Raw genomic sequence first — 124,667 nt, 5'->3', positions numbered from 1 at the left:
CACAGACTGGAGGGTTCAGAGAATAGTACACCAGAATGTCAGTTATCACACAATTATGTATTAATCTCGAGCGTCCGTTTAGCGTTTCCCCTAAGTTAGAGCTCCCAGCACACAAAGACTCCCCTCGCACCTTTCTTGAACAGCACTCAAACATTTCTTAGGGGCTGTCTACACGACACCGTTTTCAACTAAAAACGTAAAACTTTTTATCAGTTTTGGCCGTTCGTTTACACGACAATGGCGTTTTGGGAGCCTGAAAACGCAAAGTTTTGAAAACGGGTTTCAAATTGCACGTTTTTGGAAACGGTCTCCATGTAAACAGCAAAAACGTGAATCTGTGAAGACAATGATATCATTCACATGCGTATTACGTGTTCAGTCTATAGTGTTTCATCGCCATCTAGTGGCCTGGCAGCAGAATACAGCGTTTTCAGTCGTTTTTGCAGATCTGTGTGAATGGGGTGTTTTGTGCGTTGTGAATTCGGCAACATTCGGCAGTTTCACTGATCTTTTATTCCTGATATAAAACAAATTAAAGCAGCCTCTAGTGTGAGAGTCACCTTTATTTTTATCTCTCCAGTGCATCACCAATGCAAAGAGGAAGAGGAGGGGACAGAGCAGGAAATGCTATTAGTTTATGACATTAAAGGGGAAAGCAGTCATCCCTTCAGACAGGTATATCAGGCATAATATACCTGTAGCAATATGCGGTACCTTGTGTCAAAAATGATTTATGGCCCCGATTTATGATTTTTTTTATGACATCTGATTATGACCGGATGTGTGTACATATGGGGGTTTTACGATGACCTTCGTGATTCCGGAATTTTTATGGTTGTGTGTTTTATGATTGTAATCTGGTTGGTGTGAGAGTAATGTTTTTTCAGGAGGGGGTGTTTGAAATACCATTGTCTGTCTTATAGTCTCAGTTTTGTATAAATAGTTGAGCATCTTTTTGTAAGACAGATACGTGTTTGTGAAACACGTCGATATGGATTGTTTAAGATCACCTAAAACTCCAGAGCGTAGAGAGGATGACGATATGACGGAATATCTGACGATGGCTCCGCGAAAAGCTCCAGGACATGTTGATGTTCATGCTGATTCAAGCATTGTAAAAGGGGAATTTATACTGAATAGTGACCATATATTCGGCTATATATTTCATAAACAGTTTTTAACTTTTAAGCTCTACACATCTGATACTCCAGGGCAATTTATACCGGGAGAAGACCCATGCATGATGTTTCCTGATAAAGACATTATTTTACAACCGGGTCTGGAAAGATTTGAATGACGGTGGAAACGAACCATTGTACATCTCCGAGTAGGACGGTGAGGCCCCGAATGTTAGGTACCGGGTGGTCGGTGATCATTCTAAAAAGAAAGAGGATGAATGTGTTTACATATTCAGTTGTAAAGATAAGACAAAGCATTGTGCCTGTTCAGGAACTGTTCTACAAAATGACCATCATGATCTGTACACGATGCAATTTTTGTACAAATGGTGCGACGCCTGTCTGCTGAGTCTCCTTTTTTCAACGATAAACAAAATGTTCAAGTGTTGCGACATGCACGCCGGGTACAATGAAATTAAAGTGCAGCTGTTCTATCCTGAGAGATATGCGCGCAGTGTGACATACACTCATCCGTCCCCGCCCATCTACTACAGCCATTATAAAACCAGGGTAAGTTTGGCCCTCCTCACACTTTGTCTTTAAGCCATGTCTCAAGACGCGGAATCACAGTATGTTTGTAGCTATGGTGCCTCTGTCAACTGTTGTCTTGGTGAGCCTGATGACAATGCTACTGATCATATTCCAACAGACGGGGCTGACACGTCCGATACGCAGAAAGGATGGCTGGATAAATTCTGCACTGAGCTTGGATACCACATCATGACTTTCCTGACTAATGTGTGTAGTGTTGGCGAGTGTTCTGATAAACCCGGTTTCGAAGCTACAGACGGATGTTTCAGCACCACTGGATTCAAAATCGTAAAAGCCACAATAGTGCTGCTGCTACAACACCTCATTGACGACAAACTGAAGGAAGAGTGTGAGGGCTGTGCAACAGATCATTGCAAACAATTGCAACATTCCTGCCTGTACGAACCCCCCACATACTTCTTCGAAACCCACTTTGACGAACTGGCCGGCAAACTGTTTAAACCTAACCTACGATTCATCATAGCATTTGTCCTAAACCGACGCGGCTTAAAATCCCATCCTCAGGCGATTCAAGGAGCAGTTGGGTCTATTCTGCATGAATTAAGAGACAAACCATTCATCGGTACTAAGCTACAAGAAATCAGGGACACACTTCTGGATCAATCCTGCAAGGAGATCATCTACGACGTCATCGATCTCTGGCAAGGTCTCTCAATTGTGAATGGAGAGTGACGAAGAGCCCACTAGTATGGCAGCTGCCAGTAGCCGAAAGGGTTTCATGGAATTCATGTTTAAAGGACATTACAGAAGACAGCTGATTTCATTAATGCAAAGAGTCATTGAGTATTCAAGTGAATCGGATGATGATGATGATGATGTTGATGTTGAAATCAAACGTGTAAGAAATCTCAAGAAACAAATGATTTTGATAAGAGGTACGCCTAATTCTTGGGGTGAATTATCAAACATATGTGTCTACGGTATTGAGCCACCGTGTGTACTGGTAAAAGATGCTCTGGTTATGATGGTTTGCAATCCCCGATGTACTCTGTATGTGTGCATATATGGCAGATGTATGTAAGCTAATGATTCCAAAACTAAAATTCAATCATGAGGACGACACCGGTAGAATTATCTAAATGTTTGTCAATTATATCCTAAATCGTAACATGATGGCATGCAGAAATGTCTTCTACTGGTTAGACTATTGGTGATGTTATTGTTACCCTTTTTTCACAATCCTCTAATGCCATTAAATCATTTAGAGTTTTGTTTTGTAGAGTGCCTGTTTTACTGATTGCTATATTAGATGTTTTTTTTTTTGTTTTTGTTTTTTTTTAATAAAAGGTTTAACCATTATGCATGTGTGAGCTATTTTACTGATTGCTATATTAGATGTTTTTTTTTTTTTGTTTTTTTTTTAATAAAAGGTTGAACCATTATGCATGTGTGAGCTATTACTTTTACAGAGGTTGAAACAATAACATGTCGGAGCTTATGAAAAAGGCTTATTATATGCCATCTAACCCATGGTCTTTAGGCGGTAAAAAAAAACGTTTAAAAGACGCAGTCTCAAAGGATAATGGAGTTCAACTAAGTGATAAAGAGGTCTCAGACTGGTTGGCCGGAGAGGATGCCTATACATTACACAGAACCGCCCCTCTAAAATACAAGCACAATAGAGTTGTGGTGCACTGTAAAAAATTATTTGTTGACACAACTTGACTTAGTCAAGTCATCTTGTTGCATTGACTCAGTCAAGTTTAACCAACGTTAGGATTTAAGTTCACTCAACTTGTATGTATTTGTTGAAATAACTTGCAGTAAATTGAGCCAACGTACTGTATCAATTAATAAGCATTTATAATTTTTAGTTAAGTCAACTGAAAAACATATTGGATGAACTTAATTTTTCATGTTTTCACAACCATTAACCAAGTCTAATTGACATAAATAGTCATTTTTCCTCAACATCATAACTTAACTATTTGAGTTTACTGGACTGCATTGCTTGCTTTAACAAGAAGTTCTAGATATCTATCTGGAACCAGATTTTTAATGAAATCAACAACTGCAAAATTGAAACTCTCAGCATTTATTTTTTTTTAAATAGATGCATTGCACCCAAAAGACAGACACAAAGAATTATCTTGCAAAGATAAAAAAAAAACTCCACAAGAAAAACCCTCACATACATACAGCTCACACAAACAAGTGCAAACTTCTCTATGCACAGACCCATCTTAGAGCCAAAATAGTACAAATAACTCTCCTTGTCATTATCAGATATTTTCATTGCAGGAACAAGTGTACATGAAGAATTCACAATAAGCTGTGTAAAAAACAGATTAAACTGTTTAAAAACAGTGTCTTCAGTTCCCACTCGTAGAAACATGGCAAGGAAAGAGCAAGCAGAACAAGGTAACAACAAAACAGTCTGTTTGAAAATCAAGAATACCAACATTTGTTTTCTGTCTTATCTCAGCAACTTGCTCTTCAAAGAGTGAACTCTTACAGTGCAAGAGTCTGATCCAACACCAATAAACAGGCGCTGTATCACTTCAAAAGTGAATTTGAATTTCTTTGAGTAGTCAAGGTTTAATGCGTACACCAGGCCCATCAGGTTCAGAAAAGCATTAGGTACAGCACTCAGGTGACGCATTACCACTTCTTCCTCAATCACCAGGACAATGTCATTGTAGAACGCTGACTGAGGTTCCATCACATTTTCCACAACCAGTAGGATTCCTATCACCACACCCTTGATCACTTCCTCTTCAATGTCACTGGGCTTTATAGAATGCAAACAAAACAAGGTACTATTACTTAAAACCAATTACACAAACAATTTACAGTTTACAGTCCCCAGACCCCTGCAATTTTTCCTTGTTTTGCCTTAAAGAAGAACTCTGGTCAATTTTAACATTGAGCTAATTTTTTTGTAAATTTGGAGTGCTGTCAGTACAGAGAACAACGACAAAAATCGGTGTTGCCTACACCGTGTTATCCTCTTTTTAAACTTTGCACCCTGTTGACTTCAATGGGGCAAGTTTTAAACCTGCTTTTAGCCTCTCAACACCCTTTATGTGTCATTACAAGTGCACAGCCAATGTGAGTGATTCCTTCAGAGTGAACACGGGTAAATCTGACTGCAGTAGATGAATTAATAAAATGATGTTATTTCAGCCAGCACACATACCTGTATTTACATCCTGTTTTCGGTCGAAGTCCACAGTAGTCGATTGTCGAGTTCACGTGCATAGGTTTAGTACCTATGATCACGCGCGTGAACTCTACTTTGGACTTCGACCGAAAACAGGATGTAAATACAGATATGAGCGCTGGCTGAAATAACATAATTTTTATTCATATCTTTCACATCTACTGCAGTCAGATTCAGGTTCCTTGATTAGTAGTAAATCACCATCACCTGCTTTCAGATGGAGCGGCATTTAGGGCTGAGGAGATAATTAAGTGATTAATTTAGTGATGATTGAGCATTATTGAAGACACCTGATGTTAACAAGCAGAATCACTGAAGAAAAAAATCACAAATTGTAAGTTACCATTAAGGTGATGGGTGTTTGCTTTAGTTGGGCTCTAGACCATTATCTGTTCACTTTAATATTTACTATTGTTTGTCTGCTGTTATTGATTTATAACAGTTAAATGAACAAAGTAAAATGTTATCTTATAGTGTTGGTTATATTTTGACGTAATCATGCTGTGATCTGAAAAAGGAAACTTATTGAGATAGTTTGGTTTAACTTGTTAGCAGCAGTTTAGTGATTTTTCAGCCTATGATTATCAGCACTTTACTTATAATTCTAAATATGTAATAAACATTGTTCTGATCAAAAGACATTCAGATAAATTCATTTAAAACACAGACATCAATAATCAGCCTGTGAATCTCAACAATGGTGACAATAATAAAGCATGTTGCAGTGGCTGCCACCAATCACAACTCATTAATGGCTCCCATCATGCATTGCGGTATGAATAAATTATGATCTGAATTGTCTATGTAATTTACTTTTCCTAATTGAATATTCTGCTCGTCACCATTGTTGAGATGCATAGACTGAATCTTGACATCTGTGTGTGCCTAAAAGAATGATTTTTTTTTAAACAACTTTTAAGAAATCCTTTATATTATATCAAAAATTCTGGGCATTTATGCAGATTCACAGTTATGCTGTAACCAACGACATAAATCGAAGTCAGAAAGAAGGATTTTAATGAGCTCAGTGATCAAGTTCAAATGATGGCTGTCATTACATAACCAACACCATCAGATCACTTTTTTCTTTGTTCAACTGGTGATTTTAATTCAGAAACAACAGACAAACAAAATCTAAAATTAACAATATATGGGTCAAGAGTCCAACTAAAGCAACCATTGATCGTCATAATGGTAACTTACAATTTGTGATTTTCTCCTTCAGTGATTCTGCTTGTTAACATCAGGTGTCTTCAATAATGCTCAATCATCACTCAATTAATCACTTAATTATCTCATTAACTTAAACACTCTTGAGTGTGGACTCATACACTTCCAGGAGTGTTAATTTAACACTGGAGTTTTTGCTGTGTACAAAGAGCCGTAGTTAACTGACAAGCTGAGCCATTTCGCATTAATTATCGCTGGCGATACGTCCGAGATATTGATGCGATATGGCTCAGTTTGTCAGTTAACTACGGTTCTTTGTAGTAAATGCTGCTTCATCTGAAAGCAGGTGATGGCGATTTACTACTAATCAAGGAACCGGCTTTACTGACGAGATGCGCATGACAATATCGCCATTTAAATCGCCCAGCTCTAGTTGATTGTCACCGTTGTTGAGATTCATACGCTGAATCTTGATGTCTGTGCTGGTTTAAATCAAGTTCAAAAGCTTTTTTCTACACCATGTATTTTTAAAGTTCTTCAGATTATCTGTTGCTCACTTGTACTCAATAATATTAAATATTTATTTTTAATATTATAATTAATATTATCACTTGCTCAAAGTGAGAGATAAGACTCTTTATGAGATCAGTGAATCGGGGCACAATATGATGAGTATCTCATCATCACCTGATCACATTTTCTCTCTGATTTTCATGCCATAACGTTTGTGTTATATAACCACACAGTTAAGGCAGTCAGAGTAAATCTAAAGTTAAAAAGTCAGAGAGCCCAACTAAAGAAAACACTCATCTCCATAATGGTAACTTCAAACTTTATTATTTTCAATAAAACATCAACGTCTAAACCTCTGGTAATTCTCAATAATTAGATTACAGGAAACCACAGCTGGCAGGTTTTTATTTTTTATTTTTTATATAAAAGTTCAGTTCAATGTTCAATGCCATAAAACCTAAAATATTACTACTGTATTTTTTTACGGTAAAGCACTTGCAAGCTGCTAGTTTTTTACCGTAAACTTTAGTTCAGTGCCGTAAAAGCAAAAAAAAATTCTACCATATTTTTTTACGGTAAAGTACTGGCAACCACAGCTGCCAGTTTTTTTCCGTAATATTTACATCACTGCCGTAAAACCTAAAATATTAATACCGTATTTTTTACGGTAAATCGCTTTCAACCAGCTGCCAGTTTTTTACCGTAAACTTTAGTTCAATGCCGTAAAACATAAATATTTATACCATATTTTTTACGGTAAAGTACTGTCAACCAGCTGGCAGTTTTTCACCGTAATTTTTAGTTGGATGATGTAAAACTTTGTAAAATTAGTAAACATTTGATACCGTATTTTTTACGGTAAGGTACGGTAAATGCAACGGTAAGTTTTTTTTTTACAGTGTACTTCCAAAATCCATACATTTAACAGTATATTAATGTAAAATTACATGAAATGTCCCGTGAGAGCTATTACAGTTTTTTTATTACAGTGTATAAAAAGAATGTGCACATGATGTTTTGAGCAAGTGTATCACATAGTCACACACAGACATCAAGATTTTGGATATGAATCACAACAACGGTGACAATCAAAACAAAAAAGCTTGGGAATTAAGGAGGAGTTTTGTACTATGAAAGCTACCCATCATGCATTGCAGCATGAAGTTTTTTTTTTTTTTTTTTTTTTAAATTGTCACCACTGTTGTGAATCATATGCAAAATCTTGATGTCTGTATGTGACTATATGATACATTTGCTCAAAACATCATGTGCACATGCTTTTTATACACCTTCAGATAAGTGATAATTTTAATGCTTTTGGCACCAATAATACAGTTCCACAAGGTTGGTGGTTATTAATGCCAAATATAAACACAAAACTTTAAACACATTATTAGATGTCCATTGAGCTGATAACACCTCATACTTGTTCTAGGCTTTCTTTGCCACAACAATTGTGTTACACAAACACACTGTCACAGCAGCCAAAAAAAAGTTAAAGTAAAAGGAAAGGGGACCAAGAGCCCAACTAAAGCAAACACTGATCACCACAATGGTGACACTTCAAATTAAACAAATATCAACGTCTAAACCTCTGTTAATTCTCACTAAGAGCATCTGACAGCAATAGTCAAAGTAATTATGTCTAAATGAGACCATAAATGATGCTGAAAATATGTCCACAATGGCCACATCTGAATTATTTTTAAGCTTGTACGAAGGTTCGATGAACGTCTATATCGGACGTGCAGAACACGTCAAAAAAAGACGTCATAAAAACTTTCATTCTGGCTCCTCAGTGGACGTCTTTTCAACGTCCGACTTTTGTGACAAAGACGTTGAAAAGACGTGTTTTGGACATCATTTTGATAGTGGGGTGTTCAGATATAAACATACCTTTCAAATGGTGCATGGGCCCGATGAAGGACATACCAATGAGCCAGATCCAAAGCAGTCTCCTGTTTGTTTTCCAATGTTATGCGAACATTGTGACCAGCAAGACTGATTAAGCTAGCTGCCTGTGCAACTGCATCTTGTAGTTGTGAATCAGTCTGGGCCTGTAAGATCTAAAAATATAAACAAAAAAACATTGTTTAGAATGAAGGTATACAACTATTAGCTGTAACTTCAATGTTAATGAGTGCATGCAAAAATAATAATTTATATCAAAATACAATATAATTAAAGTAAAATATGCCTACTGACTGCAACTGTGACCTTGTTTCTTCATTAGTAATATCTTCAGTTTTGACCTTTACATTGTCAGGGCCCTTTTGAAGACACTCATACATAAGTTCAGACAGGAAACATGGACTCTGCCCCCCATGGGCAATTGACATTGCCATGATCTGGCCAGCATAGAAGTATGCATTGTCTTTCATCGCTATTATCAAATGAAATTAAAAAAAATCTGTGTGAGGCTGTAAAACATTTTTTTAATCAAGGAGTGAACTTTTAAATGTCCTTTCTCAAATAAGCATTGTAAGTACAACATTTGAAGATTCTTACATTTCCTACTAAATCATTTCAGGTACAAGATATTTAGGAATCCAAAAGAAATCATTTACTTGACATCAATATGAATTTATGACTATCACTATCACTATCACTATCACTATCACTATCACTATCACACTTTTCTTTGTTCATTTGACTGTTATAAATCAATAACAGCAGACAAACAAAATTTAAAGTAAACATAAAAGGGTCTAGAGCCCAACTAAAGCAAACACAAATCGCCATAATGGTAACTTACAATTTGTGATTTTCTCCTTCAGTGATTCTGCTTGTTATCATCAGGTGTCTTCAATAATGCTCAATCATCACTCAATTAATCACTTAATTATCTCATTAACTTTAACACTCTTGAGTGTTAATTTAACACTCATATTTTAACACTTTTACACTCTTGAGTGTGGACTCGTATACACTCCCAGGAGTGTTAATTTAACACTGGAGTTTTTGCTGTGAATGCTGTCATTATTTACTCTAGCACCAATCTGCTCCATTATTCTCTCTAAAGTCATCCTTGAACCACTGAAACAATAATAAACAATAAAACAATACAACAATGTCAATGGTAATTCGGCCATAATGTAACATACAAAAAATATTTTTATTTGATATATTTTATAGACTTCTACACCATGATTTAAACAAAAAATTATCAAATGAAAACAATATTATAAATATTGTTGAAACAATAACCACAGAAAATATTTGATATGTGATAAAGAAAAAAACAATATTGTGCACACATAAATATATTTCTGAACCATTTAGGTGGTAGCCTGTTTATTGCTACGAGTCTAGATAAAATTAAGCTATTGCTATGATGCATTCCCAGTCAACATGTTGATCTCACAGTTATCTCTCCATATGACCACAATGTGAGTTCACAGTGAGCTAAAAGTGTAACCGCACTGTGCACTCACTGTGTGCTCATATTATGGACACAATGTGAGTCATCCCAGCTAGAAATGTAATTGGACATGGACTCCAACATCACTCAGATGTTTAATTAAGTGATTAATTTAGTGATGATTGAGCTTTATTGAAGACACCTGATGTTAACAAGCAGAATCACTGAAGAAGAAAATCACAAATTGTAAGTTACCATTAAGGTGATGGGTGTTTGCTTTAGTTGGGCTCTAGACCATTATATGTTTACTTTAATATTTACTGTTATTGATTTATAACAGTTAAATGAACAAAGTAAAATGTTATCTTATAGTGTTGGTTATGTTTAGACATAATCATGCTGTGATCTGAAAAAGGAAAGACAGTTTGGTTTAACTTGTTAGCAGCAGTTTACTGATTCTTCAGTCTATGATTATTAGTATTTTACTTATATTTCAAAATATGTAATAAACATTGTTCTGATCAAAAGACATTCAGATAAATTAATTTAAAACACAGACATCAATAATCAGCCTGTGAATCTCAACAATGGTGACAATAATAAAGCATGTTGCAGTGGCTGCCACCAATCACAACTCATTAATGGCTCCCATCATGCATTGCGGTATGAATAAATTATGATCTGAATTGTCAATTTTAGGGATGGGCGATATATCGCACGATATTGTTATGCGCATCTAGTCAGTAAAGCCGGTTCCCTTGATTAGTAGTAAATCGCCATCACCTGCTTTCAGATGGAGCGGTGTTAAATTAACACTCCTGGGGCTGGGAGTGTATATGAGTCCACACTCAAGAGTGTTAAAGTTAATGAGATAATTAAGTGATTAATTAAGTGACTATTGAGCATTATTGAAAATACCTGATGTTAACAAGCAGAATCACTGAAGGAGAAAATCACAACTTGTAAGTTACCATTAAGGTGATGGGTGTTTGCTTTAGTTGGGCTCTAGACCATTATATGTTTACTTTAATTTTTACTGTTGTTTGTCTGCTGTTATTGATTTATAACAGTTAAATGAACAAAGTAAAATGTGATCTGATAGTGTTGGTTATGTTTTGACATAATCATGCTGTGATCTGAAAAAGGAAACTTATTGAGATAGTTTGGTTTAACTTGTTAGCAGCAGTTTTGTGATTCTTCAGCCTATGATTATCAGTACTTTACTTATAATTCAAAATATTTAATAAACATTGTTCTAATCAATAGATGTTCAGATTACTTCATTTAAAACACAGACATTAATAATCAGCCTGTGAATCTCAACAATGGTGACAATAATAAAGCATGTTGCAGTGGCTGCCACCAATCACAACTCATTAATGGCTCCCATCATGCATTGCGGTATGAATAAATTATGATCTGAATTGTCTATGTAATTTACTTTTCCTAATTAAATATTCTGCTCCTCACCATTGTTGAGATGCATAGACTGAATCTTGACATCTGTGTGTGCCTAAAAGAATGATTTTTTTTTTTTTTAACTTTTAAGAAATCCTTTATATTATATAAAAAAATTTCACAGTTAAAACAGATTCACAGTTATGCTTTAACCAACAACATAAATCGAAGTCAGAAAGAAGGATCTTAATGAGTTCAGTGATCAAGTTCAAATGATGAATGTTATAATATAACCAACATTATCAGACAACTTTTTTCTTTGTTCAACTGGCAATTATAATTCAGATACAACAACCAAACAAAATCTAAAGTAAACATATAATGGTCTAGAGCCCAACTAAAGCAATCACCCATCACCTTAATGGTAACTTACAATTTGTGATGTTCTCCTTCAGTGATTCTGCTTGTTAACATCAGGTATTTTCAATAATGCTCAATAGTCACTTAATTAATCACTTAATTATCTCATTAACTTTAACACTCTTGAGTGTGGACTCATATACACTCCCAGCCCCAGGAGTGTTAATTTAACACCGCTTTATCTGAAAGCAGGTGATGGCGATTTACTACTAATCAAGGGAACCGGCTTTACTGACTAGATGCGCATAAAAATATCGTGCGATATATCGCCCATCCCTAGTCAATTTACTTTTTCTAATTGAATATTCTGCTCCTCACCATTGTTGAGATGCATAGACTGAATCTTGACATCTGTGTGTGCCTAAAAGAATGATTTTTTTTTTAACAACTTTTAAGAAATCCTTTATATTATATCAAAAATTCTGGGCATTTATGCAGATTCACAGTTATGCTGTAACCAACAACATAAATCAAAGTCAGAAAGAAGGATTTTAATGAGTTCAGTGATGAAGATCATAACATAACCAGCACCATCAGTCACTTGTTTGTTCAACTGGTGATTATAATTCAGAAACAACAGACAAACAAAATCTAAAGCTAATAATATATGGGTCAAGAGTCCAACTAAAGCAACCATTGATCGCCATAACGGTAACTTACAATTTGAGATTTTCTCCTTCAGTGATTCTGCTTGTTAACATCAGGTGTCTTCAATAATGTTCAATCATCACTAAATTAATCACTTAATTATCTCATTAACTTAAACACTCTTGATTGTGGACTCATACACTCACAGGAGTGTTAATTTAACACTGGAGTTTTTGCTGCGTACAAAGAGCCGTAGTTACCTGACAAGCTGAGCCATATCGCATTAAATATCGCTGGCGATACGTCCGCGATATTAATGCGATATTGTGACCAGGAGAGTTGAGGGCGTTATTCCCTTCTTTTAACCTACCACCCCGAGGAGCAAACCACACCCACCAATAAAGTTCAGAGGCTTGTCAAGTGAATTTAAAACAAAGAATTTATTGAAGTCTCAATAGTTAAAATGTCTCTGGAAGCAAGGCAACTGTCTTCTACTACGATATATCTCTGGAAGCAGAACAACTGCTTTTCTCCACGTTGTGTCTCCAAGCCCGGCTTAAGTCCGAAGTTCCTCCACGCTCCCCCACTTAGAGGGTGCTGCCACTCAGCTGAATTGGTTCCTCCCACAGCAGGTAACCAGCAGTGTGGTGTCACCGGCTTGCTCCCTGACCCTCAGCTGACCGCTTAGTCTGCCACGGCCCCGTCAACGAAGCCTGGGGGAAATCCACAGCAAACGTAGAATACTCTTTGAAACAAAAGAAAATACCACAACACCCCAAGGTTCAAGTGAGGTCTCACCACAATCTTCACACCAATAATCAGCAGGCTGTCGACTCGGAACAATGACAGGCAGGCGGCGCCGGCGACACTGAGATGGACTATTCCATTATTTACATGTCAGGGAGGAGACAAACTGGATGATAGATTTACAGTTGCCTGGCTGGAGCAAAGAGCTGGGATCCTTAAGCGGCAATGCAGACTGATGATAGCGAGACACAGGGTAGAATATTACATTAAGGCTGGTGGGTCACAACAGCAATGCACGCCCAATCTGGAAGTCAGTAGAATAGCACAGTGAGGCAATTAAGTCGTTGACTACGACACTAGCACGACGACAGTATGCACATCCAGTATGGGGGTCGATAGAGTAGTACAGTGAGGCTGTTAAGTCGTTGGCGACGGCACCAGCAAGACAGCAAGATGCACATCCAGTATGGAAGTCAATAGAACAGTGCAATGGGGCAGGTGAATCGTTGGCTACAGCACTAGCAAGACAGCAGTATACACATCCAGTATGGAAGTCGATAGAACAGTGCAATGAGGCAGGTGAGTCGTTGGCTACAACACTAGCAAGACAGCAGTATACACATCCAGTATGGAAGTCGATATAACAGTGCAATGGGGCAGGTGAATCGTTGGCTACAGCACTAGCAAGACAGCAGTATGCACATCCAGTATGGAAGTCGATAGAACAGTGCGATGGGGCAGGTAAATCGTTGGCTACAGCACTAGCAAGACAGCAATATGCACATCCAGTATGGGGGTCGATAGAGTAGTACAGTGAGACTGTTAAGTCGTTGGCGACGGCACCAGCAAGACAGCAAGATGCACATCCAGTATGGAAGTCGATAGAACAGTGCAATGGGGCAGGTGAATCGTTGGCTACAGCACTAGCAAGACAGCAGTATACACATCCAGTATGGAAGTCGATATAACAGTGCAATGGGGCAGGTGAATCGTTGGCTACAGCACTAGCAAGACAGCAGTATACACATTCAGTATGGAAGTCGATATAACAGTGCAATGGGGCAGGTGAATCGTTGGCTACAGCACTAGCAAGACAGCAATATACACATCCAGTATGGAAGTCGATAGAACAGTGCAATGAGGCAGGTAAATCGTTGGCTACAGCACTAGCAAGACAGCAGTATGTTTGTGTAGGAATGTTCACTTAGCTTCGTAGCTCAGCCGATCTCTCTCTTGCCTCGTCAGATTCGGTAATCCACAATCCCAGGCAGTCCTGCTTCTACGTCACTCGTGCTCGTTATCCTCTCTTTATTACAAACTCCACCGTTGCGTCCCCAGCCAGCACCCGGTCGGAAATCCAGAACTCGCCGCAAATCCGTCTCACCCCAAACTCTCTCTTTTAACGGCTGTAAGTCACAAGCTTAAAAACACATTGATGAGTCTTGTTAGCCAATCACTAAACTCCACACTTCCCTCTTGCACACCTGTCCATCGTCAGCGATCAGGACATCACGTGTAAAATGCCGGCTTTGTTTTGGTCCGTCTTTTAATGCCTCCTCCTTATGGGAAACAAACCTCGGTAATTCTAGTTCCGCCCCACAACATATGGTCACCTGGTGACATCCTCCCCCACTCAAATGTTCTCGTCCCGAGGACCGTGCTTAAGTGGCCCAGCTACCGTACCTCTCTGGAGGTCTTCCTTGATTGTCTCGCCGGGCCCGTCTGGGTTCAGGGTCAAGGTCCGGGTTATTCCCTCCTTCTGTTGGCCCCATGGTAACTGGAGCCCAAGCCCATGCCATCAATGGTTCTGGTGCGGATGCCGGCTGTCCTTGTGTCCTGAGGGTCACCTCAGGGTAATTGGGGCATGGCCGTAAAAAATTTCGATGTAAAACTCGGTCCTGTCCCGATCTCCCCTCAGGTCTCACCTTATAGACTGGCTGGTCTGGCCTAGAACGGCTCACCACCACATATGGTGTTTGCTCCCAGCGGTCGCTGAGCTTTCCTTTCCCTTGCCGACGGTTGTCTAAAACCAACACTCGCTCCCCAGGAAGCAAAGGTGCATCTCGGGCCGTCCGATCATACTGATGTTTGTTCCGCGCTGCTGCAGCCCCTAGATGTTCAGAAACTTTGTGATAAGCATACTCAAGTTTTTGATGATGCTGACTCACCCATTCTGTCAGGCTCCGGACTCCTTCAGACCCGGCTGTGCCCAGGAGTAAATCAATGGGAAGGCGCATATGCCGTCCAAACATCAAGTAGGCGGGGGCGTAACTGGTGGAACTATGGACGCTGTTGTTATATGCCTGAATCAACGAGGGGAGGTACTCCACCCACCTACTCTGCTGGTCCACTTCCAAAGTTCCCAACAAGCTCAGCAAGGTCTGGTTGAATCTTTCACACCCCCCGTTCCCCTGGGGGTGGTAAGGTGTGGTATGTGTCTTTTTGCACCCATAGACTTGACACAACTCCCGGATCACAGCCGACTCAAAATTTGGCCCCTGGTCAGAATGCAACACTTCAGGGCAACCAAACGACTGGATCACATTGTTCCAGAGTGCTCTCGCAGTGGTCAGGGCAGTCTGGTCCACCGTAGGAATGGCCCATGCATACTTAGTAAAGAGGTCTGTTACAACCAAGATGTTCTGATATCTGTCCGTTGGTCGTCCCAGGGTCAGAAAGTCTGTAGCTAGGATGTGGAGAGGAGCTTTGGGCACTACTGGGACCAAAGGGGCCCTATCATTGGGTCTGGTCTTTCGGAGGGTACAGCGAGCACATCTCTGGATAAATTGATGCACCGAGGCCTCCATCCGTGGCCAATAGAAGGAACGGCAAAGCAAGGACAGAGTCCGTTCCTGGCCTTGATGGCCCATCTGCGAATGGTAGGCCTCTAGCAAGGACTGAATCTGGGTCTGGGGGACCACAATCTGGGAGAGCGTAGCGTTAGTCATATGTTCATGAACACTGCGGCATACCACTCCTTCTCGTAGGCTCAAGCGCGTCCACTGCCCCAATAGTTTCCTCACCATCTGTGTCTGAGCTCTTCTCTCCGGTGCTGCCGGCAGTGCCCTCTTCTCGAGGTACCGACAGACGGTGGCCAAGTCCTGATCTTCTTTCTGACGGTCCTGCCAACGGCCCGGGTTCCAACCCCAAATGGTAGGGACAGGGCCTTCAGCTGTTCCTGGAGCCTCCACAATCCCCACCAGCAACCCACCTTCCTCTGAAACTGTATATGCTGTAATACCGGAAGGGCCTTCGCCTGCAGAAGGGAGCCTAGAGAGTACATCGGCATTAACATGTTGTCTACCGGGCCGGTATTTGATGTCATAATCAAAGTTGGCCAGCTGGGCGGCCCATCTCTGTTCCACCGCCCCCAGTTTAGCAGTGCGCAGGTGAACCAGGGGATTATTGTCAGTCACTACAGTCACTTTTGCCCCCCACAAATAATCCTTAAACTTCTCCGTCAGCGCCCACTTCAGAGCCAAAAGCTCAAGCTTAAAAGAGCTGTAATTAGAGTCATTGCGCTCAGCTGGATGCAGGCTCCGACTAGCATAGGCAATCACCCGCTCTGCCCCTCCTTGGTGTTGAGCCAGCACTGCCCCCAGTCCACAATTGCTAGCATCAGTGTAGACGATAAAGGGCTTTGTGAAGTCTGCATATGCTAAGATGGGTGCCTGAAGTAGCTCCTGTTTGAGCTTTTGGAATGCTATAGCGCACTCGGGGCTCCACACTATGTGGGGAGACCCTCGACCCCTGGGACGTCCAGTGCCCACTAGCAGTTCGTTTAGAGGTTTCGCAATTTTGGAGAAGTCTTTAATAAAGCGCCTGTAGTATCCCGCAAACCCCAAGAAGGACCGCACCTGTCGGACAGTGGTTGGTGGCTGCCACTCCTGCACAGCTGCGACCTTCTCTGGGTCGGGGGACACACCCTCACAGCTCACACAGTGGCCAAGGTACTTGACCTCTTTCTGGAAGAGTTGGCATTTCTCTGGCCGCAACTTCAATCCATACTGTTCCATGGCACGGAATACCTCCTCTAAGTGGGTCAGGTGGGTGGTGAAATCTGCAGAAAAGACAATAACATCATCCAAGTACACAAGGGTAGACTCAGCTAGCTGGCCGCCCAAACACCGCTGCATGAGCCTCTGGAAGGTGGCCGGGGCGTTACACAAACCAAAAGGCATTCTATCCCATTCGAAGAGACCAAACGGGGTTGTAAATGCTGTCTTCTCCCGATCACCTTCCTCCACTTGCACTTGCCAGTAGCCGCTGGCAAGATCCAAGGTGGAATACCATGCTGCCTGGGTCAGGCTAGTAAGAGAATCCTCTATTCTAGGGAGGGGAAAAGCATCCTTCCTAGTTAAACTGTTTAGCTTTCTGTAGTCCACGCAAAATCTCCATGCCCCAGTTTTTTTTTGCACCAAGACAATGGGAGCCGACCATGGACTACTGCTCTCACGGATAATGCCCCCTTCCAACATACCTTGCAACAAGGTGCGGATCTCCTGATATAACGTAGGAGGTACAGGCCGGTAACGTTCACGGACAGGGGCTGCGTCGCCAGTGGGGATCTGATGTTTGACAACACTAGTACACCCGTAGTCCTCTTCATGAGCAGAAAAGACATGTTGCCACTGGGTCAAAAACTGCTGCAGCTTTACTTTCTGGTCCACCTCCAGAGCTTCCCCCTGCAAGGATTCACAGCATAGATGTTCAGGTACGTCAACCGCCCGCCCATCTACTCGTAGTCCGGTCTGTAGGACCCCAACTTCAACCACCCCGGGACTCACTAAGGTGCATTGGATATCTCTCCCTTCCCTCACCTGTTCGGCCCCTACGGTGGTAACCTGGGCAAGCCCCTGATGCCGATGGATAGTCACCGGGTATGGCTGCACATTTCGCACCCTTACTGGAACACGGCCCCGGTGCGCTATGGCCAGGGTGCGGGCTACCTCAATATTTGGACTCCCACCATGCGGCTCCACGACCACCCAGCCGTCCAGTCCATACGTCCGGGCTGGTAGTCTGGCCCAAATCAGTGCCTCACTGCAACCAGGGATGGTGATAGCATAACGACATGCTGCCCGAGCGGTGTCTACACGTTCGTTGTGGGCCATGGCAGTCGAGATCCGACGGCAGTCAGCTAAGACCGGCTCCCAGTCCTTATCTTCCAGAGTTCTTGTGTGACTGGTCCCAGTGGGGCAGCTAGCTGGGAACAAATTCCTCCAACACACTGTGAGAACATTCATACCTAACAAAGCTCGATGAGTTCCCAAACAGTGATCTTTAACAATGACAATTCCTTTTTCAGGCACCTGAATGCCTCGTATCTGTAGGTCAGTAACCAAATAGCCCACATACGGTATGTCAAGCCCATTTACTCCCCGTAAGGTCAGCCAAGGGATCTCACCCCCCTGTACCTGCGGTTGGTCGAACAGTTCCTTACAAAGGCTTTCAGAGAACAGGGTGACTTGTGATCCTGTATCAACCAAACACCGGACCGTTTGGTTGTTTACACGGATCTCAACTGTAGGGCATTGCCCAACTAGGGCACTCTTCGGATAAAACAAGGGATTGTCTGATGGCTCCCCGGACACTTGCCCCACAGTGGCCGGGCGATCTAAAAATCCACTTGGGAGGCGCGTCGAGAGGTGCAATGGCGGCTGATATGTCCAGCAAGTCCGCAGCGATTACAAATGGGTTGGCCCTGTCCGTCCCACTGAAACCTGGAATTGGATGGTCGGCCCGGCTGCGGTCTACCCCTCCATGCTCCATCTGAGTGGGACCTCTCACGAGGTAAAGGAGGACCAAGGCGACGGGTCTCTCGAAGTTCTGCCAGGAGAGTTCTTGACAACTCACTCATCTGTTCCTTTACATCCTTCATAATTTCCTCCCGTAGCTCTCTCTTCCACTCGGCCACTGGAACTGGGTTTGGGGCTGTGGAACTCACAGCCATGCAGTCAGCGACCGGCCCACCAGTTTCCAGCTGGTCCATCTCCAGCGCTAAAGCCTCCTTCCGCACGGCTTCGAAACTCAAAGTTGGATCCCGCCGTAACTGTAGCTTCAGAGTCTGTCGGATGGGGCCGTCTCGCAACCCCATAATAAACTGATCACGTGCCAAGTGGTCGTCCTCCGCCAACCCTGAATCATCACGGCTCCTCAGCCGAGTAAACAGCTCCCTGACCTGTAGCGAGAAAGAACGGAGTGACTGTTTAGGCGTCTGACGGCAATTGAAGAATTGTGCCCTCAAGACTGCCGCTGGAGTGTTATCGCCATACAACTCTTGAAGGAGGCCAAAAATCTTTCCAGCCGTGTTACGCTCACCTACAGCGACTGCTAGCACCTCTCTCTTCGCTTCTCCTTCTAGGGATCCCAGCGCGAATTGAACTTGTTGTTGTTCACTCAGTCCCTGTAGGCCTGCGAGGTACTTGGTCTGCGACATCCACTCCCCAAACGTCAACTCTGAGCCCCGGCCCCCAAACCTAGGTGCCCACGGGGCGCCCATAAAGACAGGCATTGCTGCAGGTCGGCGCGTCTCTTCGTCTACCATACTGGAGGGGTGGTTGCTCCACTCGGGGCAGTGATCCTGCCGACTACGCCAAATGTGACCAGGAGAGTTGAGGGCGTTATTCCCTTCTTTTAACCTACCACCCCGAGGAGCAAACCACACCCACCAATAAAGTTCAGAGGCTTGTCAAGTGAATTTAAAACAAAGAATTTATTGAAGTCTCAATAGTTAAAATGTCTCTGGAAGCAAGGCAACTGTCTTCTACTACGATATATCTCTGGAAGCAGAACAACTGCTTTTCTCCACGTTGTGTCTCCAAGCCCGGCTTAAGTCCGAAGTTCCTCCACGCTCCCCCACTTAGAGGGTGCTGCCACTCAGCTGAATTGGTTCCTCCCACAGCAGGTAACCAGCAGTGTGGTGTCACCGGCTTGCTCCCTGACCCTCAGCTGACCGCTTAGTCTGCCACGGCCCCGTCAACGAAGCCTGGGGGAAATCCACAGCAAACGTAGAATACTCTTTGAAACAAAAGAAAATACCACAACACCCCAAGGTTCAAGTGAGGTCTCACCACAATCTTCACACCAATAATCAGCAGGCTGTCGACTCGGAACAATGACAGGCAGGCGGCGCCGGCGACACTGAGATGGACTATTCCATTATTTACATGTCAGGGAGGAGACAAACTGGATGATAGATTTACAGTTGCCTGGCTGGAGCAAAGAGCTGGGATCCTTAAGCGGCAATGCAGACTGATGATAGCGAGACACAGGGTAGAATATTACATTAAGGCTGGTGGGTCACAACAGCAATGCACGCCCAATCTGGAAGTCAGTAGAATAGCACAGTGAGGCAATTAAGTTGTTGACTACGACACTAGCACGACGACAGTATGCACATCCAGTATGGGGGTCGATAGAGTAGTACAGTGAGGCTGTTAAGTCGTTGGCGACGGCACCAGCAAGACAGCAAGATGCACATCCAGTATGGAAGTCAATAGAACAGTGCAATGGGGCAGGTGAATCGTTGGCTACAGCACTAGCAAGACAGCAGTATACACATCCAGTATGGAAGTCGATAGAACAGTGCAATGAGGCAGGTGAGTCGTTGGCTACAACACTAGCAAGACAGCAGTATACACATCCAGTATGGAAGTCGATATAACAGTGCAATGGGGCAGGTGAATCGTTGGCTACAGCACTAGCAAGACAGCAGTATGCACATCCAGTATGGAAGTCGATAGAACAGTGCGATGGGGCAGGTAAATCGTTGGCTACAGCACTAGCAAGACAGCAATATGCACATCCAGTATGGGGGTCGATAGAGTAGTACAGTGAGACTGTTAAGTCGTTGGCGACGGCACCAGCAAGACAGCAAGATGCACATCCAGTATGGAAGTCGATAGAACAGTGCAATGGGGCAGGTGAATCGTTGGCTACAGCACTAGCAAGACAGCAGTATACACATCCAGTATGGAAGTCGATATAACAGTGCAATGGGGCAGGTGAATCGTTGGCTACAGCACTAGCAAGACAGCAGTATACACATTCAGTATGGAAGTCGATATAACAGTGCAATGGGGCAGGTGAATCGTTGGCTACAGCACTAGCAAGACAGCAATATACACATCCAGTATGGAAGTCGATAGAACAGTGCAATGAGGCAGGTAAATCGTTGGCTACAGCACTAACAAGACAGCAGTATGCACATCCAGTATGGAAGTCGATAGAACAGTGCGATGAGACAGGTGAATCGTTGGCTACAGCACTAGCAAGACAGTAGTATGCACATCCAGTATGGAAGTCGATAGAACAGTGCGATGAGACAGGTGAATCGTTGGCTACAGCACTAGCAAGACAGCAGTATGCACATCCAGTATGGAAGTCGATAGAACAGTGCAATGGGGCAGGTAAATCGTTGGCTACAGCACTAGCAAGACAGCAGTATACACATCCAGTATGGAAGTCAATAGAACAGTGCAATGGGGCAGGTGAATCGTTGGCTACAGCACTAGCAAGACAGCAATATGCACATCCAGTATGAAAGTCGATAGGACAGTGCAATGAGGCAGGTAAATCGTTGGCTACAGCACTAGCAAGACAGCAGTATACACATCCAGTATGGAAGTCAATAGAACAGTGAAATGGGGCAGATAAATCGTTGGCTACAGCACTAGCAAGACAGCAGTATGCACATCCAGTATGGAAGTCAATAGAGCAGTGAAATGGGGCAGGTGAATCGTTGGCTACAGCACTAGCAAGACAGCAGTATGCACATCCAGTATGGAAGTCAATAGAACAGTGCAATGAGGCAGGTAAATCGTTGGCTACAGCACTAGCAAGACAGCAGTATGTTTGTGTAGGAATGTTCACTTAGCTTCGTAGCTCAGCCGATCTCTCTCTTGCCTCGTCAGATTCGGTAATCCACAATCCCAGGCAGTCCTGCTTCTACGTCACTCGTGCTCAGGGCCTGAAATTAACACCCGACCACACGCCAAATGCGGGTGAATTCTGCAATTGGCGGGTAATTCTGTCCATCTACCTGCCACATTGGCAGGTAGCCAATGAGAATCGACCCTTCGCGGGGAGTTTGATTAACAGGCGATCTGGCCAATCATAATCCGCCGAATCCGCCTTTTTTGTCCGACAAAGCAGTCAGGAGAGTTCAACGTTGGAGGATTTGAACTTGAAAAAACGGAGTGTACTGAGTAGGCCTACTGACATCTTTCCGCAGTTAAAACTACATTCCTTCTTATGTTCATTCATGTTTATTTGATGCTATAAATTAACTAGAAGGAAGAGATGATCGGTTCACGAGCAGCTTTAACTGAGGCACCACAGCGATCTGTCAAGACACATTACAGAGCCACAAAACGGTATTGTCTAAATTTCTTTAAAAATGACCAAATTTTAACATTGAGACTTTGTTTAATATCAAAAGTAACCACTGTCTTGTCTGTCAGCGTGTTGTCAGTGTCTCTGCTGCGCGATGTGTTTTTCATTGCGTGAGAACATGGTTTGGCGTGAGCGCGGTGTAGCTTGTCGGACATAGCAACAGTAACTAAAGGGGCCGGGTCTTTGCGAAGGTTTTTTTTGTTTTTTGCAACTGTTGTTCTTTGACATTTAAACGAAGTCAGCCTAAGATTTTAGCTAAAAAAAAGTGGCGGCCGCGGCACATTACTGGAGTAAAGAAAGCATCTGTGAAAGCAGCGCAGGTTGAGTGTTTCGGAACGTAACGTTATATGTGATCGGAGAGAAAGATGAGGCCCTTCTCTGACTACGTTTGAATGTGTGAGTAGTTAAGTATTAAACTGTTGGTGAGATGAGATGAGATAATGCAACGCTGACATAGGCTACATTACAATGACAGTTGCACAGATGTTGGGAGTTGGGAACCGGTGAGAAAATGCCCGGTAGCCTACCCGGTAACTTTACAAGTAATAACAATATTAATTTAGTTCTGCTTAACGGTTCCTGAACGCTGTAACTAACAGCTGCCCAGCCAGCAACACAGCCGCGTGTGATTTGTTTACGAGCTGGTCTATATCTGTATTTTAAGAGTTATTATTACTTGTATGGATCTCATCTCGTTAATAACTTGACAGCACTTAAATGTGTATTCTTACAAGTTAAAGAACAAATGTTTGTGCAATTCCTTTTTTTTTTTTTCACCTTTTATGAGGAAAAAAAAAACTGGCTGGTAAAAAGTCACTGTGGCAAAAAAAAAAAAAAAACTGGCTGGTAAAAAGTCACTGTGGCGGGTGGATTTTTAAATCCACCTGCCACAGTGGCTGGTGGTCAAAAAAGTTAACTTCAGGCCCTGCTCGTGCTCGTTATCCTCTCTTTATTACAAACTCCACCGTTGCGTCCCCAGCCAGCACCCGGTCGGAAATCCAGAACTCGCCGCAAATCCGTCTCACCCCACACTCTCTCTTTTAACGGCTGTAAGTCACAAGCTTAAAAACACATTGATGAGTCTTGTTAGCCAATCACTAAACTCCACACTTCCCTCTTGCACACCTGTCCATCGTCAGCGATCAGGACATCACGTGTAAAATGCCGGCTTTGTTTTGGTCCGTCTTTTAATGCCTCCTCCTTATGGGAAACAAACCTCGGTAATTCTAGTTCCGCCCCACAACATATGGTCACCTGGTGACAATATGGCTCAGCTTGTCAGTTAACTACGGCTCTTTGTAGTAAATGCCGCTCCATCTGAAAGCAGGTGATGGCGATTTACTACTAATCAAGGAACCGGCTTTACTGACGAGATGCGCATAACAATCTCACGATATATATCGCACAGCCCTATTGACTGGGTTAGAATTAAACATTTCTACATAATATCTTCTGCTGGACACTAAGGACCTTGAAATGGCTTCCTGGAGATCAGCGTCATCAGAGAGGTATTCTTCCTCAAATAGGTCAAGGTATGTACTAAAAAAATTAATATATCAGTATTTTATAATGGACAATGTTTAAGTACATATATGATGTTAACAGAAATAGCTGCATTAATACAGGACAAATAACTTCCTAGATGTAATAATAACATTGTCTACTGCTGAGTGACTATTCTAACACAAAATTGTACTGTAAACAAGGCCTATTGACATTAAACCCTGACCATGACAATCCTGTATAAAAAGAACATGTACCTGTAGGTTGTGCTGGGTGCATTGGTTTGGGTGGGACTATGGGATTCCCCAGAGGTGTTGCTAGCAGAGAAGCATGGTGTGTGTCCAGTGCCACTGATAGTGGGACCAATAGAAAAGCTGTGGGTGTAGCCACTACACAGTAAATTCACCAGTGTTAAATTAACACTGCTCAGAGCACATATGGTCCCACTCTACATGGTGTTAAAGTAACACTGAAGCAGTGTTAAAGTTAATGAGACAATTAAGTGATTAATTGAGTGATGATTGAGCATTATTGAAGACACCTGATGTTAACAAGCAGAATCACTGAAGGAGAAAATCTCAAATTGTAAGCTACCGTTATGGTGATGGGTGTTTGCTTTAGTTGGGCTCTTGACCCTTAAATTATTAACTTTAATTTTTGTTTGGCTGCTGTATCTGACTTACAACTGCCAGATGAACAAAGAAAAAAAGTGATCTGATGGTGTTGGTTATGTTATGACAATCATCATTTGAACTTTATGTTTTTGATTTATGTTGTTGATTACAGCATAATTGTGATTCTGCATAAATATCCAGAATTTTAGATATAATATAAAAGATTTCTTAAAAGTTTTTTTTTTAAAGAAAATCTTTATTTTAGGCACACACAGACATAAAGATTCAGTCTATGCATCTCAACAATGGTGACAATTGGGAAAAGTAAATTACATAGACAATTCAGATCATAATTTATTCATACCGCAATGCATGATGGGAGCCATTAATGAGTTGTGATTGGTGGCAGCCACTGCAACATGCTTTATTATTGTCACCATTGTTGAGATTCACAGGCTGATTATTGATGTCTGTGTTTCTAAATAAATATATTTGAAAGTGTTTTGATCAGAACAATGTTTTTTAAATATATTGGATTATAAGAAAATTGTTGATAATCATATGCTGTAGAATCACAAAGCTGTTGCTAACAAGTTATACCAAAATCTCAATAAGTTTCATTTTTCAGATCAAAGCATGATTATGTCAAAACATAACCAACACTATCAGATCACACTTTTCCTTTGTTCATTTGACTGCTATAAATTAACAACAGCAGACAAACAAAGTCTAAAGTTAATAATATACAGTAAGGGTCAAGAGCCCAACTAAAGCAAACACCCATCACCATAATGGTGGCTTACAATTTGTGATTTTCTCCTTCAGTGATTCTGCTTGTTAACATCAGGTGTCTTCAATAATGCTCAATCATCACTCAATTGATCACTTAATTATCTCATTAACTTTAACACTGCTTCAGTGTTATTTTAACACCATGTAGAGTGGGACCATATGTGCTCTGAGCAGTGTTAATTTAACACTGGGGCATTTACTGTGTAGAGATGGCAGATGTTCCACTAGACAAGGTAGGAGTCTCATCTTGTAAAAATGTCAACGTTGATTTAGAAGGGTTTTTGTTAATCTTTTTCAACAACAAACTGACATTATTTCAACCATATTTCAACGTTGAAGGTCGGTCATGTGCTGGCTGGGTATGTACTCATTTCCCATTAGTGAACTGACAAGGTCCCACATAGGGAGCCCATCTGGGTTTGCCCATGTTGGACCTACTTAGTTGACCCAAGTGGGCCCCAGATAAGATGCCCATTTTGAGCCCATGCCCACTCTGTACCCCTGTCGCCCATTTGTAACCCATATGGGCCCCACATAAACGTGTTGGCTGGGTAGTATGGCAGCAGCAACAGAAGACATGGTGAGGTTGTCAGCTGAGATGGGTGGTGCATTGGTGCAAATATCTTCAGTGTCAATACACCAAATATCTTCATCTCCACCAGAGATGGAAGGGGTATTACTGGAGAGACACTGGACCTCAACAGTGGAGATGGCTGAAACAACTTCTTTGGAAATGTCAGGCACACTACCAATGACTGTATAAACAAGGAAAAATAGTTGGTTAATTTTTTATTAGGATTTTACTTATATGAGAGTGTAAGCAACAGAACACATTTATGTCTTCAACATTACATTATGTAGTAGATTTAAAAGATTTAAATATATATATATATATACATATATATATATATATCGATGTGAATAAAAGTATTTACCACATTTGTCAGGATCCGATGTTTCTTTGAAATCATTCTTGTTTGTGTTGCTACTGTCTTCATCAGAACATGACTGTCAATTGAAGCAAATAAATACATTTATAATAATAATTTTAGTAAATGTATGCTTCTAATGCACTATGCTAACAACAAAGCAAACATTTGTTTTAATTGTCACAACATACTAATACCAAAGTAAAATACAGTATTGCCATTGTCACCTGTTATATACAGTACTGTGCAAAAGTCAAATACAGTACTTTCATTCCCCCCCAAAAAATATATTTAATCTTAATGTTTTGCTTTTGTGAGTCTATAGGGAAAATCATTTTATATAGGAAGTATTGTTTACATTTATTTTGACATTAATTGTAATAATCCATTGCGATTTTTGTATGCACAAGGAGTCTAACAACATCCGGTGCACCACAAAGAGATGTGATCTCACATCACCAAGTCCATGTGCGATTGGAGAAAAAGAAGAAACCAGAAGACTAAATCCAGAAGAACTGTGGCAACATCTCCAATATGCTTGAAGAAAGATCTAACAAAAATGCTGTAAATTTTGGATGCTTGCAAAAATAATGAATAGATGAAATTTAACAACGTCCCCTTGGAATTATAAGGTTCTATCTGACATTTTTGTCAAAATTTAGTTATTCACATATTCTTATTCTGTGACCACTTATTTACATTATGTGATGCTGTTTTTTAAGTTGTGTACATTTTGGAACTTTTTATTTAGAAAATAAAAAGGTTCTTTCTACACAGTCGAATGGAATGCAAAAACTTTAAAGCTCAATATCTCAAAACTGCTCAGAACGCAGATAGAACCTTATAATTCCAAGCGGACAAATTAACTACTATTAACTAAATCATATGAAAGTTTGTGTTTCAACAGCTTTTGTCCTTGGTACACTTGCAAGTATTTTTGCAGGCGAGTTTCTTCAAGCATCTTCAAGGTGTTGTCACAGTTCTTCTGGATTTAGTCTGTCTCAGTTCATTTGTGTAATCACAGATGCACTTGATGATGGTGAGTTCAGATCTCTGTGTGGTGCAGACCAACTGTTGTCCTTGTGCAAACAAAAATCTAATTGGATTATTACACTTAATGTCAAAAGAAATGTTTTGAAATATGAATTGATATTTCCTATATACACACCACAGCAACATATATTAATAATTGGCTTATAGCAATTTTTAGAGGCTGAAAATACTAGGGTGCCTAAGAATTTTGACAATACTGTAATTAAAAAAAAAAAATCTTCTGCACTACTTACAGATTCTTTCTCTTCACTTAAAATGACCTTGTCAGGCCTGACATAAATGAACTTCTGATGAAAAAGTTTTTTCAGAAGGTCTCCACATAAAGTCTGTTTAGAAGTCAGGGATGGCTCCACTAATTTGTTGTGGCACAACATCAAGATTTGTAATCTGACGAAATAAAAAGCACACTCTATATGAAACTTATTTTGAAGCTAGAATACCACACAACAGTACATGGAAAGGTCTGGTTTCAATACACCATTTGTTTACACATACAAATTTTGATACTGTCAGTATATCAGTTGGTCAGTTAATTCAGTTAAATTCAGATAAATTAATATAAATTTAAAAGAATTAGATATTTACAACCATAATGTATTGGCAAAATCCAATATTTTGTTACATATCACAACAAGGGATATTTATCAAAGCACAAACATTCCAAATGAACCTATCATTAACCAAAAATATAAAATAAATAATAAATGTGATTAAACACAGCTAACGTTTACCTGCATCCCTCCACAACTGGCTGGAAGGCTGCTGTTATAGTCTGCATAACTTTGTTGGCGTCCCAGTCACACCCAAATTCTAAGGCAGATTTTATATGTCCATTTTCAAAAAGCCAAGCTTTCTTGGCACGCCTTGGCACATGTGTAGATGTATGGTCTGGCAGGAGAATAACTTCTTTGGTGAAAGACTGAGCCACCGGACGTAAACTGCCTAGTGCCTGAAACCTTAACATTAAAGAAAATCAACATATTCAATTCAATTAAATATGTATGCACTTTATATTAAGTTATCTTTTCTGTTTATAAATTGGAAGCTGTGTTAAATGAATTTATTGTAAAATGTAGTTGATATTAAGAATTCTTTTTTTTTCTCGTTTATAGACAACATTTGTGCACAACTATATGTCATTACTACAGCAGTGCAAAAACCCAAAACTTCTAATTCCAAAGTTTAACTACTTAAGCCTCATGAATGTATTTTAAATATAAAGATTTACAATTGTCTACATCTGAAATCATACTTAACACATTTCACCAATATTTCTGAATTTTGCTATGACAAAAACTCTTATCACCCGCAATTCATTTTGTTCTTACCTCTTATGTCTAGGGCCCTTTCAAGTGAACATGCGAAGATTGTAGATAGCTGTGGGTTGTCCCTGTGAGGTAGAAGGCATGATGTTGATCCCAGCAGGCACAGGATATAGACTACAACATCGGTCAGACGTTGGATATTGGTTGAAAATGAAAGTCGGGTTGATGTCTAAATCCAATGTTTGTTTGACGTCAAGCTCCAACGTTGGGCAGTCGTTGAATTTTGGTTGGAATAAACCAAACAAAAAGGTGAAATGCATGGCCGTACACTTATTACCAGCTTCACTTAAAACTAATCAGATTTACTTTATTTAATTTCCAGTTTAATGAAATCATATTTTACATTTTAAAGTCACCATGATGGTGGTTAGCATTTGCTTTAGTTATGCTCTTGACTCTTTAATATAAAAAAAATCTGGCTACTATAATTGTGTGTTTATAAAGCACATTTGTTGTGACAAAAAAAGCCATGAGAAAATGAGATCAGTTGATGTTGGCTGTTTAATTATGATGATGATATCATCATGTAAATGTCTGAATTCCTGATCTTATTCAGTGTCTAATGCTTTGATTATATAGAAATTGTGGTTTTAAAACTGTTTTATTCATAATATAAGTCATTTGATTCTACATCATGTCTATCAGTTTGATCAAATAATATACTTGGCTTTTAAAAACTATTTAGTGCACAAAAACCTTTAATCTATGGAAGTATTTAGACGCACACAGACATCAAGAAACAGCATATGAATCTCAACAATGGTGACAATCAAACAAAATATCCAGATAATCAGATCAACTCCAGCTGCATAATTTATTAAAGCCGCAATGCATGCTGGGAGATATGGGTGAGTTTTGATTGGTGGTACCCAGCATGCACTGCAGCTGAAGCATTTCATTGATTGCCACCATTGTTGAGAGTCATACACTGATTCTTGATGGCTAAGTAATAAAGTCGATGAAAAATTTTAATGCACTAAATGTTTTTAAAATCCTTTATATTATTTGATAAACAACATTGCTATCATGCTGCAAAATTAAATGGTTTCTATTATAAAACATCATTATAACCAAAAAGTCCTATATAATCAAAGCATTAGACACTGAATATGATCTGGGATTCAGACAATAACATGATGATGACTTCATCATCAGTAAACAGCCAACATCTCCTGATCTCATGGCTTTTTCAGCTACAACAAATGTGCTTTATAAACACACGATTATAGCAGCCAGAGAAATTTTTATATTACAGAGTCAAGGGTCAAGAGCACAACTAAAGCAAACACTATAATTTCATTAAACCGGAAATTAAATAAAGTAAATCTGGTTAGTTTTAAGTGAAGCTGGTAATAAGTGCATGGCCATGCATTTCACCTTTTTGTTTGGCAAAATGACATCAGCAGAGGTCAAAATCTTGACATCAAATTGACATTGAAACTTTGACGTCAATATGACTTTCATTTTTGACCTATTTTGTGACGTCATTTTGACATCAAGGTGCCCACATTTCATCTTTTTGTTTGGCAAAATGACATCAGCAGAGGTCAAAATCTTGACATCAAATTGACATCAACATTGATGTCAAAATGACGTCACGGAATAGGTCAAAAATGAAAGTCATATTGACGTCAAAGTGTCAATGTCAATTTGATGTCAAGATTTTGACCTCTGCTGATGTCATTTTGCCAAACAAAAAGGTGAAATGCATGGCTGTGCACTTATTACCAGCTTCACTTAAAACTAACCAGATTTACTTTATTTAATTTCCGGTTTAATGAAATCATATTTTGCATTTTAAAGTCACCATGATGGTGGTTAGCGTTTGCTTTAGTTGGGCTCTTGACCCTTGACTCTTTAGTATAAAATTATCTCTGAGTGCTATAATTGAGTGGTTATAAAGCACAATTGTTGTAGCTAAAAAAGTCATGAGAAAATGAGATCAGGTGATGTTGGCTGTTTATTGATGATGATGATGATGATGATGATGATGATATTATCATGTAATTGCCTGAATTCCTGATCTTGTTCAGTGTTTAATGCTTTGATTATATAGGACTTTGATTATATAGGACTTATACACAAGTCCTATCCTATCCTAGTCCATGGTCCTATCCATGATAATATCATCATCATCATCATCATCATCATCATCATCATCATCATCAACAACAACAAACAGCCAACATCACCTGATCTCATTTTCTCATGGCTTTTCTCATTTCTCATTTCCTCAATGAGAAGTTGTTTCAAACCTGTAAGAATTTCTTTTTTCTGCTGAACACAAAATAAGATGTTTTGAAAAATGTTTGTAACCAAACAGTTGATGGACCCCATTGACTTCCATAGTATTTTTGTTTTCCTACTATGGAAGTCAATGGGGTCCATCAACTGTTTGGTTACAAACATTTTTCAAAACATCTTATTTTGTGTTCAGCAGAAAAAAGAAATTCTTACAGGTTTGAAACAACTTGTGGGTGAGTAAATGATGACAGAATTTTCATTTTTGGGTGAACTATCCCTTTAAACAGACAAAGAATAATGGTGGCTGCTGCTAACAATGAGACTGCTCCAGGCTGCAGTGTGTGAGAGAGAGAATGGGTGGAGCTAGACAGGGGCTTTTAAAAGCTGGCCAGCAGACCCAGGTAATTAGGGAAATGATGGGAGGAGCTTTCAGGATACCTGCAAAACAGAGCACAGAATAACATCATTATTCATCTCTCTGCACTAGCTACCACTTGCCACTCGCATCAAGTTCAAGGCATTGACGCTTGCTTACAGATCTATCACAGGCTCAGCTCACTCCTACTTTCACTCACTCCTACGAGCCTAAATCCCTACCAGAAGACATCTCGTGGTTCCATCACAGAAAGCTACAAAATCACTTTCCAGAACATTCTCATTCACAGTTCCATGCTGGTGGAATGCTCTCTCCACCCTCAAGCGGAATGCAGAATCCCTGGCAACTTTCAAAAGACAGCTGAAAACCGTGAGCATTTAACCTCATAAAAAAAGAAAAACTCTGAACAATGCCTGAACTTCGTATTTTGAGCACTTCTTGCGTTGTTTCTTGCCTCTTCACGATGACTTGCTTAATTTAGTCCTAATTTGTAAGTCGCTTTGGACAAACGCGTCTGCTAAATGACTAAATGTAAATGTCCACCTGCCCTTATGAGTCCCTCCATCACTCCACCTGTCCTTATGTGTTCCTCCATCACTCCACCTGCTCTTATGAGACCCTCCATCTCTCCACCTATTGAACAATTGAACAATTAGGCTGGACACTTTTGACTGGTGTTCTCTCTGAATTACACAGACACTGTGAGATAAAACTATATAATAAGCATGACATATGGAGCATTAAAAGGGATCAAATGTTTTGATAGATTTATTTATTAATACAAGTTCAATGTGTGAATGAATGCTTAAAAACACACAGCAAAAACTCCAGTGTTAAATTAACACTCCTGGGAGTGTATATGAGTCCACACTCAAGAGTGTAAAGTGTTAAAATATGAGTGTTAAATTAACACTCAAGAGTGTTAAAGTTCATGAGCTAATTAAGTGATTAATTTAGTGATGATTGAGCATTATTGAAGACACCTGATGTTAACAAGCAGAATCACTGAAGGAGAAAATCACAAATTGTAAGTTACCATTATGGCGATGGGTGTTTGCTTTAGTTGGGCTCTTGACCCTTATATGTTTACTTTAAATTTTGCTTGTCTGCTGTTATTGATTTATAACAGTCAGATGAACAAAGAAAAAATGTGATCTTATAGTGTTGGTAATGTTTTGACATAATCATGTTGAGATCCGAAAAACGGAACTTATTGAGATAATTTGGTTTAAGTTGTCAATTACAGCAGCTCTGTGATTCTACAGCATATGATTTTCAGTATTTTTCATATAATCCAAAAAATATTTCATTGTTCTGATCAAAAGACTGTTAAATGAATTTATTTAGAAACATAGACATCAATAATCAGCCTGTGAATCTCAACAATGGTGACAATAATAAAGCATGTTGCAGTGGCTGCCACCAATCACAACTCATTAATGGCTCCCATCATGCATTGCGGTATGAATAAATTATGATCTGAATTGTCTGTCATTTACTTTTCCTAATTGAATATTCTGCTCGTCACCATTGTTGAGATGCATAGACTGAATCTTGACGTCTGTGTGTGCCTAAAAGAATGTTTTTTTTTTTTCAAAACAACTTTTAAGAAAGCCTTTGTATTATATCTAAAATTCTGGATATTTATGCAGAATCACAGTTATGCTGTAACCAACAACATAAATCTAAGTCAGAAATAAGAGTTCAGTAATCAAGTTCAAATGATGATTGTCATAATATGACCGGCATCATCAGATCACTTTTTTCTTTGTTCATCTGGCAGTTATAACTCAGATACAGCAGCCAAACAAAATCTAAAGTAAACATATAAGGGTCAAGAGCCCAACTAAAGCAAACACAAATCACCATAACGGTGGCTTACAATTTGAGATTTTCTCCTTCAGTGATTCTGCTTGTTAACATCAGGTGTCTTCAATAATGATCAATCATCACTAAATTAATCACTTAATTATCTCATTAACTTAAACACTCTTGAGTGTTAATTTAACACTCATATTTTAACACTTTACACTCTTGAGTGTGGACTCATATACACTCCCAGGAGTGTTAATTTAACACTGGAGTTTTTGCTGTGCAGTTTTATTTGATATTGAGTCTCTTAACAATTAAAACCAATGAATTATGCAAGCATTAATCTCTCAAAGTTGATTCACTTCTCTTGTTTTCATGTAGTAAATTCTAGAATGAGATTAAAATACTAACTTAAAGAGATTGCACACAATCTGTTGAACCAAAGGAATGAGCATTAATTTGCTGTAAGTACACACCCAGAAGAACCATGAAACCTATTTCAAACTTGTTGGCTAAACCTGTTCACTTCCCCTTGGGCATGTTCCTTTTCACATGCCATGTCATCGTGGAATGTAAAAAAAAGAACATGCCCAAGGACAGGGGTGTCCAAACCTGTTCCTGTAGGATCACTGTCCTGCCGAGCTTAGCTCCAGCTCTAAATAAACACACCTGAATCAGCTAGTCAAGGACTGTGTCAGAAATCACATACTCTCGTACTTATTATAAATAAGTATAACTTCATGATACTATTCAAAATAGTGTGTTTTATAACATATAGATTATTTGGAACAGTAGTAAACATGTTAGGTTAAATAATTAAATTAATCATTTGCTGAATGTTCTCTTAATCTTTGCAGAAAACAGAAAATACACTATGTTTAACTGCACTCAGTGTTCATTTGTGTCACTGTTACGTCCGTATGGACGTTTATAGTATTGTGTGTGTGTGGTGTATTATGTTTTTCGTCCTGTCTGTTTCTCTTACTTTCGCTTTCTTAGGTTATTGCTGATTGGCTATCTTGCTTGTCAGTCAAGAATAACAAGATGAGTGGCCGCGCCTTGGGAGGCGGGATCTGCATCAGCATGATGAGTGACACCTGGTGAAGCGGATATTTAAAGACCATGCTGCTGCCGGTGTGGCTAGAGAGAGAACTTTGTATTGAGAACCTGCGTTATGAACTTTTGCTTTGCGATTGAAAACCTTTTAGTAGGGATGGGGAAATGAAGCCTCATGAATCACTGAGGCTTTCCCCTGACTGTTCCGGGAAAAGATTCAAAGCTTGAGAGTGTTGAGAACAGCGCCATCTGGTGCTTATTAAAGCAGCCAGAAGCCTGTGTTAGAAGTAGTGTTGTCACGATACCAAAATTATTGTTTCGATACCGATACCAAGTCAAGTATTGCGATTTCAATACTTTTTCGATACTTTAACTGAAAAGGGAGAAACACTCTCAAATATCATTGCTGTGCTTTATTTTAAAACCGGGACAACATTCTAATCATATAACACACTAATAAATTAACATATGAACAGCAGATATATTAAACATTTGAACAAAATATGAAATATCAAAAATAAATTAGAGCAATGACATTTAAAGTAAAAAAAATTATAAATTTAGCAGCATTAACTCATTTATCATAAGAAACATAAGAGTTACCAGTAATAACTTTATCTTGATTCTGAACTTTGAATAAAAATATGAACAGTGATTATATTAAACAATGTTTAATATTGGTAACATATGGTAAGCCTCATTGGTGATATATTTGACATATGGGGATAGAGTTGTGGAAGGCCTATACTTCATGTTAAACATAAATATATAGCAGCAAAGACAACGTCGGCAGTGTTGACGGCAAAATAGGCTACAGAATATTTCGTTCCGTATTGACAGGTGCAGTATTTGAAAATCGATCATATTTTTTTAAATTACATTTATATTGTATTTATGTCAAAACCTAGAGACTTTCAAACATCAAAATGTCATTTATTAATATGTATTCGTGTCAAAATTACACAGGAACATCTTTTCCTATTCTATTTTGCCTGGAAACGCTTCCAACACGCTTGCATGCCGCGTGAAAAATAGGTGTCGGTTCTATTTCTAGCATGCACGCGTTTTCCGCGCTTCTCGAGCTGTGCCTGACACGCGTGTGTCACGCAGGCAGTTAACATGGGAGCCGAAATAAAAACGGACAGGCAACGCAGCCAGTGTGTCGCCGGCCTTACAAATCTGGAATGCGGTCATTCTTAGAAGTATCGATACTAATTAATGTAGGAATTGTAACGTTTTTAATTTCAGATTTACTTTTGAAGTATCGGTGCACTGTGCAACAGAGCAAGGTAGGCAAAGTACTTCCATATGTCACTCCTCACGTCATCTTTTTCTACGAGTCGTGGACCACTTGTGCTCGCACATGCAGCCATCTCGCTGTAGTGTTTTGTCACATGACACTGACAGCGGCAGGTTCTTTGCTGCGTGCGTCAGGAAAAAAACACAGACGTCCATAGGGAGGCGTTTTAAAAAAATAAAATAAAGTATCGATACTGATCAATTTAGGTATCGTGACGTTTTTAATTTCCGAGTATCGCGATACTTTTGAAGTATCGGTACACCGTGCAACACTATTACCTTGTTCCATTCCTTCCTTTCTTTCCATTCTTATTTGTCACCACAGAAAATGTAGTGCGACGACTCCAATGCCAGTATCCAAATACTGGAAGTGAGGTAAGCCTTGTTTGATTCCATTTTAAGGTCTGTCCTATCAGTTCATTAACTAAGTATTATTATTATTTTTATTTATTTTTTCAATTCAATGCAACCATTTTAGATGATGCGAGCCTTACTGGTTGCAGAAGGATTGAGGGTTTCCCTGCATAGGGTTCGTGAGATGTTGGTCCGTATCAATCCAGCGGCTGCTGCAAGGAGATGGAGTAGCACAGTGGCTAGAAGAGCTTATCATGTGCCCTGTCCCAACAGTCTCTGGCACATTGATGGCAACATGCGCCTCATAAGGTTAGTTTAATTGTAGTTTTTGTCCTGCTAATGCAGCATGTAAATGTTGTGACAGTGCGTTTCTGCGATGCTAAATTATAGCCTAGTGTAGACTTGCATTATCCAATTTTGATTTATATAATCTACAGCCAAATATGTTTAGACACATGCAATTACCACAACCTAAGCAGCCATTGTAAATCATAATACTATAACAGTTCACCATATCGTCCTGGCCTAAAACGACTAAATGTTAAATCATTAAGACATTTTAGATCCAATGACGTTTTGTAATATTTTAATATGTAAAAGTTTTAACCACAAGAATGCTCTGTTGAAGAATTAATAGATGCTTATATGCTGACATTGAAAAAATGATTTTCTATGAAAAGCTGGTGTACAAGTGAGAGAACCTGAACAAACAGTTAAAAATGAACAATGTAAAACTGTTTTTCAACAATAAACACGAACATGCATAATGCAGAACAATGCATTTTATTTTGCAATGGATGCACATCTCAAACATATTTGACTTCAAGGTGCTTCTTAAATGGAACTTTAAATTTTATAAAAGCTGTACTCAGTTGTAACTGTACCTACAATTACCTTGTGTAAAAAGGTAGGCTAATATTAAAGCTTAAAGCATGAGACTTCTCTAAGTCATAAATCATTGACAACATTTTATTTTCTTGAACTATGCTGAACTATTCCTTTAAAAGAGGAAAATGTACATTCTTTTTTTCATTCCAAAAACAAAGAAATTAATACATTGGTACTATCTGAGGGTGAGTGAACGGTGACAATTTTCATATTTGGGCTAACTCCTTTTAAAGGTGCACTAAGTAACTTTTTTACCTTAACCGAACAGCTTCGGAGTCATTGGAATAGTTATATGACTTGTTTCGGGTTGAATGGTGGTCGTCGCGCATCCCCCGAGCGCCTGTGAGCGGAAAAACCACCCTTGCAACTTTGGGCCGGCGGGTCGCGTCAGGAAGTATCGCGTGATATCAGGTCTCGCGATGTAACAAATTGCTTTACGGCACTGCACACAAAGCTAGGAAAGCTTTGTCGGAGGACGAAAAGAAAGGAAACGGCAGACTGACCGAGCAAGGAGTCAGACTCGAGTAAATATCGTATGGACTAGTAGACATCTTCAGAGGTTATCTGTTCCTGTTCGATGTCCGACGCTTTGTAACGCGTTGTGTCAGGAGGAAAATAGGGATAGCTCACAGATGAAGTTATTACAGAGGCCAGACAGACTCACGGAGGCGATTGGCATCTCACAACTTGCACTTTATTCCCCAGTCGAACTCGTGTAACTGTCTGTCACCCGTTCTAACGTCCACATCTTTACTTAATAAACAAAAGTAGGATAAGAATGAGCATCAAACTGAAATAACCCGCATACGGGTGTTCGAGGTGCACATGATACAACACAGACTGCCGACGACAGTTCAACAGGGCGCGCGCAGCTCTTAAAGGGGCCACACCTTATTTCCACTCGTTACAGCTTCCATCCTATTGAACAGGTACCGGTATAGAGGGCGGAAGGGATCAGGCCGTGAGTGCAGAGACGGCTCTGCGCGAGTGCTATTTACGACAGTAACGTTAAATACAAGTACTCCACAGCGACTCTAGGGGTCGCTGTTTGACAAAAACGGAAAGCTGCCTAGTGTGCCTTTAACAACAAGATACAAACTCACCACAATGCAACAAAACCCCATCCATTATGGATGCAGTTCTAGATTTAACCATTTCAGGCAACACCAAAATATGGGCTCTGCATGATTCCCTCTGTCATGTAGGTCTTGAACATTTCATATTCTGTGTGTATCAGCAGTCGTAGTATAATGAGGCAAGTATTGGCCTCTGGAAAGATTTTCCTGTCTTGATGGAGGAACTCTATTTCTGGGCGGTGGGGGAAAAGTGGCACTGTGGAGGCTCCAGTGGCAAACTCCATTATCATCTCAAGAGTGACTCCATCAGTCTCTCCCTCTGCAAAATATACAGAAAATCACAAACCTCAAAAGACAAACCTCTATTATAAAATGTGTGGTACATGCAGTTCTTTGACAGCAATATTTTGATCTAAACAGAATTAGCCAGCCTGTCTAATTATGACTACATCTAGCTGCATGGTTTCTATATTTTGTCTGATTTACAAAAAATATATATATATTTTAAGCAATTTACTAACACAAACATGTTTAGATTTTTGCATGATAGGGCAGCTCTTCTGAAAATGCTAAATGTACATTTATTATTTATTAGCCTATTACATTAGTTTGTCTCTCTCTGTGCCCATTTTAATTAAGCTGAATAAAACTGTTTTCATTGGTATATTTTACTGTTTCTTTTGTCAAACAACGGAATGAATATGAAATAGTGACTGAAACGCAACCCAATAAATATAACCAGCTCACCCTTCCAAGACGTTAATCTGCACAAAAATCCTGATAATCGAGCCGTCGTCTAATGAAATCAAATACACATAAGATAAAGACAATATTTGTGTTGTGATTTCGGCTATACTTGCATGTAAAATTAGAAAAGCAACATAATATCTGTGTTTAACTGAATTAAAGTGCTGCTCCTCTCTGCAGAGAGAGAGAGAGAGAGAGAGAGAGAGAGAGAGAGAGAGAGAGAGAGAGAGAGAGAGAGAGAGAGAGAGAGAGAGAGAGATGGGTGCGTGCGTTCCACCATGGGTTCCACCATGGTACTGATTTCCTCCTTTTTATACCTTTACTTTTAGGTATAGTTTCTATTGCTGCTAATAATATTCCTTGTTTTACTTCATTATTTAATAACTCTATATCTATATAGTTATCAACTTGACTTAAATATTTATCACTTTTTGCTTGAAATGTTTCCCAATCAGCTTTTTCAAATACCCAATTTCCTCTAAACTTCCATCTATTTGTTCCAGAGATATTAACTTTACATATAACCGGATAATGATCATTCCCTATTGTCCCATCTTTATGTACTCTCCAATCACAAAATGATGCCAAATTATTTGATACCAAAGTAAGATCAAGTGTTGATTCCTTTCCTGTCCTAATATCAATCCGTGTCTTATTTCCATCATTTAGACACACTAATTCTCTTTCTTCCAATAACTCTTCCAATACTACACCATTATTATCAGTTTTTTTTACATCCTCACAATGTACTGTGTGCATTAAAATCCCCACACCATACCATACGGTTCTCACACTGTCCCCCTATTTCTAGAAGTTTGTTTATTTCAAGCTTTTTACATGGATTATAGTAATTTACGATTGATAATTTTGATTTTCCTCCCCAAATCTCTATTCCCACATATTCTTGTTCACTTTCCACTCTTGTAACTCTATAAGGAATTCCCTGCCTAACAAATGTAACACACCTTCCACCTCCTCCCTCTTTCCGGGCTTGTCTAATTGTTATATATCCATTTAAAACAAAATCCAAATTAGGCTTTAGCCAAGTTTCTTGAACACATATTACTTCTGGTTTTTCCTCTCTGTACTCCCAGTACTCTTGCATATTCTACTTCTCCTATTTGTGCTTTAATGACTTTAGTCAGTTTTAACAGGTCAGTTTTCTTTACTCCCCCTTCTCCCTCAAAACGTACTACTACAATAAACAATTCTGATCTCAAATCATTTATCTCAACTTCTCTTCCTTCACTTTCCGTTCCACCCAAACTTTCTGAGTCATTTTTCTTTCTTTTATGTCTAGGCAATTTCTTAGTTCTGGGTCCCCTTATCACCTCCTCCCATTCACTTTCCTCTTCTTGATCTCTACATTCCTTGTTGTTTTCATATACTGACTCTCTTTCTGTCATCCTGAAAAGTTTGATATTATTTAGTCAATGGGAAGTAGAGGAGGAGCACCGCTACCGGACCTATAGGCTACAGGCCGTCGGCCGGTACTTCCACACTCCTCTCCACTAACGACCTACCGTTACCAAGTCAAAAGGTCCTCAGTTCAGTGTCCAATAATGAATCCAATAAATCAGTTTCAACTAATCCTCTGTTACAGTCAGATCTCTATCTGTAATACCCCCCGCAGCCAATGAGGGCCACGCAGATTGACATATTTACTAGTAGCATTCGATTAGTACTATTTTAGAACTGAAGTGATTGAATTCCTGTCACTAAATGTGAAAGGAACTTTTTTTAAATGAAGCACAAAATAGGAAGAATTATGCTGATAGAGCACATCCTGTATTGTATTTTAATGACTATTTAACTGATGTACACTAAAAAAAGGAAAGCAGCTTTATTGAGAATACTATAATAATAGACTTACAATCTACTTAATACATTTATGTTTGAGATGCAAACATAATTACATTGCATAAACTCCAAATGAAATTCAACAGAGTCATCAAAAAGTGATCAGATCATGTTGCAATAAAATGTTCAAATCAATTCAGACTCAATTTACCATCAAACAGATGGTGTTCACTCAAGATTATTTTACTGCTGTTCCATTTACTTAATTAAAATGAGCTAATACAACACAATTGGCACTTAATTTCATCTTGTATAATTAACCTAATTCCGTTGTTGCAACATGTAAATATTGCATCAGTGTATTTCTGAAACTACATTAAAAAAGAGAGGTACATGTTTGTTTCAGCTTATTCTATTTTATTTTATAATTTTATATGATAAAAACAAGATGTTTTGGCTTCCATGTGTTCTCAATCTGAATATTTAGCAAATGCTGTCATTTTAATGCTATGAAAAAAACAACAACATATTTTTAGACTTATGTTGAAATGCTGCCCACAAAGTAAATTTGGCTTTTATTGAAGAAAGGAATAAAAAAAAAATCCCCGGACATTTTTTTTGGTCTGTTTTTTTGAGGTTTTTATTTATTTTTCAATTTTCGTGTGTGGGAGAGCGACCGCCCGCACGCGCAATGCACGACAGGACCGTTGATCTGGAGAAGGACATCTGAGGGGATTGACTTTAAGAGGTAAGAATATCGTTACAACTTTAATATTATATTCTGAAAATATATGTCCATCTAACTTTAAATACAATAAATAGTTTTTTAAGATAATCCCACACGTTTTAAATCATGTCGACTGTTTATTTCGTCAAGCGTTGTAACGTTAGCCGCTTGGTCAGGGTTTGTCCTGTATAGAAAACTACGAGGTTTTCCGCCTGACCGACTCCATCAAATTTCGTCCCACTATATTCAAAGATATCTAAAGCCATTCTATAGATTAATGTGAGGGACAGAAGAATATTTACATCCTAAAATTAAAGTTCACGGAAACTTGTCTTCCGTCCGCTGCGGCTGTCAATCATTCTCCGTTCAGCTGCAGCAGTCCAGCGTGCCTCATACGGTTACGACAGTCAGCACGGTAAAACCCTCTCTGATATGATATTATCCCATTATAATGCTTGATCTGCATAAGATTATTTCATCTTACTGAAGTGTAATGCGGTTTCTAAACAATGTCATCACTGCTACCGGTGTCTGTTAGGCCTCGTTCAGATGGTCAGTCCATCACACACTAATTGGCATCATATGCAGAATAACTGGAATTTAAAACTGTAAAGAAACAAATGATCTATAAACTGTTGGATAGATATACACTAGGATGTGTATTTTTTATTAATTTCAATGTGCACTGTGACTCCATGGGCAAATTGCAAACAGCAATATAAATTGTTTTTAATGAATGTATTTCATAAGTATACATATAGTAATTTGTATTTTATTATTAACATGTTAAAAATGTATAAAATTACTGTCCAAAGATTTTTTAATAGTTGTTTTCCATGTGTATATTTAAACTGCCCATGCTCATGTTTAGTAGAGAGGGGCTCAGACACTGGCTATGGGGGCTGGAAAGTGAGTCTAAAGTACAAATGATCGAACTATCGCACACATCTCCGAAAAACTTGGATGTCCTGAAGTTACTGTAAATGCTTTAAAGCACAAGCCAGATGTAAAATAAAGTCCTGCCTACAATGTCAGGAAACCCAGGAGAGGTGAAGTGGACTACTGCCCTTCCCATTCCCCATTGGAGAGAATAACCAGTCGCTGGAGACTGCAAGAAAATATTAATACTAAAATGCAGAGAACATTTGCACTTAGAAGACATGACGTTCTTCGGTGTGCTCCTACGATCAGCGACTTCTTATAAGATGGCCAGCTCTCTTTGATGTGACTGAGGTGTGTGACAGGTGTTTACTACTTGGTGAATATGTCTTGTAATGAGGCATAGCTTATTGTTGAAACTACTTTCACGTTGATTTTCTACTTTCAGGTGAATACCGAGTTCAAATGAATCACGACCATTCCTCTACAGTCAAAATTTCTATCACAGCTTGACCTTCACTATGAAAATTTCCTTTATTGGTTTTTGAAAGGCGCCCAGAGCAGCAAGGCAGAATGCTGAAAGAGAAGATGTCAGCTGTAATCCAAGTAAGAACAACAGAGAGTTAAAGGTGGTTTTTTTGTGTGTGCTGGATTCAGACTACGCAATGTTTTTGTCTATAGTCACTGTGTCGGATTATGATTTTGACTCCTAAAATTATTGTCGTGTAGTAGACATGAAACATGTCAGTCTACACGTTGCAGTGCCGGTTGTTTCGCACTATGACACTATTGGAGATGAAACGATTGATTCTTGCGGCCTGACACTCATTGTTGTTTACAAATCATCACAACACCCTATGTCAAACAGATCGGGCTGATATCAAATGTTATAAATGAGGCAGAAATATTTCATTAGAATTTTCAATAAAATTCTTAGTGAATGAGACCCATTTAGCTTTTTTTGTTTAGTGTTGAGTAGTGTCTATAGCTGACCTTTTCCCATTTCTGCTCAGACTTCTTTTTAAGGATGACATTGATGCTTCACGAGAACTTGCCATCAGAGGACTCTGCATCTATCTTAATGAGGACCCTAAAGATCTTATGAACTTGTTTGTTTTAGTTTTAACAGGCAAGCGGTGAAGCGGCTTCGACCTGAGACATTCAAACAAGACAAACATTTAAGGGACAAGTCATAACACTTATTACACAGCTGAAATATTGATCGAGTCAAAAAAAAACAAACAAAAAAAAAACGATACAGCTAGGGCTCGACAATAAGGACCGCCCGATTGCCCGGGGCCAGCGTGAAAGAAACTCGGGTCAGTTGAGGGAACTGTCACTTGAGCGCGTCGAGTATAAATGCCTTGTCCGTCTGGGGAGGTGCGCGTGCAGTCAGCGGAGACTCGAGGTGCGGAGCGGGGCGAAAAGTATAAACAAGGCTTAAGAGCCATGCATTATTTTACAGCTATTATGAGAGTGGCTTGAAGCAGCGCAGGAGATGCAGATAATCATGAAAAAAAAAGTCGTCTGTGCCTTTAGAAAAACATTCTTGGCCCTAAAGAAACAAATTAATTCTGTAACTTTATCAAAAACTAGATGTACCGCATGGCGGTACAAAATATGACCGCCGCTCAGGCCTGCACTGGCTTTCCACAAAAATAAATGACGTGGAGCAATTTGGCTGTATTGCGTGTTTATGTATATACCTAAAAAAAGTAGTAGTATGTGCATGTGTGTGTGTGTGTGTGTGTGTGTGTGTGTGTGTGTGTGTGTGTGTGTGTCTGTGCGTGTATGTATGCGTGCGTACATGTGTGTGCGCGTGTGTGTTTGTGTGTGTGTGTCTGTGCATGTGGATTTGTATGTGTGTGTATGGGTGTGTGTCTGTGTGTGTGGATGTCAGTGTGTGTGCATGCTTGCGTTTGTTTGTATTCCTGCATGTGTGTGTGTGTGTGTGTGTGTGTGTGACAGTTAGGGTTGCCAACTTCAGAAAAGGAAAATGCGGGACAATCGTGGTTATTTATAGGAAAATGAGGGACACTCAAAATATTTGTACTGTATCACACAGTGTACGTCATTTCAGTGTCTGCAGTTAAGTTTGTGTTTAAAAGGTTATCAGACATAAACACATTTGTATTGCTTAACCTATTTATGTATTTAATTCTAAAAATAATTTAATGTCATACATGAAACAAGTCACATTACAAACAAACCATAGTTCAAAATAACAGCATTTATCTAAAATAGAAAGCTTTTTTAACATTATACACTAGGCTTACAGTTCAAAAGTTTGGGGTTAGTAAGATTATTTTTTGGGAAAAAAAATAAAGAAAGTAATTGCCTACTTATATTCAGCAAGGATGCATTACATTAATCAAAAGTGACAGTTAAGATAATGTTACAAAAGCTTCCTATGTACTTTCTAAAAGCTTTAAAACATTAATAATAATCAGAAATGTTTTTTGAGCATATTATTCCCTCAGGTAGATTACATGTTTTCTTGCGTGGCTGGATGTTAGACTCATGAACAATAATCACGTTGTTTGCATTCGCCAAAATTGATTAGCCGAAATCAAAACGTGGACAGTGAAAGGAAATTACCGTTAGCGCGAGACGAGTCCGGCTTGAAGCGGAAGCGACCAGACGGCAGAGGATGTTCGCAAATCAAACAATGATTTGTCTCAAAACAGTGATTAAAAAAAGCTGTGATTGGATGATGACAGGTGTCGGTGATCATTCTCAAGTGTCGTGGTCAGCACTGCTGCTGTTGCTGTTGTATCAGTCAGTGGTTTATCAGCTTGTCAAAAAACGGGACACGGGAGGTCACGCACGGGACAAATAAATTAGGCCCAAAATACGGGACGTCCCGCCTAATTCGGGACAGTTGGCAACCTTAGTGACAGTATCATCCTAAACCAGCAACCCTTCGCTCAACACCACCATCTACAGGCCGATGAGTGTACAGTCACTAAATGTGCACATAAATGAATTTATTTTATACCCCCCCATGGATGAAATTCTACGAAACTTAGCATACCCCCAGAGGATGTCAAGTTAATCATACACATGAAATATGGTGCAGTTATGAACATCTCAACTGAAGATAGAGGCAATTAAAGCAGAATAATATTGCATTTTCATTTTTTATGGGAGGGGCGCAAATCACAAATGAGTGATTATGGGCTAGGTTGATGTGGGCCCTTAAGAGCAATATACCATAAATATTTCTTCATCCTCGGTGCCACGGTTCAGGTAGTTATTTAGGAAAAACTGCATTTTTTGGGTTTGGGGGGGGCCCAGCGCGGGAGGGGAGTGGCCCCCGGGGACCAAACGAAATTTTTCCGTAAAAGTCTAGTGGGGCTACATGCCCACCAAATTTCATGTTCCCTGGTGTTTCGGTGTCCCTGGTATCGTTGCCGAAAAATTTCAGTAGATGACGAAAAAAAAAAAAAAAAAAACTTTGACAATCGATTATGGGCTAGGTTGATGTGGGCCCTTAAGACCAACATACCATAAAAATTTCTTCATCCTCGGTGCCACGGTTCAGGTAGTTATTTAGGAAAAACTGCATTTTTTGGGTTTGGGGGGGCCCAGCGCGGGGGGGGAGTGGCCCCCGGGGACCAAACGAAATGTTTCCGTAAAAGTCTAGTGGGGCTACATGCCCACCGAATTTCATGTTCCCCGGTGTTTCGGTGTCCCTGGTATCGTTGACGGAAAATTCAGTAGATTGACGGGAAAAAAAAACTAAAAAACTTTGACAATCGATTATGGGCTAGGTTGATGTGGGCCCTTAAGACCAACATACTTTGCAAATTTCTTCATCCTCTGTGCCACGGTTCAGGTAGTTATTTAGGAAAAACTGCATTTTTTGGGTTTGGGGGGGCCCAGCGCGGGGGGGGAGGGGCCCCCGGGGACCAAACGAAATTTTTCCGTAAAAGTCTAGTGGGGCTACATGCCCACCAAATTTCATGTTCCCCGGTGTTTCGGTGTCCCTGGTATCGTTGACGAAAAATTTCAGATGACGAAAAAAAAAAAAACTTTGACAATCGATTATGGGCTAGGTTGATGTGGGCCCTTAAGACCAACATACCATAAAAAATGTCTTCATCCTCGGTGCCACGGTTCAGGTAGTTATTTAGGAAAAACTGCATTTTTTGGGTTTGGGGGGGCCCAGCGAGGGGGGGGAGTGGCCCTCGGGGACCAAACGAAATTTTTCCGTAAAAGTCTAGTGGGGCTACATGCCCACCAAATTTCATGTTCCCCGGTGTTTCGGTGTCCCTGGTATCGTTGACGAAAAATTCAGATGACGAAAAAAAAAAAAAAAAAAAAACTTTGACAATCAATTATGGGCTAGGTTGATGTGGGCCCTTAAGACCAACATACCATAAAAATGTCTTCATCCTCTGTGCTACGGTTCAGGTAGTTATTTAGGAAAAACTGCATTTTTGGGGTTTGGGGGGTCCTAGCGAGGGGGGGGGAGTGGCCCCCGGGGACCAAACGAAATTTTTCCGTAAAAGTCTAGTGGGGCTACATGCCCAACAAATTTCATGTTCCCCGGTGTTTCGGTGTCCCTGGTATCGTTGACAAAAAATTCATGGGGGGCTCAGCGCGGGAGGAGGAGTGGCCTCCGGGGACCAAACGAAATTTTTCCGTAAAAGTCTAGTGGGGCTACATGCCCACCAAATTTCATGTTCCCCGGTGTTTCGGTGTCCCTGGTATCGTTGACGAAAAATTCACGGGGGGCCCAGCGCGGGGGGGGAGTGGCCTCCGGGGACCAAACGAAATTTTTCCGTAAAAGTCTAGTGGGGCTACATGCCCACCAAATTTCATGTTCCCCGGTGTTTCGGTGTCCCTGGTATCGTTGACGAAAAATTCACGGGGGGCCCAGCGTGGGGGGGGGGCAGTGGCCCCCGGGGACCAAACAAAATTTTTCCGTAAAAGTCTAGTGGGGCTACATGCCCACCAAATGTCATGTTCCCCGGTGTTTCGGTGTCCCTTGTATCGTTGACGAAAAATTCACGGGGGGCCCAGCGCGGGGGGCGGGAGTGGCCCCCGGGGACCAAACGAAATTTTTCCGTAAAAGTCTAGTAGACCAACATACCATAAAAAATTCTTCATCCTCGGTGCCACGGTTCAGGTAGTTATTTATGAAAAACTGCATTTCTTTGGGTTCGGGGGGGCCCAGCGCGGGGGGGGGGAGTGGCCCCCGGGGACCAAACGAAATTTTTCCGTACAAGTTTAGTGGGGCTACATGCCCACCAAATTTCATGTTCCCCGGTGTTTCGGTGTCCCTGGTATCGTTGACGAAAAATTCACGGGGGCCCCAGCGCGGGGGGGGAAGTGGCCCCCGGGGACCAAACGAAATTTTTCCGTAAAAGTCTAGTAGACCAACATACCATAAAAAATTCTTCATCCTCGGTGCCACGGTTCAGGTAGTTATTTAGGAAAAACTGCATTTTTTGGGGTTTGGGGGGGCCCAGCGCGGGGGGGGAGTGGCCCCCGGGGACCAAACGAAATTTTTCCGTACAAGTCTAGTGGGGCTACATGCCCACCAAATTTCATGTTCCCCGGTGTTTCGGTGTCCCTGGTATCGTTGACGAAAAATTCACGGGGGCCCCAGCGCGGGGGGGGAAGTGGCCCCCGGGGACCAAACGAAATTTTTCCGTAAAAGTCTAGTAGACCAACATACCATAAAAAATTCTTCATCCTCGGTGCCACGGTTCAGGTAGTTATTTAGGAAAAACTGCATTTTTTTGGGTTTGGGGGGGCCCAGCGCGGGGGGGGAGTGGCCCCCGGGGACCAAACGAAATTTTTCCGTACAAGTCTAGTGGGGCTACATGCCCACCAAATTTCATGTTCCCCGGTGTTTCGGTGTCCCTGGTATTGTTGACGGAAAATTCAGTAAGGTGACGGGAAAAAAAAAAAAAAAAAACTTTGACAATCCCTATATGACCGCTTTCGCTAGCTACGCTAGCGGCGGTCATAATTATTCCCATTCACACGGATCAGCGGAAACGACTAAAAATACTGTATCATGCATGCTAGACGAGTAATTGGCAATGTCACTTTGTAAAGAAAGACTACACGCTCGTCCATATACGCATTCAAACATGCATGCCTATAGACTAAACACATAATACGCATGTGCAGCCAAACCAATGTTTAATTTGCATTAATTTCCTGTTATCACTGTAATCACTGCTTTGAAACCATCTGTATTAGATTAGTGTTTATGTACTGCAAATTATTAAAAATGCACTTGCCCAGTAAAAACTCTAAAAGCTACCCTTTGTGGTTCGTGTTAGTGTTTTAATTATATACCCATCTAATCTTTTAATACTTTCTTTAGGACACGGATGAGGATCTGTTTCACAGTGCCATTGAGAAGACCACCATGGGGATCTTTGTGATAAAGCACATTGCTGAGAATGAACCCCGAGATGTGGGAATTGTCCTTGAGGGTGTGATTGTGCTTCAGGACCTTGAGAATGTGGCTTTTGCAACTGCAATGTTGTTTGGTCTCATTTATTCTCTTAACCTGAAGTACCCCACAACGTTGCCCTACACTTTTGAGATTTTGCAAAAAATCATCATGGAGTTGGATGGGGGTGAGCTCTCTATCAAGGCCCAAAACTTCAAATCCAAACTTCACCTGTGAGATGTACTGCTTTTTCTTAGGCACTTACAGTTTTGAGGTTTCTTCTACACATTCAGCACAAGTTCATCACATTCAAGTTGTGCAGAGGAGTCAGAGGACAGTTTTTTTTTATTTCATGAAATCAGATTATTTGTGCTTCAATGTTCTATTTGTTTATAAAGACGCAGTTTCATGAATATAGGTATGAGATATAACTCATGTTCATGATCTTGTTAAAACATTTCTTATGAAGAGTTCACGTCTTCGATCTAAAATGGGCATGTATGCATATTGCATAGAACAGTACGTTTCTTTTTTTACATACTAGTTTAAGTCATGTTGATATTTAATCACCAAAGATATTCTATAAAGATGTTATTTCATAGTCATTTCAAGATATCATAAAATTTTGTTCAGTGCTAGACTGACCGTTTTGATGTTTAATGAACACATTACACAAGGTCTGCACATTAAATGTGTTGAAGAGAGTCGGAGAGAACAAAGTTCTCTTTGAATTGTGCAAAATTTAAAATTCAGTTTTCACAGAAATATGAGATGTTATGTTGCTTATGATTTTATCTATCTATGATATGAATCTGATGGTCTTCGTAAATGAGATTATATGTCTATCTAGAAAATAGAGACTGCATACATCAGATTCAGTACTTTTTGTAAATTTCTACATGCATAATGTTTAAGTGAATGAATATTCAATAAATGAAATAAATGGTTTAAATGAATGCTTTTTTATTGTTTATTTCATTTTTCATTTCATTTCATTTTTTCTTTATTTGAAAGGGGACAGTACAAAAGTTTAGTACAAGGTTTAGTACAAAAGGACAGTACAAAGGTTTAGTACAAAAACACATTTAAGTAACAATATAAACCATTAAAAATGTAACAAAAAAATATGTAAAGATAACTTGATTAGATTGTGTAGAATTAACATGATCCAGGCATGTATCTAAAATAAAAGATTAATATTCAGCTAACATGACTGAATTATGTTAGGTTAACTTAAATGGAGCATGTACACATTACTTCATTAAAATACATGTGATTAACACAAAACTATTGTGCAGAAACTATGTGAATGTGTAGGATACTGTGAACCCAAACAAATTATGTGGAACCAGTGTCCATAATTAAATTGAGTAAATCCAATTATTTTATTTTTTTTCAGTATATATGCAACAAAGTCTGAAACATTAATCCCAAAAGTTTACAAGAATACAAAGGCCAAACCACATATAAAGGAAAATCATTAGATGAGAAAAGTAGATACATGTTTATATATATTTCTCAACTGGTTATATATATAGAATATATAGGATTAACATGTTTTATTTAAAATCCTCAGCAAGAATTAAGTGAGCGTCACAGCCCTCTGCAAATTTCTTCTCGCCGTTCACTCGTCCATGGTCAACTCAAGAAGTACACATCAACAGGAAACAAGAAGAAGAAGAAAAAAAAAACAAAAAAACTTGTCACTCATTCACATTCACTTCATCTGAATTGACAACAGATATAAATTGCATGAAATTTCAGATATTTCGCTTTTCTTCCTTTAACTGCATATTAACTCATTTACTTGTTTTACAAAGAAAATCCTGGGAGAATATACCCACTAAATCAACATTAAACAGAGGAATGTCTGACATTGTTATTGTATGACTCAAACACTAAATGAAACTACTGAATGTCATACAGACATATTCATCAAATCACATACTCTGATTCTTTTACAACAATATATCCCCAGAGTTAATTAACAATATCAAACTGTCATCAAATGTCTCTGTTTACACGAACCAATGCACATTAATTAGCATGTGACGCAGTTGATTTTAACATCACATTGGATTAAACTCCGATTGGTTTAATAACAAAACTATCCTTTATCTCTTTGTCACATCAATCATATTTCTTACCATAAATCATTGATTGAACACATTTACTGATTACAGACCAACAACGGAGTAACAAAACACTCACTGGAGTTACTCGAAATGAAAGTATGAAAATATGTTTCTTCTTAAAACTTTTTTTCTTCACACTCTATTACTCTCGTTTCAACTATTTACACTCTGAATCATCTTTTTTTCTCAACAATAAAAAGAAAACCTGGAAAAAAAACAAAAAACACTCACTTTCCTTATCACACAATAGATTGGTGTCATAAACACACAAACACTCCGGAAACGGAAGGTCAAAAGGTCACAAACGCACACCTGGTCATAAAAGGTCATAAATGGTCATATAAGGTCATAAATCAAAGACGCATGCACCCCTATATAAACTACTCTCCTGAGTTATTCCGTAAGTCCATATATCCCCCCTCCATTGAGATGCTACAATGTGAGAGGAAAGATAGCTTGAGACTATTGGCTTGTTAATGGGGTGAACGCTCAAAGTCTTTTCAGAGAGGGAGCATTTCCATGTGTCACAGGTCTGTATCGTCGTGGGCAGATGGATTTCGGGTGCAAGTATAAACCTAGTTTTAACATTAGTACAGTCCACTGTAATTGCACTCTATTTCTGTTTTGAAGCATGTGTTCACAGAAGCGGAAGTTCAAAGGTCATTGAAGACAGTGAGTCTTGGAGTGCAGATCTGACGCCAACTGCCAGAAACTAGTGAAATCTAGTCTTTTCTATATGAAGTTACATTAATCGCTTTACTCTGATTAAATAAATTCTTTAATTAGACTTTTGAGCTTTATCATTTAGGCATATGTTCAGAAATATGTTGTTTTGTAGTTCAGATAATGTATTAGGAACTGAATCTTGTCTTTAACTCTCTTCTGGTGTATTTGATGAAGCTCTGATCTTCTGAGGTGTAGATGAGCTCAGATTCTCACTGATGAATGTCAGATAAACTCATTTCTTAATAAATCTGAGAAGAGAAAATAGTCTCTTTCTTTATCTGCTTCCTTACATGTATTGTAAACTCTCAATAGCTTCAAGTTTTGAGTATTTTCTCCATTCATCTGGTATCTCACCACACCCCTCAAATGTTTTACTGTAGTATTTTTCCAGATCTTCCTTAAATCTGCACACAAACCACTTCCAGTAGGGCAGTTCAGAGAGATCAGGGCTGATGTTCCATTTAGCAAACTCTTCTCCTGCTGTTCTGTAATCTCTAAATAGGACTGAATCATCTGAATCTGAATCATCTGAATCTGAATCATCTGAATCATTGGGATAAAAAGATCGATTGTTGCTTGCTACAGATGATGTGCAGATCCAAACACACAAGTTTGTTGTATCCCTGAAAGTCGAACCCGTTACTGCTTTCACTCTGTGGAAAGGAACATTATGATCTTCAGCATGGTTTTCTATGGTGTTGGTACAGATGGCATTACAGAACGGACACTGAACCCAACAGCACTGACAGAAGTGATCAACCAGAAGCTCATCTGGCCTGAATTTATAGTCCAGCTTTACTGTAAATGACTCTGTGTTGAATCTACTGCTGATGTCAGTCATTATAGCAGGAAGTTTTCGTTTTATCACATCTTCTAGGAGGTTGAAATCATCAACATCATCATTTTTCACTCCACTGAGGTCTTTTTCAGAGAAGATCAGCACATCTGAGAGCTGCTCTGTGAAACTCTTCAACCACAAGCCAACATCTCCTCTGTTCTCTTCAACATGTTCAGTAGATTCATGTGCAGCTTTCATGATCTTCTGTTGCAGGAGTTTGATGTTCTCCTCCATTTTGGGTAAAACACTGACACTGAACTTATCAGTGATGTACCGACTGACTTCATCTCTGATGAAACTCTTGAAGTGATCTCTGGGTTCATGAATGTAGTTCATGTATTTGTTAAAATCCTCCTCTTCTGCCATTGTCTTCAGGATGTGTTTCTCCAGATTTGATCTGTTTCCATTCAGTGATGGACAGTTTTCTATCATTTCATCCGTCAGATTTCTGGCGGTCTTCTTGTAGACACTCTGCTCAATGGGATCTTTCAGTTTCTGACAGATGATCTCACCAAAAATCACAGCTGATGTTGCTCCTTGAACGTATTTTTGGAAAATACAATAGTAATCTCCTCTCTTATTATCAACATATATTTCAGGATCATTGGCTTCTCTGAACAGTCTGTGTTGATTAGTGATCAACTCCTTTGCTTTCTTAAAGATGCAATAAACCAAATCCAGGAAGAATTCATTCCTGAACACATATTTCACTGATCCTTCCTGATGTTCTGTCACTCTTGTCTTGATGTAACCTGTGAGCTGTTGAATGCAGCTGATGTTGTAGCCCATCTTTGAAATGTTAAATGATTGAATCTCTTTGTCTGTTTGCTCAGCAACATCTGTGACTAATGATCTTATTTGAACTTCATCCTCTTTAGACAGAGCACAACTAATCATTTCTTTAAATGATTTAATGTGATTTTTCAAACACACATCCAGTAATCCACTGGATTTCTTTAACTTTACATAATCTGAATATTTTGGCACAGTGAATATATCCTTGTTCTCCCCCCGGTGATCTACAGGAACACTTCCATAGATGTCACTGAGGATCTTTCTCACATCTTTCATTACATCAATGTCTTTGATTGCAGGAGTGTCTGTGATTATCTTCTTCACACTCTGTCCCCAAAACGAATCAAACTCTTTCTTCAGTGTTTCTTTATCTTTTGCTTTGTCTTTTAGTTTCAAGGCAAGTTCTTTGCTCTTTTCAAAGAGAGTGTTTTCATGATTTATCTTCTGAGCATCAATCTTTTTCTTCAGGTCTCGCTGCTGAAGAATATTGTTTAATTTCCTCTTTGTTTCTCTCACAATGTTTTCTTGAAGCTCTTTTATTTTGATTTCAAATGATGTTTTCCATTGAATCAGTATATCTTTATCTTTGTCTTTCTCAAAGAATTCTGACATTAATTTTTTCACTTCTTCACTTGTCGTCTTCAGTTCTCTTTGAAGATCAGTTTTCTCAACCTCATCAACCACTTCATTGTCTATTTTGTTATGTAGTTTATTTTCAGTTTCCATCATGGCACTGCGAAGACTCCAGGACCACTTGCTGTATTCGGTCTCCAGTCTCCTGTAGGCTGAAATCTCCAGAGAATTTCTGAAGCTGAAGACGAATCGTTCTTTCAGTAAAGCCTCCCAGAGATCTTTAACACGATCTTTTAGGTCTATCAGCATCATACCATGTGATTTAGAGGCATGAGACATAATAGTTTCCTTTAGTTCTTGTATATTCTCACAGTAGATTGGGTTTGGTGGTGCCATTGGTGGGCTTCCCTCCCAGAGCTGAGCAAAATACTTCACATCATTCTGAACGTCAAATCTAATGACATCACTGAAACTTTCTGCATCACAGACTTCATCTTTAGCAGCGACTTTTGTCATCTCATCCAGTGTCTCCTGCAGTCGTCTCCTTCCCTCCATGTTTTTCTCTCTAGCTGTGATGTCTGAAACGTTCTGATGCACAAACACACAGCTGGGAGACAGATTTACCTGCTTCATCCTCATGAAGGCCTGAACAACAATCTGAAGAACGTCCTGCATCTCAGATGGGTTTTCTCCAAAGATGTTGATCAATGTCAGATTTCCAAGACCAACAACAAATGTGGCCAATTCATTGTCATGATGCTGTGTTGATCTTCCAGCCAGTTCTAGAGCACGAAGACCCTCAGTATCAATGACCAGAATATAGTCAAAGTTCATCTGTGGTTTCATCTCGTCTGAGACTCTGACCAGCTGCATGAAAGCTCCTCTGGTGCACCTGCCAGCACTGACGGAAAACTGGAGCCCAAACATGGCGTTCAGCATGGTGGATTTCCCAGAGCTCTGAAGCCCTAAAACTGACAGCACAAATACTCTGGTCTGGTTTCCCAGTTTCTGGATGAGTTCTTCTAGAACAGCAGAGATCCAGACAAGAGGAACATGAGCAGCATCTCCATCCATCAGCTCCAGTGGAAATCCAGAGATCATCATCTCTGCTGCAAGACTCGGGAGAGAAGAGAAGTGAACCTGCAGGCCTTTCTTTTGCTTCTTCACAGATGAACATGATTCATAGATCTGACCAATCTCCCTCATGATGTGCTCCAAACCAAAAGTTGCAGCTTGGAGATCGTCAGATAATTTATCAAGTTCTGTTTGTTTAGCTTTATGTTCTTCAGATTTATTATTGTCTTTCAGTTTTGAGAGACTTGAGACTTCTGACCATGTTTCATCATACTTGTGGAGTAGATCAGAAAGGTCAGCTGATGTGTGTTCATCCAGGAGGATTCTGAGCCATTTGAGAAAAAACATCATCTCATGTTTAGCATTTGAGTTCATTTCTTTAATGAATTTCTTCATAAAACTGCCGATGTCACATTTATGCTGTTTTTCACGGATTATCTTCATCTCTGTTTCTTTCCTACTTGTTACCATTTCTATATTTTCTCCTTGAGGTCGATGTAGTTCTTTGTTCATCTGACTCCACTGATGCCACAGTTTCCCCTGACAGGGCAGAATTGATTCTTTGATTTCTATCAGATCTTTCTCCTTCAGTAAACTCACCATCTGCTGTGCTGCTTCTCTTCCTCTCCTGCAGTCATCATCATATACCTCATCTACTCTGGTGTCTGAAGGTTTGGCCACATCTTCAAGTCTGAAAGAACGAGATGATTCTGAGAGACACTTTTGTATCGCTCTTCTGAGTTCTTCAGATACTTCTGACTGATTTCTGTCTTTGAGACCAATTTTGAATTTCCCTTTCTTTGGCTCAGATGATGCAGATTCATCTTCAGTAAAAATACAAATGAGTGGCTTTCTGTTACTGAAAAGGGTTTGTGTCTTTGCTGCATGTTTGTCATTCCTGTCCAGTTGTGGTAAAAGAACAACATTGACTGTGGCCATTTCAGTGAGGATCTGCAGCTGTTTCTCATGGTCTCCTGCATTGCCGTGTAGATTACAGAATGCAACACAGTCATTGAATTTATCATCATTTGTCCCAGAGGGGCAGAACCAGGCGATCTCCACCACTCCGTCCATCAGGACTCTGGATCTGCTGCTGCCTGGGCAGTTCCTGTGGAAGAACGTGTTGTGTCTCTCATTGATCAGACTGTTCATCAGCTCAGACTTGGATGAAGACACGGAGCCAAACCTGAAGAAAAACACCATTGGAGTTTCTGCCTTGTAGATCGGCTGGGTTTGACTGATGATTTTATGGTTGGTGTTTCTCTTCTTCCAGCTCTTGTTGATTTGTCTGAATGTCCAGAAAGGAAACTCAATCTGTTGTGTGAATGGATCAGGAACAAGCAGAGGCAGAGCGTACTGACACTGAGAAAGTTTAGTGACCATCAGCTGCTTCAGGAAACCATCAGCACAGTGAAACACAGCCATCTGAACATCCATTGGGTCAATTCCCTCAGACAGACTTGTTTTTGATAAAGGTATCTCCTTAAAAACAGAAAAAATATCACCCTCATCTTCACATGAATCACTGTCTCTTTGTTGTGTGTGATCCTGTTCATTAGTCTCAGTAGTTTTAATGTATCTTGCTCTGTAGTTCATCATCAGTAGTTTTAGTATAAAAGTCTGAATCAGCTCTTTTTCAGCACAAGACTCATGGGACTCTAATGAATGTTTGGTTATCTGAAGAACATCTGCAGCTCTCAGTTTATTGGTATGCCTGTCTTCCAGATTAAGTCTGTGAAATATATACTCCGTTTTTTTTGTCTTTTCCTGTTGTTGGTGTTGATCTGATCCGACTCCTGTTGTTCCAAAGTTTTTGTTTTTTCCCTGTTGAATAAACAAACAGCATTATATTTACTTGTATTATTTACTTTTGAAGGAACAATACTGTAATTTTACTCTGCATTTTACCTCACTTGAATTTTGTTAAAATTATGACCAAGTGAACTAAAAGAGATAGTTCAGCCAAACATTGAAATTTCCTGTTAATTTTCTTACCCTCAAGCCTTCCAAGATGTAGTAAACAAGATTTTTAGCTGAAACCATGGTCCTTGGTTATTCATGAAATGCAAGTCAGAGGCTATAGTCACTTTGAGAGTCAAAACACAAAATTAATACCCATGGCTCCTGACGATATATTGAGGTCTTATGAAACGAAACAATCAGTCTGTGCAAGAAACGTAGCCGAGTCAGTGACCTGGCAGCCCCAGTGTGGCACAGCAGAAACACTTAACTGGTTCCACGGTTGGGCAGAGGGTGCGTGAGAAGGCTTGGTGGCTGAGAGAAATTGCTCTTTTATTGAGAATTTGGGTGCCGCTGACCAGTGGCGGAAGAGAAAACAAAACGGAACATAAGATTCTCCACCCGGCCCTCCTCCGGGGTAAGGAGCGGTGTGGTCACTGTCTCCTGAAGAGCAATCGCCTCCAGATAGGTTGCATAGCAATGGCCCGTTTCACAGGGGAAATCGGCGTATAATGTAAAATCAACTGCTGCTCATTATATGTGCGTGCCGTGATGCAGTGCAGCTGATGCAATTATCGCATGCCAATGTGCATTGGCAAGTTTTAGTTACACTCAAAGTAGATTGGCCTTTAGATTGTCATTGCATGATACCATAAATAAATTGGTTAATCAGTTATTTGAAGCAGTTCATTGAAATAAACTGTCTGAATCAGACTTCCCTGTTTGCCTGAGGCTATTGATTGCAGATAATTTTGTTGTAAATAATGTTCAGTTTCTTGCACAGGCCAATCATTTTTCTTCATAAGACCTCAATATATCGTTAGGGGCCACAGGTATCAATTTCGTGTTGCCTGATATGATTTGACTCAAATTGCCAGTAGCCGTTGACTTGCATTTTATGAATAACCAAACATCACGGTTTCAGCCCAAAATCTTCTTTACTGTTCTACTGAAGACAAAAAGTCCCCTACATCTTGGAAGGCCTGAGGGTAAGTCAATTAACAGTATCTTTGTTTAACAAAGACTATTGAATTATAAAAATAGACAATATAGACATCTTCGGAGGCTATCTGTGCCTTTTCGATGTCTGACGCTTTGTAATGCGTTGTGTCAGAAGGAAAAAATAAGGAGAGCTCACAAATGAAGTTATTACAGAGGCCAGACAGACTCACGGAGGCGATTGGCATCTCACAACTTGTACTTTATTCCCCAGTCGAATTTGTGTAAATGTCTGTCACACGTTCTACCATCCACATCAAATCAAATCAAATCAAGTATATTTGTATAGCGCTTTTCACAATACAGATTGTATCAAAGCAGCTTCACAGTATTAAATTAAAATAAAATAATACAACAAAGTTTGTTTCTAGTGGAATTTATTGATTGATAGAATAAAATGAAATATCCCCAAAATATCCCCAACTGAGCAAGCCAAAGGCAACAGTGGCAAGGAACCGAAAAAACTCCATCAAGTGACCTAATGGTGTCCTAAAACTCATCAGGTGACCTAATGGAGAAAAAAAAAACCTTGGGAGAACCTAGGCTCAGTCGGGGGCCAGTTCTCCTCTGGCATTTATGAACTAGAGGCCGGATTGTAGTTTGAACTGTGAGATTAACAATATTATATGAATGCCTGGCCGAAGGCGTCTTTAATCTAGTTTTAAACTGGGAGAGCGAGTCCGAGCAACGAACAGTATCAGGAAGACTATTCCAGAGTTTCGGAGCCAAATGTGAAAATGCTCTCCCTCCTTTGGTTGATCTGGATATCCTAGGTATGACCAAAAGCCTCGAATTTATTGATCTTAAAGGGATAGTTCGCCCAAAAATGATATTTAAGCCATGATTTACTCACCCTCAAGCCGTTCGAGATGCATATGTCAATCTTTTTTCAGACAAACACATTTTCAGTTATTTTAGAAAATGTCTTAGATCTTTCAGTGGTTATAATGTGAGGCAATGGGGTCCAGCTGATTCACGTTCGAAAATGTACATGCATCCTTCTCAAAAATAATCCATCCGGCTCCAGGGGGATAAACGAAGGCCTTCTGAGGGTAATCTCCATGAACGCGCGCCGACCGCCACCGGAAGCCAGTTATTTTCGTTTATAAAGTTTTAAATATGTATATTTTTACGACAAAACCGCGCGGATTACCCTCAGAAGGCCTTCGTTTATCCCCCTGGAGCCGGATGGATTATTTTTGTGAAGGATGCATGCACAATTTGCGAATTGAAGCAGTTGGACCCCATTTATTCACATTATAACCACTGAAAGATCTAAGACATTTTCTAAAATAACTGAAAATGTGTTCGTCTGAAAAAAGATTGACATATGCATCTCGAACGGCTTGAGGGTGAGTAAATCATGGCTTAAATATCATTTTTGGGCGAACTATCCCTTTAAAGAGCGCGATGGATTATAGGGTGATAGAAGATCCGTTAAATAGACTGGAGCTAAGCCATTTAGGGCTTTATAAGTCAGTAGCAATACCTTATAATTAATACGGAACTTTATAGGTAGCCAATGTAGTGATGATAAAATCGGTGTTATATGATCATATTTTCTTGATCTAGTAAGAACTCTAGCAGCTGCATTTTGGACTAACTGTAGCTTGTTTATTGATGTTGCAGGACAACCGGCTAATAAAGCATTACAGTAATCTAGTCTCGAGGTCATGAATGCATGAACTAACTTTTCTGCATCAGAAACTGTTAGCATATTACGTAGCTTAGCAATGTTTCTAAGGTGGAAAAAGGCTGTTTTTGTAACATACGAAATATGCTTTTCAAAAGACAGGTTACAATCGAGTATAACACCCAGGTCTTTTACTGTAGAGGATAAAGTAACAGGACATCCTACGATGTCAAAGTTGTATTGTGAGAGGTTCTGTGTCAATTTGGATAATTTAGCGTTTTCATCCGGCCGTGATGAAATATATATTTGAGTGTCATCAGCATAACAATGGAAACTAATTCCATGTTTCCTTATAATATTTCCAAGTGGCATCATATATATTGAGAATAATAGAGGGCCTAACACAGATCCCTGCGGCACTCCATAGTTTACTGGAATTATGATTGATTTTTCTCCATTTAAATAGACAAAATGGTAGCGGTCAGATAAGTATGATCTAAACCAGCTTAATGCTTGTCCTTGAACACCAGTATAATTTTGTAGTCGATCTAAGAGTATTGTGTGATCTATAGTATCGAACGCAGCACTTAGATCGAGTAAAACTAATATTGAGATACAGCCTTGGTCAGAAGCTAAAAGTAAATCATTTGTGATTTTAACGAGCGCAGTTTCAGTGCTATGATGCGGCCTGAATCCTGACTGAAACTTTTCATAGATATAATTTTCTTGCAAGAAAGAGCCCAGTTGAGCGGACACAACTTTTTCTAGTATTTTAGACATAAATGGAAGATTTGAAATAGGTCTATAATTTGCTAGATTATTATGATCTAATTGTGGTTTCTTAATGAGAGGTTTTATAACCGCCAGTTTAAATGTTCTTGGAACATGACCCAAAGATAAAGATGAGTTAACAATATTGAGGAGAGGATCTTCCACTACAGGTAACACTTCTTTCAGTAGTTTAGTTGATATAGGATCTAATAAACATGTTGTTGTTTTAGATGAAGTGATAAGTTTACTTAACTCTTTTTGTTCTATAGTTGTAAAGCACTGCAATTGTTCTTGCGGGAGGATAATTGAGGCTGAATTATAAGGCGCGATTGAGGATTGAACGTTTACAATTGTGGTTCTGATGTTTTCTATTTTCTCAGTGAAGAAGTTCATGAAATCATTACTACTAAACTGTAACGGGATATTTTGTTCGGGTGACGTCTTTTTATTTGTTAGTCTAGCTACGTTGTTAAATAAAAACCTTGGATTGTTTTGGTTATTTTCTATTAGTTTGCGGAGGTGCTCAGCCCTGGCCGCTTTTAGGGCCTTTTTATAACGTGACATACTGTCTTTCCACGCGATTCTAAAGACCCCTAAATTAGTTTGTTTCCATTTACGCTCTAAATTACGGGTTTCTCTCTTTAGAACATGCGTAGTATTATTGTACCATGGTGCTTTAATTTTCTCTCTGACCTTTTTTAATTTAATGGGTGCAACAAGATCCAATGTTCTAGAGAGAATGGTGCTCATAGTGCTAGTTAGTTCTTCTAGTTCAGCTGTTTGTTTGGGTTCAGGCAGCAGCTGAGACAGATTAGATAAGCAATTTGAGAAATTATCTATGGTGGATGGAAGGATTGATCTGCCTGGTCGATAACGCGGTGCAGCATGACATATTACAGCAGTACGTAATATGCAAGTTACCAAGTAATGGTCAGTGACATCATCACTTTGTGGAATGATATCTATATCGGTTGGATCGGTTCCATATGATATAATTAAATCGAGTGTATGATTAAGACGATGAGTTGGTCCGGTGACGTTTTGCTTGACCCCAAAGGAATTTAATAAATCTATAAACGCAGCCCCTAACGCATCATTTGGATTATCTACGTGTATGTTAAAATCTCCCACAATTAATGCTTTCTCGACATTGACCAATAGATCTGAGTGAAAATCTGCAAACTCTTTTAGGAAATCAGCGTAAGGCCCAGGCGGTATATATACGGTAGCCAAGGCTAGAGATAATATGGATTTTTTTCTAACATCTAAGAGCATAACATTTAGTACAAGTACTTCAAACGAAATAAACTTAAAACCCGTTTTCTGAGTAACATTGAGAATATCTCTATAGATTGTTGCAACACCGCCGCCACGACCAATCAGACGGGGCTCATGCTTATAGGAGTATCCAGATGGAGTAGACTCATTTAGACCGAAATAATCATTTGGTTTAAGCCAGGTTTCAGTAAGGCAAAGTACATCGAAGCTATTATCTGTGACTATTTAATTTACAATAACTGCCTTAGGTGTGAGTGATCTAATGTTTAGAAGACCTAGCTTTAAAATTTGTTTTTGTTTACTAATAGCAACATTTTCTGTTTTAATAACAATTTTTCCTAGATCCTGCAGTAGATTTATTATTTGATTTCACTAAACGAGGAATAGACACAGTTTCTATGCGATTTTCTACACTAGTATTTATATCATTTAAATTGGTGCAGCAGAGACTATGATTTGGACTTTTGGTTTGGAATTGGTGCAGCAGAGACTATGATTTGGACTTTTGGTAATAAGAATGAGCATCAAACTAAAATAACCCAAATACATGGGGTGTTCGAGGCGCACATACAATACAGACTGTCGACAGTTCAACAGGGTGCACACAGCTCTTAACCCTCTGAGGTCGGAAATCCCGCCGGCGTGATTTGCTCGTTTTTTTTCTTATCAGTCAAACGAGAGTCCAAATACTCTGTTGACTTTGATTTTACAAACCAGTTTCATAAATCAATCGATCCTGTTAAGTGTGTATTATTTTTGTGTATACTCACAATAAAAACAAAGTGTTGTGCTTTTTGCCAAATAAAGAAAAATAAACATGATGTGAGTTCTGCTTTCTCTCTGTCAGTGAAGTCAATTCTCTAACGCGTCCGAAAATGAACCAGAACTCAGCGAATACTCAGTCAAACAGGCATACAGACACACAGGCATGAAGCTTGAATTCTCTTCTTTTAAATGAAGTAATTGTTATAAAAAACAAATATTCTCAGTTTATGTAATCTGTATGAAAAGAGCGAGATGTCAGTCGTTCTCATCTCAGTTAATTATTTTTAATTTGACTCCGCCCACGGAGAACGTGCTCTATGCAAACGCAATTGACTGAGGCATCCGTGCAGTGCAAACTGTGAATGCCCTCATATCAGCTCCAGAAAACACATCAAGTTTATTCAGATCATTGTACTTGTTTACTCCGTCTCGCGGCGCTGTGAGGAATAATACTATCGTAATAATAATAATGGAAAATGTACCTCAGAAGTGCTGGTATTTCGAGGAGCAACGGATCGCTATGGAATACTGTAGTAAGTTTTTCTCATTCTCAAGTGAATCGCGTTTCTGTGTGTGTGTGAATGAATGAATAGCAGAGATGCGCGCTGTTTACCATAACTCGCAAAAAGTCGGTTTAAATTTGAATCGACCGCAGTGTGTGAATGAATGATACGCTTTTAGCAAACTGTATTGCTATACTGAGATGAGTAAAAATCGACTGAAATATGTTGAAATAAAATGTATAGTATAAGCAACGTATTAAACTGCAAATTAACATTTATATTTCTTATATAAATGAAAGACCTATGTTACAGACATATGAAAGACAACATTTCGTTGACTAGTTTTGGATAGATTATACATTTTTACTGTAAAATATTTGCCACCTCAAATAAGCTTTTGTTTGCCAATTTTTGCTCATATGTTAAATATAGTAGGCCTATGTTTTGTCAAAAATAATCAAATAATATTTTATTATGTGTTTGTTCCAATGTAGCCTAGGCTTTATTCAAGTAATGAATCCTTAACTTTGAAATATGTATGATAAAATGTATACTTTAGTTTTTACAAAGAAAGATTGCACTTGAATTGTTGTTGTAATTGTAACCTTTTTAATAAAAAAAATATATTTACAAGGTAGATGTAAACAAACTATTAAAAGGTAAATATAAGCCTTTTCTTTAAATAATTTTTATTGTGTTTTATTAGTGACAAATTTGGGGAGAGGATACATATTCCAAAACTGAAAATACAGTATGAGAATTAACTGCACAATTACTAGACATGGAAAAATAAAATAAAAATGAGATGCTTCCAACTGTGAACCAATTTTGTAGAATATATATACACACATATTGCTCTTGCATTCTTTCTTGTGGCTCAGTCACACACCTGAATGAATGGCTCATTAAGTATGCGGGCCCCATTGTCTCCTCAGGTGTGAACCACTAAATATGCATGATGGTGTTGGATCGTTGACGCCCACTCGAATATTGCCTTTCCAAACAGAAAGTGTCTTGCAAAATTTAAATCAATGTATTGTTTTATGTGAATGATAAGGCAGGATGATTTTCACATCATTTTGAAGAAAAAACTCTAGGCGACAAAATGCATTATTCAGAAGTCTAAGGACACATATTTAGTATGTGTTTTGTGGCCTTATTTCAGAAACTTTAGTTTTTAGTTTTTTCAATAACCATGCATAAACATTATTCTCTCAAAAATACAAACATGGACATACACGTTGCTCACATATTATGGTAGCCCAGTTTGTGCTAAATAGAGTGTAATTACACCTTTGCCATTAATATGTTTATAAGCAACTGAAAAAAGCACAAATGGCAGGGCATTTACACCTTAGACCCCAGAGAGTTAAAGGGGCCACACCTTATTTCCACTCATTACAGCTTCCATCTTATTGAACAGGATCCGGTATAGAGGGCGGAGGGGATCAGGCCGTGAGTGCAGAGACGGTTCTGCTTGAGTGGTATTTACAACAGTAACGTTACATACAAGTACTCCACAGTGACTCTAGGGGTCGCTGTATGACAAAAGTATATGACGTAAATTAGTTAATTTCTTTCATTATCTATATGCTTTAATAATATTATCCTAATGTTTAGAATGATATATGTATAGAATTTAAGTCTGATTTTTTATTGTGCAACTTATCTTTGTTTTTGTCAGGCTCAGATGTTCCTCTCCTAACATATATGGGGATTGGGAGAGACAGTTCAGTTGCTTCACGGTGGGGGTGCAGGACAGTGTTCATTTCTATGACAAAAAAAATGTTTGTTGACAACTTTTTTTCCATGACTAAGACGAGGTGATGACGAGACGACACCAACGTCATTAAACGTGTTTGCTTTAGTTGGGCAGTTTGACCCTTGGCTTTTTATGTGAGTTTGTTGTCTTTGTAACAATGTTTACTAAAACACATAATTTGTTACAAAAGAAGCCAGAAACAAAGATGATCATGTGATATGGTTTTCCCTGACCAAAGGTGGTTGTTTGTTATTAATACATTATATTCACCAACAATACTTTATTGCAATAGATCAGACATCCTGAATGTTGATTTGTAAATATATCTTGGCAATTTATTTAGACACGAAGAGACATCAAGATTCAACATATGCTGCAATGCATGCTGGGAGCCATGAGTGTTATACTATGTGTGTTTCTAAACCTTTTTTTTCCCATAATGTATTTTAAAAATCAAAATTCAGAATGTCTGATATTTTGCAAGAAAGTTTTGTTGGTGAATATAATATATTAATAAGAAATAACCACTTTTGATCAGGAATAAGATCAGTGATTTTTTTCTAGTATATGAATCTGAAAACTATTATCACCTGATCATCTTTGTTTCTGGTTTCCTTTGCAACAAATTATGTTTTGGTAAACACTGTTACAATGACCACAAACTCGCATAAAAATAAAAACAGGAGTCAAACTGCCCAACAAAAGGACACACTGAGCACCCGTAATGGTGACCAAACATTTTCAATAAAACATCTAAACCTCTGTTAATTCTCAAAAAGAACTTCTCTAGATGAATGGCAGAAATAAAGTCAATCAGTTTGTGGAGTTGTTTAACCCTGTGCTGAAATCTTGAGAGCTTTAGGCCACATCCACACGAAGCCAGAGCTTTCCCAATTACAAAAGCCATCGTCTCAAGAAATATCTGCATACACACAAAAGCACTGAAACCGACTCAAAATGATGTAGTATACATGTCAGACCAGTGTGGAGCGTTGTAATTCTGCCACAGAGATACAGTAAAAACAGAGAAGAAGACTTGGAGCATGCGCATAAACCTTGTGTGCTGTATACAATAATGATAAGCTCAGTAGCTTCTTTTTTTGTCTTTTCTTTTTTTTTTACCAAGAACTTAAAAAATGTAAAAACTTCAAAATATACTGATTGGCTGTTCATACGAAAACGCAAAGGTTTCGTTTTCAAATATATCCACTCTGGGATCTGGTTTTAAAAAATAGCGGTTTCAGGCTCCCAAAACGCCGTACGATACAACATTTTTATGTATACAGCTAAACGCGTTTCAGTGTGGACAAGGCCTTAAAGTCTTAGATTTCATCTAAGGCTGTGGTTGAAGTCAGTTGTTTTTCTTTTTAATGCAAACAATGCTGCCATGCATTAAACTGGCTGCACCGATTTTCTTATGTTTTTTTGTTTTTTTTACAGTGTGAGTATGGTTGTGGACAGCAGGTATCATCACGAATGGTCAATCTAGAGGTCTACATGGAGCACCCGAGACCCGAGGATGGGTCTATATTTTAAATGGTCAGCCGGGTCTGGGTCGGGTCCCAATGTATTACTTTGGGTCCCGGGTCTGTTTACCATTGTGTGTAATATACCCGAGTCGATCGGACTCTGAGAACACCCGGCTGTGATCAGAGTCAGTCAGCACTACTTGTGTGCTTTTTGTAACTTGCAATTTGTAAAATTAGGATAAGTAAAATGTGAGCTGGGAAATAAGGTTAAAAAAAACTGCACTGAAAAGCTCTTCAGGTTGCTCCAGGCAGCTAACGCAAATGTGCAATCTCAAGCGCATCATGTTTCTATGGCAACCAGAGCTTCTGCAGTGACACAGTGACTTTACCAATTGGCTCTTTTACTTAAAAGGCAGAATTTATTTATCCCATTTTTATAATAATATGAATGAACTGTCTTGTTTAATCTTTACAATCCTCCGACAAGAAAGTTCTATCCATGTCATTCCTCTTGTTATTCCATGCTTTATACTGTAGCGATTAAGAATGAACCAAAACACAAATGAATCTTCCAGGTGATTTGTTTAAACATAGCTCCACACAGAACTCAACCTTCCAGACCCCAAATCACCCATCCAGGCTATACTAATAACTTTTTATGGCCAAACTAAAGGAAGAACTTGTCAATATGAGATGGTTTTGAAAAGATGGCACAGCCCAACCAAGAGGTTGCTTGACCCCCCACGACAGAGATACAAAACAGACCTCCTTAAGGTCCTCTCATTGACCCCAAGGTTGAAATCTCTTAAAACCAAAGAGACTGAGACTTTAACTACAAAAATACATAAAATCATCCCAAAACAATTATTGATGGACTTATAATCAAACACTTAATGCAACTACATAAAACTACATGTCAAGTCAAGTCATCTTCATTTATATAGCGCTTTTAACAACGTAGATTGTTTCAAAGCAGCTTCACAGAGCTAAGCGTATAATTTAAGGTAACAGAGATTGTTTTGGCTTTATAGCAGAGTTAAGTTATTTTCCATCTAAAGTTAGTTTTGATTGATTTGCTTCCATCGCAACGATCATTTGTTATTAAATTAGGGGCCGCTAAGACGACACCATTCCCTCTACACAGACTTTAAACGCGAACCTGTGAGAAACGCTGATGGCGTTCACATGCGCATTTAGAATGGGTTCTATAGTTATGTGCATTTGAAAATACGCAGGTTTGGAATTCCCTACAAGCCAAGCCTAAACAAAGTACTTGTCTTTCCTTATAAATTTTGATAAAGAATTTTATTTTATTTTGTTGCTTTGGGGTAGGAACGCGAAACTAATTTTCCGGCAACGCTTTATCTGTATAGTGGTAGAGGGATCCTCCATAGGGAGAGACTAGTTGGCACTTCAGCACTGCGTTGTCATCGGTCCAGGCGAAGGTCCTTCGTCAGATCTGGATTCGGCCTGGATCCGGCAGGCTGCAGGAAAACCTCGGGATAAACACTGACACTAAAATTAGCGTAGATGCCATTCTTCTCATGATGTAACGAGTACATCAGGATTTATGGGAAGTGTTCCCGGTTCCGGCTGACCTAATCTATGCAGCCTAACATTAAATTACAGAAGTCTATAATGTATTATGTGAATGCTAGGTCAAAGAGATGTGTTTTTAGTCTAGCTTTGAACTGACAGAGTGTGTCTGCTTCCCGGACAATGGTAGGAAGACTGTTCCAGAGTTTTGGTGCTAAATAGGAAAAGGATCTACCGCCAGCAGTCGATTTTGATATTCTAAGTATTAGTAACTGGCCGGAATTTTGAGATCGCAATAGACGTGACGGACTATAATGCGTTAAGAGCTCGCTCACGTACTGCGGAGCTAAACCATTTAGTGCTTTGTAAGTAATCAGCAATATTTTCAAATTTATGCGATGTTTAATAGGGAGCCAATGCAGTTTTGACAGAACTGGGCTAATATGGTCATACTTCCTGGTTCTGGTAAGAACTCGAGCTGCTGCGTTTTGAACCAGCTGTAGTTTATTTATTAAGCGTGCAGGGCAACCACCCAGTAGAGCATTACAATAATCTAGCCTTGAGGTCATGAACGCATGAACTAATTGTTCCGCATTTGTCAATGAGAGCATATGGCGTAATTTAGATATATTTTTAAGATGGAAAAATGCAGTTTTACAGATACTAGACACGTGACTTTCAAATGAAAGATTGGTATCAAAGAGCACACCCAGGTTCCTAACCGACGACGAAGACTTAACAGAGCAGCCATCAAGTGTTAGACAGTATTCTAGGTTATTACGTGAGGAAGTTTTTTGTCCAATAATTAGAAACTCTGTTTTTTCAGAATTTAGAAGTAGGAAATTACGAGTCTAATTTTTTATATCCGCTATGCATTCCGTTAATTTTGTGAATTGATAAGTTTCGTTAGGTTTTGAAGAAATATACAGCTGAGTATCGTCAGCATAACAGTGAAAGCTAATTCCATGTTTCCTAATGATATCTCCTAATGGTAACATGTACAGTTTGAACAGCAGCGGTCCTAGTACTGAGCCTTGTGGTACACCATACTGAACTTGTGATCGATAAGACATCTCATCATTTACTGCTACAAACTGATAACGGTCAGATAAGTATGATTTAAACCATGCTAGTGCATTTCCCGTAATGCCAACATAATGTTCTAATCTATTTAAAAGAACGTTGTGGTCAATGGTGTCAAAAGCAGCACTAAGATCGAGTAACACTAATAGCGAGATACAACCACGATCGGATGATAAGAGCAAATCATTTGTGACTCTAACGAGAGCTGTCTCGGTACTATGGTACGGTCTAAATCCAGACTGGAAATCCTCGCAGATATAATTTCTTTCAAGACATACAAAACTCCAGCCCTGCTCACTCGCTCTGTTTGGTTTCATTGCTCCTTAGCACTGGGAGCTCCCTCTGCTGTCCATAAGGTGCCTCTGCGCACCAGCCATTTCAAACCCAGCCTCCAGTATTTGGGCCACGCCTCCTTATTTGCATACACTCCTCAATCCTCAAATGCCCAATCCTAAATCCCCAAATTCTCAATCCTAAATCCTAAATGGCTAAATGATTAAATGCCCAATCCTAAATACCAAATTTCCAATCCTAAATCCCTAAATGCCCAATCCTAAATCCTAAATGACCAAATGCCCAATCCTAAATACAAAATGCCCTATCCTAAATACCAAATGCCCAATCCTAAATACCAAATGCCCAATCCTAAATACCAAATTCATTTTCGACTTAGACTTTTAGTTTTCGACTTAGACTTTTAGTTTCAAATTTAGACTTTTACTTTTCGTTTAAGACTTTTAGTTTTAGGCTTTTAGTTTTAAATCTGACCCAATAATCCCTCCATACCTTAAAACTCATTCTTTCCTCACTCTCTTCCTTTCTGCAACTCATATGAATGTGTGTGTGCGTGTGTTTGTGTTAGATTGTTGTAGCCAATTTTAATGTGTTTTTTGTTGGTGGTTCAGTTGCATGAGGGTGACATTCTTCCACCTGCACACCAGGGGGCATAGGCAGGGCATCACAGGCTATATGAGGAAGTTACAGGTGAATAGGGAGAGGGAATTAGGATCTGGGAAGCCACACAGTTTTTCAACCGTGCCTGCGTGCATGTGTGGGATGGATTTTGTCATGTCCTGTCCAGTTACTCACATCATGTTTCATGTTGCTTGCATATTTACGAGCTCGAGTTACATCTGCAATGCAAGCAGTGTTTGTAAGTCATTTTACTCTGCATAAAATAAAGTGAAAAAACGAGTTCCATGGCAGATCTGATTTCTTGCACCGTACGCGTTGGAAACGACTTCAAATACCCTCAAGTGGGTTTTTTTGTGGTACGATCGCCACTACATTAAGTTGAAAAACTACGCTTCAATGGACGTATCGCGCGGATGTTGGAGGGCAGAAGCACAGCGCTCCAGCTGATTCCAATGAGTGAACGCCGATGGGAGAAATGGGACACTGAGAAATGAAAGTGGGCTAAAGCAACGCTGGAGAATAACGGTAGGATTGTTTTGGAATTGTTATAAGCTGTGTGGAAGAGATTGGACTTTTCACAATCAGGATATAGGTAAATCCTGTTTCAATTCTAAAATAAAGCCTTCGGCAGCTTGTCTAATCATTGTCATAATGAGTAACGTGGATTTGAATGCACCTGTCAATCAAAGTGAAACGGCGAATGAACTTGGTAAAAGACCAGTTAAACTCACGGTTAAAGCTTTGGAAGAAAAAATATTATCACATCAAAAGGAAAGGAACCTTAGGATAAAGAAACTTTATAAACTAAGAAAGGAAGTTGAGCAACTGATGCTTTCAAAAGAAAATGTGTCCGAGGTACAGATTATATATGATACCCTTTTAAAGTTGAGTGTGGAAACAACAGAATTGCATGAATCACTGAAACCTTTGCTACCAAAAGAGGAAATGTCAAAACAAAATCAATGGTTTGAATTCGAAATGAACAGTAATACAGAAATAATTAAAAGAATTAAAGAGTGGTTGCTTGACATTAAGGAGCAATGCAAGGGTGTTGATGATGATGATGATGAAGTTGACAGTGCTGCGCCACTCATGACTGTGATCACTGATGAAATCGGTCCAAATGACAGTGTTTCTAATGTTGGTGGTAAAAGGTGTACATCTGCTTCCTGCTCCAGCCACAGGTCTTTAAAGTCATCAACTTCCTCTGCATACCTAAAAGCAGAGGCTGAAAGGGCCGCTCTTCTTGCTAGGGCAGCTACCCTAAAAGAAAAGCATGAATTGGAGGAACAGGAGGAACAAATTAGACAAAAGAAGGAGGTGCTTGAATTGCAAAGTCAAATTGCTGCTCACACAGCAAAGGTTAAGGTGCTTAAGTACAGAGGTTCTGATGTGCAAAGCTCCAGTGCACATTCTGATGGAATGAATTCATATCTGAAAAGGTCAAAGTACAAATCCTCTCTTAGATCCTCTGCTATGGAATTTGTTCCACTAAGTTCAAGCTATCATCTTAATCATCCACCAAAAGGAGGCAGCAAAGCCACAGTGTCAATGGAGACATGTCTTAAGGATTCAAGCCATCAGTTCAATCATCTACCAAAAGGAGGCAGCAAAGCTACAGTGTCAATGGGGGCACGACCTAAAGAAACCAGTTTTCAACAAGGTGGAACAAAAGTTCATGCTCCTCTTCACAAACCAAGCATGCCTCAACAATCTCAGCAAACCAATCACACCACATATCACACACAGGAAACGGCCATGCTTTCCACGCAGGAGTCCATACAGCGTGATGGTTTAGTGCAAACCAACGTGGAACAAGGAAATCTTCTCACTATTATGCAAAGGCAAAACGACATAACTGCTTTGCTAGTACAGCAGCAGTCTTCCCTATCATTACCCCCAAGGGATATACCAACCTTTGATGGAGACCCTCTCGAATACAGCACATTCATTAGAGCATTTGAAAATGGAGTAGAAGGAAAGGCTGCTAGCAACCAAGATTGTTTGTACTTTTTAGAGCAGTACACCAAAGGACAACCTAAGGAGTTGGTCAAGAGCTGTCAACACATGCCACCTGAAAGGGGGTATCAAAGAGCTAAGACACTTCCTTCAGAAATGCTTTGGAAATGAACAAAGAATTGCCACAGCGTATATGGAGAAGGCTCTGGGATGGTCACCAGTGAAAGCAGAAGATGTCAAGGGCTTGCAAGCCTTTGTTTTGTTTCTACGGGTTTGTTGTAACGCAATGGAGGACATTAGCTACATGACAGAAATGAATATGCCATCCAATATGCGTGCTATAGTCTTTTTTTTGTAATTTAATATTTTTATTCATTTTCAATTTTTTGCCAAGATACAACAACAATAATAATTTGTGCAGTTACATTACTTCCAGTAATTGCATTAAACATAAGTAATATACACCACACATTCCTTAACTACAAAACCCCCCTCCCTCCCTCCCTCCCTCCCTCTCTCTCTCCCTCCCTCCCTCCCTCTCTCCCTCCCTCTCATTTCCCTCCCTCCCATTTCCCTCCCTCCCTCCCTCCCTCCCATTTCCCTATGGAGCACACAAGTTAGACCAGAGACATGATCAAGATTACAAATTGGACCTAATGGGTTACCACAAATGAAAGATACAAAAAGTCATAACAATAACTTCTTTACATCCCCTGCAGCCTTTTCCCACATCACCAACGTTTTTAACTTGACATTATTAATACGGGCTGATGACCACTCCAGGTAGATCACCTCGAGAAGAGTTTGAAGCCAGTGTTTTATTGATAATCGGTGCGGAGGAAGCCACCTCAGAACAACAATTTTTTTTGCTGCAGTCAAACCAGCCAACCAAAGTTTACGTTCTATCTCAGTGATCTTGAACCTGGAATCGTCATTTAGAAGAAGCAGCGCCGGCTCCAGAGAAAACTTCTTCCCCACCAGAACAGTCATTTTATCCACAACTTTGCCCCAAAAACTTTGTACATCTGGGCACTCCCATAAGACATGTAGTAATGTGCCCATAGTGCCTTGACTACAAAATGTACAGAAGGGGTTGGGCACTAGACCTAATAAATGTCTTTTACGTGGTGTCAGATAGGTCCTATGGCAGATTTTGTAGTGGATTAATTGGTGATTTGGATTTTTAGAAGACTCAAATACATTATTCCACACCACCTCCCAATTAATGGTCTCTGTTCCAAGAGGTATATCCACCTCCCACGATCTATACCCAGGCAATTCTGTAGTGATGTATGACATGAGATTGTTATAAATGAATGAGACCGTTTTCCTTTGGGGTGCTCTTTCCATAAGAGACACTATAGGATGAATCTTTAATGCAGACCCCCAGGGAACCTTGAGAGAATTAAGTGCTGACCTTACCCTAAAATAGAGAAATTGTGAATTTCTTGGAATATCAAAGTGGGACATTAGAACAGGAAAATCTAAAATAGAATTTTGCCCTGAGATATCCCCCAACGTCCATATCCCATATTGAGCCCACAGTTGAGAAATGAATGGTTTACCACCTGTCAATAAATTGATATTGTGCCAAATAGGAGAGTGTTTATGCCATTTCAGTTTGAAGTCTACGTGTTTCTCAAAATTTTTCACAATTTGTAATGTATACGAAATAATCGGTCCAAATTCTGAATAGCACTTCTTATGTTTCAAACCAGAGAAAATCACATCCCGAAGCCTAAAAGGGTGCACCAGCTCCTGTTCTAACGTTTTCCAAGGTGACACTAATTCCGCATCAAGCCAGTATTTTAAAGAACGTAATATAAAGGCCCAATGATACAGTTTGAAGTTCGGGCACGCCCATCCACCCTGAGATTTATCCCGTTGTAATGTTGACCATTTAATGCGCGGCTTCTTCCCATTCCAAGTAAATTTTTTAAGCATTGAATCAAGTTTTTGCCAGTAGCCTGTCGGGGGTAATATTGGAATCATAGAACTAATAAAGTTTATACGTGGAAGAATATTCATTTTGATAGTAGCCATGCGGGCAGGCATGGACGATGGAAATGCTGCCCATTTCACTAGGTCATTCTCAACTTTTTTCAAAATAGATGAGTAATTATTCCTAGCTATTGCATGGATACTGGGACTAATTTCAACACCTAAATATGTGGCCTTTTGCGCCACTGGTATACGGGATTGGATATTTAATTTCTTCAGATCCGTATTCAACAACATTAAAATTGATTTGGAATAGTTAAGCTTGTAGCCAGAAAGTGTACCAAAGTGTTCTATAATTTTTAGAACATTCGGAAGGGATTGCTGTAAATCCGAAAGATAAATAAGTGTATCGTCCGCGTACAAAGAAACGGAGTGTAATGTGGACCCTATTTTAACTGGAGCTACTAAGGTGCTTTGACGTATGTATTGGGCTAATGGTTCGAGTGATAAATTAAAAATGGAAGGAGATGCTGGGCACCCCTGTCTGGAACCACGACAAATACTGAAAAGATCAGAAAGGTGTCCAGCTGTAACAACCCTTGCTGAGGGATTAGAATATAATACTTGTATCATTTTAATAAAATTTGGGCCAAATTTGAATTTTTCTAGTACGTTCCACAAATATCTCCATTCCAGGCGATCAAACGCTTTTTCAGCATCAAGAAATAAAAATCCACAAGGTAGTTCTGTCTTTTTGGTTTCCGAGATAATATGTAGAAGCCGCCGGACATTATCTGAAGCTAGCCGCCCTTTAAGAAAACCAGTCTGATCTAAATTTATTAACTTCCCAGTAACCCTATCAAGACGCATGGCAATAACTTTGGAATAAATTTTTATATCTGCATTAATTAAAGAAATAGGGCGATAGCTTGAGCAATTCTGGGGGTCCTTCCCTGGTTTATAGAGTACCGAAACAAGTGCTGTGTTGAGATCCCTGTGGAAGAAGCCCTTTTCTATAGCTGAATTAATAGTATCTAGCCAAATAGGTCCTATAATATCCCATAATTCCAGATACAGCTCCACAGGTAACCCGTCAATTCCTGGTGAGCGCCCCCTATTGGTTAATTTAACCGCTGTATGTAATTCCTCTAGCGTTATGGGGATATCCAAGTCCTTGGATTCATTGTCCGATAACTCAGGTAAATTCAGGTTGTCAAAAAATGAATCAAATAAGTCCTGCGAGGATCGTTCGTCCGAAGAGTAGAGGTTCTCAAAAAATGATTTAAATGAATTATTAATGTCGGCTGTTTTGGTGACCAATCCGTTCACTGGACAATTTATAGAAGGAATATTAAATTGGTTTTCTTGTTGTTTTAATGTTAATGCAAGGAGACGGCTTGGTTTACTACTATCAGTGTAATATTTGTGTTTGGTGATATGCATCATGAATTCAGCCCGTTGCCTCAGTATATTATCTAGTTCTGCCCTCACAGCCCTAAGCTTTGTTGCTACCTGATTACTATAGTTGTCCTTAAGCTCCCTCTCTAATTTGCAGCAAGCCTGTTCCATTTGAGTAATCTTTTGTGTTCTGCTCCGTTTAAGATAAGATGAAAAACTAATTGCATTTTGGCGCAGAAAGCCTTTGATTACTGACCAAACAATCGCTTTGTCTGAAACTGAGTCTTTGTTAATATTAATAAATTCCACTAGTTTGGGCTTAACTTGTGCAAGGTATTTTTCATTTCTCAACAGAGTTGTATTAAATCTCCACCTAGACGATTTACCTTGTAAAAAGTCAAAATTAAATAAAGTCATAATTGCATTATGGTCAGAGATAATACAAGGTAAGAAAACCATCTTATCTACAGTTGCAATCAAGTCTGGTGTGGATAACATGTAATCTATTCTTGAGAACATCTTATGATAGGGGGAAAAATAAGTATAATCTCTGGCTGTAGGGTTCTGAAGCCTCCATATATCAACCAAGTTTATATCTTTGACAAAGTTCTTTAAAGCCTCAGAAGATAAAGCTTGTGCACGTGTAATGGATGGATTAGATCTATCTAAATTGCAATCAAAGAACGTATTCATATCCGATCCTATAATAAGTGAATAATTAGACAAACTTAGCAACTCTTTAGTCATCCAAGGAAAATAGGATGAGTCAAAAATCGTGGGGGCATAAATGCTTATAAAAGCTATTTTTTTACTCTGAATAGAGACCCCGCAGTAGGCCAATCTCCCTGAGTTGTTAGAGTTAACCTTCTCAATAACCAAATTAAGTTTGCGTTTCATTAATACCATAACTCCTTTAGTCTTAGAGCCATCCCCCGAGGACGCCACCACTTTATAATGTTTATTCTGCATGCGATGGACACAAGCTGGTTGTAAATGAGTTTCAGATAGGAGAGCCACATCAACATTTTTCCTTCTCAGGAAATCTAGGACTTTTGTTCGCTTATACGGTGAATTTAAACCTCTAACATTGAGGGACAATACAATATAATTAGTCATCCTGATAACCTCTAACCAAAATGCATTGTAATCCTGATATAAAATAAAGAATACAATTATTCTGTGTGAACCCCAAACCCCCCACCCCCTTGTGATAAACACTTGACTTCCTTGGTTCTATCCTCAACTTATCTACTCTCCCTGGGAGAGCTATCCGAGCATTAAATCTTAACATATAATGCCAAAATCAATATAATCCAGTAATATATGGTGGGAGCGATATAATATAAACACATACCTAAAAAAAAAAAAAAAAAAAAAAAAAATTAACAATGAAATTAAGATATGTTATCAATAATATTAAACCAGAATAATGTTGCGCTTTAAAGTGCCTCTTCAAATTGAAAAATACGGTAAAATACAAATGAGAACATGCCAATGTGAGAACACATTGGCATGTGGCGTCCCACTAAGTGTGTAACTAAACACATTGATTATGATTAAATAAGTTCTGAGAGAGGGGCACTTGCAGAGTTCGGCTATCTGCACTCTGCCCCCTGAAGCGACAAGAGACATTCAACATTCACATTCCAACTGAGTGTAGTCCCCTAGATTAAAGTCATTAAAGTCATTGTAATAAGGACCCCCTGCGGACGATATCAATCCTGTCATTTGTAAATGTGTACCTCCTGTCCAGTCATCACCAACTCAGTCCTTTTTTGAGCCGAGGTGTTGATTGTAGAAAGTTTCAGCAGTCTCTGCAGAGCTGAATGAATGCCGAGATCCCTCAAAGTACACCACCAGCGTTGCAGGGTATCGTAGGCTGAACTTAACCCCCTTCTCATAAAACTGTGATTTTACCTTCTTGTAGGCGCTGCGCTTGGCCGCCAGCCGAGCACTCAGATCCGGGAAGATAAAGATTTTCCTGCCCTCGTAAAAGAGCTGACGCTTTTGTATAGCCAGTTGCAGGACGCGCTCTCTCTCCTGAAAGCGGTGGAAGCAAAGAATGAACGGCCGCGGGTTTGCGTCAGGGCTCGGTTTAGGTATCGGCGCTCTGTGACATCTTTCCAGCTCCGGGACTTTTGACAAGCTGTCATCATTCAACACTTTGACCAAGAGTTCAGACATGAACTTCAAAGGACACTTCCCCCGCTCGCTGTCCTCCGCGACGCCGATGACCCTGAGATTCGTACGCCTTTGCCTATTTTCATACCCGTCCAACATGTCCTTCAAACCGTTGTTTTCTTTCGTGAGGTCCCGCACAGAGGACTTCAGCTCCGCCACGGATGATTCCAGTGTAGAAATCCGGTCACTGTGGTCTGTAAGCACGTCCTCCGCCTCATTGAAGCGAACTTCGTACGACTCCACTTGTTGTTTAACAGCTTCTAGTGTATTTTGAATCGGTGAGAGCGACATCTTTATCAATTTTGTCAGCTCGTCCGTGATGTTATTTCGGTTCTTTTCCAGTTCCTCCACCAACATGGCTAGCGTTAGATGCTCAGCCGCCATGGAACGCGTTGTTGTACGTCCCTCTTCAATGCTTTTGTTCGAAACCTTGTCCTTTCCTTTTTTATCTGACATCCCAAATAATAGTTCAGAAACGGAAAACCATCAGTGAAAGGTTATAGTCACTTTATAGGCGTAAATTTATAAGTAAAACACCATTTGCTCGGGAGCTCTCCTCTACACGTTCGCTTTATCACGCCATCGACCGGAAGTTATAGTGCGTGTTATAGTCTTGAAGCTACCATATAGGTTGAGGGAAAGGTGGAGAAACACTGCTTATGAGTTGCAGGAAAGGCAATGTCGTCAAGCAGGTTTCAGTGACATTGTCAGTTTTCTTGAGAGGCAAGTATCTATTGCCTCTGATCCACTCTTTGGAAACATTCAGGACACATCCATCTTACCATCAAAATATAACGTTGTACATAAAGTCTCGCAGGTTCGCTTCAAGGGAAGGGGAAGCAGTTTTGCTACCTCTGTGGAAGCTGTTAATACTGGAAACACACTGTCAGAAATAGGGGTACAGCAGGAGTCCATTTCTGTCCCCCAAGGTACATATATGTACCTTTTTGAGGGTCAAAAAGGTACATATATGTCCCCAAGCATTAAAAGGTACAAATATATACCGTTTCTTTTAAAGGTTACGGTACAATATCAAAAGACAGCCTCTGCTAAGTAATTTTTTTTTTTTTTTTTTTTTTTTTAAAGGTATAATGATACCTTAATCATTTAAGGTATATTTTAACTTATCACTATATTTGAGTAGCCTTGAAATAAAGGAAATACAAATTTTGTAAGTCAATTTACTGATATTAAATCCTGATAAATATTAAACACAGCAAAAACTCCAGTGTTAAATGAACTCTCTGGGAGTTTATTTGGCTCCAGACACAAGAAAGTGTTAAAATATGAATGTTAAATTAACAATCAAGATTGTTAAAGTTAATGATCTAATTAAGTGATTAATTGAGTGATGATTGACCATTATTGAAGACACCTGATGTTAACAAGCAGAATCACTGAAAGAGAAAATATAATTTTTTAAGACACCGTTATAGTGATCAGTGTTTGCTTGAGTTGGGCTCTTGACCCTTAAACTGTTAACATTAGATTTTGCTTGGTTGTTGTAACTGAGTTATAACTCTCAGATGAACAAAGAGAAAAGTTGATCAGGTGGTGTTGGTTATGTTTTGACATAATCATAAATTGCCTGAATCACTGAACTCATTTAAAGTCTAATCTCTGACTTAAATGTTTATTGTTGATTACAGCATCACTGTGATACTATAGCATAAGATCCCGAAGTTTTGAAATAATCTAAAGGATTTTTTAAAAGTTGTTCTGATAAAACAAATCTTTCTTTTAGGCACACACAGACATCAAGATTCAGTCTATGAATCTCAACAATGGTGACAAAAAGAATATTCAATTAGGGAAAGGAAATAACATAGACAATTCAGATCATAATTTATTCATACCGCAATGCATGATGGGAGCCATTAATGAGTTGTGATTGGTGGCAGCCACTGCAACATGCTTTATTATTGTCACCATTGTTGAGATTCACAGGCTGATTATTGATGTCAGTGTGTCTACATAAAGGAATTTTCAAAGTCTTTTGATCAGAACAACTTTTACGCATATTTAGATTATATTGAAAATGCTGAAACTCTTTTGCTGTAGAATCACAGTGATGTTGTAATCAAAAATAAACATTTAAGTCAGAAATTACTCTTTAAATGAGTTCAGTGATTCAGATCAAATTATGATTATGTCAAAACATAACCAGCACAACCTGCTCAACTTTTCTCTTTGTTCATCTAGCCGTTATAACTCAGATACAACAGCCAAACAAAATCTAAAGTTAATGCTTTAAGGGTCAAGAGCCCAACTAAAGCAAACACTTATCTCCAAAACGGTGTCTTAAAAAAAATATATTTTCTCCTTCAGTGAGTCTGCTTGTTAACATCAGGTGTCTTCAATAATGGTCAATCATCACTCAATGAATCACTTAATTATATCATTAACTTTAACACTCTTGAGTCTGGAGTCATATAAACTCCCAGGAGAGTTCAATTAACACTGGAGTTTTTGCTGTTGGACCTCAAGGTACATATATGTAACTTTTTGAGGATCAAAAAGCATTAAAAGTTACATATATGTACCGTTTCTTTTAAAGGTTAAGGTACAATATTGTACCCTTGAGGGTACAGCCCCAGTGACAAGCCATTATACCCCTAAAGGTACAATTATGTACTTTATTTTCTGAGAGTGTATGTAGAGCCAGCCCTGATTGGCTGCTTGAATCTCAATTTAAAAGAACGTCCAGTTCGCGGTCTTTCTTTCTTTTGGCCATCGGTGGAGAAGAAGTCATAGCACGGTTACTCATGGTTCTTACAGGGCTTTCAACCGAGGAGGTCCTTCAGAAAATATCAGAAGCAGGCATAGAAGTAACCGGCGTCGAGATGAAAGGACATGAAATGGACTTTCAGGCAAATGACACTTACTCAGATGATAATAATTTACATGTCAAAGCTAGACATTAAGTTTAAAATGAAATGTTGGAAAATGTGAAAATGAAAAGTATTTAATACATTTTTATTTTACTTCTGCGTGTGTGTAATATATATCTCATTATAGTCAACGATTGTACCCTGTCAAAGCCAATTTTGTACCATTTTTGAAGGGTCCATTTTTGTACTGTTAAATAAAGGTACAAAATTGTCACCACAGGTACAAGACTGGTCTCTTAAGGTACAAATCACAAGGGTACAAATATGTACCCTATGCCAAGGGTACAATATTGTACCCTTGAGGGTACAGCCCCAGTGACAAGCCATTGTACCCCTAAAGGTACAATTATGTACTTTATTTTCTGAGAGTGCACACATCAAGTGCAAAAAGAGAAAAATGTAACTGATAAGTCAACAAAGGTGTCGTGTCTGCTGTGTGAGGAGGGTCACAGATTGGAGATGTGCCCCAGAATGGAGAAGAAGCTGCACAGAGAGAAAATTGACTTTCTAAAGGTGAAAGGTGTTTGTTTTGGGTGTTTGACTGTTGGGCACATGAGCAAAGACTGTCATAGACGTCTGTCTTGCAAGTTGTGTAACCTGAAACATCCTACCTGTCTTCACATCCATTCAAAGGAGAAGGAAATCAAATTAGAGGACACACATCAAGAAACAGGTCATGTAGTTTCTCCTAAGACTTGTGGCCATATAGGGGCCGGTGCACAAGATTGTGTTTTGCCAATTGTGCCTGTACAAATCAAGGCTGTGAAAGGTAGTAAGATGCTAAAAACTTATGCATTTTTAGATCCCGGCAGCACAGCCACTTTCTGCTCTGAGCGACTCATGAGGGAACTAAAGGTGAGAGGAAGAAACGCCAGGATCCTGTTGAGAACCATGAGCCAAGAAAAGTTTGTCGATAGTCATGTTATCTCAGGACTGGAAGTATCTGCACTCAATAGTAACACTTTCTTTGAATTGCCTGATGTATTTACACAATATGAGATGCCTGTGACTCGTGATAACATTCCACGACAAGAAGAGTTAAGTGCCTGGCCACATTTACACTCGGTGGAAATTCCTGTCATCAATGCTGATGTGGAGCTATTGATTGGAACCAACGTTTCAAGAGTAATGGAACCATGGCAAGTGGTAAACAGCAAGGATGGAGGACCCTATGCTGTCAGAACCCTATTGGGATGGGTTATCAATGGACCACTAAGAGAAGGCAATGAGACTGGAAACAGCTATCCTACCATTACAGTCAACCGAATATCTATTGCTAATATAGAGGAACTGTTGGTGAACCAATATAACCACGACTTTAATGAGAAATCAACAGAGGAAAGACCAGAAATGTCCAGAGAAGATCTCAAGTTTATGGAAATCATGAATAGTTCAGTTGAACTCCGCAATGGTCATTACTGCATGAGATTACCTTTCAGGGAGAAAAATGTTATCATGCCTAACAACCGTCATGTTGCTGAACAAAGGGCCCTCTGTTTGAAAAGGAGATTCAAGAAAAATGCTACCTTTAAAGAAGAATACACTCACTTTCTCAGTGATGTCATAAATAAAGGATATGCAGAAAAGGTCCCAGAAAATCAGAGGAAAGGAAAAGAAGGAAAAGTCTGGTATATCCCGCATCATGGCGTGTACCATGCGAAAAAGAGAACCTTGAGGGTAGTTTTTGACTGTGGTGCAAGCTTTAAGGGGATGTCGCTTAACAGTCAGCTACTTCAGGGACCTGATTTGACGAATTCATTGCTTGGAGTTCTGTTAAGGTTTCGTCAAGAAGTTGTAGCAGTGATGGCTGATATCCAGGCGATGTATCATCAAGTTAAAGTGACAAAACAGGATGTTGATTTTCTACGCTTCCTGTGGTGGCCAGCTGGTGAATTAACACAACATCTTACTGAATATAGAATGATTGTTCATCTATTCGGTGCAATATCATCACCCAGCAGTGCCAGTTTTGCCCTAAGAAAAACTGCTGAGGACAACAGGGCAAAGTTTCCAGTACACGTGACGGACACAATTAAGCACAATTTCTACGTGGATGACTGCTTAAAGTCCTTGCCTTCAGAAGCAGAGGCCATAGCTCTGGTGAGAGACCTGACAACCGTATGCCAGTTGGGGGATTTCGGCTGGTGAAATGGATTAGCAACAGCAGGTCAGTGTTGGAATCTATTGATGTGGAAAAAAGAGCTAAGGAAGTGAAACAATTGAATCTCGACAGAGATAATCTCCCTGTCGAGAGAACACTTGGACTGCAATGGTGTGCAGAAACTGACACCTTCAGGTTCAAAATGGCAGTTCAGGAAAGACCACTGACAAGACGAGGTATATTGTCTGTAATAAGCTCAGTGTACGATCCCATTGGATTTTTAGCACCCTTTGCCTTACCTGCCAAGTTGTTGCTGCAAAATCTCTGTAGGTTGAACTGTGGTTGGGATGACCACATTTCCCCAAACTACCAACTACAGTGGGTGGGGTGGCTTGAAGATCTAAAAAAGCTCAATACATTTAGCGTACCAAGATGCATCAAGCCCAAAGATTTTGGACAGCTTACAAGTGCCCAATTACATCACTTCTCAGATGCCAGCGAGGATGGTTATGGCACAGTATCGTATCTGAGGATGCAGAATGACAAGAAGAAAATTCATCTTGCCTTTATTCTTGGAAAAGCGAGAGTTGCTCCATTAAAGAAAGTGACAATCCCAAGGATGGAATTAACTGCTGCCGTACTTGCAGTTCGAATTGATAGGATGTTGAAAACAGAATTGCAGCTAGAGTTGGAGAATTCAACCTTTTGGAGTGACAGCACAACTGTGTTAAAATACATCAGGAATGAAACAAAGCGTTTCACACCTTTGTGGCCAATAGGATCTCCACAATAAGAGAAACCACTGCTGTCTCACAGTGGAGGTACGTCGATACAAAGCAGAATCCTGCTGATGAGGCTTCACGTGGGATGAAAATTGATTACCTGCTCACAAGCAGCAGATGGATCCATGGCCCAGATTTTCTTCTCAAGAATGAAAGGGAATGGCCTGTTAACATTGTGGATTCTGTCTCTATCAGCAGTGATGACCCAGAGGTCAAAGGAGAGGCTACAGTAAATGCTGTAGTCATTAAAGATGTTCTAAATGTAACCAACACTGTCAACACAGAACAGAATGCAACAAATCAGTTGATGACTTACTTCTCTTCATGGAAAAGGCTAAAGATCTCAGTTGCTTGCTTTCTACAGGTGAGAAAGATGTTGTTGCTGTTGAGTCAGAAGAGAAGAGAAATACAAGCTTCTGTGTCCAGCAGTGGACTTGATCAAATTCAACAAAAGAACACAGTGGAAAAGGAGATGCAAAGATTCAGAACCACACTGACTGGTCAAACCATGTCCCCTGAAGATCTTGAAACTGCTGAAAGTGCCATCATTCAATACTGTCAACTAGACAAGTTTAAAGAGGAAATAACTGTTTTGAAAGGGGGAACATCTGGAGTGAAGAAAAGCAGCCGCATTTACAAACTTGATCCAGTGTTAGAAAAGGGGCTCTTGAGAGTGGGTGGAAGGCTCAGTAGAGCAGCAATGCCTGAGGGCATGAAACATCCAGTCATTTTGGCTAAAGACCAACATATCTCCACTCTCATTCTTCGCCACATTCATGAGCAGTTAGGACATTGTGGAAGAAATCATCTGCTTTCTAAACTTCGACAGCAGTATTGGATCACCAGCGCAAATGCTGCTGCTAGAAAGATTCTTTCATCCTGCGTCATTTGTAGACGTTTTAGAGGAAAGCTGGGTGAACAAAAGATGGCAGATTTGCCGAAAGACAGACTCCAACCTGACCTCCCACCATTCACAAGTGTGGGTGTCGACTACTTCGGGCCTTTTGAAGTGAAGAGAGGCCGCAGCTTTATAAAACGCTATGGTGTTATCTTCACCTGCATGGCCAGCAGGGCAGTGCATTTGGAAATAGCATATTCATTAGATACCAGTTCTTGCATCAATGCACTGCGCCGATTTATATCTAGAAGAGGCCAGGTATCACACATTAGATCAGACAACGGAACGAATTTCGTTGGAACAGAACGTGAGCTGAGAGAGGCTCTGTCTGCTCTTAATCACCCAAAAATTCAAAAGGCATTACTTCAGTCAGGAGTGAAATGGAGCTTCAACACTCCTACTGCATCACATCATGGTGGAACATGGGAACGAATCATTCGCATGGTTAGACAGGTGCTGAACTCAGTCCTTCATCAGCAAAGTGTGGATGATGAAGGGTTACAAACTCTTCTATGTGAGGTGGAAGCCATATTAAATGACCGTCCCATCACCAAAGTGTCAAATGATCCTAACGATCTGGAACCCCTGACCCCTAATCACATCCTCCTGTTGAAAGGCAAACCTGCACTTCCACCTGGGCTTTTCGAGAAGAGTGATTTATACACAAAACGACGTTGGAGGCAAGTTCAGTTCTTATCGGATCTCTTCTGGCACAGATGGATCCGAGAGTACTTACCTCTGTTACAGGAACGACAACGGTGGTCTAAGGACAAGAGAAGCTTCATTATTGGAGACATAGTTATTGTGGCGGACTCTACTGCCCCTCGCGGATCCTGGTTATTAGGGAAGGTACTGCAGACCTTTCCTGACTCACGAGGACTTGTGCGGTCTGTTCAAGTCCAGACCAAATGCAACATTCTGGAGAGACCTGTCACAAAGATTTGTCTTCTGCAAGAAGCTGGATAAAGACTGATGTATTAGACATATGTATGCTTACATGGACATTATAAACTGAAAGCACGTATGTGCATGATGGACATTTTATTGGCTCCATTGTTTGTATGGTGTTTAATTGTTACATTATTATAGAGTAACAATTGGGGGCCGGTGTGTTGTAGCCAATTTTAATGTGTTTTTTGTTGGTGGTTCAGTTGCATGAGGGTGACATTCTTCCACCTGCACACCAGGGGGCATAGGCAGGGCATCACAGGCTATATGAGGAAGTTACAGGTGAATAGGGAGAGGGAATTAGGATCTGGGAAGCCACACAGTTTTTCAACCATGCCTGCGTGCATGTGTGGGATGGATTTTGTCATGTCCTGTCCAGTTACTCACATCATGTTTCATGTTGCTTGCATATTTACGAGCTCGAGTTACATCTGCAATGCAAGCAGTGTTTGTAAGTCATTTTACTCTGCATAAAATAAAGTGAAAAAACGAGTTCCATGGCAGATCTGATTTCTTGCACCGTACGCGTTGGAAACGACTTCAAATTCCCTCAAGTGTTTTTTTTTGTGGTACGATCGCCACTACATAGATATTAGTTTTATGTGTTAGAATAATCAATAAACTCTTGTTTGTATTTTAAAGAGAAGTGTTACTTGTGTTATGTGCTTACAAATTTAATGTCTTAAACTGCTGATCTAAGTTACCTTGCTAATTAATACACTCATTATTTCAGCTTCAACTTGATGTCACACTAATGGATGACAAATGCGACTTAGCAGATTTGCATTTCGATTCGAGTTAACTCGCATAATAACTTTGACTGTTAGCCCTTTTGAACTATTATAATGGTTGCTCGTGTAACGGAGTTAAAAAGAACATTAATTATAATGATATTAATGGATGTTGAATTCCATGAAATTAGAAGGTAAATTTAAATCTAACGGTATTTTGGTGCCCCCTAGTGGTTAATGCATTGCAGACGTTCATTATTTTGTCCTTGCGTGCTTACCGTAGTTCAGCAGAAAATGGTTAACACTGCTGCGGTAAGCGTGTTTCTCTTCTCTCCTGTTTATGGTGTTTTAAAAAAAGCGATAAAAGTGTGTTTAATTAGAGTTTTTCAGATGTAAACGTTTGTAGAGATTATATTAACAAATGTGCAGTGAGTTGGATGGGTTTATATGTCTGATAGAAACCTTGTTGAGTGTTTATCGTTGTGCCTCGTGACTCATGCGGTGAAATTAACGTGCTACTGCTGATGCAACATCAGATAGCTTAATAGAATTCACACAGTCACCCTCATTTTATGTTTTTCTTATTTCAGTGGTTTATGTCTGCAGTGTTATCACCCTGTCTAATAATACATTTTGATGTATTTCTCAGGTATGTGATTTTCATGTTTATTTTTGTCATTTTGTTAAACATGAAATTGTTACAAGTTGTTCGTAGTTCAGCAGAAAATGGTTAACACTGCTGCGTGCCCTGCTGGAAAAACCAGCATAGACCAGCATCATTTCCATGCTGGTCTATGCTGGTTTATGCTGGTCTATGCTGGTTTGGTGCTGGTTTAGCTGGTGGACCAGCAAGACAATGCTGGTCTAGCAGCATGGTTTTGCTGGTCTACCAGCATGGTCTTGCTGGTGATGCTGGTCTACCAGCAAGGTCTCATTAATGATGCTGGTCTACCAGCATGGTCTTGCTGGTGATGCTGGTCTACCAGCATGGTCTCATTAATGATGCTGGTCTACCAGCATGGTCTCATTAATGATGCTGGTCTACCAGCAAGGTCTCATTAATGATGCTGGTCTACCAGCATGGTCTTGCTGGTGATGCTGATCTACCAGCAAGGTCTCATTCATGATGCTGGTCTACCAGCATGGTCTTGCTGGTGATGCTGATCTACCAGCAAGGTCTCATTTATGATGCTGGTCTACCAGCATGGTCTTGCTGGTGATGCTGATCTACCAGCAAGGTCTCATTCATGATGCTGGTCTACCAGCATGGTCTTGCTGGTGATGCTGATCTACCAGCAAGGTCTCATTTATGATGCTGGTCTACCAGCATGGTCTTGCTGGTGATGCTGATCTACCAGCAAGGTCTCATTAATGATGCTGGTCTACCAGCATGGTCTTGCTGGTGATGCTGATCTACCAGCAAGGTCTCATTCATGATGCTGGTCTACCAGCATGGTCTTGCTGGTGATGCTGATCTACCAGCAAGGTCTCATTCATGATGCTGGTCTACCAGCATGGTCTTGCTGGTGATGCTGATCTACCAGCAAGGTCTCATTCATGATGCTGGTCTACCAGCATGGTCTTGCTGGTGATGCTGATCTACCAGCAAGGTCTCATTCATGATGCTGGTCTACCAGCATGGTCTTGCTGGTGATGCTGATCTACCAGCAAGGTCTCATTTATGATGCTGGTCTACCAGCATGGTCTTGTGTGATTTACTTTAGCTCATTATTTTGTACACATTTATGCAGCCAGTACTTACACGGTCCATTTAATAAGTTACTTGTTTAAATTACTGAAAAAGAAGACAATTAAATAGAAATTAGGCTAGCAATGTCAAGAAGTTCTTTAAGGACAGTCGCCTACATAAGTACATAAATACTTGGCCAACACATAACACAATGTTTCTCATACAAATTCATTACAATAAATAAACTAAAGATTATTGAACATTAACATCTGTTCGAAATAAGTTTATTATTGCAACAGAATATACATGTTACATTAACATTCACATTTATAGGAATTACTTGATACCATTTATACCATTACTACCAAGACAATATATACAGTGCATTCAGTATTCACATTAATAAATTATAATGCTTAATGGAGAACTCTGGGAATTTTTAGTTTAAAAGGTTTTTTTTAAGTTTAAAAAACAGTCAGTTAACAAGCAATGTACACCAATATAAGAGATTACATTAACAATGTTCCTACAAGCATCCAGTGTCAATGTATCGTGGAGGATGTTTAATCAAAAATTACATTGCAGTAACTTTATAAGCCAGTTTGTAGGAGAAATAATGACCCTTGAAAGACCACCTGGGGGGGTGTTTTGATAGTGTTTTGACAAGCTTTGTGTGTTTTTTCTTTTCTGGTTTTTTTCTGTTTTTTTTTTTCAGGGCTTGGTCAAGGTCACTTTATTTATATAGCACGTTTACAACAGCCACTCGGCTGACCAAAGTGCTTTACAGTGCTTGGGTTGAACAACCAGATAAAAGATTAAAAAAAATATGGCCCCACATATAAAATAGTCGAACAGAAATGTCGAAGCAGTATCAGACTCAGATATAAGATAATCAAACAGAAATGTCAATGAAGTATCAGACTCAAATACAATTAAAAAGGGACATAATAATTAACAGACATATTCATGAATAGGATGTTGAATTTACAAAGTCATTACGTTAATAAATTCTATGCCTCATACAACCCTTAAATAAAATAAGGGTATTAATAAATCACATTGATCAGGTAACATTGTTGGAAATGTTTTCTAATCCTTTGACTGTCTGTATTAATTGAACTATTTAGTTTACCAGCAATTTGCTAACTAGATGGATTATTGCACTAAAAAGTGTGACACACTTAGTTGCCAGATTATTTTGTACAACTGATGCAACATCAATTCAACAATTCTATAATAAATCCTCCTCCATGAAGATTATAAGACTGCTTTATACTGCTTGTTGAAACTGCTTTATAGAGTTGTTGATTCAACATTACAATCATTGTGGAACTGTGTTGTGTTATACAGACGTGTTTAATAAACCCTTTAGCTTTATCATTTATGGGAGCTAAGCATGGAGCTAAGACACACTATACAGTATATGACTGTAGTCTGTAACCAGGGCAACAGTGCATCCCAGCAAACACAGAATGTTCCCCTAACGTTCCCATTTGGTTATTTTTTGGGAATCAAATAAGAACGTTCTAGAAACGTTCTCTGTAGGTTATTTTTAGGTTTAATTTTTATAACCTAAATAGAGGTCGTCCCTGACACATTCAAACGTCCCTGACACATTTCTTACGTGTAATTGACACGCTTCTGGTGAATATTTACTTTAAAGAAATGGTTTTGTGTCTTTGAAAAAGTCCGTTAGCATCTACGCTAGCAGCTAACGTTAACCGTTTTCAGAAGAGAACGTTAGGCCTAAGTTACGTTAAGTTAAGGTCTCATTTATGAAAGTTTGGGTTTTTAAACACGTATTTAGTGTAGATAACAGTTTTTGATAGTTTTGCTGGTAATTTGTCTATGGGAAGTAAGCTAATTTATTTAACCTAAAAGAATGCACTGTATTGTTAACTTAATCAGAGACGTCACCAATATTGCTAAAATGTTATTTCAGAATAACGAGAGAAAAAATAAAACTCTACAACAAGGGGTGAGTTATTGTTTAATCATGATGATAATTCCATATGCATTTATTTCACAATATATTATCTTAAGATTTGTATATATTTATCTTTTCTGCATTTCACCTCTGTTCTAGCTTGGTTCCTTGTAATAAACCTAACACATGTAATATTGTTGGCTCTGTGACAAATAGCATTATGTTCCTTCCTAGATCATCATGCTGTGATGGCCTGCTGCACCCCCGTCCAAGAAAATCTCCACGGCTATGAACCATATGACTAGTAAGCAAAACCACCTCAAACATACTGTGCACTACTGTTCAAAGTTTTGGGGTCTGTAAGATTTATGCTTTTAATATAAGTTTTTTTTTCTGTGAGATTGTCCTTGAGAAGCCTGTAGGCTAAATAATCAGCTAAATAATAGGCGACTAATACAATATTATAATGGTCATAGTTATAATAATAATTCATTTAACTATTATGATAACATTTTATTTTATTTCTTTAGGTCTGTTTTGAATTATGTTGGCCAATGAGACTGACACCATGCTGTCCAACACAAAGGTATTTATGTATTTATATGTTTTTTTTTTATTGATCAATACTGAAATTCTTTGTACTTTTAAATGCTGAATGTGGTTCAGGGGGTCGACAACTTTAGGCAGTTATTTTTCACAGATATCTTGGGCAGCTGTGGCTCATGCTCTTAGCCTTTAAAAATGTTTGAATTAATATCCCTAATGCAATATCAGGGGGTAAATATATCATTAGAGTGATATACCTCTTTTGTTAACAGATGCATTATAATCCCTATTGTTTGGCCCTGTATTCTTCAGGACAAGACCTTGATGCCATCCACAGTCAGTAGATGAAGAAGGTGAGTTTAGCCGAATTCAGTTCTCTTTCCCTTTTTTTAAGCTTAAACGGACATGTGCACGCAAAATGAAGTCAAAATGCCCATCTTGACGAGTTTCCTCGTAAACAGTCTTGTGTTTTAAACAGAAAGAAAACGGATGCGTGTCATTTATATTAGGTCTGCGCATTCGTCTTAAAGATGAACTGAACTGAAATAATCAACGTTGATAATGTGTTATGACAATTAAAAGTAAATTACACAAAAAATTTGAATTAAAAATATCAATATAGCTCTTTTTTTTAAGCAACACAAAAAATGCGTTTGTTAGTATAAGAACGCTGGCAATTCCGATGACGTCACCGGCATGGTAGAACCTGCCAAGGTATATAGGCAGCGGCAGCTGCAGCTGCAGGTCCTATACACAGACGAAAATTAGTCATTTTAATGGCATGGGTATCTTGACTACCACCACACGCCCGGCCCGACACATTAACTGTAATTATGAACCCAAGCCCGATTTAAACCTGACCAATTTTTAATACGTGGGCCGTTATAACCAGGGGCGGCGACAGATAATTTTTTAACGCAGGTGCTGAGGGGGTGCTAGATATATTATATATAAATAGTATTCATAAATGAGCAAACAAAGGCCACTTAATATTTAATAATCAATTATTTTAATTATCACAATTAAAGTATTAATTTTATTCAATTGAACAAGCAACATTCAGCATTCAAGCAAATATTCTTATAGATTTATTATTAATAATGATAATTAATAATTAGCCTAATTATTTCAACATAATATCTCGTTATTTCGTAATATGTAGCCTACATAATATGTGTGCGTGCAACAAGCAAGATGTGCATTTGTAAATCCGGTGACGCGCATGCATTTATTTTTATTAATAAACAGTGTCAGCTGCAAAGATTAATATAGAGAGAAATGCACATCATTACATAATCAGAGAGTAGCCTATTTCTTTTCGTTTTGAATTGTTTCGTTTAAAGACATTTCAAGCTTGCTATATTTCTCATGTCTGTAAGGCATACACACACTGAGTTTCGGTTAAGTTGGGATGAGATGCGCTCCAGTTCACGTGCAATGCAAGTGACCGCGCGGACCCCTCCATGATTATAATGTCTGCTATGTTTGCTTATTAAATACAGGCAATTGGTTGATGAAAAAAATATTAAAATTAAGATACAATTTATACAAAACGAAATTCACTTTAAAGAAAGGCTTTCTACAATGCAAATCTTAATTAAGTGGTCAAAATCATGTCTGACCCGCTCCATATCTCTCGATATATTGCGCATCCTATCTTACTCATGCTGTCAACTTTTTTATATTCAACATAGATGAAAAAAAAAATAATAATAAAAAAATAATAATATTTTAATGAAACTAAATGAGCTTATTTAATGGCTACAACATGTATAGTAGGCTTACAGACTCTCTATTTGTACAAATTGCTGCATTTACTTCTGAATTGTGCATGTTGAAAGGCATTTGTTTGTGCATAAAACATATCTGCAACTGCAACATTTATCAAGTTAACGGATTGTGCATGCATTTATTAATTATTATCTTAATGAATAATGCAACAAGGATGAAGCATGTAAACTGCGTTGTTTGTTTATTCAGAATGGAATGGATCGCAAATGGATCCGAATGAAGAAAAGTTAAAAAAAAGAAAGAAAAAAAAGTGAACTCCCTCTGTATCAACAATGTGCCCTGAGACGATGGACATCAGCTAGCTTCAGGGTGGGTAGGACATTGGAATCTGTTTACAGACCTGCTGTGGTTTTATTAGCAGCTAGTAAACGCATTATTATCGAAACGAGTCATGATTTACACAGTTTATATTGTCGGAGTGGTAGCTAGCTTGTGGCGTTTGACAAAAGTGCTTCCAACGTGTTTAGCTGCTAGCTCTTTCCCTAGGTTGGATCGTTTGGTATATAGCTTGATATGCTTATATGATTTCAATGAATGAGTGTCTCAGTTTTGTTGAACGCTATAAAGCTATATTGAACACAATATGTTTTGTGTATGTGACAACCAGAGCGTTTTCCCAACAGCGGAGCTTAGTTGATAGATTCAACTTTTGCCATATCTGGCCGGCAAACCGACGAACACATCTTCCTTTTTTTAAGAATGACTTAAGTGCCGTTCTTTGCTCTTTTCTCAAAGAAAAACTTAACTCCAAGTCCTCCAGAGTCGCGGCCAAAGCCGATTCGAAAAATTATTATGAACATTTTAATCAATATTTTATATAAAATATAAATAAGTATTTTGTGTAACTAGTGCAAATTTTTTTTTTTTTTCAAATGAAATGGGGGTGAAAAAGTAAAATTACAATAAAAATACACACCTGTGCCAAAATTTATGCAGTTAACATAAAAAACAAAAACAAAAAAAAACTTACACATAGGTCCAAAGTGGACAAAAATGTCCAAGTCAAAAAACTCTCATAAAAATGTTATGCTTGGGAGCAAATACTTAAGTTTGGTCTCATTTTAAAGAAGACCCTTTTGCAGATTGTTGTTGAAGTGAAAAATTTTAAAAAAGTGCAACCAAAAAAAGTTATAGAAATTTAAGTTTATGAAAAATATTTATGAACATTATAATCAATATTTTATCTAAAATATATATTTTATGAAACATTTGGAACTCTAAAACTGATATAAATTCAAAGCCATAAATCTAAACAGGCCGTGTTCCGAATTTGAGGACGATATCTAAAAAAAATAAGCTTTCAGTAAGATTTTGTTTGGGCGCAGTACCAGACTTTCCCCATTGGATGCCAGCAAAACTCCACTGGTGAACACAGTGATTGGATTTTCGATTTGCAGTTGAGTTTTTCTCTCTCAAATATTACAAGCACACAAACAACCTTTTTATTTTATTACACACATACAAACCACACTTAGACATCCATACCAACAAACCCACACAATTATCGTTGCATAGTTTATCCAATTGGCTCTATAATATGCCGAAGCAGAAAACAGGAATAAAGCGAGTATTTGCTTTATAGGCCTAACCTGAAAAAATGGCACCATTTGATATTTTTAAAAAAAAAAAGTCAATTTTGAAGCCTTGCCAACAGAATGAAAGCCTATTAAAAAAGATTGCATCATTTTATAGTTAAACGGCACAGGGATTAAAAAATGCAGTTTTAATGGGTTTCAATGGGGACATTTTTGTCCTTAAGGTCCTGAGAAGGAAGTATTTTGTGTAACTAGAGCAAAATAGATTTTTTAAAGAAAATGATGATGAAATAGTAAAATTCCAACAAAAATACACACCCGTGCCAAATTTGATGCAGTTAGCATTAACACAGGCAAAGTGATCAAAAAAACAAAACTGAAAAAGCCAAAAATGTCCTCAAGGATGCACAAGGGTTAATGTGTTCTGACACGAGAATTGATCTTTAGCCCAATGTTTGATTTAACCTGCTTGTCAGAGCACCAGAGAACTAGGTGGATATACTATAAGTAGCTAGATAACACCTAATATATTTATTTAATCTATATATATATATATATATATATATATATATATATATATATATATATATATATATATATATATATATATATATATATATTTATATAAAATAAAATAATATATATAATCTAATATTTTATATAATATATATATATATATTTTTTTCTTATAATGTCAGCTAATCATGACATACAGTATGTCCGTCTATTATAGTTTAGAGGAGCAGGAGAAACTCAGAGCAGAAATTGAGGCAGAGAATAAAGAACTATGTTCTCTAAACATGCAATTGCAGCAACAATTGCTGAAGGCACTGAAATCCTCATCAACAGCAAAGTGCAGTGGTAAAGAGGGCATCCCCCCCATCCCCTCCCAATTAAACCAGCTAATAAGATGCAAATTAAAGGAATAGCATTGGGATTGGGGAAGACTACAAGTTATTGGAGTACTTCAGCTGTGATCTTTGAGGGTTTATAAAGTATATTCTTTGTTGTCATGTTTTCCATCATCTGTCATATTTGTGATATGTTTGTTTTCTTTCTAACTGTCAAAGATCCTGGAGCCCCAAGCCCAAAGGAGACCTTACAAAGTAAGGATATACATGTGTATATACAGTATAAAAAATATATTACTCACAGTCACAGATATCTGAAATCTATCATGGTCCATATTACCAAACTATAGGCCATGATGCAAGAGGGTAAATATGTATATTGAGTACATTGACATTATTTTGTATATATTTGCAGAGTCTGGCTGTTTGAATGAGGTGGAGCCACCTGTATCTTCAAAAGGAGATGAGGTACAGCATTGCCCTCCCCTTACGAAAAAGAAGTATACTTCAAGTTCATTTTTATAAAGTATACTTAAGTAATGTTTAAGTATATTTTTGAGAAGTATATAAAAAGTAGACTGAAAGTATACTTTCTTATTTTTAATTTAAAAGAAGTATACTAATGGAACACTTGAATAAACTTATTTTTCGTAAGGGTCGTCATCTGTGTGCATGGATTAATATAAGAACCCCCAACTACAGTACACTTAAAGTTTTAATTAATTTTGTATGCATTTGTACAGTCTACCTTGATTATTAGGGCTGGGTAAAAAATATCGATTTCTCGATTTTAATCGATTCACATTTTTACGAAACAATATCGATTCTTAATAGAGCCCGACCGATATGGATTTTTGGGCGCCGATGCCGATACCGATAAAAAAAAGCCAGATACCGATATATCGGCCGATATTATTTGTGTGTATATTATAATACAGTAGCAATATTATTTATGTGTATTATAGTACAGTAAGTTTGGACACACTTTCCAATTGGTGTGTACAAACTTTTGATGGGTACTGTATATAGAATACACAGTATAAACAGAATAAATATATAAACGTTTTGCAATGATCACTAAAATGTGGTGATCAAACACTTGTGTGACAAAGATATGCAATGGAGGCAGGGTGAATGATAGAATGAGAATTTGAGCTGTAACCAAACTAGTTTGCATTGCATTTTATATTATATTATATTCTAAATACTCTTCTATTTTTAATCTTAATTTAGTGGAGGAAGAACTCAGATCTTTTTAGTAAAGTAAAATTAATAATATCATAATGAAAACGTTTATAATTACATATGTACAGTAGTTTTATACTATTTTAAATAAGTAGTAAGCAAAATGTACTAAACGTGAAACTAGGCTACAGGGCTGGACCCGAATATTCGTTCGGTGGGTTGGTATTCGATTTGAAAATTTGACATTCGAATATTTGTTGTTGTTTTTTTTTCACATCTGGGATCCCCCGCGAAACGGTTCTCATTCGCGCTTGAATAAGGCCGGCGACACACTGACTGCGTGGCATGGCCGTTTTTATTTCGGCTCCCATGTTAACAGGTTGGAGTTTGCACACTGCCGCGTGAGACACGCGTCTCTCAGGCGCCGCTCGAGCCACGCAGAAAACGCGTGCATGCCAGAAATAGAACTGACGCGCAAGTCTTCTCTGGCAAGAGCGCAGAACAGCGGACTTTGTATGGACCGAAGTGCATGCCTGAGCTTGTGTTTTGGATTAAGCTGTGTTGCTTTGACATTGTGGAAAATAGAATAATAGAAACAAAATGTATTAGACTTTTTACCCGTTATTATCAATCTAAATTAATCTCGTTTTTTAATTTAACTTAATTTCGTTTTTCTTTATTTAAATTTCGTTTAATTTCTTTATTTAAATTTCGTTTAATTTCTTTATTTAAATTTCGTTTTTCTTTATTTAAATTTCGTTTTTCTTTATTTAAATTTCGTTAAATTTCTTTATTTAAATTTCGTTTAATTTCTTTATTTAAATTTCGTTTAATTTCTTTATTTAAATTTCGTTTAATTTCTTTATTTAAATTTCATTTTTCTTTATTTAAATTTCGTTTTTCTTTATTTAAATTTCGTTTAATTTCTTTATTTAAATTTCGTTTTTCTTTATTTAAATCTACCCTTTACTGTGTCAGTAATTTTGTTAGTCAGAAAAATATTAGACTACCTTAAAAGTATTGCTTAATTTAACAGACCTGTGTGTGCATTTTATATCACTAACAGTGTCCGTTCTCGGAGCTTTCTCTGCCCGCGTGAGGTGCGCCGCTTCCCGCTCGCGGTGTTCTGTAGTTTACTAAAAGTGTATTAATTCTGAACGTGTCCATCTGGCTACTTTTAATGCAAAATGGCCCTATATAAAGTGTTATAATTACATAAATTATTGGAATATTGCTTTATGTTGTAACGTAGCAGAATGAGCTTTAACACTGTGTCTACACCGGACACGCTGTTATTTTTTTGCCACTTTTGCCAGTTCTTTGTAACAGCTTTTAGGTGCTTTATTGGCAGCGCCATCCTTACATAAATCACTGCACGCTGCATTTTTTTAAATATTAATTTATCGGCCGATGCCGATACCGATAGTTAGGAAAATGCCTAATATCGGCCGATAATATCGGCCTGCCGATATATCGGTCGGGCTCTAATTCTTAAACCCCAAGAATCGATTAGTCATCCTGTTTTCAGTTGATGAATGAATGGATCATTGTTGCGCGCATCCCATCCAATAAATCGCAATAATCTTTGTGCTTTGTTATTATTGATATGAAACAAAGTCTCAGATTTCAAATTACGTCCATTTTCTTACGAAATTCAAAAACATAATTACCGTTTTGGCGCTCTGGCGTGAGATCGCTCCGGCGCAGCTCAGCTCAAGAGAAGCAACTCTTCCGCCTTAATACCAGTTACAGCGCGAAATAAACATGAATGAGCATCTGAAAGTGTGTTATCAAAGTCCGTATCATGTCTCATGGAATCGCTCAATCAGTGTTTCGACCGTGCAAAGACGTTAGTAAACAATGTAATGGAACACTTGAATAAACATATTTTTCGTAAGGCTCGTCATCTGTGTGCATGGATTAATATAAGAACCCCCAACTACAGTACACTTAAAGTTTTAATAAATTTTGTATGCATTTGTACAATCTAGTACCTTGATTATTTTTGTTTTTAATTTTGTCAGATTCACTTGGGGGGAGATGTTCGAGTGCGCAGAGAGGCCTGGTCAAGGATTCAAAACAGCACGCGGGATTCCTTATTTGTCAAGGAGTTGGCAGTGGCAATCTGGGGCACTAAGACTCTGGGGGAAAGAAGTCTCACAGGGAAGGAATGCCCCACAACCAAAACCAGCAGGCAGCCTTTAACCCCCCAGAAACTTCAGACATTAAAAGGTAGCAGTAGCCACAAGGTCTTTGTGGGATGCCAAGTACTGGGTTATGGAGTAATACATTTTTATTTGTTCTGGTGCGACACAAGCATCACTATTTATCTGTTCATTTCTTTTCAGTCTGCTTCAAGGAGTGGCTTGACAGAAAGAATGTGGAGGAGACAGAGTTGCAGGCCAGATGGATAAAGGCCGGACGGTTCATCACAGAAAAATAATGGACATTAACAGACTAAAAAAAAAACTTTAAAATGTGAGTATGGGGTTCCATTTGTGGCAAAAATGAGTCGACTGCTTTGTGCTTTGTACTACACATTTGTCCTTGTCAACAGTAACCTGCTAACAGTTGCCTACTTTTTCAGAAAAATTAGTATAAGTTGATGTGTATGCTCTCCGTTTATGTCGTTTTGTTCTGTCATCCTTACTGTATTGATCCTACTATTTCAGGTAAATTACTAAATGTTGATGTGTATGTTCTTTGTTTATGTCGATTTGTTCTGTCGTCCTCAGTGTCATCTTAACTGTCGTCTTGTTCTGTCATCTTAACTGTTGTCTCGTTCTGTCGTCTCGTTCTGTCGTCTCGTTCTGTCGTCTCGTTCTGTCGTCTCGTTCTGTCGTCTCGTTCTGTCTTCTTAACTGTTGTCTCGTACTGTTGTCTCGTTCTGTTGTCTCGTTCTGTCGTCTTTTTCTGTCGTCTTGTTCTGTCGTCTCTTTCTGTCGTCTTTTTCTGTCGTCTTGTTCTGTTCTCTCGTTCTGTCCTCTTGGTCTGTCATCTTAACTGTTGTCTCGTTCTGTCGTCTTTTTCTGTCGTCTTGTTGACAGAACGAGACAACAGAACGAGACGACAGAACGAGACAACAGTTAAGACGACAGAACGAGACGACAGAACGAGACGACAGAACGAGACGACAGAACGAGACGACAGAACGAGACGACAGAACGAGACGACAGAACGAGACAACAGTTAAGACGACAGAACAAGACGACAGAACGAGACAACAGTTAAGACGACAGAACAAGACGACAGAAAGAGACAACAGTTAAGATGACAGAACAAGACGACAGTTAAGATGACACTGAGGACGACAGAACAAATCGACATAAACAAAGAACATACACATCAACATTTAGTAATTTACCTGAAATAGTAGGATCAATACAGTAAGGATGACAGAACAAAACGACATAAACGGAGAGCATACACATCAACTTATACTAATTTATCTGAAAAAGTAGGCAACTGTTAGCAGGTTACTGTTGACAAGGACAAATGTGTAGTACAAAGCAGTCGACTCATTTTTAGAACCCCATAGTGAGCACTTAATTAAGATCAATTGTTGTTAATGCGTTTTATTGTAATTTGCTTGTTGAGCCAGAAGAGTGTTGTTTTTTGTTAAATAATTGTTATTATTGTATTAACGTATTAATGTTTATTTGTTATTATTAAATGAACTTGTTACATGTATTAATGTAAGCTTGTATTTTCATGATTTTCATCATACCAAAATTCAATGTAGCTGTCCTGCATTCCACCCTGGTGAACAGGCTACCATCCTTAACATCTATTACTGTTTACCAGCATAGTTTCCAATGTGTGTAACCAGCATCCAATGTTGGTGATGGTGTGACCAGCATGGGATGCATTTAATTAATGCATACAGCAAGCATACCAGCACACCAGCATCCCATGCTGGTCACACCAGCATCCCATGCTGGTCACACCAGCACGCCAGCATCCCATGCTGGTCACACCAGCACACCAGCATCCTATGCTGGTCACACCAGCACACCAGCATCCCATGCTGGTCACACCAGCACACCAGCATCCCATGCTGGTCACACCAGCACACCAGCATCCCATGCTGGTCACACCCGCACACCAGCATCCCATGCTGGTCACACCAGCACACCAGCATCCCATGCTGGTCACACCAGCATACCAGCATACCAGCATCCCATGCTGGTCACCAGCATACCAGCACCAAAACACAACATATGCTGGTCTAGCTGGTATGACCAGCTATGCTGGTCTATGCTGGTTTTTCCAGCAGGGTGGTTTATGTCTGCAGTGTTATCACCCTGTCTAATAATACATTTTGATGTATTTCTCAGACGCGAATATCACTGCTGCGGAGAATAAAAGAAAAAACAGACAACCAGAGTCTTGAGTAGCCTACTTCGTCCATTTGAATTTTGTGACGGTTGTGTGGGATGTGTTAAGGCCACTTTGGGAACAACAATCGTTACACTCGTTCAGTGCCACTGACGTTAGCATTATTTATTTGCTCCGAGTCTGACCACCAAAACTTTAAAGGGGGGGTGAAATGCTCATTTTCACTCAATTTCCTGTTAATCTTGAGTACCTATAGAGTAGTATTGCATCCTTCATATCTCCAAAAAGTCTTTAGTTTTATTATATTTATAAAAGAAAGATAGGCTGTACCGAGTCTTACAGGTGTTACAATATATTCGGTTCCTGAAATATTTGGTTCCAATGGGTGGAGCTACCATGAATATTCACGAGACCATAGCGTGGGCGGGGCGACAATACAAGCGAGTGGAACGGAAATTATTAGCCTGAGCGCCTGCTCGTTTTGTTTTATGGATTATTTATATCAAACAGGTAATAAAGTTGAATGAAGTTAATCTTAAACTACTCGTAGGCCTATATATTTTATAAATAATTCATCGTTCTGTAGAATGTGTTTCAGTACGCTGAGTTTACCTGATCCTGTAGGAAGCGTTGCAAGACGATAAAGGCATATTTCTCCAAATTTTCCCAGATTAGTTGTTGCTGACATTATAGAACTGTTCGTTTCTCATGAGTGACTGAGATTAGGATTTTTAAAGGTGTGTGATTGCTGTTTAAATAAATATTTACAAATATATTCTTGTCTTTATTCTAACTCCCAAGGTTGTCTGCATATTATTAAAATAGCCTTTAAATTAGGCTGATAGCTCAAGACGACATAAGAACTTGGAGTTGCATGTTGCATGCTTTGGATGTTGCTTTATACTGACTTAACTGAAAATCTTTTTGATACACAACTGTCAACAGAGGTTATCATAAATGTTAAGCTTCAGATGCATTAACAGGTGTTTTCTCTAGCAATGCTTTAGAACATTGGTCAAATTAATTGATAATAATGACTAACCATTAATCATAAAAATTAGGCCTACATCTTATCAGTTTAGTAATGTTATCATTCTTATGTAATCTTTTTGTAAACAAGTGAACACAAAAACACACTGGTGTAGAAGGCATGGGTACACCAAAATATTAAAGAAAGGCATATTTATAAATACATATTTGAATAATATAGTAAATATTTTATTAGTCCTGCTGTATTAATTTTGTCCTTGATCCCATTTTTTTCTCTTGTCTAACATTCTTGTTTTTACAGCTGAATATGAATAAAATATGTAATTTTAAGACACTGTATCTTACTATAAAAAAAAATTTAAGTTAATGAATGAATGCTTTAAAAAACTCACAGAATTTTTACACAGAAATATGTTGAGGCAGATGTTTTTGTTTATCAATTTTAAACAGTCTAGATCATATTTAGGATAGGTAGATAACTTTATGCATATAGTTTTATATTATAAAAATTATATGTATTATATTCTTTACATGAGAATACTTTTTAATTATATGTCCATATCCCACCACACCTGAGAAACTGACCTCTATTTCTGAGCTTTATTTATGTGCAATTTACTATTGGCAATAAATAATAATAATAAATAATTGGTTCAGTACATATAGTTTGTGAAGCATTCAACATCCAATTAGCTATGAATAATAACGAGTCTCAACCACAATTCATATAAATAAACCTACCCATCTTTGTTGAATGTGTCATTTTGGCTGTCAATATAGATAAGGAAATGTTTAAAACCTTAAAAAATCTGGAAAGGTTCCTCATGGTGTTTCTAAAAAAAAAAATATATATGTCCTTCTTAGAAGGGCACAGAACTTCACAATGAGAGGTGAGTTAAGTAACACTTAGTGATTTCTGTCTCTTCATGATCAAAACGTACTACTTTTAGATGAGGTCTTATACTATATTTATAGAGTGAGGTTTTTATTTGCCCTAGATGCAAACACCCTTAATTTTGTACTCCCATGCATGATATCAATGAAAGAAAATATGAAATTTGGCATTGCCAAATAAAAAACTAAATTAAATAAATCAACTTGTTAGAGTTTTGTCTCTGTTTTATTACAATTAAGTGCACTTACCTTTGGAATGGTACATTCAAAACTACAAATTGCACAAACTGAGTATAACATTACTTTAGTTGGACCTTGCTATGTATACATCAATACAATTGAAATAATTCACTTAATTTGACCAATGTTCTAAAGCATTGCTAAAGAAAACAACTGTTAAAGCAACTGAAGCTTAACATTTATGATAACCTCTGACAGTTGTGTATCAAAAAGATTTTCAGTTGAGTGTAGAGCAACATTCAAAGCATGCAACAACATGCAACTCCAAGTATGTCTTGAGCTATCATCCTATAAAAGCTATTTCAATAATAGCCAACAGACATCTTTGGGAGACAGAATCAAAACAAGAATATATTTGTAAATATTTATTTAAACATGCAATAATAGACATTTTAAAAGCTTAATCTCAGTCATTCGTGAGCAACGAACAGTTAGGAGTAGGCTAGTTTAGGACAAAACGCGATCTGAGGTGCTCACGCTAATAATTTCTGTTCCACTCGCTTGTTTATGCCCCGCCCATGTACGCTATGATCTCGTGAATATTAATGGTAGCTCCACCCATTGGAACCAAATATTTCAGGAACCGAATATAGAGCTGGTAAGTCCCGCCCCTTCCGCCAACCCCACTGGACCTCTAGGTTGAAAAATCGTCAATGCAAGTGAATGGGAGAAAATATTTATTTTCTGGTCCCGTTTGAATTTTGCCATGAATGTGAACATATGTTGTCTGTGAATTTTTAATATAATTTTTCGTGTAAAGAATGCTGCAATTTAGCGGGTAGAAGTTTGATACGGTTAGACTTTGTGTGAGAGCACTTTGTGGACTACAACTCTTCGCTGCTTTCGACGCGTTTGAAACATCACCACCACTCGCATACGGACACTAGCTCACGGATCCCGCTAAACATGACTGTGTCTTTGGTGCACTTCACCTCCTTCTTTCAGGGAGAGGACAAAATCGGTGAGGTTGGCGAAAACCACGGGTAAGTCAACTTTATGGGGTGACGTCACATAGGCGACATGTAGTCTTTCTCGTTGTCTTTTCCACAACTGCTAGCTGAAGAATCATACAATATACTGTCAAACTCGTAACATGAAAAATTGTATAAAAAATTCACAGACAACATATGTTCACATTCATAGCACAATTCAAATGGGACCAGAAAATAATTATTTTCTCCCATTCACTTGCATTGACGATTTTTCAACCTAGAGGTCCACTTGGGGTTTTACAGATGGGCGGGACTTACCAGCTCTATATTGTAACACCGGAAAAAAACGAGCGTCTGGAGGCGGGCCGTGTCCCATGTGGGCGAAGCTAAAGCTGTGTTGACGCGCTGATAGCTAACAACAACACACAGAGACATTTGAAGCAGTTTTACTCACCGCCTGCGACCGCGAACCTTTATCATTGTGACTGCTCGATCCTTAAGCATTAGACAATCTGCAAATCCGTCGATCTGGGCTTTGTTTATAAATCAATCATCGTCGAAATGCAGGGAACAGTCTTACACAACTCCGTTTTTTCCCCGGAAAAACAAACTGCATCCACTGTTCCCTTAACGCTGGGTTCTTTGGGAAGCTGAACACGGTAAGCTTTCCCTCACATCCAAAAACACACTTTGGAGACATTCTGGAAATCCTATGCAGCGCTGCCGATGATTTCGATGTGCGCGGTCTCACTCTCCTCTGGTCGACGTGTGCGCGGGCGAGCTTTTCCGAGAGAAATGCTCATATAAGGAGTTCCACTCTGGTCTACGTCATTAGATCCACGATTGAAAAAAATCAGCCGAAACTTGTACCAACCCGGAAGTAAGATTTTCGGCACAGAAATTCTCCGTTATTCGTCCAAAATATTTTTTTTTAAACTTTGTCCATGTTAAGCATGAGAATCCATCTCTTTAACACTGTAAACAACTCTGAATACATGAAACACCATTGTACCCCACCCCCCCCCCCCCCCCCTTTAAGCATCAGTCAGGTACAGGGAAGGGTGACAACGTTTAACGTTACTAAAACTTGGTAAGACAGAAAGTTTTATGTTTCGCAACTGGTTTATTGACTTGTTAATAAAAATTTAGTGTGGAATATGTGACAATCGAGTCCAGTCGGGTCTGTGTCCTCCCGCCGGGTCCAGGTCCAGCTTTAAAATAATAGACAGGTCCAGGCGGGTCCGGGTAGAACATTTATGCCATTATGCCATTTATGTACTTCTCGGATCTGCAAGTGTCCGGGTCCAGCTTTTGAAATAATAGATGGGTCCGGTCTGGGTCGGTTCCGTGTAGCAAATTACCGGGTCCCTTCGGGTATGAATTTTTGGACCTGTGTAGACTTCTAGGTCAATCATCACTTGATTAATCATTTAGTTATCTCATGAACTGCAGCACTGCTTCACTCTGTAGTGTGCACACCAAACAGTGTTCATGTAACAGGATTAATAAGATAAAAAGATTCACCATGAAGCATATTTTAACTAGCCTGCAAAGCCAGACCAACATCAAGATGTTAGGTCTGGCAACTCACCATAGACACAGCTCAATCCGATGGGCGGGATAAATGGCTGTCTTTCAAATTCCCTCTGCATGCAATAGGACAGCGCTTCAACCAACCAGAGCGTTTTCCCAACAGCGGAGCTAACATTAGTTGATAGATTCAACTTTTGAATCTGGCCGGCAAAACTACGAACACATCTTCCTTTTTTAAAAATGACTTAAGTGCCGTTCTTTGCTCTCAAAGAAAAACTTAACTCCAAGTCCTCCAGAGTAGAGTTCTCAACGGGTCGGGTCGGCCCGACAAACCTGACGGGACCCGCGGGTTCGGGCCGGGTTCGGGTCGAAAATATAATCAAATGACTCGGGTCGGGTCGGACCTCGGGCTTAATCTTTTCCGCTCAGTGAAAAAAAAAACAAAAAAAACATTTATTAATCATCGCTGCTGTTCACCGTAAAGAAAGTCTGGCTGCTGCGTGCAACGTGCATTATGGAGAGGGGCGGGGGCAGACCTGACGCCGCTGCGTGCACGCCTTTAGCCTGGAGAGAAGAAGATGGAGTTGGCGAAAAGTAACTTGCCGCAGGTGAATTCACCGTCGCTACTACAGCCTATTTAGATATTTTAAAGTTTATTGTGTCAGTTGTTTGTATTATTTAAAGGCGTGAACATTAAAGGTTGATTTGAATTCCCGTCTGCTGGTCATGATAATAGGTGTATGAAAAAAAAAAATCTGACGCGCGTCGGGCCGCGGGCCGGGTTCGGGCAGATAATTATGTTGATGTTTCGGGTTAGATCGGGTCCGGGCTTTAAAAGCCACGGGCCGGGTCGGGTCGGGTTGTAATTTTCAGGCCCGTTGAGAACTCTACTCCAGAGTCGCAACTAGAGGTCGACCGATTCATCGGTTTTGCCGATTAATCGGCACCGATAGTTGATTGGTGGAACTATCGTTATCGGCAAAAATACATACCGATAGTTTTTCCTGGTTTTGTCCGTTGCTGGAGCGGCTGAGAAGCGCGCGCTGTCATTCATTACACAGTAAGAGAGAGCTGAGAAGGGTCTGCTGGCATCATGCAGTACAAGAGCGGCCTGTAGAGGTGTAATAAAAACTATTGCCTCATGTTGTTTATTTCGACACGTGATGCTGCGTGCTGCACTGAGAGCACATGCTGCGCAGAGAGCGCTGACATTAGAAACGCATTTAAAGCACTGACAGCTAAAAGGTATGTATACAGTACATTTTGTCATATCATTATAAAGTGATTAATTTGTTGACTAAATGCTGCATTAGTAGAGAAAGAACAGCACAACAGTTTGTTTGTTTGCCTTCAAGGCTGAGAGGATGCTAACATTAGTAGTACCTCAAGCGGTTAAAACACTGACAAAAATAAGCGTAAGTCCGACCCGAATGTTTAATGTCACAATTGTTACCTCTATTTGCATTAGTTTATATCCAGCTGGTCACTTTTATGCATTGAATATGCAGAGAAGTTGCATATTTTAAGAGACGTAAGATAGCAAACTGATATGTTCATACAGCCGACAGAAACATAAACAAATCAGAAAAGCATTCGATTTCGGTTATTTTTTCATCATCACTTTAATACATATTTTGTTATTTTGATTAGATAATCATCAAGTGTTTATAAAATAGAAGCAAAAGTGTGAGACTATACATTTAATATTTATGTCATTTTAATGCTCTGGCGTTGTAGATATTTAAGCATGACTGTTTGGATTTATATGAAATGATAACACAATAAAATTACATATGTAACATTAACTAAGGTTAATAACTGCTGTATAAGGATTGTTCATTATTTGTTAATTAACATGTACTAATACATTTTTAAATTAAGGTTTTTATTTGTTAACCATAGTTAATGCACTATCAAACATGAATGATCAAGGTGCAATTGTATTGCTCAAATATTATACCGATCAAATTTTGTTACTTTTTATTCAAGTTGGCTTGAAAAAGAACAGTTAAACAGTTACATTTTGAATGTAACTGGTTTTATTTGTTATTTAGAGTATTACTTTTTGTTTCAGTTTGAATGAATGTCTTTTATTGACTTCAATATTTATTCATATTATATATTTATTTCATTTAGCATGTTTTCATGGTTCAATACAGTTTTATTATTTTTATAATAAAGTTCAGCACTGTTTTACTTGGAGTGTTATGTTTGTTTTTATCCAGTATCAATTTTAAAAACTATCGGTTGATTAATCGGTTATCGGCAAGTATGGCCCAACCTAGCTATCGTTATCGGTAAAATCCACTATCGGTCGACCTCTAGTTGCAACCAAAGCCAATTCGAAAGACTGTTCTCCAGCAGCAGCAGCCATTCTTTGTTGTCAACTGTGTCGTCATTATGTTAAGCCCGCCCCGCCTACTCTATACCTAATTTTGTTTTTTCCAGCTCGAAAGTCAATGGAGAGTTGCTAGACTACCCTGGCTGCAAAATAAATTTTCCTGCCGCTAGGGTGCGTCTAGATTTCTAGGCTATCTTTTAACAGTAATAAACTGTAAATTAAGTTTACGTCAAGCAACTTGCACAGCTCTTAGTACCTGGCCTCCTTTACACTAACAGTCGAATTTTCTAACGTAAACTCGGTATAGAAATAGAAATATAGTATAGAAAGTTAATTGCACTTTAATGATCTATTGGGATTTAAAGTTTCTGTTGAGTTTTGTGGGTCACCATTGTGCTGAAGAGTAGAGCCTGTTGTGTCTTTAAATAGTCTTATTATGACCGCCGCTAGCGTAGCTAGCGAAAGCGGTCATATAGGGATTGTCAAAGTTTTTTTTTTTTCGTCACCTACTGAATTTTCCGTCAACGATACCAGGGACACCGAAACACCGGGGAACATGAAATTTTGTGGGCATGTAGCCCCACTAGACTTTTACGGAAAAATTTCGTTTGGTCCCCGGGGGCCACTCCCCCCCCCAAACCCCAAAAATGCAGTTTTTCCTACATAACTACCTGAACCGTGGCACCGAGGATGACAAATTTTTTATGGTATGTTGGTCTTAAGGGCCCACATCAATCTAGCCCATAATCGATTGTCAAAGTTTTTTTTTTTTTTTTTTTCGTCATCTACTGAATTTTTCGTCAACGATACCAGGGACACCGAAACACCGGGGAACATGAAATTTTGTGGGCATGTAGCCCCACTAGACTTTTACGGAAAAATTTCGTTTGGTCCCCGGGGGCCACTCCCCCCCCGAGCTGGGCCCCCCCAAACCCCAAAAATGCAGTTTTTCCTACATAACTACCTGAACCGTGGCACCGAGGATGAAGAAATTTTTATGGTATGTTGGTCTTAAGGGCCCACATCAACCTAGCCCATAATCACTCATTTGTGATTTACGCCCCTCCCATAAAAAATGAAAATGCAATATTATTCTACTTTAATCGCCCCTATCTTCAGTTGAGATGTTCAGAACTGCACCATATTTCATGTGTATGATTAACGTGATATCCTCTGGGGGTATGCTAAGTTTCGTAGAATTTCATCCATGGGGGGGTATAAAATAAATTCATTTATGTGCACATTTAGTGACTGTACACTCATCGGCCTGTAGATGGTGGTGTTGAGCGAAGGGTTGCTGGTTTAGGATGATACTGTCACACACACTGACATCCACACGCACAGACACACACCCATACACACACATACAAATCCACATGCACAGACACACACACACAAACGCACACGCGCACACACATGTACGCACGCACACATACACGCACAGACACACACACAGACACACACATACACAAACACACACACATACACACAGACATGCACATACTACTACTTTTTTTAGGTATATACATAAACACGCAATACAGCCAAATTGCTCCACATCATTTATTTTTGTGGAAAGCCAGTGCAGGCCTGAGCGGCGGTCATATTTTGTACCGCCCTGCGGTACATCTAGTTTAAAGAGGGATATCAGTGTAGTTGCTAATTCAGGGATTGATTAATGCATATGTGCTATTTTCTAATGGTTAGCTTGAGGTATTAAAGTTAAGTTGATGTTTATATGGTTATATTTGGTTATGGGTTTGTAGTTTAAATTTATATTAAGCAATATTCTTTATTAGTGAACCCTTAAAATACATTCACAGTATTAACATACTGTAAAATATATTACAATAAGAGAACTGTAAAATTAACATTAAATGGCTGTCACCTCTGCTGCCAGTATTTCACTGTTAATTTGTAATTTAAGTGTGTTTTTGTAGTTTATTGTCAGCTTGCCTTTTTCCTGTTGTAGTCTCAACATATTATTTCAGTTGATGGTCTCTGACTGTTTTTTCATTAATGGTAAATGTTTGTATTTCAGTCATAACCTGCAAACTGACAGTTAAAAAAACTGTGAAATTTACAGTAAAAAAACATCAGCTGTGGTTGCCAGTACTTCACCATAAAAAAGTAACCTTTTAGTTTTCAAGGGACAACCCTTTATTCATTAACCGATTAATGTTGTCTTTCAGTTTCTTTAAAGTATTATAATCTGCTTTATATCTTTGTAATATACTGATAACCACCATAATAATACAGGCTTCAGTTCATCCACCAAAATTATTTTTTCAGATTCGTTCACTGATTCGTTCCGTGACCATTTTTCATATTACATAAATACGCCGGCAGGTGGCAAAAAAGAGTGTTTTAAGTGTTCCCATACAGAAAAAAAAAATATTGAAATATATTTTAAAGTGTCAAAAATATATGTGGCATATATTCCAAATACATTGAAATATATTTGCATTGTTGTGCACTTATATTTATCATTTTGAAATATATTCTGAAATATAACTAAAATATATTTATTGGGCCAATTTCGAATATTTGCATATATTGTGAAAATCTATTTCAAATATTTCTTTTGTGTATGGGTTAAGTCAATTAACGTATTTATTTGTTACAAAAAAACTGTGACTTCCCAATCCCTACTAAATTGAAGGCTCTCCAACGTTTCCTTGGCATGGTGGGTTGGTACCACTAATTTGTGCCTAATTTTTCACAAATTGCTGAACCTCTGACAGCCCTAAAACGAAAATGAGTATGATTCAAGTGGTCTGAAGAATGTCATTTTTACAGATGAGGAATTATGGAGATCTCAACAAGATGATAAAGAAGTGCAGGAAATATTCAAAAGCATTTTGGAAGATGGGGAGAAAATGGTAAAGTCCTCTACAAAAGTTTACCGGGTAGTCCAGCTTCCCCATCGTTCTCTTTTTCAGGTATGGGTTCCCGGACCCTTGCGATCCAGACTGATGAGTTTCTTCCATGATGATCCTCTTTCGGGACATCTAGGAAGATATAAGACGTATAGGAGGTTACAAACTCTGGTATACTGGCCAAAAATGAGTCTGGATGTTAAAACAAATGTGACAAACTGTCAAATCTGTCAATGTTACAAACCAGAATGCAAAAACCCATACAGAAAAAAAATATATTGAAATATATTTTAAAGTGTCAAAAATATATGTGACATGTATTCCAAATACATTGAAATATATTTGCATTGTTGTTCACTTATATTTATCATTTTGAAATATATTCTGAAATATAACAAAAATATATGATGTTAAAGGTATAGTGGAGGATTTTCTTTTTCCGGGTGGATCATCAAGACTATTGGTCCTCCTAATTGTCAATCATTCTGGTGATATGTTTACGTAAGGCCGTTGTACGTGCTCATCAGCAAACATTGTAAACAGAGCGTGCAGGAGGAGAACTGGGCTTGTGCATGCTCTTTCACACACGTTTAATAGGCGTTCCCTCTTGGGAGCAGGTAGAGTGTTGCGCATGTGCAAGTGGGGAGGGCATTTCTTTTCTAAAATTCTGAAAAATCCTCCACTATAGCTTTAAGTGTGAAATATATTTACATTTATAACATGTAATGTAAAATATATGACAAAATATATGGTCATGAAATGTTTAGCTTGCTAAAGAAGGGTCGAAAATTTATTTTTATCATAGTAATTCCTCTACCTTTTCCCCTATACACAACAGTAGGCTACCATATTTCACTACTGTATTATGACACACAGCTATAATACATACTGTACTTACATTTAAATGACTGCAATGTAAAATGACAGATAGTTGCTTTCCTAGGACTATTAGGCCATATTAGGTGGCACCTAACACTAAGTGCAATTATTAGATTTATTGTTGTGTTTTATTGACATCTTTCCTGAAGTCATTTAAATATTGAAAATATGCACAATATTTATGATGCAAGTATAACAGTGACACTCCAACAGTGAAGTGCACTAAAACAATACATAGAACTCAGTGTCTAACACTGCATACACACACTATTAAATAACTGTATTCAATTCTGTAAAAATAATTAAAATAATAGTATTTCATATACAATATATACATTCACCATACAATATATATACAATGTGTATATAATGTATATATTGTAAATTTACATTTACAATATATACATTATATACACATATACATCCAATACACCATGTTCAAAAAAATATTCAACTCAAAAATAGCTGAAATCAGATTTAAAATGAAATAAATACATGTAAAAAAAACAATTGAAAATGTGTTGTTTGTTTGTGAAAATGTTAACTTTAAATTTCAAAATATATTTCAAATGAAACAATTTGCAAAAGTTAAAACATATATGAACATATATGTTGTTAGTAAATATACTGACATATAAATATATTCACATATTTAACTAAAATGTATTTTCAGAAAAAAAAAAAAAAAAAAAAATATATATATATATATATATATATATATATATATATATATATATATATATATATATATATTAGTGCTGTCAAACGATTAAAATATTTAATCGCGATTAATCGCATTAATGTCATAGTTAACTCGCGATTAATCGCACATTTTTATCTATTCTAAATGTCTCTTGATTTCTTTTTGTCCCATTATTTTTTCTCATTTTAATGCTCTTATCAACATGGAAAAGTGGATCGGCTTGCTTTGAGCAAATGTTTCTTTTTGAAATCAACATTGGCATACTGTAGTGTTCAATTTCACACTAACATTCTCACTTGGAGCAAATAATCTCTCACACAATGTAACACTGTCCATCAATAAAAGGGTGAAAGAAATACTGACGAGGTCCTAATATTGACGAGGGGGTGGAGAATTCGCATCAGCGAATCAGTGTGCTTGGCCATCAAGTAGTAGGCCATTTCAGACTGGACGTGCTGCAATGATAGCTCAGTTCACAATGACAAAACACACAGATCACTTTGGTCTTGTCAACTGAAACATTTTGGCCACTTTTTTAAAATTAAACTTTCCATTCAGAATCTTATTGGCATCCATTTCGGCGTCTCGCGCTCATCATTCATCCACTCAAAACATAATGTTAAAGGGGGTCGCACACTGGACGAGAAGCGAAGCGCAGCGCCTCGTATTTAAAATTCGAACACATTATTCTCTATGAGTGTACACACACCTTTTATTGCTGGCCATAAACTGAGAAAGTACGCGTCCGATGTGCGATACAAGTTGTCCATAGACGCGGCTTCTCGTCCACTCTTTGGCCGGCTCGCAAGCCCAAACAAGTGTGTGCGGCGTGCCTGTTGTTTTGTTTCCGGTCTAGCTAGATCCGGTGGTGTTGTACTAACGTTACTAGTTGTTGCAAAAGCATGTCAAAAATGTTTTTTTTTAAAAAAACTACAAAGTTTGCTAGGCGTTAATCGCGCGATAAAAAAATTGACGCCGTTAAAATGGGTTTGCGTTAACGCCGTTAATAACGCGTTTAACTGACAGCCCTAATATATATATATATATATATATATATATATATATATATATATATATATATATATATATATATATATTTAACTAAAATATATTTCAAATATTTATTTTGTGTATGGGAAGCCAGCAGGTAAACTGCAGCAAACTCAAGCAACAAGACCATGGGAGATGCTGGGGGTGGACCTCATGGGTCCCCTTCCTAAAAGTTCTCAGTTGAATTCTTATTTACTTGTTTTTGTAGACTATTATTCCAAATGGGTAGAGATTTTTCCCTTACAAAAAGCAACTGCTGGAATTGTATCTACCCATTTAACAGGGAACGTTCCCATAACTTTCACTAACGTTATGTAAAAGTTATGTAAATGTTAGTAAAAACCGTTCCTGAAATAATGTGTCTGGAACGTTCTTATAATGTTTATAGAGCTAAAATACATTATCGTAACGTTGAGAGAAAAACGTTCTTAGAACAAAGTTTTTAGAACATCCTTGTGATGTTATTTGTTCTTGACTGATGTTCTCATAATGTTGATTGAAAACGTTCTTATAACAACATTCATGTAACGTGCTTGTGATGTTTTTTGTACTTGACTGATGTTCTGATAATGTTGAGTGAAAACGTTCTTAGAACAAAGTTTTTAGAACGTCCTTGTGATGTTATTTGTTCTTGACTGATGTTCTGATAATGTTGAGTGAAAACGTACTTATAACAACGTTCATGAAACGTCCTTGTGATGATCTCATAATGTTGAGTTTTGAGACTTGGGGCCCTATCTTGCACCCAGCGCAATTGACTTTGTACACCGACGCATGTATCATTCCTATTATGCACCCGGCAAAGCGCGCTTTTCCATCCACAGAAGCACGTCGCTAAACTAGGGAATGAACTTGCGCTCCCTGGGCGGTTCAGCGCAAAAAAGGAGGCGTGTTCTGGCGCAAACGTTCCTTCATGCTATTTTGCAGGTTTAGAAAACAATTGCGCCACTAACCAGGAAAAAATTGTTTAAAGTCAGTGGCGCGTTGCGCATGTTATTTATATGCTATTTTAAGGGCGCATGCTTGGCCATAATCAATGTAGCGTGTGCACTTTGATTCTCTCATCTACACAGAAGCAGCAGTTTTCATTTTTGCAAATCATACATTATTACGATAGATAGATAGATAGATAGATAGATAGATAGATAGATAGATAGATAGATAGACAATTTATTATAAAAGCATACATCTAGCTTACACATTTACCCAAATTATCATACGCCTTTTTAACCGAAGTTAATTTGGGTGGGTTTCTCCATCCCCAATGTCCCTGACGAGAGCGTCGGTCTCCTCGGCTGTGAACCGCTCCTGGCGCGCGCCTGGCAAATCCGCCGTTATAATAGGAATCCGCTTTAGAACAAGCGCGCCTGCTCTTAAAGGGAATGTGAGATGTCGCTCTGACTGGTTTATTTCACGTTACGCCCAAACCACACCTATGAATAATGAAGCTCTTCAGACCAACCCATTTTAGATTTGCGCCTGGCGCAAGAGTCATTTATCCCGCCGGGAAAATAGCAACAGCGCCAAGACCCGCCCACAAAGTTACTTACGCTTTGCGCTTTGACACTTGCGTTTCAGATCGTTAAAATAGGGCCCTTGGTCTGGGAACCACGTGTACATTTTCTCGTATTTGAGGCGTGGTTTACAAATGCCCAGAGCCGTTTATTGGGCGCTAAAAATGTCTATCAAATGCGCCTGTACGTAGCTCATAGCCAATCGCTTCAATTATACCAGATGACGTATGTAGAGCGACAGAAAATCGACGAGGAAAAAGATGATGGTTCAAAGATTTATTTGTACACGATGGCGTTTAGCGAATATTACCGTTTGTGCAAGATAAACATGAGGGTAGAAGGTAACGTCGAGTCTGATGCCATTGTTGGATCTATAGATATAAACAAACTGCTTCGGTGTCGTCATCGTCTTGCTGCTCCCTCCCCGTTCTGTGATTGGTTCCCTTTTTCAGGGGAAAATCTGATCCATGGTGTCCAGACTGCTTAGCAGCGTGAATAAAATTGCGCTGCGAGCAAGGCAGTATGGGGAAACCCAGGCTATTCACTGTATTTCAGTTCATTTTTGGTGTGTGACAGAAAGATGTTCAAGGAGACCGAGTGTGTGGAGAACTTTATCTCTGTGAACTGATTGGACTTCAAATTTGACTCTTGGTCTTCTTTGAGCATATTGGTCTCTCTATGGGATCTAACTGTAATTCCCCTACATGTTTACCATAAACATAACAGAAAAGGTTACAAATTAAACAAGGTTGCATTTTGTTTTATTAATGCAGCTTTAAATGTTGAGGCACTCACCTTGAGTTTTTCTCCATTCTCCGATGTTGTGTTCTCCATTCTTGTTCGTCCATCATCTTGAAAGAAGTAGAAAATAAATGTATATCATGTAATTTAATTGTTATTATTCAGAAAAGTCTAAATGACATATAAAATAACGAATAAATGAAACACATCTGTTGTTTCTTTATAGCTTTTTCATTCACTTTAAACAAAAAAACACATTTAATGACTTCATGTTGCATATAGATGTAAGGACTTAAAATGTTTTCTCACTCCAAGAACTGTACTGAACAGATGTATTATGCAATAAGGTGTGTATATGTGTTGTTTAGCATTTTGGAAAGAATTATGTATGGTCTGCTGCAGGATTACAGACTCACTTTTGTCAACAGTTCAGTTTTTGACATATATGTTCATGTTTAATATATTCTGCATAATTTATTAGCACTTGAATACATTGGTATTAAATACATTGATAGATATGTTACGTGTGACAGCAATTTTTTTTTTTTTTTTTTTTTTTTTAAAGAAACTGCTTAACCCACGTGACGTAAAACATGAGACGATAAACGTTACAGGCCTCCAAAATAACAATTAATTTACATGTGTCCTGAAATGAATCTGAATTGGCGTTTAGTTTGGTAAACAATCTTGAAGTGATCTACTGGCCATTTGATCATCTATCTTATGAAATAGAGAATCACAATATCCATTAATATCCATTAAAAATATTATTATTATTATAATTATATGTGTAAATGAGCTACATTTTACCTGCTATGACATAATTATTGCTTTGTGTATACACTGATCAGCCATAACATTTAAAAACCAACAGTGTTTACATGAACGCTAAACATGTGATCAGGTTAATATGTGCATTAATGTCACAAGCTTCGAATCAGAATAGATTTTTTGACATGCGCACACTGCACAAATATACAGTTTCCTCTGTAACCATTCTCCTACATTGGTTCTTTATTTGTTTTAAACAGCAGACTTAATATTTATCCATTTCTGGTCATAATTTGTACACAATGAGCATATGAACCGTTTTGTCGTGCTGCTTTTATTTATCACGCAGCAGTAAAAATGCCCAAAACCAGTCGTCTATGAAGGGAAACTCATTTATATGACACTTTATTCAACAAGAAGTTCACTTTATTCAACAATCTCAGTTACGTATGTAACCCTCGTTCACTGAAGGAGGGGACAGAGACGTAGTCAATGTGTCGACTTATTGGGATCACGCTTAGGGAGCCTGTCATCTCCGAGTATTGTTAAAACGAGCCACTACAGATTGGCGTGCGTGAATTGCATCTCGTGCTCCGCCACGCAGTGCAGGTATAAACATGGAAGCGGATGCACACATCACTTGTTTTTTTCTGAGGAGCCAAGTGGAGCCCGGAATCAATGGTGCTCCAGCAATAGTGGCGAAGGGACTACGTCTCCATTCCCTCCTTCAGGGAACGAGGGATACATGCGTAACCGAGACGTTCCCTTTCAATCGCTCACGTTCGACGTAGTTTATGTGTCAACTGATTGGGATCCCTATTAAAACGCCCGGTGGTGCTGCCACCTTTCAGTGCCTAGACAAAAGCCTCCTGACCCCCCGCATTATAGAGGCGGAGATATGACAGGGCTTAGGCCAGGGAAGTCACTGCTGTTACACAGAACCACTGGGAATCGTGCCCTATCAATGGAAGGAAGGGAGGCTGCGGAAGCCACATCCTGCCTGAAGGGAGGTAACATGTGGAGAATACACATATGGACTGGGCAGATGACCGGCAGTACAACATATTGAATGTCACTTAGGTGGCTCCAGCCTATGACAGGGGGAGACTCTCAACCGGACAGTGACGGCAAAGCAGGCTCTGCCGAGGGAAGACACGGGCTCGCCACAGGGAGCCGTACCGTAGAAGAATACACATATGGGATCACCGTAGGGATCACAACATATGGACCCAGCCTAACACAGGTTCCACCAGTGCATACAAGTGATAGGCCTGGCTTCAGACATTCCGCCACGTCCATTGCCGAAGGGTATGAAGGAACTCGACAGGGTTCGGCTAATAAGGGGAACTCTACTGAAGCAAGAATTGTGCACGTATCTAGTCCATAGGAGGGGAATGGCGCAGCAAGCCGACACTTCGAACCAGTCTGACAGTGAAACTGGCTTCATGTGAAGGGAGCCCACGGGAAGCAGCGATTCAACACATAGGCTAGTTCTCTAGCGAACGTGATAGGTGTCGCCCAGCCCCCAACTCTATTTAACATCTGTTCAGAGAGGCACTCTGGAGGGAGCAATACTCTCACTTAGGAGTAGCTCACCACCCAGATGGGCATGTGCATCTTGGGAAACTTTCTTACCAAGATGAAGGCAACCACATGTAGTGGGCCAACCTCTGCTTGTTGATTTTAATTTTTTGGTGTTTTATTGTTATTTATTGTGTGATATTCAGACTGTTTTTAACCTCTGTTACTGTAGCACTTTGAGATTTCGCTGAAATGTAAAGTGCATTACAAATAAAATGTATTATTATTATTGTAAACGGCATTCCCTTCTGCTGATCTCCGTAACAGACAAGAGCTGGTCTGAGGTCCAGGCTTTGCATTCTGAGCATGTATACCCATAATGGAGCGGATGCAAGAAAAGCCAAGGGCTGGGTCTGCCTCCTCCGGGGCAGCGCTTGCAGGCTCACCACCTGGTCCCTTAGGAGAGGTAGGAACCTTGGGCACATATTCAGGCCGGGGTCTCAGATTTCATGAGAGTAGCCAGCCCAAATTCCAGGCACGATTCGTTGACCGAAAATGCGTGCAAGTCCCTACCTTCTAGATAGAGACCAAGCAAGTAGGATAATTGTTTCTCTAAAAGCAGGATTTTTAAGTCACTGCCTGCAGGGCTCAAGGGAGGTCTCTGCAGAGCAGTAGCACCAAAGATAAGTCCCAAGAGGGTAAAGAGGGGGTGCAAGGCGGATTCAGTCAACTTGCTCCCCTCAGGAACCTGACGATCAAGTCGTGCTTCCCACGGATTTGTATCCACTGCATCATGATGTGCATTAATACAGAGGCAACAACAGCTTGAGGTGGAGGAGACAGCCCTCACTCCAACCCATTAGCAGGAAAGAAGCACTGAAGTGATCGAACACCTTCGGCATCTCCTCATGAAGAGAAGACTCATTCAACAAATAGGTTCCACTTCTAAGGGGGAGCGTGCCTCATTTTGAGAGGGTGCTCTCTCATAAATATTTTTGCGGTAGTAACCAGAACCTCCGTGTCCCATTCTTTTTAGAACCAGACCTGGAACTCTCCAAGGTCTAAATGCGGGTGCCATCATGCCCCATCCCTGAGAATGTACTCAGAGGAAGGAGTCAGGAAGGGCTGTCGAGAGGAGAGGTCTGTTTGGGCCAATAAGGGGCAACTAGCAAGACCTGCTCCATCTCCTCCCTGACTTTAGCACAATTGTGTGCAAGAAGGCTCACTGGGGAATGCATTTCTGCAGGTGCCCCAGGGCCAGCTGTGGCCAGAGTTTTTTCTGTGTCGAGGGATGTCCACTCAGATAGGAAAAGAAGCATCTGGCGGAGGGACGAGTCCGTAGGGGCAACAGATGTAACTGTGTGACCCCGAAGTGGTCCCAAACAGCTGGACCACCTGGGAACGGAGACTCAACTCTTTCTTGGCCATATGCTGTCGTGAGGCTCATCAGCGGCACAATTGTGCAGGCCAGAAGTAATAAGTGGAATGAAGCGACCTCAGAAGCTTCTGACTCCAAGGAGTAGGTGGCGGGCGAGTTGTGACATGCGAGGGAAGCATAGCGCAATGGTCGCAATGTTGTCTTTTCAGTCCAGTACAAATTTGCTGTGTAGCGGTGTCTCAAAGCTAGATGAACTGCAAGCAACTTGAGGCAATGGATACCAATGCAGTCGGAGGGCCACACAGACTTCCATTACTGCACGCCCTTTGTATGTGGCCACCTGTTCTAGGGACCATTGGCCAGGAGAAACAAAAGGTCTGATTCGCACTGAGGGTTTTTGCGGCAGGCCAGGGTGCTTTCACACGGAGCTTGCCGCTCTGCCACGGCCACCTCAGGACTCGGCCATGAACTCAGTGCTGAAGCGGTCTTCATATGGAGGAAGCCGAGCAGCTGCTTCTACCATATGCCCCAGGAGCCTCTGTATAATTTCAATGGGACCCTTTCTCACTTCTATACAGCACTAACCATCCACACACTCTTTTTCAGAGATGCGGTGGACCGAATCCATCTCCAAACTAGAAAAGAGATCCTCAGCCCTTGGATGAGTTTACTCTTTCCCAGTTGACCTGAGAACCCAACTGGCTATGAGTAATTGAAGGGTAGGACTTTGTACTGATACTTCACACCTTAAGAACACTTAAACACAGGATGGCCTGTGGAGTGGAAGGATAGAGATCTGAAGTACATGTCTCTCAGGTGAACGCTGCAGACCAATCTTGGGGACAGAGCATTTGGAAATGTATCTCTGTACAACAAATTGAATGGAGGCTTTCGAAAAAGGGCCCATCTCAATAAATACAGGTCCAAGATGGTTGTGACCCACCAGCCGAGCGAAAAAGAATCGCAAGCCCAGTCTGATAGTATAGTTTGGGGCCATCTGGACTGGTTGGGAAGCATTTTTGGCCTCCATGAACTGGGCCAGGGACCCACAGACATACCCGAGGTGGGGCAGCAAGGAGGACAGGGACCCGGCTCAGAAGGCCCAAAGGTGGCCTGAAGCAGGGTCTGAGTGTGGTGCACGACACTTACCTGTTTCCACGAGATGGCCAGGGATGCGTGAGAAGGTGAATGACCGGGTCCTCGAACCGCAACCAGCTGCCGTACTGGCAAACAAGAGGGGGCTAAGGGGTGCAAGGCTTTACAGGGTCGCATACCGCCAGACTTGCTCTCTTGGGACCCAGGAACAGAGGAATTTGCTCTTTCTTTGAATTGTGGGCACCTCTTGCTCCTTTTTTTTGGGAGCCAGCGGTGGAACAGACACACACACACAAACGAAGACTCCATCCGGCCCTCACTTGGGGGGAGGGAGAGGATTGGTGACCAACTCCAAAAGCATCCTCCTCCATCCCTGAGCAGCCTGTCCAGGAATGCTTTCACTGTTTGCTTGCCATCTGGCTTGGCAGCGGCTTCCCTACTGTGGTTGACTCCAAGTGGAGGCTGCTACGGAGGCCCAGCGGGAGCGGCGGCAGGGGAACGCCCTCGCCAGCGAGCAGGCGGAGGAACTGCCACCAGCGGCGGGGTGAAGGCAGCAGCGGGCCACCAGGTCAGGATTTGCCGGATGGTCTCTGTCTGCGCTTGGGCAGCAGAGAACTGTTGGGCGCAGATTTCCGCTGCGACGCCAACCAGCCCAACCTGGGAAATTGGGGAGACCAGGAACCGAACCATGTCAACATCCGCTATATCATCCAGGCTGAGCCAACCATGGCACTCCCGGACCACTAATGTGGACATCGCTAGACCGATCACCCACACCACGGCACTCATGCCCCAGAGGGCAAGGTCGAAATGCAGTGTGGAGCTCACCTATGAGTGTACGGTCTGGGCTACCCTTGTGCATGTCCATGAGTGCCATGGCCTGATAGACCTGTAGCTGTGCCATTTCATGCAAGAGGAGGCGGCTTACCCACAGGCTTTGTAAGCTCTGACCGTCAGAACAGATGAGAACTCACAGGCCTTTGTGGGAGACGAGGGGCCCCCATCCAAAAGGCAGCAGCCGCCGGACACAGGTGAACCTGTGTCACAACAGACCGCTCCACTGGAGGGATAGCCTCGTAACCCTTCACCGCTCCTCCATCAAGGGTAGTGAAGGGGGAAAAGCTATTTGAGTAGTTTCTGGCATAGAAAGGTGCCGTTCGCAACCTACTTTGGGAAGGAAAGGCACTGGTGCGGCGAGCTGAGAACCAGCGCGGCCCGTCCCGAGATACCAATCATCCAACCGAGACTGTTCAGGACACGGGAAAGGATTCCACACGAGCCCGACAGCCTCGGTGGTGATCGGTGTTTCCTTTAGTTGGGCAGTTTGACTTGTTTTTTTTTATTTCAGTTTGTGTTTTTTCTAATAATGTTTACTGAAACACATAATTTGTTGCAAAGAAAACCAGAAACAAAAGCAATCAGGTGATTTACATTTTATTCGTTGCAAAAATGTTTAAATAAAAAGTTATCACTGACAAAAACTGGTTATTCGTTGTTAATAGATTTCATTAATAATTTGTTTGCCACAGATCAGATATTCTGGTTTCTAAATACATTCTGGGGGAAAAAATAGACGTGCACAGACATCAAGAATCAGCATATGAATCTCAAAAATGGTGATATACCTAATGCTGAAATGCATGCTGGGAGCCATGAGTTTTATACTATGGTGGCTCCCAGCATGCATTGCTGCATGAAGTATGTCAGCATTGTTGGGAATCATATGCTGATTCTTAATGTTTTTGTCTTTAAAGAGGCTACATGCTAGCCTGGTAATACCAGACTCTGCTACTTCACTTTGCTTCATAGACAGAGTCTGGAATGGCATAATAGAGAAGTGTTTTCTCTCTTGCTAGGGGGTGCTTGTCTTAAGTTTAAAATCATTGGTTACCCGTAAGCCAATCACATAACGTTTGGTTATGCCGTGTGTTATGCGCATGCTCAGCCGCATCTAACTTCCACTGTAAACACATGTATGATGCAAAAACAAAACCATTGAGCGAAATACCGGAGTGAACATGGCTGTGAACGACTTTTGCAGATTATGTGAAGTAAATCTACGCATCCACGGTAAAATCAGCGTCTACGTCACGGCTCTCAGCCCGCCCTCTGTTCGTTGATTGGCCCGGCTGTTTTCAGACCGGTGTAAAACAGAAAGCTCTGACGTGGTCTCAGACTGAGTACAGAAGCGAAATGAAATTGAGCGGAAGTACGAAGTCTGACGTAGTCAGGCTAGCTACATGCAACTTTTTCCCCAAAATTTACGTAACAATAGCCTTTTTATTTGACCATGTATGACTCAAACATCTCCTGAGGAGCATACTGACAGCTTGTCAGCTCACAGTGGGTGCACCTATAAGCCTGCATCCTATTTTTCCTATTTTCTGTCGGGTCGGATTTTTCGCGCACTGTCTGCGGATGTGACGTCAAGCGCATTCATGTTAAACGTTTCAGATCACTCTGCCACCACCGCTAGTCAGCAAACAAACTTAGTTTCTCAAACAATATATGTATTTGACTGTTCTTACCTCTGTAAACATAATGTTGACTTCTTTGCAGCGGATGACTTGTGAAGTGTGCACATACGAGAGCGAGCAGAAAGGAAGAGCAGTTCCGTTTTTTGGCAACAGGTGTCAGTCGCGAGTTTAAATTTCAGAAAATCGCATGTAGCCTCTTTAAAGAATTTTTTTTTAAATTCATGTTCAATCATTCATTACCACTTTTGATTAATAGTTTTTTTTTTATGATGACGAAATATATAAAAAATTTAAAGGGGTGGTAAAACACGATTTCACTTTTCTAACTTTAGTTAGTGTGTAATGTTGCTGTTTGAGCATAAACAACATCTGCAAAGTTACAACGTTCAAAGTTTAAAGCAAAGGGAGATATTTGCATTTAAAGAAATCAATTTCTAAGAACTACAGAAACGGCTGATAGGGACTACAGGACATTCCTGTGGGCTTGCTGACATCACTAAGCCCAATATTTACATAAACCCCTCCTCTGGGAACACAAGGGGGCGAGGCCATTTTATGTTGCTTTGGAAAAGAGTTGTTGTGGTAGTGCTAGTGGAGTGTCGTTGCCGCTTATGCCATCTAAACGCTGTTATTTTCACCCAGATTGCAGGTCCACTTTGTTCAGTCTTCCTAAGGACGGTTACAATTTATTTTTAACTCGGTCCCTCATAATTATAATAATCCTCAATCTACACGAGTTACAATGTAGGATTCGCAAACAGCTTGACCTGAAAAAGCGAGCAGTTCCAACTTTAAAAACAGAACCTGTTGTTTACGACCAACAACCTGTAAGTAGGATTTTTTCGTTGATGTTTTTCTAGTTCGTATTGTTAAATGTATGTTGTAGCGAGGAAGTAAACGAAGGACAACGCAGTTTGTCTCCACTTGTTAAATGCTAATTCATACTTATCTGACAAACACATAACTTACAAACTTGTGTTTAATACATAGACTGTAAAAGGTTTAATATCACCAGCGCAGCGAACTTGGAATGTTGAGGTTGTTGTCGTTTATGCGATCACTGTAAATTATTCTTTGATTATAGCTTTTATGTATTGTTTATCTACAGGCATGCTAAACATGGTTTGTGTTTGATTTGGCTGTTGTAAAGCCAATGTTTACTATTCATATTGGGTTAATAGTTCTGGCGACATATATTTAGCTACAATCGTTTTAAATATACAAAAGTAACAGTCAGCGTCATATAGCGATCACAATAGATCTGCATTTAAAAAAAATAAAAAACATACCTTTCTGAAACGTCCTTTAACAGCCGTTCTTGAACAAGTTCTGCTCAAACTGGTATTGCAATATTAACGCCGTTGTTTACTTTAGCACAAACTACCGGTAAGGGTAGGGGGCGTTTCCGAAACAACGTGCACATGGCGGTTAGCGAATCACAACACACTGGGCCAGCTAACCAATCTGAGCCCATTGCGTATTTTTGAGGGCGGGGCTTCATAGAACCCGGAATCATCAGAGCGTTTTTACAAGGAGGGACAGAGCAGTGTAAAATAATGGTTAAATATGTGAAAAATAATGCGAATTTTTAAAAACGAAGCATGAACACATATTACAGTGAACCCCACAAACACAATCAAGCCTTCGAAAAAAGGCATTTTACCACCCCACCACCCACAACATCATTGTTTAGGGCTTCTTTTTCAACAAAATGTGGTAAATTCTATTTGAAAAACCACAAACTGAAATATAAAGCCAAGAGTCAAACTGCCCAACTAAATTAAATACTGATCACCATAATGGTGACTTAACATTTTCAACATCATGTTGATCACAGAGACGTGATGCTCTGTTATCTTCCTCTGTAAAGGAACAATCCTGGATATTGTGGCATTTTGAATATTTGGTTACTTTTTTCCTAGTAGAACGTTTTCATCTCCAAACTGGACTGACGAAGAATTTCCAGTTAAAGGACAAGTTCGGTATTTTACACTTAAAGCCCTGTTTACAGATCGTATCTGATGAAATAGAACGGTTAAGATTAAATTTTGGACAAATGCTCCTGTCCCGAGAATTTTAGGTTTATTTCGCTTTCCCCCCCACCCCCACAATGGTTGTCTATGTGCACTGGAACATTCCTTCCTAAAACACATTAAACTTTCGTTTACAAAGACTTGAAACTCACCGAGTGGTCAGGGGTGTTCACTGATATCGTCGCTGTCGGGCGGAAACCTTGTATGTCCAAATTTGGTCAATTTCATATTTTTCCACAAATCGATGCTATTGGTCAGTCCCCACGTGGTTCTGTTATTTTTACAAATTATTAACCAATCTAAAGTGTTGAAAATAGCTTGAGAGCAAATCTTGTAACTCCATTGGACACTTAAACTGTCTAAGAATCCTCGTAACTCCACCTCTTCTTCACTCTGCGGCAGGAGTTTACGCGGCACAATCCGGCATTTTGTCTCCTCAGGATTGAAAGTCGCAACGATAAGAAATCCTCGTCGACTAACACGTAAAGCAAGCCTTAACTTTGATTTTATCTGTGTTAAACTATGAGGTATTGATATATTTTAAATGTCTACGTATAGGCATATTATTACTAGGCTTATTATACGTGTGCATTGTTTTAAAATGTATCTAATATAATACTTGAATTGAAATAAATGTTTTGGATACCAGCATTAAATTATTGTTTTTATTATTATTTTACTGACTCGAAGTTGGCACTGTGCATGTAAAATACCCCAAGTAGCAGGTTTTATTTATGGGAGAAAAAGGGTCTGTCTAACGTTAACGTTTCTGGTGCCAGTAACGTTAGCAGTTAAGCCTATCATTGCATAACTCTGTCTGTTTTTTTAGACAATAACGAGTGAAAATAGTTAGGTTAGGTTAGGTTAGATACATTTGAGTAAGCTTGTTTTGTTAAAAATCGATTGCTGTAATGCTATGGTGCAGAAGAAAGCCCGTGAGCCACGGTAAATTTGCGTGCAGATTAGGCAAATTTCCACCTATTAGACAGCCTTGTTACCTCATCGTTTTTTGTTCTGCTTCACGTATAGCTCTTAAACCTTTAAAATAGAGTTTAGGAAGATGTATGTAACCACAGTCGTTAGCTTTGGTTAACTATTGAAGCCTTTTCTCTTGTCAAAAGGCTCAACGCGACCGCCGACTTTGCGTGCAGATTAATTTCCGCCTATTTTAGACAGCCTAGTATTTTGGTATTGCGCACTCATATCTCTTAAACGTTTAAAATAGAGTTTAGGAAGATGTATGTAACCACAATCATTAGATTTGAATATCTCTTAAAGCCTTATCTCTTGTCAAAAGGCTCAATGCGACCGCAGACTTTGATGAACACTGCTGGCAGCAGTGACGTCTGTGTCTGTTCCATTCTAATCAATGACAGCGTAACCTCGTATCTCCCCGCTCCCAAGTCATAAAGCTCGTATCTCCGATTAAACGTGATTTTGGGGAAATGTTGTGTTAATGTTGGTATACAACAGTATATGATAGCAATATAAGTTATAATACCAACTTTAACGATACAATGTTTAATAACTCAAAAAATATGCAGTTTTTTTAATTTCCTGAAAAATAATGGTTTTGGAGATACGAGGATTCCGCCCGACAGCGACGATATGCTCACACAAAAATCGCTGAAAAAGATGCATTCCAACAGGTGTTTTACCATTCGTTGTAAAACTGTGGACCTATTTTTCCCAACGTCTCACACCCGTAGATTCTTCCGTTGAGAGCTTGAATAATAGACACTCCAGCCCAGTTGGTGGCGATAATGCACCTTTGCCAATTGCAAGCAAACCACTGGCATTTCATTGAATGC

The 124,667-nt window shown here is 39.2% G+C and overlaps 1 protein-coding gene and 1 long non-coding RNA gene across 2 annotated transcripts; one reads left to right on the top strand and one right to left on the bottom strand.

Annotated features, from left to right (window-relative positions):
- Positions 1 to 49,393: 49,393 nt before the first annotated feature.
- Positions 49,394 to 108,811, bottom strand: LOC311074773 (interferon-induced very large GTPase 1-like). The gene is made up of 2 exons (XM_084101664.1): positions 108,722 to 108,811; positions 49,394 to 56,343 (listed from the first exon to the last, which is right to left on the bottom strand). The coding sequence occupies exons 1-2, from the start codon at positions 108,803 to 108,805 to the stop codon at positions 51,526 to 51,528; spliced, it is 4,902 nt and encodes a 1,633-aa protein (XP_083957790.1). The 5' UTR covers positions 108,806 to 108,811; the 3' UTR covers positions 49,394 to 51,525.
- LOC311076271 lies at positions 87,107 to 97,107 on the top strand. Its single transcript, XR_014604638.1, has 8 exons — positions 87,107 to 88,690; positions 88,874 to 88,943; positions 89,170 to 89,225; positions 89,498 to 89,538; positions 93,582 to 93,617; positions 93,778 to 93,830; positions 96,572 to 96,779; positions 96,896 to 97,107. It is a non-coding gene; the product is annotated as an uncharacterized lncRNA (long non-coding RNA).
- Positions 108,812 to 124,667: the final 15,856 nt, after the last annotated feature.

Source organism: Abramis brama (genome assembly GCF_963993115.1).
Source record: "Abramis brama genome assembly, chromosome: 1".
NCBI classification, from domain to species: domain Eukaryota; kingdom Metazoa; phylum Chordata; class Actinopteri; order Cypriniformes; family Leuciscidae; genus Abramis; species Abramis brama.
The sequence above is the reverse complement of the archived record's forward strand: the minus strand, read 5'-3'. Positions and strand labels throughout refer to the sequence as shown.

Bases quoted from the DNA above. Each gene is read 5' to 3' on its own strand.
- LOC311074773 (XM_084101664.1), bottom strand. From the start codon at position 108,805: ATGGAAGAAACTCATCAGTCTGGATCGCAAGGGTCCGGGAACCCATAC. The intron at 56,344-108,721 runs GTAAACTTTTGT...TTTATTCAACAG, and splicing joins TGGGGAAGCTGGACTACCCG to GGAAAAAACAAAAACTTTGG.